General features: G+C 52.3%; 8 protein-coding genes across 12 annotated transcripts; 5 read left to right on the top strand and 3 right to left on the bottom strand.

Moving 5' to 3' along the window:
* Positions 1–630: 630 nt before the first annotated feature.
* On the bottom strand, positions 631–27034 carry Mau2 (MAU2 sister chromatid cohesion factor). Of its 3 annotated transcripts, none has more exons than XM_051169484.1 (19): positions 26741–27034; positions 15935–15952; positions 15581–15646; positions 14304–14399; positions 13476–13570; positions 11267–11294; positions 10560–10715; positions 9545–9691; positions 9388–9478; positions 8580–8683; positions 8066–8143; positions 7703–7768; positions 6202–6285; positions 5192–5241; positions 4928–5005; positions 4708–4819; positions 2169–2259; positions 1506–1633; positions 631–1418 (listed from the first exon to the last, which is right to left on the bottom strand). In XM_051169484.1, exons 1-19 carry the CDS (start codon positions 27032–27034, stop codon positions 1344–1346), a joined length of 1857 nt encoding a protein of 618 aa, XP_051025441.1. In that variant the 3' UTR covers positions 631–1343. The 3 variants fall into 3 exon arrangements, with proteins under 3 accessions (XP_051025441.1, XP_051025442.1, XP_051025440.1); XM_051169485.1 differs by having other exon boundaries at positions 631–1411; positions 6199–6285; XM_051169483.1 differs by having other exon boundaries at positions 6199–6285.
* A 149-nt stretch (positions 27035–27183) lies between these two features.
* On the top strand, positions 27184–54059 carry Sugp1 (SURP and G-patch domain containing 1). Of its 2 annotated transcripts, none has more exons than XM_051169546.1 (14): positions 27184–27438; positions 30694–30865; positions 34064–34164; positions 37708–37929; positions 40539–40662; positions 41006–41106; positions 41740–41863; positions 46548–46903; positions 51286–51392; positions 51860–52037; positions 52257–52363; positions 53077–53222; positions 53484–53613; positions 53717–54059. In XM_051169546.1, exons 1-14 carry the CDS (start codon positions 27405–27407, stop codon positions 53741–53743), a joined length of 1929 nt encoding a protein of 642 aa, XP_051025503.1. In that variant the 5' UTR covers positions 27184–27404; the 3' UTR covers positions 53744–54059. The 2 variants fall into 2 exon arrangements, with proteins under 2 accessions (XP_051025503.1, XP_051025504.1); XM_051169547.1 differs by lacking the exon at positions 27184–27438 and adding an exon at positions 29058–29123.
* Positions 54060–56271: 2212 nt separating this feature from the next.
* On the top strand, positions 56272–63123 carry Tm6sf2 (transmembrane 6 superfamily member 2). Its single transcript, XM_051169630.1, has 10 exons — positions 56272–56456; positions 57640–57743; positions 58667–58764; positions 58839–58942; positions 59319–59401; positions 60261–60385; positions 60800–60901; positions 61222–61314; positions 61663–61782; positions 62662–63123. The coding sequence occupies exons 1-10, from the start codon at positions 56362–56364 to the stop codon at positions 62869–62871; spliced, it is 1134 nt and encodes a 377-aa protein (XP_051025587.1). The 5' UTR covers positions 56272–56361; the 3' UTR covers positions 62872–63123.
* A 2460-nt stretch (positions 63124–65583) lies between these two features.
* Positions 65584–70908, top strand: Hapln4 (hyaluronan and proteoglycan link protein 4). Its single transcript, XM_051169880.1, has 5 exons — positions 65584–65696; positions 66410–66530; positions 66772–67134; positions 68858–69181; positions 70274–70908. Exons 1-5 carry the CDS (start codon positions 65595–65597, stop codon positions 70663–70665), a joined length of 1302 nt encoding a protein of 433 aa, XP_051025837.1. The 5' UTR covers positions 65584–65594; the 3' UTR covers positions 70666–70908.
* Positions 70909–79891: 8983 nt separating this feature from the next.
* Ncan (neurocan) lies at positions 79892–108678 on the bottom strand. The gene is made up of 15 exons (XM_051169838.1): positions 108532–108678; positions 104427–104506; positions 102605–103003; positions 99921–100095; positions 99688–99815; positions 99078–99371; positions 97088–97684; positions 94601–95809; positions 90785–90901; positions 89121–89234; positions 88013–88171; positions 86700–86782; positions 83615–83759; positions 82833–83015; positions 79892–80457 (listed from the first exon to the last, which is right to left on the bottom strand). The coding sequence occupies exons 2-15, from the start codon at positions 104497–104499 to the stop codon at positions 80327–80329; spliced, it is 3807 nt and encodes a 1268-aa protein (XP_051025795.1). The 5' UTR covers positions 104500–104506; positions 108532–108678; the 3' UTR covers positions 79892–80326.
* A 9161-nt stretch (positions 108679–117839) lies between these two features.
* Nr2c2ap (nuclear receptor 2C2 associated protein) lies at positions 117840–119396 on the top strand. The gene is made up of 5 exons (XM_051169772.1): positions 117840–118016; positions 118334–118424; positions 118609–118714; positions 118789–118856; positions 119277–119396. The coding sequence occupies exons 1-5, from the start codon at positions 117979–117981 to the stop codon at positions 119394–119396; spliced, it is 423 nt and encodes a 140-aa protein (XP_051025729.1). The 5' UTR covers positions 117840–117978.
* Positions 119397–119455: 59 nt separating this feature from the next.
* Positions 119456–126988, bottom strand: Rfxank (regulatory factor X associated ankyrin containing protein). Its single transcript, XM_051169771.1, has 9 exons — positions 126804–126988; positions 125864–126058; positions 122774–122854; positions 121897–121962; positions 121332–121432; positions 121075–121200; positions 120675–120741; positions 120313–120393; positions 119456–119663 (listed from the first exon to the last, which is right to left on the bottom strand). The coding sequence occupies exons 2-9, from the start codon at positions 126048–126050 to the stop codon at positions 119593–119595; spliced, it is 780 nt and encodes a 259-aa protein (XP_051025728.1). The 5' UTR covers positions 126051–126058; positions 126804–126988; the 3' UTR covers positions 119456–119592.
* A 603-nt stretch (positions 126989–127591) lies between these two features.
* Borcs8 (BLOC-1 related complex subunit 8) lies at positions 127592–133459 on the top strand. 2 transcript variants are annotated; one of them, XM_051169867.1, is made up of 5 exons: positions 127592–127647; positions 129446–129558; positions 130042–130106; positions 132532–132642; positions 133293–133459. In XM_051169867.1, the coding sequence occupies exons 1-5, from the start codon at positions 127611–127613 to the stop codon at positions 133324–133326; spliced, it is 360 nt and encodes a 119-aa protein (XP_051025824.1). In that variant the 5' UTR covers positions 127592–127610; the 3' UTR covers positions 133327–133459. The 2 variants fall into 2 exon arrangements, with proteins under 2 accessions (XP_051025824.1, XP_051025825.1); XM_051169868.1 differs by lacking the exon at positions 127592–127647 and adding an exon at positions 128325–128352.
* Positions 133460–137569: the final 4110 nt, after the last annotated feature.

Consider the following 137569-nt stretch of genomic DNA (forward strand, 5'->3'; position numbering starts at 1 on the left):
AAGTGACAACAACATATAGGGGTACACCCCAGCCTGGCTCGTGGCTGGCTCTTGGTACCTCTTGGGCTGTAATACCCTTGTGTGCATAAAACCCTTTGGAGTTTTTCTCTCAAGCTTTACCTATCAGACATTGTGGTGACTGTGTTGGGGTCATGGAGGTTCCCCTTGAGTGGACCCCTCAACACTGACCATGGCATCTGTCCTAACCCCATCCTTGGTGCTCCCACGCCTGCCTGAGATGTGGATACTGAAGCACTCTAACATCAAGAGAGATGTCAAGTCCAGAGGTTCTTGTTTGAATTGCTCTATGTACAAAATGCCCTAGAAGCAAAAAAAAAAAAAAAAAAAAAAAAAAAAAAAAAGAAGAATAGAAAAAAAGCTTAAATAAATAGGCAGGGCTGTGATGCAGATATTAAGGGTAGGTCCCTGGGACCCAAAGGGCTGAGGAAGACAGAATAGTTGGGAGCACCTGGCCGTGGGCAGTGGCTGCCACATGGCTCAGTGAGGATGTCCACGAAAGCCTTGGAGCCTTGTCCCTTCAGTCATGGATTCCAAAGCCCTGAGAAGTGGCCTTCACAGTGCCTGGTGATAGCTCCCAAGCACCACCTTCACCCCTAAAGAGAGCACCTGCCTAGATACCACAAGCTGGCAGGAACCACTGTCCCCTGCCATCTTTGTCACCCTCAGGGCAGCTCTCAAGCCAAGAGGAGCTGAGCTGGACCCATCACTGTCCTCCATGGGAAGGTCACATAGCTGCCAGGAAGGATGCCCCTTCATTCAGGTCCTAGTGCCCAGGCAGGGCCAAGAGGCCAGGCTGAATATGATCAAGGAGCTTCTTGAGGGCACGGTGGAGGGACCCAGGGCCTTAGTCACATCAACTGCAAGTGCACATCTCCTTCCAAGCTCCTCCCCTGCACAGAGGTCACCTTCCAGGAACACTCAGGCCGAGAGGCTGACTTCCAGGTCCTCAGAAGTCCCTGAGTGCAGGGACACTGGAAGAACAGCAGGTTGAGGAAGGTAAGGGCCATCGCTCTCCCCTCAGCTTGCCCTGGGCCGGAGGCTGCTTTGTGCAGTTGCACTTGGGTTTGGTTGAACAGTCAGATGATGCCCCTGTACACACTGTCACCCCATTCTTCACAGGTGACACCCAGACATAGATTAGACCATCAATCAGTTCCCTCCAGCAGATGGCACTAAGTACTGCAACAGGTAGGATTGGCTGTCACCCTCAGAGGCAGATGAGGGCTCTGGCCAATGGTGAGGGGCTGGTGGGCATCCTGGTGGTTTTGTTCCCAGAGAGCTCCAGTGTTGGGTCCAAGTTGGGGACACAGGCCATAGGGGCCTCACAGAAGGCTGGCCAGGCTGGTGTTGGGTCCATTCTGAGCTTGGAACTGCACAGGGGGTGGGCCATCTGTCCACTATGGAGAGAACACATATGTGTGAGCCCCTGCACACCTGAGGAGCCAGAGTCCCTCACCCCACGTCTGCTTCCCCACTCAGTATACCGTGATGAGGTTGTGCTCTGGGAGGCTGCAGGCCTCAATGTGGTCCTGCAGCAGCTGCTGTGAGAAGTTCTGGTGCATTTGTGCAGCCTCGTGGGCATCCATGGCGTTCCCGCATGCCTTGTTCAGGTCTGAGGATGGGAAGAGTCACTGTTTAGTTCATTTCCTAGGTGGTATGGGTTTGGCCACCCAGGGGAGACAGGAGTGCCCTAAGGGATCCAAACCCATCTTGAGGTCCAAGAAATCATGCACAAGGCCCATTAAGCAGGAGCCAGGGCCCCACCTGCCATAGTTCTGTAAAATCCCCTGGAAAGTTAGGCATGGTGGTTTGGCAAAGAAATTTAAGTCTGAGTTCAAGGCCAGCCTCATCCACTTAGAATTCCAGACCAGCCAGGGTTGCATATGGAGATCCTGTTTCCAATAAACAAAAATAAAAATCCTGTGCCAGGCGTGGTGGTGCACACCTTTAACCCCAGCACTTGGAAGGCAGAGGCAGGTGGATCTGTGACTTCGAATCAGCCTGGTCTACAAAGAGAGTTCCAGGACAGTCAGGGATATTACACAGAGAAACCCTGTTTCGAGAAATAACAAAAAACAAAAAAACCCTGGAGATGCACCCCTGCTCATATGATGTCTGGGCCCCACAGCATGCCTGTTCACTCTCACCTCTCAGGAGTGCAGATGACCACAGCTGCACAGACATGTCTGGGATCTTGCTGGCCAGCTGCATGGCAGGCACCACCATGTTGTTACTCTCCTGCCAATCAAAAACTAAGAATGAACAGTAGGCTGGGGAGAAGTGTCTTTGACTCTCTGCTTTATGAACATGAAACTGCCCACTTTCTGTACTCCTACTCTACTGACAAAGCCATCTACCTAAGATGGTCTTCTGAAGCACAAGGTCTACCGCGAGACCACGCCAAGCGAGCACCCTTGCCTTCCTCTGCACATGAGGCAGTGAGTGGGCCACAGGAGCTGCTCACCTGCCAGAGGAAAGAGAGACACCTCTAGACCCACAACTGTGCATTCCTGCAGGCGTCCACAGGCCGCTGGACTGAGGGTAAGATTTGCTCCTTTGCGCTGGCTTTTGTAGCTGTGGGGTGTGGGGGTCTCTGGACCTGTGACTGCCTCTAAATAGACTCTATGTGTGCCAAGCTGCTGACCTGGAAGCCCAGGGTCCTCACAATGAGGCTAACAGAGTTCTGGGGCACAGCTCCCTGTTCCTGAGCCCACACAGAGCCACAGCAGAGAGGTGGCTCTGAAGTCCAAATCGTGTTCCACTGCACTGTTCTCCCTCCTCAGACTGTAAGCCGGGGTTTAGGTACTTCCTATGACAGTTCCCTCCAGAGGGAAGCCGAAACCTCACACCAGGGGCCGGAGAGATGGCACAGAGGTTGAGAGCGCTGGCAGCCCTTGCAGAGGGCTCCAGCTCAGATTAGCACCCATAGGGCAGCTCACAATGGTCTAACTCCAATACAGGGCATCTTTTGACCCTTGTACACTAAGCACACAAGCAGGCAAAACACTCACACACACAAAATACGTAAATCTAAAAATGAATAAATAAAGCCAGGCGATGGTGGTGCACACCTTTGATTCCAGCATTTGGGAGGCAGAGGCAGGTGGATCTCTGTGTTTGAGGCCAGCCTGGTCTACAGAGTGAGTTCTAGGACAGCTAGGGCTACACAGAGAAGAAATCTTGTCTTAAAACAACCCCCGCCTCAAATATAAAGGAATAAATAATTAAAAACTTAAAAGCTTCAAACCAGATTCCAGTACTCAGCACAGCTTAGTGGGAAGATACCTAAACAAACGCAGCTCAGCTGGACTACAGTTAGATGTCCACTTCAAACAGCCACAGCCACACTGAGTCGAGTCCCTCTCAGATCTCAGAACACACTGGACAGGAAGAGCTGTTCCACTCCAGACCCGAGGAGGGGCTGGAAGTATCGGCTGGTTCTACAGATGCCTAGGTTGGGTCTGACCCTCCCCTGAGTCAGCCCTCTGCGGGCCATGTGGCTCTGGCCATGGGTGACTGTCTCATCCATGAGAGTCTGGCCCATTGACATCTCCTTGCCCCACACCTAGGCTCACTTTACCCTGACCTCAGAGGCCCAGTTGTCTCCTGGAGTCAGGCTCACACAGGCAGAGGAATTTTTCTGGTTTTTGTTTTGGCTTTTTTTTTCTTCTTTCTTTCTTTAAAAAATTTTTTTATTTATTATGTAAACAGTGCACAGATCACATTATAGATGGTCATGAGCCACCATGTGGTTGCTGGGAATTGAACTCAGAACCTTTGGAAGAGCAGCCAGTGCTCTTACCATTGAGCTGTCTCTCCAGCCCCCTTGGGGGTTTTTTCGAAACAGGGTCTTTCTGTGTGGTCCTGGCTGTCTTGAACTCACTTTGTAGACCAGCTGGCCTTGAACTCAGAGATCTGCCTGCATCTGCCTCCCAAGTGCTGTGATTACAGGTATGTGCCACCTCGCTCAGCCAGAGGAGGTATTTTACAGTAAGCGTTGGAGTGAGAAACACTGCTAGACAAGTATGTTTCTGGCCCACATCTCCTATTCCAAGTGCTCCACATCACTAGAGTCCCACAGGGTATCACAGCCCTGCCCGATGCCCTGGCAACTGCCACTCACCAGGCCACAGCACTGCAAACACCAAGGCTAGAACTCCTCTTATTGGCTACCCACTACATTTTACAATTAATTTTTTAATTAATTAATTATTTATTTATTTTGAGACAGAGTTTCTCTGTGTAGCCTTGACTGTCCTGGACTCACTTTGTAGACCAGGCTGGCCTCAAACTCACAGCGATCCACCTGCCTCTGCCTCCTGAGTGCTGGGATTAAAGGTGTGCGCCACTACCACCCCACTTATTTTACAATTTGAAGTAAAAAGTTAAGTCTTGTGAAGTCATGTGGTTGATGGTGCCACGGACACAGGCAGTTTTGACACTGTTGCTCCTCCTAAGGTCCTGAGGCACTCTCAGGGAGTCATGACTTCCAGAAGGATGCTATGCTGAGAAGCCCATGGGAGCATGGCAGGAAGCAGCTGTGTCTCTCAGGTCTGAGGCTTGTGAGCATGACATACACATCCTGGAAGGGAACCTGCTGTCTGGGCTACCCTGACTCCAGGGCCCCCAGGTCTTCCACACAGGAAGTGCCATGCTCAGGAGTGCACTGGCCAGGCAGGTACTCACCCTATGATTTCCCAAAACATAGAAGATGTGACCCAGCAGCACAAGGGAGCAGGCTGTGAGGCGGTTCAGGTCCTCTGCATTTGACATCTTTAGAGTTTCTCGAAGAAATCGCCTGCACAGGGGGACAGATGCTGGCACCATTCAGGCTTATCAGTCACAGAGAAGCAGAGGTGGACTGAGGGAGGGGAGGCCATCATCCATGACCCTGGCTCAAACTTACTTGGCTTCATTGTAGCGGCCCTGGAAGAAGGAGAAGAGCCCTCGCACATAGAAGGCTGCTGCTCGGAGGCAGTGTGAGCTGCGGGAAAACAGAGTCACAGTTTGGCAGGGGAGATGCTTCCCAAAGGGAGGCTCCTGCCAACTGTCTGAAGGGTGGAGTGCAAACAGTGCTGAGTATGTCTGAAAGTGTGGGGCCCACAGGAGCATATGCCACCCCAAGAGCAATGAGGGCGTGGGATGTCTGTGTTGGGCACAGGCAGCTCACCTGACCGGGAAGCTGTGGTCTGGGTTTATCCTCTCAAGCAAACTGTACAGCTGGTGGAGAAAAAGTCAGTCAGGACCTACTGAGCCCCAACTAGAGGAGGCCAGGCCCTGAACATGCTGCAGGGGACAGAGCTTCCTCCACTCACAACATGCCGCATGCGTGCTCTGAACTGCCTCAAGATGGGGTGTCCATCTGAGGAAACCATGTAGGAGACAGGGCAGAGTGGAGCACTGGGACCCAAGAGTCCCACACTGGTTTCCTGACAGCCAGGGTGGCAGAGGTTGGGCTCTCTGCTTCTTCCAGCCCAGATCTGGAAAGTTAGTGATGGTTCTTACAGACAAGAGATGACGACGGCCAGGATTGGAATGAAAGCTGTAGAGATGCAGAGAACCTGGGCTGCTCTGGGCCCCCAGGGTAGGGCAGCCTAGGGTGTGTGGCTCTGGCTGGCAAATCCAGCTAAGACCACCTGACTCAGCACAGCCCTATGAGGATGGCCACCCACCCATATAAAATTTTCTTCCTCTTGATTTGGGGCTATGGTGTGGCTCTTAGGAGAATGCTTGGAGGCAAACAAGAGGCCCCAGGTTGGATGACAGCACCACAGATTTTGTCTTGTTTTTTTTGTGATAGGGTTTCTTCTCTGTGTAGCCCTCACCATAGTGCAACTCATGATGTGAACCCAGAGATCCACTTGCCTCTGCCTCCTGAGTGCTAAGATTAAAGGCGAGCACCACCACCACTCAATGATATTTAAAAAACAAAACAAAAAACAAAACAAAGCAAAAAACAGACAATGTGGGGTCAAAAAAGCTTGAGTGGCTTAGGATGGGACAGAGGCCATATGGCTGCAGAAGCACTGTCCCAGTCCCAGTCCTGACCCATCGAATGTTGTACCCTCAGAGGAAGCTAAACATCTGTGCTCTCTAAGGTCCATGGTGACTAGGACACCCCACTGCCCCTACACAAGAGATGGAGAAAGGATACCGAACATGAAGCATGTCACCTACTACCTCTTGGTGTCTATTTCCTTCCCGTATATACACACTCGCAAGGTTGGTCACGATGAAGGCCCACAGCTCCTGGTGGTTGGTGAGCTGGAAAGGAAGACAGCGCATTTAGGAGGTTAGGCTGGCCATCACCACACCCTGCTGGGGCTTGACTACACCAGAGCTACTCAAGGGAAGCTTGGAGAAGCTGGTCATCCCAGCACTTGGGAAAGAGGCTGAGGCAAGATCAGAAAAAAAAGTTCTTGTTTTTTTCCTAAGACAGGATTTTTCTCTGAATTCTGAATGTAGATCAGGCTAGCTTCAAACTTACGAAGATCCCCAGCCTCTACATCCTGAGTGCTGGGCTTAAAGGTGTATACCACCATGCTTGGCCAGGCCAGATCAGAATTTAAGGCCCGTCTGGGCAGTTAACTGGGATATCCAATCTTTTTTTTTTTTCTTTCTGGTTTTTCGAGACAGGGTTTCTCTATGTAGCCTTGGCTACCCTGGACTCGCTTTGTAGACCAGGCTGGCCTTGAACTCACAGCGATCCACCTGCCTCTGCCTTGTGAGTGCTGGGATTAAAGGCGTGCGCCACCACGCCCGGCCTTGGCCAGCCTGGTCTACAAAGCAAGTCCAGAACACCCAAGACTACACAGAAAAAGCCTGTCTCAAAACACACACACACACAAAACAAAACAAAAAACCAAACCAAACCAAACAAACAAAAACAAAAAGCAATGGGTTCCTGGCACTGTAGCAGGGGGGCCTGGGGGTCCAGGGAGACAGGGGTGGAGCCAGAGGAATGGCAGGAGTGCTGCCACAGACATGTAGACCATCAAGGATGGGACCCTAACCTTAGTCAGAGGGATGCCCCAGGCCCCTTGCTCATAGAACTGAACACTACTCTACAAAATCTGTACTGGGGGCTCCCTGGGGGAATTGGTCAGTAGTCTCTCTTTCCTGTAAGGCTAAGGTAGGAACATCCTTCCCTGGTACTGGTCCAGGTGGGCAGAGCTGGGGATGAGCTGTCCCTAGAGGCATCTGGGCCGCTCTGGGAGAAATGGATCAGCCTCTTAGGGACTAGCAGGAGCCTGTAGGAGTCAGCAGGCTGAGGGTGTGGATGCCTTGATGGGGAACTGCCTCCCTGAGGTAAAACCTGTCCTCTGTCCCTGAGCACCTATCACAGGACTCAGTAGGATAAGGACATGTCCCAGTCACTGTTCATCCACACAATGCGACTCTACCAAACCCCAGAACCCATCATTTTTCCAGGAGTACCACAGACTGAACAAGCCTGAGAGTGTCAAAGTGGCCACCCAGTGTTCCTGTAGCCCTGATACATCTGTCTTTCCCTCATTATCTGACCAGGGAGGCCAGGAACCCTTCACCCCAGCCACCTCCCACCTTAACAGGTCACTTTCAGGGTGACTGCAGTGGATGTGGGCTCAAACCCAGAGCCTCAGCAGCAAGAGCCACACCAGTCTCTATCCTCTGTGAGGCAGCCAACCCAGCCGGGCCTTACCCGCAGGGCTGTGGTGAACTGGGCTTCAGCATTGTCCATGCAGTTCACGGAGACACAGTACAGGCCCTGCAATGACAAGGCTACATGTAGAGCAGCTCCCAAGGCTGCTGGGGCTCCAGTCAGCAGCCCCAGACAAGCACGAGGTGTGCCTGAGCCTCTGGATGAGTGTTCACACTACTGTAAAGGGCTCCACCCCACCCGACCCCCGCCCGAATAGAACAGAGCTCATGTCTGGACACTGCCTAGGTAGTGTCAGAAGGTATTGACTGGGATATCCAGATTCTTTTGGGGTGGATCACCTTCTTTGCTAGGTTTGTTCTGGATCCTGGCAAGAGTGGGGCCCAACACCCAGAGCATACTCACCAGCAGTGTGTGCAGCTGGGCGGCATGGTTGGAGAAGAGCCGAGGGGATTGCTGGCACAGCTGGCAGACCTGAGAGATCTGAGAACAGAGATAACTACCTGTTCTGGGACCTGGCACTGGAATGCAGCCCCAAGGCTGAAAGGCATGCTCCCATCCAGTTGCCAAACTAGGGTCAAAGTCCCGGCAGGAGGAGCTGCCACAGGGAGGGTGACCCTGATCTCCTTCCCTTTTGCCCGTGCTGACCTTTGTTCCAGCTCCAACTGAGTACTCTGGCTACAGGCTATAAAATGCCTCTCCAGTGTTCTCAGGAAGGTGAGCATTCTGGTGACATGGCTCCCAGTCACACCCCAATGTTCCCTGAGCATGCACGTTTTAGGAAACCAGACTATTGGCTTTACACTCAATAGTACAGCTCATGCTAGGTAACTGACAGTGAGGTCGCTGTACCCTCCCCTCTGGACACCTGTGCCGCTACCCAGACCAGTCCCAGCATCCCACTCTCTGTGCTTGCTACCTCCTGTAGCGCAGTGGCCTTGTGGCCTGTGACGAGGCGGCACATGATGATGTGCTCCAGCAGGATCACTTGGAAGGATGACAGGATGGGGCTGCAGTCCAGCACTGGGGACGGAAGGTAGGGGTGAGCATGTAGGCACAGTCCCACAGGACTGCCACCTCTCTCCATCTAGGTAAGGACAGGAGGTCAAGCCAAGGCCATTGTGAAGTGACCCAAGGCTGAGAAGTCCCCACGAGGTGGTGCTCAGCTACAACAGGGACTCAGAAAGCACTGCTCAGGTCCTGGCTTGAATTCTAAGCATCAAAGCCACACTGTGGCTGAGCACTGTGCCACACACAGGTCATCTCTACAGATGCTGGCACAGCTGCCTGTCACCCCTGCTAAGAGGTCAAGCACCTGCTGGGTGGGTTCTCCAGGAAGTCTTCAACTGTGCACGCCTGAGTGGGACAGGACCCAAGCCAGTTCCTGGCCCTGCACCAATCTCCTTGGGTGGGGGAAAAGTTCTTGTTGAACGCAGCTGAGAGGCACTGGCTCTGGTGCCCCCCAGCATATTTTTCCCTTCCGAAGTGGCTGAGGAGGGCACAGGGCCAAAGAGATTTAGTGCAATGTTAAGGCCACATGCACCCCCAGGACACATGAAATAGTCAGATGTGTGCCTAGAACCCAGAGGCTCTGGAGGGTTCACAGCAGGTAGGTGAGGGCTAGGTGTATGTAGCCCAGGTGAGACCCTGGTGTAGCCATGTCCTAATGTCAAGGACAACTTAGGGCTGCTGGAGTCACTTGGGGTCCCCACCCAGGCGTCACTTACTCTTAAGCTTCTCCAACTGCATGAGTGCCTTGTCTGTGTACTTCTGTGCCTTCTCTAGGTAGCCAGCCTGCATTGAATGCATGACTGTGACCTGCGAGGAGAGCGGTGGTGGTCACAGGGCCCTCCCCCAGCCCAGGCCCAGGGTGGCAGGACTCACCAGGTAGACGAGCACGCACATGTGCTCCTTGGGCAGCCAATGGAAGAGGTCGGCAGGGTTGCTGGGCAGGATCTCATCGTCGTGGAGTGTGGAGATGGTCTGGATACACTGCTGTAGCTGCTTCAGGCACGGCTTGACGCTCTTCACCTGTGGCATCCATGCCTCAGCACCACACCCCAGGAGGCCTGGTAACCTTGCCCAGCTCCTGCATGGGGCCTCCCTATCCTCTGCAGGAGGGAGCCCACCTCCCCAGGTCTTGGCCTCCCAGCAGCCAGGCTTCAAGGAGGCAGGGAGGCCTAGTAGTTATCCCCCACAAATAGAAACCCTGTTGGCACTGCGGCTTCTGCCAATCCTCCTGTCTGCCACCCTGAGCCTCTGAGGATACTGTGGTTCTGCAGTCAGGGACAAGTGACAGAGGCTATGTTCCTACATGCTGTACGAGGAGCTGGGCCCAATGGGGACACAAGGAAGGCCCTTACTAACAACAGTTTCACTGAGCACTTCCTGGTTCCCCACAACCCTGGCCTAGTACCTCACAGGGGCATGCACCCAGTGGGGCCATAAAAGCAGCAAAAGGCCAAGGCAGGCAAGGCAGCTCCCACTCATCACAGGCTGAGGCCATCACATAACCACAGTTGTCAAGTCTTCACACAGCCGTGCAACCACACCAGGGGCCCTACTGACCCTCACAAGGCTGTGAGGTGGGGAAGGGGAATCTGCTGAATGTCTCCCTGCTTTGTTTTCATGGCTTCCATGAGCTTCCCTTACAAGCCTCCAACCATATGCGCACTGAATGGATGTGAGGCCACACATTCTTACTCAAATGAGGACAAGGCCTAGGATAAAACCTGTGCTCTGAGCATCCTCTACCCTTGGGGGCTATGCCATACAGTGTGATGGAACCACAACTGTGCAGGAGCAGGACACCTGCACGCATGTTTGTGCATTTACCAAACATGCAACAATGAGACCGTATATCATGGGCGATCCCCTCCCCCACCCTGAGACCACATACCTGCCCAGCATCCAGGTAGTGGGTCACCTGCAGCACCAGGAAGAAGACACGCAGTGACTCCTTCTGGATGGGGTTGCCCTGCCAGTTCTCCACAATCTGCCCACACAATGTGAGCAGTGGGTGCACCTCCTGCAGTTTGCGCTCCATCAACAGCAGCTGGAAGGGATTGGGGGAAGGGGCAATCATTGTCACTGGTCTAGCAGCCGAGGACACCCCCCAAAAGGTAAAGCAAGCTGGGTGCAATGAGGTCAGGTGTGGCAGTGCTTGCCTTTTTTTTTTTTTTTTTTTTTGAGACAGGGTTTCTCTGTGGAACAGCCCTGGCTGTCCCGTAGACCAGGCTGTCCTCAAACCTGCAGAGATCTGCCTGGCTGGCAGCACTTGCATTTAATCCCAGCGCTTGGGAGGCAGAGGCAGGCAGGTCTCTGCGAGTTTGAGGCCAGCCTAGTCTACACAGAGGGTTCCAGGACAGCCAGCACGACACCGAGAGACCTCATCTCAAACAATCAATCAAAGCTGGATTCAACAAAGAAACTGGGGTACAGGTGGCTCCATAGCAGGCTTCCTCAATAGCACACCTACCACCTGAAACCTCAAAGCCCCAAATGAAGCCTGCCAGGGCAGAACCTTGCTCTTGAGAATGCACTGTGAAGAGAAGCCCCTACAGGCGACTCGTGCCTGCAACACGGCTGCACCCAGCCTTGACTTACCATCCCCTTGCTGAGCAGAAAGAGTGCCCTGGAAAAGAAACAAGACATCTGGTTTGTAAGGCACCAGGAAAATAAGGCTGCCCCTCAGGGAGATGTGCTTTATTTATAGGACACTTTAGAGTGCTGCATCTTGTTCTGATCTATATTTACATTGGTGGGGGGGTGAGGCTGGTTCTCATGTAACCTAGGTTGGCCTCAAACTTCCTATGCAGCTAAGGATGACCATGAACATTTTTCAAGGGGTCATGCTGGAATTGAACCTAAGGTCTTTTTTTTTGGTTTTTCAAGACAGGGTTTCTCTGTGTAGCCTTGGCTGTCCTGGACTTGCTTTGTAGACCTAAGGTCTTTCATATGCTAGACAGCACTCTGCCACTGCACTATACTCCCAACTTAACTTTGAACTTAAAGAATATGTATTAGCCAGGCATGGTGATGCACCTTTGATCCCAGCACTTGAGAGGCAGAGACAGGTTCAGAGTTCAAGCCCAGCTTGGTCTACAAATGGAATTTCAGGACAGCCAGAGCTACATAATGGACAGACCTTATCTCCCCCTTACCCCCATTCATCCACCCACCTACCTACCTATATAAAACTTTTCTGTCTATATGTGTGTACCTACATGCACGAGTGCACCACTTGCATCCAGGTACCACCCAAGGAGGCCACGGGGGCATCAGACGTAGAGGAAGTGGAGTTACAGGGAGCTATGACTCTACTGATGTATATGTACTGAGAGACAATTCTGAGTTCGGATGTCTGGGAGAGAGAGTGCTCTTAACCACTGATCTACCCCTCGTGCTCTCAACCTTGAACTTGGGATCCTCCATCGTCTACCAGGTATGGCCACCACACTATGGTTTCAGTAGCTACTGTATTTCATGATGCAGACACACTTGTGGGCATCACAAAGGGCAAAGGGCCAAGGCTGGGCAAGGTAGAATATGGTACCCCAAGTTACCTTGATGCTCCAGCATAGCAGATGTGGGCCTAGCACAGAGGATGCATGAAGCAAGAACTACCCTACCTGTGAACTGAGCTGTGCCCAACCTCAGGTCCCTCTCAGGACCTAGGGCATGAATTTACAAGGTTGAGGCGTGTCAACGCCCTCCCCTCTCCTCCTGCACTAGGTTTCTTTGGCCTCTCTCAGGCCCCGTTCCTTGAACTTTTCACGTAGACCTATGTACATGGTGAAACTGAGGACAGAAAGTACAGCAACATGACAGCGTGGCCTCTCATACCAATGCCAGCCCACTCTGTTCTCAACCAGCACAGCACCCAGGTGAGTGGACACAGAATCACATGTAGTTGTCCAGGAGGTACCTGTGCAATAAAGCTGTGGCTGGACAAAGTCCATCAAACACTTTCTTTTTTGGGGGGGGTTGTCGAGACAAGGCCTCTCTGTGTAGCCTTGATTGTCCTGGACTCACTCTGTAGACCAGGCTGGCCTTGAACTCACAGTAATCCACCTGCCTCTGCCTCCCAAATTCTGGGATTAAAGGCGTGTGCCATCACACTTGGCCTATCAAATGTTTTCTTTCTTTCTTTTTTTTTTTTTTTGGTTTTTTGAGATAGGGTCTCTCTGTGTAGCCTTGGCTGTCCTGGACTCACTTTGTAGACCAGGCTAGCCTCGAACTCACAGCGATCCGCCTGCCTCTGCCTCCCAAGTGCTGGGATTAAAGGCGTGCGCCACCACGCCCGGCTTCAAATGTTTTCTTTTTGTTTGTTTGTTTGTTTTGTTTTTTCGAGACAGGGTTTCTCTGTGTAGCCTTGGCTGTCCTAGACTCACTTTGTAGACCAGGCTGGCCTTGAACTTACAGAGATCCACCTGCCTCTGCCTACTGGGATCAAGTGCTTTCTATTTCAAGAGATTGTGTGTGGAAGTGCAAACCTGTCATCCCAGAACTTGGGAAGCTGAGAGAGGAGGATTAAAGCAAGGAGCAGGGGCCATCCTAGCTACAGTACTGACAACCTATCTTAAAATACCAGAGAGAGAAAATGCCAGTACCAACCCTACCAATTAGACACTGGCCCTGCCTTCCCAACCAGCCATTCACATGTCATGAACTGATGGGTCACTCTCTGGGATTGACTCTGCATGGCTCACTACCCCAGAGGCCACCGTCACACACTAAAGTGCTATGCTTAGGTTCAGCAGCAGGACAGCCAAGCTCTTTGCAAGTTAGAGAGCAAGGGGTGGGCGGAGCCTACCGTGTATATTCAGATCCCACCACTCGGGCATACTCAGCCCCCACGCCCAGGAGGTCACAGGCCGATACCAGGTCCTTCTCCAGTGTGTGCAGTTGCTGAAGAAAAGAAAAAGCAACGAATGTGGCCGAGTCTCCTATATCAGCACAATCACTGCAGGGCTGACTTGGAGCTCAAGCACCAAGGCAGCTGTCAGTGCTGAATGCTCTGGGTACAGAGGAAGCCATGCCTCCAGTTTTGTTACGTTAGCTCACTTGTGCACAGAACCAGCGATCTGGGCTCTTAGGCACACCCAGTACATACCAGGTGGGTTACTAGAAAAAGGTCCCTCAGGAGCAGAGGTGTAAGGAGGCTTTAAACTCAAGAAACCTGAAAAATTGAAAGAGAGCACAGCTGATTTTGGTCCCTGGAAGGGCACATATAGACCCTTGGACAGAGCTTAGCTCCCTTGCACACAGGAGTGTTATCAGCTCTGAAAGCTGGGCAGGTCATGTAGCTGCCCAGTCCACTTCCTCAGCTGCCAGCTGCACATGGGCGGCTGCAAGGAGACAGCGTAAGCATGGGAGCCTAAGGGAGGGACCTCCTGGGGGAAATGCCCTAGAGCCCAGTATCGACGGCTATGTGGGTGAGAGGGCCGTATCACAGGAGACAGGGGACCTGACAGATGGCCAGGTCAAGGACAGACAACATTAGCCAAGGGTCATCCAGGCACCCCCGAGAAAGAGGTGCAGACAGGAAAGAAGAGGCGACTGACAGAGTGGAACCTGTCCCTCCGTGACAGCCAGGAGGCCCCCAAGGGGAGCCTGTGTAAGGTCTTGCTCCTATACTCACAGCGAGCTGGAAGAGCAGGCGGCAGTGCCAATATGGCGTCTGCTGTGAGATCTGGATGGCTTTCCGCAGCAGCGGCTTTGCTGCGTCCACAGAGTTCTGAAAGGAAACAGTGTCACGTTCAGGGAGGAAGAAGACGAGCTGGCAATCAGGCTGGAGCCCTGGCGCAGCAGCTACAGTGCCAGAAGGCCAAGCCCCTTCTTGTTCTCCAAACAATTTCTTAGTTGTCACTTCACAGGGTGAGATGAGGGATGCTATTACAGTGTGCTTGCTGCTTGGCAAGAGTTTACATGGCTCACTGCTTGCTGGGTGTGGTGGCACACCTGTCTGATCAATGCTTGGGAGTCTGAGGCAGGGTTGCCTGTGAGTTTAAGGCTAGCCCAAGCTACACGGTGTCACTACTCCAAAAAAAAATTTTTTTTAAAGTTTTTAAAATTTAGAGCAATAAAAGCAAAGTGTGATGACGCACACATTTGATCCCAGTTCTCAGGAAGCAGAGCAGGCAGGTCTCTATGAGTTTGAGGCCAGTCTGGGTCTACATAGAGAGATGCAATCACAATCAAAACAAAAAATTTAGACTATACAATACTAAAGCTTCTTATTCAGACAGGTATAGTAGGCAACATCACTTGGCATCTAAGCAGTGAGGAAGCTGAGGCAAGAAGTATGAATTTGAAGCCAGACCACATTACACAGCAAATTCTAGGGCAGCAAAGGGTAGGTACAGGGTGAGACTACCTCATAAAACACTTTTAAAATTATGTATGGGGGCTAGAGAGATGGCTCAGAGGTTAAGGGCACTGCCTGTTCTTCTAAAGGTACTGAGTTCAATTCCCAGCAACCACATAGTGGCTCACAGCCATCTATAATGAGAGCTGGTGCCCTCTTCTGGCCTGCAGGTGCACATGCAGGCAGAGCGCTGTATACATGATACATAAATACACCTTTAAAAAAACCCTGATATATGGTCTTCACCCTCATAGTGCATTTGAAGCCAGCCTGGTCTACATAGCCAGGTCTAGGCCAACTAAGGCTACTGGGACCCTGTCTCAAAACAACAACCCCAACCCAACCCCTCCCATGGCAAAACCAACAGAACCCGCCCCCCCCCCCACACGTGCTGCTCTTACAGAGGCCTGGGCTCAGTTCCCAACACCCACATGGCAGCCCACAAGCATCTGTCAGTCCAGTTCTATGGGATCTCAAGCCTTCTTCTGACTCTGAGGACAACTGGCAAGGATATGGTACACATGAACTTCTACCCAGCAGCATGTCCTCACCTCTTGACAATACAGCTCTGACAACAGGCTTGCTGCCTCAAATTTAACATCTTCAAACTGTGGGATCTGGAGATGTCCTGTTAAGGAAGTCCAACGCAAAGGCATCTCTTTAAAAAGGGTGATGGCTCCAAGTCAGTCCTCCCCCATCCCATACTTCAGGGCAAGCACAGGAGGGCAAGTTGGAGCAGAGAGGGGCTGGATGAGGACCCTGCTGCCCCAGAGAGTGGTGGCTGGTTTCCAGGGCACAGTACAGGGCCTATGGGTATGGCAGAATATTTGCTTTGCATGCCCCAGGAGCTAGGTTTCACCCCGGTATGGGCACCTCCAACACACACGCTTACAAGAAAAGGATACTTGCTGTGATATCAACCACTGAAAGAGAAAGAAAAAGGATTAATCAATTAATTTTTTGGGGGGAGGTGTTGAGACAGGGTTTCTCTGTGTAGCCTTAGCTGTCTTGGACTCACTTTGTAGACCAGCCTGGCCTCAAACTCACAGAGATCTGCCTGCCTCTGCCTTCTGAGTGCTGGGGTTAAAGGCGTGCGACACCAAACCCAGCTAGGATTAACTGTGTAATAGATGCATGGTGCCCGGCTGCAAGGAATGCCCGTTACCACGGCAGTGGGGTGGGGGCCTGACACGAGGCAGCACTTGCTTTCCTTGTAATCTGGTCGTGGGAATGGACGCTGTAGGGCACTAGATGGACGCCTAACAAAGATGAGGCCTCTCCTCCTAATACCAGACAAGGAGCTAGCACTGTCATCTGCTCCAGGGAGGGAACTCCATGGTGATCCTGGCCATACTCTACACTTCAGCAGGGGTAATGATGGGCTGGCAGAAAGGCTTGGACATTAAGCAAAGCTTTCCCTGAGGAATGTGTTCCAACTGGGGAGAGGGCTGGTGTATGGGAAAAAGCCCCTCCTGAGGCAGTAGCATGTCAAAGAGGCCTGAAGTGGGCAGAGCTGGCCTCAGAAGGGGAGCGCTAGTGTGGACAGCAGCTGGCCAGCCTGATGATGTGTACCAAGAGATTCATGAGATGCTGCTTCAAAACAAAACCCTGGGGAGATGGTTCAGTGATCACAAGTGTTTCTTGTTCTTGCTGAGAACCCATGTTTGTTTCCCAGCACCCACCATGCTGGACAGCTCATAACCATTTATAACTCTAGCTTCTCAATACCTTTAACCCCCAAAGGCATCTGTATTCAGGTATATGCATACACATAAGCACACACATAATTTAAAAACCTGAATGGGTGTGATGGTGCACACCTTTAATCCCAGCACTGGGGAGGCAGAGGCAGGTGGATCTTTATGAGTTTGAGGCCAGCCCAGTCTACACAGCTACCCTAAGCTAGAAAGCAAAACCCTGTCTCCAAATAAATTAAACAAACAAATAAACAAAAGGGTTCAGAGAGCCAGGTTTTGACTAGGGAACCACTGGATCTCAAGCTAAATGTTCCAAGAGGCTCCTAGCTAGTGTGCCCTGTAGTATACAGTTATTTAGATCCTCAGGGACTTCCTAAGCACACAGGTAACATCGACCCGACAACCTAGGGTCCAACAGTCAGCAAAGAGCTGACTTCTGAAGGAGCCCTGACAGGTGTGAGAGCGGCCAGAACCCTCACCCACCTCACTGTGTCAAGGGGCCACACAGGATGGGGTGCTTGGTGCTGGGCTCTGAAGGCAGGAAAAGGAAACCAGGAGCTGCTCCAGACACAGAAGAGCTAGCAAGAAAGGAACCAAGACCCGGGACAGGCTGGGCTGCAAGGCTAGCGGTGTATGGCTCATTTGGCAGTGCTGTCTGGGAGTCCACCCCTGGGCATGGAGCCCTACCCAGTGGGAAAGACTCAAAGCTACTGCCCAGATTGGTAAATTTTTAAAAAACAGCTTATTTATTTATATGGTTTATTTACATATGTGTTCCTACATTCAACAGACCATGGTGTGAAGGTGGAGGTCAGAGGGCAGCTTGTGGGAGTTAGGTCTTTCCTTCTACCACATTAGTCCTGGGTACTGAACTCAGGCTGTCATGTTTGTCAGCAAGCACCTTTATCCACTTAGCCATATTGCTGGCCCTATACCACAGTTTCAGGATTGGCTTAGGTCAAGTGTGGTGGTATCTACCTGTTAAACAGCACTTGAGAGGGATGGAGGCAGAGGTTGGTTCAAGGCCAACTTCAGGTACATAAAAGACTGGGAATGTGACTCAGTTGGCATCATGTCTGCTTAGCATGTATGAGATCCTACGTCTCATCCCCAGGACTTTACAAACTGGACATGGTCCTGCATGCCTGTAATCCTAGTGCGCAGGAGATCCAAAGTTCAAGGTCATTCTCGGCTACAGTGTGACTTTAAGGAGATTAGCCTAGATTCACAAGATCCTTTCTTTAAAAAACCCATGAAACAACAGAAAGCTGTCATAGACAGCGGAGACTGGCATAGAGGCAGAGGAGAGGACTGTGACCAGAACACCTAGGTTGCCTCTTGGACCAGCATGAAAGACAGAGAGGGTTGAAGCATTTACAAACTAAGTCGGCCACATTACTAGGTGAAATAATCTCCTAGAAGTTTGTTATTGCCAAAATGTCTTTATACAACCAAAGGCAGCACACACGATGGAGGATGTTAGGAAAGGCCCGTGTGTAGCCTCTGTGAAGGCTGGGTCTCCAGAGGCTGCCTCATGGTGACACCCACAGGTACTTGGGAAACATCGCTCCCGTGAGCAACAGCTGCACCCATTCGTATACATTCTCTGGCAAGATCAGCCTCAGAACTGTGCCTAGACATCTTTAGCTGCAATGGCCCTGGAGCTACTTCTTCCCGCTGAGAGAGGGTCCCTCTATAGCGCTCAGGCTGGCCTCGAACTCTCGCTCCTCTTGCCTTCACCTACAGTGTGTTGGGGAAACAGATGATAAAACCCAGGACTTTGTGAATGGTAGGCAGGCACTCTACCCACTGAACTACATCTCCATGCTATTTTTTCTTAAATTTCTTGAGACAGGGTCTCAAGCAACCCAGGCTGACCTCAAAGTCACTATGGAGCTGAGGATGACCTTGAGCTAATTTTTCTGCCTCAACTTGGCAAGTGCCAGGATAACAGGTTGGCAATACTCTGTCCAGTCACATTCATTCATTCATCTATTTACTCATTTACCTACTCTCTTACCTGTCTGTCTGTTGTTTATACGTATGTTTGTGCACCAGGTGCTTCCCCCTGCAGAGGCTGGAAGAGGGACTCAGACTGCTAGAACTGGAGTTACGGATGGTTGTAAGCCACCATTGGGTGCTGGGAGTTGAACCTGAGTCCTCTGGAAGAGCAGCAGTGCTCTTAGCCACTGAGCCATTTTTTCAGCTTTGTCCAGATACATTTAAATGTCAGGGGCATGAGGAGTGTGAGAAGTTTCGAGCAGCTAAGCCTGAAGACCAGACTTTGGTAATTGGAATCCTTATGGTGGAGACAGCCAACCCCCGCAAGTTGTTCTCTGACCTGAACACACATGCTGTGTATTGCTCTACAAGCCCCCAAACCAAAATGTTCTGGGCTGGGGATATAGCTCAGATGGTAGCGTGCTTGCCTAGCAGTTCTGTGGGCCCTTGGCACCCACTTAAACCCCACACACATACTTGTAGCCCCAGCACTAAGCAGGGGGAGGCTGGAACCCAGTCTGAGATCCCCACGATGGAAAAAGCAGTCAGAACAAGAGCTCTAGGTGTGAGACCCACAGGGAACACAACACGGATGCTAGCTTTCTCCAGAGCCTGTGGGGTTGCTTTGGGGATTTTTTTTGGGTTTTGTTGTTGTTTTGGGGAGTAGGGGTGGTATCTAGGAACTATTAAAGACAGAAGGGCTAAGATCTACAAAATTCCAGAGCCGGGTGTCTCATCTTGCTCAGGCAGAGAATATTTTATGTTTGCTTGGGCTTTGCTCTTTTTTTTTTTTTTTTTTTTTAAGTTTTTTGAGACAGGGTCTCTCAGTGTTATCCTGGACTAGCTTTGTAGACCAGGCTAGCCTCGAACTCATAGCAGGATTGCCTGCCTCTGCCTCCCAAATGCTGGGGTTAAAGGTCTGTGCCGCCGTTCCTGGTGTTTGCTTGGGTTTTTGTTGTCTGTTTTTTTGGAGATAAGGACTTTCTATATAGCAATGGCTAGCCTAGCCTAGAACTGATTTCAGAACCAGGATATTAAAGGTGTGTGTCACCATATCTAGCATTGGCTTTTTAAACAATTATATGTATTATCTTATCCAACTGGACAACCTTTGCTTTGTATGGGCAGGTGTGTGTGCCCATGCAGAGGAATGTGGAGGTCAGAGGTAATGTCTGGTTTCTGTCTCCCTTACTCCCTTGAGGAGGCAGGCTAGCAGCCAGCCCGCCCTTGTGTTCCTCTGCAGCCGCAGCACTGGGCTCCCTGGGTCCTGTGCAGGCACACGGCCAGGCCCAATCTTTCACATGGAGACCGGGATCTGCACTCTGGCCCTCATTCTCTGACAGCAACAGTTCTCACCCAGTGAGCATTTGCCCAGCCTCAAGCTATTTAGGTTTTTGAGGCAAGGCCACAATGGCCTTGAACTAACAGCATTTTTTTTTTTAATGTCTCAGCCTCCAAAGTGCAGGGATTATAGGATGAGTTAGCATACCCAGCTTTCTAGGCTGCTGCTTCTTTTTAAAGATTTATTTATTGTGTACAGTGTTCTGTCTGCAAGTACTCCTGCAGGCCAGAAGAGGGCACCAGATCTCATTATAGATGGTTGTGAGCCACCATGTAGTTCCTGGGAATTGAACTCAGGACCTCTGGAAGAGCAGCCAGTGCTCTTAACCTCTGAGCCATCTCTCCAGCCCCTTTATAGGTATCTTATTCATGGAAAACAAAATAGTTAGGAAAAAAGACACAGGTCTTCTAATCTGTAAACGTGAGTAGAGTTAGCTACTGATCAATTCCATACAACCCTGAATGGAAACAGAGGGAGCCTCCCTGGCTTTCTGCTATGGGCAGCCAAGGCTCTGGAACAGCTTCCAGCCAACATCTGAGATTGGGCATCAGGAAGTCAGGAGAGAGTTGGGCAAAGCAGCTTATTGGGTAGAGGTGACTGCCACAAAGCCTGAGCAGGTGAGAACAGACTCCCACAAGTTGTCCTCTGCCCTGCACACAAGCTCTGTGCATACACACATGCACATAAGTAACAAATGTAAAGAAAGGAAGCCAGGAGATCTCAGGGGTTTCCTGGGAATCTAGCAAGATGGTGCTTAACACAGGGCTGGCACACAATCACCAAGGACAAAACAGTATTTTGAAGGCAGGATGAAGTGAAGGAGGTGAGCACGACCGAGTCACAAGGAAAGACTATGCTGACCTGAGTCCCTGAAGTCAGGGGTGACGGAGAGAGTGTGAGAGAAGAGAAAGCAGAAGGAAAACAGGAAGAAGCTCAGGCTGTGGCTCATGGAGCTGCTTGCATGGTGGCCACAGGCTGGACACAGGTTTCTCTCCCAGGCCCATACAGCACAGAATCTAGTAGGACAAGGTGGAAATCGGGGAGAAAGAGCTGCTGCCCCGAGCCTTAGGCATCAGGCCTAGACAGCCAGTGCCCGGACAGCGGAGCTGACACCGCTTTCTAGGCCAGGTGAGCCGTCACCACAGAGCAGCTGAGGCAGGTCAGCTCACGCCTGTAGCCCATTAAAGGCCTAGGAAGATCATTCAAACCAAGGAGCTTGAAAAACCAACATGGCCAACCCGACCTTCAACGCAGACCTGTTTGAAAACACAGAGAAAGCACTCCACCAGTATGGTGTCCTCAGCCAGGCCAAAGAATGACTGTAGATGCAGATGGTAACAGTGTGTTTCTTCTCTCTGACTTCCAATTGCGAGCTCTTAAGAATATTAGTGTATGCTGGGCGGTGGTGGCACACACCTTTAATCCCAGAACTCGATGTGAGTTCGAGGACCGCCTGGCCTACAAAGTGAGTCCAGGACAGCCAAGGCTACACAGAGAAACCCTATACTGAAAAAAAAGAAAAAAGAAAAAAAGAATGGTAGCATACCTTGCAGGCCCAGAAACAAAAGGGATTATGGGATCAAAAGAACAAGGTTTGGGGCTGGCAGGGCTGTGAGTACAGCACATGCGGTAGAATGCATGCTCAAGCACACAGCAAGAGCCTAGGTTCAATCCCCAGCACCACAGATGAAATAAAAAGAGGCCGAGAGATGCTCAGTCAGCAACATACTCCCTGTGTTCTGACAGGCAGCGCTCACACAAGCAGGGTGCCATGTTGTAGCTATAATTCTAGCTCAGAGACAGGAGACAGGATATGAAGTGGATGTTTCAAGGATATCTGGGCCTGTTGGCCAGACAGCCTACCTGGTTGGCGAGCTCCAGATTCAGTTTTCATCCCAGTCTCAAAACCCAAGGAGAAAACGACTGACACTACCCACAGTATTTCAGTCCCACAGCAGGAGAGCGGACCCCTGAAATGGGCCTGTCTGAAGGATGGGTGTGAAAATGAGGCAGCAGCTTGGAAAGCAAGACTAAACTCACACAGGAACAGTGGATCTGAGTGACAAGTGTGGCCTTAGCCTGCAGCAGCAGCAGCTGTGGGCTCTCTGGCAGGAACGAGGCTTTTGTGAAGATGAGAGCTCAGACCACCATCACTTGCTGGAGCATTTCAGAGCAGTAAGAATTCCCACATGTCTACATCCCATAATCCGCCAAGATTCTAAGGAGGAAGACTTCACATTTCTATACACACACACACACACACACACACACATACACACCCAAACTGAAAACCAAATAACTGACCAAACACCACCAACGAGATGAAATAAAAAGCAGAGCTTCTAGTAGTGTCCACCCCCACTGCAACAGCTGCAAGATCACAAAACACGCTGAGCAGGGCAAGGCCTACAGGACTCACTGCAGACCAATGGCTGAGATCTCAAAGCCCTTCCTGAGGGAGAGAGACACACCCTCCACGGCTGAATTTACACAGGAGTCTTACAACACTGAGAGACTTCATAGAGCAAAGGGAACATTCCTTCTCTATAGCTTCTAGCCACAGTCCACAGTTGAAGAGCCAGACACTGACACGTTCAGATAGAAAGCAATCAAGGGCTGAGGAGGGGGCTCAGTGGTAAGGCACTTGCACAAGCATGGGGACCTGAGTTTGAATCCCCCAAACCTACATAAAGCAGGGCACAGTAGAGCATACACCTGTAACTACCAGTCCCCTGTCTCAAAAGACAGAAAGAAAGAAAGAAAGAAAGACAGAAAGAAAGAAAGAAAGAAAAGAAAGAAAGAAAGAAAGAAAGAAATCTCGAGGACCAGCTGTCTCAGACAAGCTGGAAGGACACCTAAGGCTGTGCATCCCACGGCACACATGCTCGTGCACAGGGGCAAGGAGAAAGGGAAGGGGGCGGAACGGGAGGTGGGATTCTGGCCCTCTCCTATGTACAGGGTTTCCTGAGACGCCCCCAGTGCTGCTGAGAAGCCAGGTCAGGACCAACAGCCCCACCCCAGCTTTCCCAGATACCTGATCGAATCCTGACAAAACACTGGAACATGCTATCTCAAACACTCTGTTGCTCTGAATTCCCTATCTTGTGGTAAGAGTTGCTGTGAGTGATGCAGGGACTGTGACTTCACATCAGGCACCTATTTCAAACCTGTTGAATGCAGCACTGCAATACGGTACTGGGACCCGAGACACCTGCTAATGGGAACTCACATTAGAGGGCTAACAGGGGGCAGCACCTACAGCACCTACAGGCTAGCAAGGGAAGGAGGGAACAGGATGCATAATCTCAAGCCTAAGAACCAAGTAGGTGTGGTGGTGCACACCTCTCACCCCAACACTTTCTAGAAGAACTCAATTATGCTTTTAGGTTTTTGTTGTCATTGTTATTTTAAAAATTAGTTTATTATTTGACAATTTTATCCATGCTTTTTAAAAAGTTACTTTATTTTTATACATATACCTTTATATTATTACACGTATATACAATAGATTACCTATGCTTTTAACTTTTTAAGAGATGGGCATCTTGTGTGGCTCAGGCTAGCCTGGAATTCCTGTCTCTCTGAACCCGGATCTCAGGGCTCTGAGCAGCGGGGACTGCAGGTTTGTGTGCTGACTCATGCTGTGATTCTTTACTGAGTGGCTCCAAGCGAGCAGAGAGTAAAAGCCCATAGCTGTGCTTTGGAGAAAGTGCAACTGAGCAAACTGAACAAATGAAGGGGCTGGTGCTACAGCTTGGCAGCAGACAGTGGCTTACAAATAGGGTCCTAGGGACACTGCAAGGACAGAGATAAAAGGGATGACTATACACGTCACTTTCAATGAAACTCAGACAGATTTTGAATGGAGGAGCAGCTGTGATTAAGAGGGCTTTCCAGGTGTTGAGCTGGGGTGACTTGTGGAGGGCACAATGTGGATCTGTGGGAGGCCTCACAGGAGTCAGGTTTCCGTCACACCAAGGGAAAGCGTTCACAGGGGTAAAGGTTTCAATTGCTGGTCTCAAAGTCAAGGGCTAAAAGAGGGCAGCTACAGGCATGATCATACAGGCTGAGAGGATGAAATATGAGGACACACTGACACCCAAGGGAACAAGGGAGAGAGGGAGGAGGTGGGATTAGCTGCCCTGAACAAGGAAGAAAAGAGTTTCAGAGCCAGCCAGGCCCAGGCAGCCTGCAGCCTGCACCTACACTGAAGCCTGGCACTGGGCAGGGTCAGCTTCACTCACCACTGCCCTGGACTCTAATGCACTGCTAGCCCCAGGCACTCCTGGCTGGAGCCTTCAGCAGGCTCACTAGCGGGCACCAATCAAGTGTCACTCATACAAATAAGAGACCTCCTCATCCCTGGTGTCCCCAATAGCCCTATATCAGCTCTATCTCTTCCCCCTGGTCCAGTGTCCATAGCTCTTATACTAATAAACTTATTGATTGCTGTTTTCACTCAAGAAGAAGCTATTATGAGGAGAACTGTTCTAGTCAGCTTATAGCCAGACAATCCAAAACAGGTTTGACGCTCGGTGGGACGGAAACAAGTATCTCCTTGATGAATGAAAGAAAACAAAACAAAAACAAACTTCACCAACACAATAATGCCATCCTGTTCTGTACGGAAACTGTTGATCATTAAACTGAGGGAGCTGGAAAGATGGCCCAGTAGTTAAGAGCACATATTACTCTGCACAGGACTCAAGTTCTGTTCCCCGCACCTCCCTTGGCAGCTCATACATAACTCTTAACTCCAGCTCCAGGGGACTCAAGACCTCTGACCTCAGTGGGCATAACATTTATGTGCATATATCCACACACATAATTAAAAATAACTAAATCTTAAAAACAAAACAAAACAAAACAAAACACAAATTTGATGAGCCCAGGTTTTACTTTTTATTTTTCTGAGACAGGGTTTCTCTATGTAGCCTGGCTGTCCTGGAACTTGTTCTGTGGACCACACTGGCTTTGAACTCAGAGATCTGCCTGCCTTTGCCTCCAGAGTGCTAGGATTAAAGGCGTGCTTAGTTTTTATTAGTATTATTACTATTGGTTCTTTTTGAGACAGGATCTTCTATGTAGTCCTGGCTGCTTCACAGCACTCAGAGGTCCACCTGCCTGTTTCCTGAGTGCAGGATTAAAGACATCCACTTCTATATCCAGTGAGCACGCGCACACGCTCTCTCTCTCTCTCATTAAAAAAATTATTTTAGTGGGATGCAGCGGCACACACTTCTAATCCCCGGACTTGGGAGGCCAGCCTGGTCTACAGAGAGAGAGTCCAGGACAGCCAAGGCTATACAGAGAAACCCTGGGGGGGGGGGGGCGCAGGGGAACAACCAACCAACCAAAAAAAATTTTTTTTAAATCAACTTTAGTATTTGTGTACAGGCACACGCAGAAGTCAGAAGACAACTTGAACTCAGGCTATCAGGCTTGTGCTGCGAAACCCTTTACCCAGCGACATCTGGCCAGACCTACTTTCCTTCTTTGAGACATTCCTGCTGTGTAGCCTAGGCTAGCCTTGTTACTTATGATCCTCTTGCCTCCACCTTCAGTGCTCACATCACAGGCCTGTACAGCCACGCCTGTAACCCCAGTACTTGGGTAGCCAGGAAGGACGGCTGCTGGGAACTGAGGCCAGTTCAAAAAACCAAAACCTCAGTGTGGTCTTTGTTAAAACATTTCACCTGCTAAACCTGTACAGCCTCACTCTGGAAATAAGCTATTTGGTTCTGTGAGGACTAGAAGGTCTAACTCTGCAGAGTCTGGGAAACAAAGATTTTGATCCCCTCCTGAAGGCAATTTGCTTAGACTGACTACAGGTCAGTACAGCCAGAATCTGAGTTGACCCAAGGAGCTCCTTCAATCATCCCTGAGATAGGCAGATGGCAAAAAAAAAAAAAAAAAAAAAAAAAAAAAAAAAAAAAAAAGAAAAAGAAAAAGAAAAAAAAAGGAGGCGGAGGTGTGAAAGAGATACAGTTGCTATAAGAAACAAGTCTAGAGCCACAGAGTTTAAGGAGGGGCGGAACTACAGTTGTAAAGCACCAAGATGTCACAAATCAAGTTGGAGGTGCAGTGGGGACTCCTTCAAAGATGGACCAGTCCACGGTGGGAGCAGGAGCCGCCCACGGTGAGCTCGCCCTTCAGACTCCCCCGTGAAGCAACCGCCCCTAGGATGTACATCCTTCGCTTCACGTCCTCACTGGACATCAATGCTCAACGACAGGCTCAGGGTCTCCCCTTCCCCGGTATCCTTGTCACAACGGACGGGGGGAGGGGGGCGTCAAAGCCCTAGCCACGAGTGTCACAATTTCAAGTCCAGGGACCAGGGATGGCACCTCCCACCTTTCCCGAGACCTGGGCTCTCTTTTCGATTTCTCTCCAGTCACAGCGTCCAGGCTGACGCTCTGAGTAATGGCCCCACAAGCCACCCGAACCACGGGGATTCCCCCCCCCCCCAGCCCCCCGATGCGGGACACCCTGTTTGTTGCTAAGGGACAAAACTCTCCCGGGTCTCTGGGAAGAGGGCGTGGCGGAGCCGCGTCTGTCACCGCAGGTGAGGGCGAGGCCTTCGGGAACCCAGAGCCCCATGGAGGCGAGGAGGGTCGCGTCCCCAGACCCGCCACCCCGGAGGCCCGCCCGGCTGGCCCGCCCGCTCTCACCGCCTTCTCCAAGTGGCTGCGCGCCTGCTCGCTGTTCTTCGTGTGGTGGTAAAGCACCGAGCCCAGCTGCAGGTGCGTACGGGCCTCGATCCGCTGAGGCGGCTTGAAGGGGAACACGGCCTGCAGGCAATGAACGCACAAGCGGATCTTGGGCGGACTAGACGTGCGGAAGTGCTCGGCGAAACCCAGGAGAGCCAGGTACCAAGACTCGGCCGCCTCGGCCTGCGCCGCCTGCGCCGCGGCCGCCTGCGCCGCTGCCGCCGCCTGTGCCGCAGCCGCCGCCTGTGCCGCCATCTTGGCCTAGCACAACAACAAGCCGCCTCCACAGGGAGGCGGAAGCACCTCGAGGGGCGGGGCCTGGGAGGGGGCCCTCCTCGCGGTTCTCGCGAGAACTGCGGCGCAATGTCTTGTGGGACTTACAGTGCGTGTGTCCGCAGTGGCTGTGACTGAGGAAGAGTCTGAAGGAGAGGGCGACACCTCTGCACCATCGCGACTGAGAGTGACCCACGTTCACGAACTGGCGCCGGCGTGTCTGTGGAGAAGACGCCTCATGTCCTAGAAGAGGTTGGACGTGATTGGCGGAGGACTACATTTCCCGGTAGACCAAGCGCACTATAACAGCGCCTCCCTCCTCTCAGGTGGCGCCGGAGCATTGTGGGATTGGATGAGTCTCAAGATGGACAACCGGGATGTTGCAGGTAACATCCCCCGCCTTCCCTCCGGCACCCTCCTGGCTTCTCCGCTACTGCCCGTCCCCCGCCTCACTTCACCCGCTTTTCTGTCGCGGACCTGACACGCGGACTCCTCGCCTCAGCCCCTCGGCCACCCACAGTAACGGCGTGTGCACCCCTCTCGTCTCCCCCAGACCCCAGACTCGGATTGCACCGGCCGCCCCCGCCCGGGGCTGGGGAGCACTCCCGAGTCTTCCCCAGAGGCCTAGGCACCGGGTGGGACCCCGCGCGGGCATTCCCAATGAACTGCTGTCAGGGCCGGTGCTACTCCGGGACTCCCCTGCTGTCCCTCCGGGTCCCCTCCAGGTGGCAGCTCCCCTTTAGCTTGGATCATGCTGGGGGGGGGGGGCATCTGCGTAAGAGAACTGCCCTGGGGCAGCCAGGGCCCAATTTCCCACGCCTACCGAACCCCACTTTGACACCGGTTTAGGTGTCCCTGTGCCCCCAAAATGGTATGCATTCGCCCATTCACCATATGCTCCCACGCTGCGTGTGTGCCAAGCGCTGTGCTAAGCTTGTTTGTCAGTGCACCTGGGAGGAGCATTTGCAAAGACTAGTTCTGGTGACGTGGGGTCTGGGTTGGATGCTGCTGATATGTTGAAGGTCAGGGAAGGCTTTAGCAATTCAAAAACGATTTAGCTGTATTTCTTTCTGTCTGTATGTCGGTGAATGCACGGGTGGGTGGGTGTAAGTGTCCACGGAGGCCAGAAGACAGCTGACGTGGTACCAAACCACCTGGGTGTTTGTCAGAGTCCCAACTTGGGTCCTCTGCAAGAGTAGCAAGCACACCTTTATTATTGTTGTTATCATCATTATTATTAATATATACAGTGCTCTGCCCCATGTGCACCTGCAGGCCAGAGAGGGCATCAGATCACATTATAGATGGTCGTGAGCCACCATGTGGTTTCTGGGAATTGAACTCAGGACCTCTGGAAGAACAGTCAGTGCTCTTAACTTCTGAGCCATCTCTTCAGCTTTAGGAAACGTTTTCTTTTTGGGTTTTGGGTTTTTTGTTTGTTTGTTTGCGCAAGATGTTGGAAATGAGTCGCTGTCCTCTGTGGGAAGGCAGCGATGTCACCACAGAGGTTGCATAGGCCCTGAGTAGACTGCGATTGTTCCTTTGGAGACTGTCATGAACAGAATGGAGATAATTAAGGGCCTTGGGAATCAGCTTTGCTTTCAACATTTAAGAATTGATGAAGTGTCTCAGTAGTTAATTAAAGTGCTTCCTCCCAAAAAATGAGGGCCTGGCTCCCCATCTCCAAAAATTAGGTGGAGAGCCAGTGGTATATGCCTGTAATCCCAACTCCTAATAAGGCAGGTGGGTCTCTGAGTTCTAGGCCAGCCACAAACAGACTTTGTCTTTTTTTTTTTTCTTTTTTGGTTTTTTGAGACAGGGTTACTCTGTGTAACAGCCTTGGCTGTCCTGGACTCTCTTTGTAGACCAGGCTGGCTTTGAACTCACAGAGATCCAAATGTACAGAGATCCACCTGCCTCTACCTCCCAAGTGCTGGGATTAAAGGCGTACACTACCATGCCTTGCTTAGAAGAGGAGGAGGAGGAGGAGAAGGAAAAAGAAGAAGAGGAGGAGGAAGAAACTGGCCAGTGAAGGCATACACCTTTAGTCCCAGCACTCAGAAAGCCACAGGCAGATCTCTAGGTTCAAGGCCAGCCTGGTCTACAGAGTGAGTTCTAGAAACCCTGTCTTGAAAACCCAGTGCCGGCATCTTCTCCTCTCCATGTTTCACTCACATGGCTTTTCCTGACCCTGGCTTCTGCGAACTCCATTTCCAGCTGAACTGTGCTCTCTTCTAGTGGTTATTTTTAGACTGTCCTACCAGTATAGGCACTGTTCTGTTGTCTCTTTCTGTTTCTAGCTTAGTTCTTAACATAATTTAAGATCTTTTTCTTTAAAATTTTAAAAGTTTTCATTTATTGGGCTGGGGAACGGCTGAGTGGGTAAAGTCCCATGCCGCCAACCATGATGACCGCAGTTTTGTTCCTGGACCCACATGGCAGAAGGAAAGGACTGGATCATGGAGGTCAGGTGACTAGTGGAGTTTTGGCTGAAACCCAGCTCACAGTAGGCCCAGCTCACAGTAGGCCCAGTGGGTCCCCATATGCATCCTGTGTATATTTCCCCAGTCCAGAATATACAGTACGGGTAGATATACTGAGAAATGGGCAGAATTCCCACAGTGGTTCCTTTGTCCAGCCTTTCCACATCATCCCTACTCTGCACACTAAAAAAATAAAATGTAGTTTATTATTGTGAGTGTAGGCGAGTAAGAACAGGTGTATACCACTGTGTACATGTGAAAATCCAAGGATAGCTTTTTTTTTTTTTTTTTTTTTTTTTTTCCGAGACAGGGTTTCTCTGTGTAGCCTTGGCCATCCTGGACTCACTTTGTAGACCAGGCTGGCCTCGAACTCACAGCGATCCGCCTGCCTCTGCCTCCCGAATGCTGGGATTAAAGGCGTGCGCCACCACGCCCGGCTTTTTTTTTTTTTTTTTTTTTTTGAGACACGATGTCATGCACACCAGGCTGGCCTAGAAGGCATTATATATCACAGGATGATCTTGAACTTCTTTTTAGAATTATGTGTCTTGTGTGAGTGCCTAAGTGTAGTGTATGTATGTGCAGTATGTTGCTTGCAGTGCCACAGCGGTTAGCGGGGGGGGGGTGTTGGATCCTCTGAAACTTGAGTTGCACACGCTTGTGGGTCTCCATATGGGTACTGGAGCTAAGCCTGGGTCCTCTGGGAGAGCAGCTGGTGCTCGTGACTACTGAGCCAAGGTTCCAGCCCTGGTCTTGAACTTAACATTAGAGACATGCACCAGCACATCTGGCTTATTCACTTCTAGGACTAGAACCCAGGCTCTGCAGCAGGGTCTTAGTGTGTAGATGAGGCTGGCATTCTTCCTCAGCCTGTTGCATGCTGGGCTTCCAGATGTGTGCCACTACCCTTGCAGGCAGCTTTCCGTGTTATGGGTCTCTTCCTTTCTCAGTCAGAGGTGAGCCACCGCCGGAGTTCTCATTACTCCTGTTGAGAGCCTAGCACAATGCTGTGCACGTGGCAGATACTCTGTAAGCATTTGCTGAAGAATGAACAAATTACCATTTGAGTCCTGAGCATCTATAGCTGTCTGGCCCACAGTTGCTGTTCGGCATGCTGACGGAGCAAACATGTTCCTGCTCTCCATCTTCTCTCCCCAGGAAAGGCTAACCGGTGGTTCGGGATGGCACAGCCCAAGTCTGGAAAGATGAATATGAACATCCTCCACCAGGAAGAGCTCATCGCTCAGAAGAAGCGGGAAATCGAGGCCAGAATGGAACAGAAGGCCAGGCAGAGTCACACAGCCAGTCCACAGCCCCCTCATCCTGGGGAGTAAGTGGCTTCAGAGGTGTGGGGCTGCTGAGTCTCAGTGTGACAGGACATGGGGCAGGGTGACAGCAGAAGTGGGTGGTGTGCAGAGGCTCAGCTGTGCTGCTACAAATGCGAGCTCAGGAGGTAGAGGCAGGAGCACCCAGTTCAAGGCCAACCTGGTTTAACTGAGAACCTGGATCACAGGTCTGCATGCCTCCCGTGGCTGTCCATAGTTCAGTGGTATTGAGTCTGTCCATAGACCAGGGCATAGGCTGATCATGGCTATGGCAGGCTGCTTGCAGGGCTGCTTGAGCCCTTGAGTTACAGCTGAAGCACTGGAGGAAAATGGAGGGAACATCATGTGTATACTGAACATGTATATGCATTACATATTTTAAATGCTAGTTCATATGTACATGTGTGCACACGTGGAGACCAGGGGACAACCTTGGTTATCTTTCCTTAGGAGATGTTTACATTTCTTTGTCCGTTTGTTTTGTTCTGTTTTCGAGATAAGGTTTCTCTGTGTAGCTCTGGCTGTCCTAGAACTTGCTTTGTAGATCAGGCTGTTGTTGCCTCTGCCTCCCAGTGCTGGAATCAAAAGTCTGCACCACCCCACATCCTTTTTTTTTTTTTTTTTTAAAGATAGGGTCTCACTGTGCAATCAAGGCTGTCCTGAAACTTGCTATGTAGACCAGGCTAGCCTTAAGCTCACAGAGATCCACCTCCCTCTGCCTTCTGAGTGCTGGGGTTAAAGATGTGCACCGTCTTACCAGGCCACATTGTATTTTGAGACAAAGCTCATTGGCCTATAGCCCACCATTTGGTGGCCAACAAGCCCCAGGGGTCCTCCTGCTCTGCACACACCATTCCACCTGGCTTTTAGGGGTGGGAGGTGTTGAGGCAGGCTTCCTCTGTGTAGTCTTGGCTGTCCTAGACTTTGTAGACCAGGCTGGCCTCGAACTCACAGTGATCCACCTGCCTCTGCCTGGCATTAAAGGCATGCGCCACCACTACCAGCTCCACCTGACTTTTTAAAGCACGGTTTTTGAGGATTGGACTCCCATCCCCACTTTTGCATGGCAAGCACTCTTCTGGATTTTGAGACAAGGTTTTCTTGCCTCCCTCTCCTGAGTGTTGGGATTACACAGCCCCAGCAGCTGGGTTTATCTTCTCAGCCTTATTTGCTAAGCAACACAAACTGACAACTGATTGCACAGCATCTGTGTGCAGTAGTTACTTGAGTCATCTAGAGATGATAACAGTACATGGGAGCATCGTGTGTCCCACTCAAATGCCACATGGTTCTGCCTCAGGCGCTGAACAGTGTGAGGATGATGGGAGGGTCTGAGGCTGTTTTCTCAGCAGAGGCTTCCCTGCTGTGTCAGAAAGCTTTGACTTTGCTTTTGTTTTGTTGGCTTTTATTGCTTTGATGTGAAAACCCAGGAGTAACTAAGGACCTTATTGTTGCTAAACTTGGAAAGACCCTGTGGCCCAGCAAGGTGTCTAAGTGAGTAAAGGAGCTTGCTGCTAAGTCTGTGACCCGATAAAATCCATGGTACCTACTTGATGGCAGGAAATCCTACAAGTTGTCTTTCCTCCACATGTGCCATGGTACCTAGACCTGTACACATACAATAAGTAAGTAAATGTAATTTAATGAAATTTTAATTTCTTTTTAAAAATATTTATGTTTATGACTGTTTTACCCTCATGTATGCTTGTGCGTTGTGTGCATGTCTAGTGCTTGTGGAGGGCAGAAGACGGCATTGGCTCCCCTGGAACTAGAGTTCCAGATAGATAGGAGCCACAGTGTGGGTGCTGGGGAATGAGCCAGGTTCTCTGTAAAGCAGCAAATGTTCATAATCACTGAGCCACCTCTCTAGCCCCCTAAAAATATTTTAAAGTAACTTATGTGCATTTTTGGGAATCTAAGAAATAGAGGAAGAAACAAAGAAAAGCCAGGGTTGCTCAACCTGCCAGCCAGAGATGAGTGCCGCTTGGATTTTGGGGTGCTTTCCCAACAACCAGCTGTTACTGTGTTTATGGTGCTTGGGATAGACTCCCAGGCCTGCACATGCCGAGCACCAGCTCTCTTTGTCCTGAGGTGGTGGCTCCTTGTTTCCCTCTTGGCTCAGGCCGTCCTGTTGCCTCAGCGTCCCAAGAAGCAGGACCACAGATAGAGCTGCTGCACCTACCTAAAGAAGATGCAGAAAATGCATTTTTTTTCTTCCTTTTTTGGCCAAGCATGATGATTTCTGCCTGAAATCCCAGCACTAGGAGACGGAGACAGGAAGACTACAGAGTGAGACACTGTCTCTAAAACAGAGAAGAACAAAAAGCAAGCCACCACGGCACAATCGACAGCAGGTCCCTTCAGTTCTCACTAGGTGCTTGCTATAGGTGTTCCCTGCCAGAACTATTGAGGTGTTGGGGATACACACTAGTGCCATTCCTGGGGACACTTGTATAAATCACCACACTTGGAAGACTAGGGCAAGAAAAAGATTTTTGTAAATTTATGGTCAGCCTGGGCTATGTAGCAAGTTCCAGGCTAGCCCAGGATAGCCTGGGCTTAAAACACTGTTTTAAGGGGAAAAAAGAAGACTTCCAAGTTTAGTAGCATATACCTGCATACTTGTAGGCATAGTCAAAAAGACCAGGAATTAAAGGCCATCCTTGGCTACATGAGACCCTGTCTGAAAAGCAAAGTAAGATCACAAAGCTAAACATAGTAGCACAGGCCTTTAATCCCAGCACTCAGGAGGCAGAGGCAGGTGGATCTCTGAATTTGAGGCCATCATGGTCTACATAGTGAATTCTAGGTCAGCCAGGACTACATAGACCCTGTGTTAAAAAAGCTACCTGAAGCCACAAAAGCGTACAGATCCTGCTCTACAGAAAGCTGTGGTACATGGTGAACAGTAGCCAGGGCATTAATTAACCAGTAGGAAATAGTACTGTGCAGGAAAAGTTTATGGGGCCACTGGGACCACGGGGCTGGGACTCAAGCAGAGGTAGCCCACGTATATCCATTGTTATTTTCACCAAGGTAGACATGCTTCCAGCCTCCTGCATACATGCCTGCTCCCTGCACCAGTTACTGTCCCTGACATCTTTGGGGCTGCAGTCTGGGTCTCAGCAGGAACGTCAGTGCACTAGCTCTGTCCTTGGCTCTCCTTCCTCCACAGCTCACTCTCACCCATGCTTTGGTTCTAGAATTGCCAATGCACATAACTCCTGCATCTCCAACAAGTTTGCCAATGATGGCAGCTTCCTGCAGCAGTTTCTGAAGTTGCAGAAGGCACAGACAAATACAGGTGAGTGCAGCCAGCCCTCATACGCCAACCTTGTCCCTAGGTTCCCTGGAATACTGTAGGTGACAGGTCCCACCATGGGACCTGTTAAGTGCCCTTGCTGTTCTGTGCATGACAGACAGGCTTCCTCCAGGAGGGTCACCTCTGTCGGATTCCCAGTAGGGTGCCGGTGTGTTGTACTCCAACACCAAGCTGGCTTGAGATGCCCAAGTTCTGTCAAAAGGTGACAATTCTGGCATGCTGTGGCTGGTGCAGGACAGGGGGCCATCCTGGAGGTGACCAAGTCGCCTAATCAGCTATTCATTGAGTGCCATCTCTAGCCAGTGTATCCAGCACTCAGCACCACACAGGCGGCTACCCTGACCTTTCCTTCATGCTCCTTCATATAGCCTGTGGGCAGAGGATCGTTATCAGCCCTGTGCCACACGTCCTTTTGAAAGTTGAAAGAGCAGGTATCCTTTGTACCTGAATCCACAGACTTCATGTCCCATCATTTTTTATTTATGATCTTTTTTTACTTTTTTCTCTTGTTTTTTTTCAAGACAGGGTTTCTCTGTGTAGCCCTGGCTGTCTTGGAACTAGCTCTGTTGACTAGGCTGACCTTGAACTCAGATCCACCTGCCTTTGCCTCCCAAGCACTGGGATTAAATGCGTGAGCCACCACTGTCCAGCACATACTCAGCTTGTCATGTGGGTGCTGGAGCTGGGATTCCAAGCCCTATGATTGTGCCAGGTGTGGTGGTGCACCCCTTTAATCCCAGTCCTCAGAGAGGCACAGGCAGGAGGATCTCTGTGAGTTCGAGGCCAGCCTGGTCTATAAAGGGAGTCTAGGACAGCCATGACTACACAGAGAAACCTGCCTTGAAAAACCAAAACAAACAAACAAACAAAAAACTAAGCCTTAAGATTTCACAGCAGACAGGCAGTAGTGACGCATGCCTTTAATCCTAGCACTCGGGAGGCAGAGGCAGGTGGATCTTTGTGAATTCGAGGCCAGCCTGGTCTACAAAGAGAGACCAGGACAGTCAAGGCTACACAGAGAAACCTTCTCCCAAAAAACGAAAAACAAACAAACAAAAAGATTGCACAGCATAGCAAACTGTCCTTAGCTGACAAACCATCTTTCTTAACTCACACAGTATTTGATGGGTCAGGGTGTCACTAAGTAGCCCTGGCTGGCCTGGAGCTCACCATGGAAACCAGGTTTGTCAGAAATTCACAGAGATTCACCTGCCTCTGCCTCCCCAGTGCTGAGCTATAAAGGCCTGTGCTGCCATGCTATGCTTTCTATGTTTAATCTTTGATGCAGGGTCTCATGTAGCCTATACTAGATTCAGACTTGCTTTGTAGCCAAGGATGACCTTGAATTCCTGATTCTCCTGCCTCTGCCTCCTGGGTGCTGGGATGACAAGTCTATGCCACCATGCCTGGTTTATACGGTGCTGGGGATGCATCCAGGACCTCATGCACGCTAGGTGGGCACTGTTCCAACAGAGCCCCAGCCCGAGACTGCTTGTACTTTAATTGGACCACCGGGGTGAGTGGCTCAGCCTGGCTTGTTAGGGCTCCCAGAGCCCAGGCTCCAACTAACAGCTCCAGCAACAGTAAGGTCAGATGGCCAAGCAAAGAGGACAGTGTCCCTATCCAGAGAAGGAGAGCCTCACTGTGGTCCTGCCAAGCTTTGGGAAGGGAGGGAGGGGGGAAGAAAGAAAAAAAGCTAACTCCCAGAAGGCCTCATGGCTCCCTACTGACAGTGCCAATTGTGACATGGGCTGCTGGGCCTTCTGGGTTTTTGTTTCTTTTAAGACAGGGTCTTGGCTGAGCATAGTGGTGCACGCCTTTAATTCCAGCACTTGGGAGGCAGAGGTAGGTGGATCACTGTGAATTCGAGGCCAGCCTGGTCTACAAAGCAAGTCCAGGACAGCCAAGGCTACACAGGGAGACCCTGTCTCAAAAAACAAACAAACAAAAACAATAACAACAAAGACAGGGTCTTTTGTGGCTGCCGAGAACACTAGTCCTTGCAGAGGACAAGGGTCAGCTCCTAGCAGCACATAGTGACTCACAACGACTGTGCTTCCAGCAGTTCCATCCTGGTTTCTACACACTCGTATGTTGGGAGCACCAGGCATGCACATGGTGCATAGGTACACATGCAGGGAAAACACTCATACACAACAAAAATCTAAAAGAGAAACAACAAAAAAGTAAGGATTTTCTTATGTAATCCTGGCTGTCTTGGAACTGGCTATGTAGCCCAGGCTGGCCTCAAACTCACAGAAATCTGCCTGCCTTTGCCCCCAGTTGCTGGGATAAAAGGTGTGTGCACTACCTGACATTTCTCATTATGATTTTTAGATTTAACCCTTAGTCATATGTATGTGGGCCTGTATGAGTTCATGTGCATCTTGTGGTTGTAGGAGCCCTTGGGAGCCAGAGGGACTGGGGTTCAGGTTCTCTGTAAGAGTGGTGAGTGCTCTTACGTACTGAGCCATCTCTCCTGCCCTGGCCTTTTTATTTAGTAATGAAAAACATCTGGGAAATTGAGGTATGCCCCCCCAACCTCATAGGACCCCACTGCTGACAGAATGTGTCTAAGAATCCTGTCGTCATGCTGTCCTCAGCAGTGTGGGTGGAGCTATTAGGGACAGAAGTGTCACTGGACACTTTTCTCCCTGATGAGAAAGGATTCTCTTTATACCCAGAGGGTACCTACACATCCCTGGCTGAGTTTAGCTTCCGAAGCATTGTGTGGCCAGGAGCTCCTGTTTCACACTTAGAAACGGAGGCTTTGGGAGTTAAATCTAGAGTGTGGAGCCTTTCATGCTGTGGCCCAGCTGCCCAGTTGTGCTACAGCACTGCTCCCCAGGGAGCTTGGTCCCTGCCTTGTCAGGGACGTAACTGTGTTCATGGGGTTACTGTGTGTGGTGCTGGGCACTGAACCTGGGTTCTCACACGTGCTCAGCAAGTGCTCTACCATAGAGGAGCCCACTTTTGGCTTTTCATTTTGAGACAAGACATAGTTGCTCAGGCTGACCTTGAACTCAGTCCTTCTGCCAGTTTCCTGAGTAGCTGGGGTTACAGGTCTTCAACCCCAGGCCCTGCCCACATGTGGGGTCATAGGAGAGGGGCCCATGTGTATACCCCAGCACATCCCCTTAGCTCACTCCAGTAGGTAGAAATCCAGTCAGAGGGAAGCCACACAGCCCAGTTGGAGCTCATTGTTATTAAAGAGATTTCAGCCTTTGTCAGACTGTTTAGGTCTTTTGGCCTCAGGGCCTCCAGTCCAATTTAGGAAGGCTACGATCTGGAATATGGAGGCTGCAGTCTCACCTGGGAGCTGACCTGCTTCCACTCTGTGTGTGCTGTGCAGAGGCAAATCCAGCAAGAGCTGCACCTGCCAAGCCCTGGCTTGTCCTCTTCCAGTCTTCCTTGGCCTAGAGGTGGCACACACTGATGCTTAGAAGTCTAGGATGTGCAGCTATAGTTTGCCAACAACACTGCCTTCCGAAGATCTCCAGTGTGTGCTTTCTTTTTCTACCCCAGATCCAGCCCCCAGGCCTCCTCCTGGCATGCCCACACCCAACACCTTAAAGAGACCCCTCCTGCTGACCAAGCGGACAGGCCTGGGGCTGGGCGGCTCAGTGGGCCCCGTGAAGAACTACTCACATGCCAAGCAGCTGCCTGTCGCACACCGCCCGAGTGTCTTCCAGTCTCCTGATGATGACGACGAGGAGGAGGACTATGAGCAGTGGCTGGAGATCAAAGGTAAGTTGTGGGGCTGCCGTGCCTCCTTCCACCCACGGCATCCCAGTGTGGCCAGAGCCTGGCACGAGTGCCGAGGTGAGACTATGGGGTTTGAGCAGAGTGAGCCACCCTAGGAAGTCCTGAAACAGCCCTGCCAAGGACACCAGCCCCGTTCTGAGACCAGTGGCTGCCGTGGTAGCCCATCATAGAGGGCTGTCTTGGACAGGACTTCATGTAAGCGGAGGCAGGAGCTGCTCTGCCTGTCTCCACATTTTGGGTCAGAGGTTTGGAGCGTGAAGATTGGAAAATGTACTTCACCTCGGGGACCTGGGCTCGGGCTGACAGTGACTCTTCTAGAAACTCAACTCCACCCCGTTCAGAACAAGGCTCTGTGACAGCAGGATCCTGTGGAGATCTGACTGCACACCCTGTCTGTCACCTTGACAGAGGACAAACTGATCCTTTAGCTATGCCATGTCAGCCTGTTGTGAGCGAGGGTCACCAGAGTAGGTTGGAGGGCACACCCTCTTAGAGGTTCTCATGTGGAAGGAAAGTGGATCTTTAAGAAAATGCAGCACAAAATACCCCAGGACTTCGTGGAGCCTCCATTTAGGTCACATGTTCCTTTATTCCCCTCCCCGCACTCCTGCACTTTCTGGCAACCAAGCAACAAGGAGTATAAGATTAGCTGCAGGCTTAGCATCTACCCCAGTGGCCAGACACCAGCTGACAGTGACTTGTTTCCCTTGTGACACTTACAAAAAGACATGATCCACACACTGACAATCAGACTCAGCCTCAGGACTAGGTGGGGAGAAATACAAAAGCAAGTTCTACATGCCTCGTACAGACCGATAATCCACCTGTAAAGAGATACCTTAGGCTGGGGGTGTGTCCCAGTTGGTGCAGTTCTTGCCTAGCAGATACAAATCCCAGGGTTTCACGCCCAGGACAGCATAGGTGGTGCATGTCTGTCACCCTAGACTCAGAAGGTTGAATCAGGAAGATCAAGAATTTAAGGCTAGCCTTTAAACTAGTCTGAGGTACATGTCTCAACAAAAAACAAACCCTTAACATCGTGTCTCTGAGGTGGTGATTAAGCATGAGGAAGTGGGTGTTCTCATGCCCAGGGCAGGCTGCCAGCCCACTTTCCCAGCATAAACCCAGACCCTTGTTAAATGGCTGGCTGTTGAGTGTGTGAGGGTGCAAGAGATGACAGACCGTCCTAGAGTGCTGGATTACTGGATCACGGGGGAGTCCATCAGAAACATCTGGGCTTGTGTCAGCTTCAGGACAGCGACCTGAAGTCTACCCAGTGTTCAGATCAGAGCATGTCATACTTTTCAAAGGAGACTCAGTCAGCAAAGTGCTTGCCTCTTGGTTGCTCCTAACATGGGACCTTAATATGATTGCAAATCTCTCATTGAAGAGAAAAAGAAAATGCTGGATGTGGTGACACGTGCTGTAATCACAGTGCTGGGGTAAAGAGAAAGATAGAGCTCACTAGCCAGCCAGATCAGTGTGCTTGACAGACTCTGAGAGAGACTCTGAGTCAGAAATTAAAATTGAAAAGAAAGAAGTTGGGGAGATGGTTCAGCAGCTAAGAGCCCCTGCTGCTCTTTCAGAGGACCTGAGGTTGGTTTCTAGCACCTCACAACCATTTGTAACCACTATGTATATGGCACACACACAGACATACATGTTAATAAAACACTCAGAACATAAAGTAAATCTTTTTTGTTTGTTTTTGTTATTCGAGACAGGGTTTTTCTGTGTAGCCTTGGCTGTCCTGGACTCCTTTTATAGACGAACTCAACAGATCTACCTGCCTTTGCTGGGATCAAAGGCATGTGCCACCATGCCCTGAAAAGTAAATATTTTAAAAAGACAAAATGAAAGCCGGGCATGGTGGCACATGTCTTTGATCCCAGCACTCAGGAGGCAGAGGCAGGTGGGTCTCTGTGAGTTCGAGGCCAGCCTGGTCTACAAAGTGAGTCCAGGACAGCCAAGGCTATACAGAGAAGAACCCCTGTCTTGAAAAACCAAAAAGAAGAAAGAAAAAAGAAAAATAAAAGAAGACTACTTTAGGGCTGGAGAGATGGCTCAGTACTTAAGAACACAGTCTGCTCTTCTGAGGTCCTGAGTTCAATTCCCGCTCACAACCATCTATAATGTGATCTGATGCCCTCTTCTGGCTTGCTGGGTGTACATGCAGATAGAGCACTCATACATAAAATAAATTAATTAAAAAAATTAATGCTTCCCACCACACACACGAGAGAGACAGAGACTATAAACACTTCCCAGTGGCTCTTTTTAGCCTGATGATGTCTTCACCTGCCAGAGACCCAGACACCTGTCCACTGCCTGGTTGTCTGGTTGTGGAGACCACCCCTCCATAGAGCCGTGTGGCTGTGGAGACCACCCCTCCACGAAGCCGTGTGGCTGTGGAGACTACCTCTCCACGGAGCCGTGTGGCTGTGGAGACTACCTCTCCGTGAAGCCGTGTGTGGGCTCTTGGCAGCCTACTGTATCTCCCAATCTTTCCCCTTGTCGTTGCGGCCTATAGAGTGTACCTAGTGACTGTTGGGTGTGTAAGTCGGAGCCCCGTACTGACAGCCTCCTTAAAGTTTCACCCCCAGAGGGAGCCGAGACTCGGAGAGTGATAGAGAAGCTGGCCCGTTTTGTGGCGGAAGGAGGCCCAGAGCTAGAGAAAGTAGCTATGGAGGACTACAAGGATAACCCGGCCTTCACGTGAGTACCGCTGGGGCAGTGCTGTGCTGCTCATGTTTGTTGTGGTCACACATATAAGTGTGGGAACTGACACACAGCCTGGGCCAGGGAGCTACCCGTCTAGAGCTCAGCATGGAACCCAGGGCCTCTTGTGTGCTAAGCAAGGGCTGTTCCGCTGACCCACACCCCAGCCCCAAAGGAGGTCATTATACTTGGAAGGAAGTGCTGGTGTAGACTGCAGCGTCTCACTCTGCTGCTCATGCCTCAAGCCTACATTTTAAATGCCTTGTGAGGGCTCTGCAGTGGAGCCTCAGCTGCACCCACCCCCAAAACTCATTTTTAATATTCCAAATCTCCTTTCCAGCTTTTTACATGATAAGAATAGCAGGGAATTCCTGTACTACAGAAAGAAGGTGGCTGAGATCAGGAAGGAGGCCCAAAAGCCACAGGCAGCCACCCCGAAAGGTAAGTGGTCAGCAGAGGACAGAGAGCACGTGGGATTTGGGCAGCCAAACCTGTGCCCTCATGGGCAGTGGGAGTTGCCTGTGGGTGCACCAGCACACCAGCAGGTCTCCAGGGCCCAGCTGAATTCTGAGCACCAGACTTGGCTCTGGGGTGTGGGGCTGTGGCATGTCAGAGGCCCCCTGGGGGCTGCGGTCCTGTCCAGATGCTCATTTGAACAGGGGAGTGGGCCATGAGAGCATTCACATGTCATTCTGACAAGATACGGTTATCTCTAGCTCTGTGTGCCCAAGACAGGTGTGCTGCCTGATGCCAAGTGTGTGGGCTGGGGACAGACAGCGGGAGGTGGCTGTCATGGGTCAGGGACTCTGGTGGGCAACATGGCTGAATGTGTGGAACATGACTGAATCAGTGCACACTTCTGCTTTGTCCTCCTCAGGAGAAGGGTGGAGTGGGGTGGGATGTGTGGTTGTGGTATTTCTCTGACTTTGGTCCCTATAGTAATCTGATTCCCGTTTGCCTGTCTCTCTTTGCACCGTTCCTAAGCCAAGCCCCGCTCACTCCCGAGGGGCTCTTAGCAGGAATTAGGCTGTTGGGTGTGGTGAGTTGAGCTCAGTACTGACAGCCTGCTTAAAGTTTCACCCCCAGAGGACGAAGAGGCCAAGAACCTTGCAGAAAAGTTGGCCAGGTTCATAGCAGACGGGGGTCCTGAGGTGGAGACCATCGCCCTCCAGAACAACCGTGAGAACCAGGCCTTCAGGTAAGGCTCTGCCCGGCAGCAGACTTGCTTTACTGTCTTTCAGGGCTGTCCTCCATTGTGACCAGGAAGCAAAGGACATCTGGATCAGGGGCCAAACTATGGCCCAAAGAGCCTCTGGTGCACACCTGGTGGCTCCTTCCAGAGTGTCACCACTTACAGGGACCAGCTATTCAGAACATAAGCCTCCAGCGCAGGCGTGATGGCACACACCTTTAATCCCAGCATTCGGGAGGCAGAGACAAGCGAATCACTGTGAGTTCGAGCAGCCTGGTCTATAAGTGAGTCCAGGACAGCCAGGGCTACATAGAGAAACCCTGTCTCAAAAAACAAACAAACAAACAAAAAAGATATACTTTTATATCTTTTAGTGTTTTGTCAACATGTATGTCTGTGTGCCATATCCACATACATGGTGGTTAGTTGTGAAAAAGAAAACAAGAAAGGTTCACCCCAGCCATGGCCCGTACAGGACTCCATGTGTAAGGACAAGGACTCTATTATCCTAGGAGCTTCTCTTTTATGCCTTTTAAATTTTGAGACAGGGACTCATTTTTCTATTTTTTTATTTTGAGACAGGACCCTGGCTGTCCTGGAGCTCGCTCTGTAGACCAGGCTGCCCTGAATCTCAAAAGATCCACATGCCTCAGCCTCCCGAGTGCTGGGATTAAAGGCAAGTGCTTCCACACAGGGCTAGCCTGGGTATGTGTCCTGAATGGTATCTGAGCAGCCACTCTGGGTTGATAGGTGTGTTTCTCTCATGTGTTTTACAGACAATCTGGTGCTCACTTTGTTCCCTGTGGGAAGTGGCAGTTGCTGCCTGGGGGCAGGCTGTTATGTGGTCTTGGGACGTCTTTTACAATGAGGGAGCAGGAGGGACCAGGCGTCTTGGTGTAAGGAATGGGAACCCCTCCTGTGCTGTGATCTCAGAGAGGATCACCCATCGTACACCAATCCTGAGGTTCAGACTCGTCCTCCCATCTGGTGGTCAGTGGGGCGAAAGGGGCAGCAGAGTCTAGCTGTGCAGGGAGGCCTGCATGGAGCACTTGCTTCTGCCTCAGTCTGGAGGCTGCTGTGACAGGTGTGTGCACCACACACAGCCTGGCAGCCTTTTTATAAAGTTCTCTGCCTGAGCTCATGTAAATCAGAACTCAGTGGCTTTAGGGTTCTATTTGCTATGGAGGTCTATCTGGACAGCTGGGAAGAGTGAAGGGACTTTACTCTGCACCCCTGCCTCTCAGGAAGTAAAGGTCCAGCCCCACCCAGCCTTTCACTGATCCAGAGTTGGCTCCGGTGGCTCTGAGCCTCCTCCCAGCCTTTGTCTGCCTGAAGGGTTTGGCCGTAGGTACCTAGCCTGGGATAGCTGTCATTTACCCTCAGCCAACCTAGGATGTAGGCTGGCTGACAGAAAAGTATTCCCACACTCACCATCCCCATGGCTCATAAGATGGGCAGGGAATGGGGCATCGCTTCCTGGCCCCCTCAAGGCCTGTGAGCTCACATGAAATGAGCAGTCCAGTCTCATTGCTGAGCTGCTAGGAAAAAGCTCCCTGACAGAAGCAACTCAGGGAGAAGGTTTACTGTGCTCGCAGTTCCAGGTACAGCCTGTGATTGGGAGAAAAGGCAGCAGTCCTTACAGTAGCTGGTCAAGCCAGTCAAGAGCAGAAAGAGTGAGTGTGCTCCGGTCACTTTGCCTGCTCTGTTATACAGCCCAAGACTCTACAGCACTTGGGATGCAGAGGCAGGTGGATCTCTGTGAGTTCGAGGCCAGCCAGGTCTACAGAGTGAGTCCAGGACAGCCAGGGCTACACAAGAGAAACCCTGTCTCGAATAACAAAAAAAAAAGAAAGAAGAAAAGAAAAGAAATGCTTTGTGTGGCACACACCTTTAATCCCAGCACTTGGGAGGCAGAGGCAGATGGATTGATGTGAGTTCAAGGCCAGCCTGGTCTACAAGAGTCCAGAACAGCCACGATAACATAGAGAAACTGTTTCAAAAAACAAAAACAAAACAAAAAAGAAATGCTTTGTAGGTTGCATGTGGTGGTGCACACCTTTACTCCCCAAGCAGAGGCTAGTGGATCTGTGAGTTTAAGGCCACAAAGCAAGACCCTATTCCAAACACATAGCAAGAGGGAAAAAACCCCTGTGTAGCCAGCCATGTGTCAGGAAGCCAAAGGTACATTCCTTTGGCTAGCCTCTTGTGGGGTGGTCCAGTTCCTGGCATGCTCAGGTGTTTTTGTTGGTTTGGTTTGGTTTGGTTTTTCAAGACAGGGTTTCTCTGTAGCCTTGGCTGTGTTAGAACTCACTCTGTAGACGAGGCTGGCCTTGAACTCAGAGATTGGCCTCCTTCTAACTCCAAAGTTTGTGCCACCAAGCCCCAAAATGCTGAGTTCTTAGGGACAAGGAAACTGAGGCAAGGGGCCTAGTTTGGGAAGCCTGGCCCAAATACTGAAATAGTGTCTTTGTCCGTCTCTGAATGCTGGGAGTGTTCCTCCCAGGAGGAGGAGGAGGTTTGATTGGCTCCTTATGCTGCAGTCCATGATGTGAGCAGGAACCAAAGAGGAGGATGGGTGTGGGGACAGTCTTCTGTTTTGGTTTTGGTTTTTGAAGACAGGATTTCTTTGTGTAGCCCTTGCTGGTTGGCCTAAAACTCAGAGATCCACCTGCTTCTGCCTCACAAGCAAGTGCTGGGTTTAAAGGCATAAGCAACCATACTTGATGTGTGTGTGTGTGTGTGTGTGTGAGACTATGCAGTTTTACCTTCTCTAGAACCACTGCCTTGAACTGAGAAATCCTTTTACAGGGCTGGAGAGATAGCTCAGCAGTTAAGAGCACTGTCTGCTCTTCCAGAGGTCCTGGGTTCAATTCCCAGCAACCACGTGGTGGTTCACAACCATCTGTAATGGGATCTGATGCCCTCTTCTGGCCTGAAGGTGTAAATGTAGATAGAGCACTTCTATATACAAAATAAATAAATAAATCTTTAAAAAAAAAAAAAAAAGGGAAAGAAATCCTTCTGCATTTGTTGCCCAAGTGCAAGGATTAAAGGCCACAGCTTTGTCTCTTATGTTAAAAAAGAATTTTTTAAAATTAAATTTATCTTATAAGTTTTCTTTCTTCAGTCAAGGACTCACACAGACACCAAAGCCTATGATTATTTGTGCGCCTCCCCCCTTTTTTAAATTTTACAAGTGTTCTCCCTACATGTATGTATGTGCACCATGTGATGGAGGCTAGAAAATTATGTCAGATTCCATGGACCTAGACTGTTGTGAGCGTCCATGTGAGTGCTGAACCAAACCCTAGAGCAGCTAGTGCTCTTAATCCTCAGCCATCTTCCAATTCCCCCTTGTCTGTCTGTCTGTTTCTCTTTTGGTTTTGTTTCTGGTTTTTTGTTTGTTTGCTTGTTTGTTTGTTTTGAGACAGGGTTGCTCTGTGTAGCCCTGGCTGTCCTGGAACTCGCTGTTGTAGACCAGGCTGGCCTCTGCCTCCCAAGTGCTGGGATTAAAAGTGTGCAACCCCCTAGGCCCCCTTGTTTCTTTTACAAGTGCCTCTACTTGGTCATGCTTATACTATGACCTAGGAATACAAAGGAGACGTCACTGTCTCCTGCCCTTCCCAGATGGTGAGTGTTAGCAGGCTTCTTCCACCTGTCTCCTGGGGCTCATGTGCTCACAGACTGAGCTGATAGAGATTTGTTGGTGGTTCTTATGCAAAAGAAATCCACAGTATCTGACCCTGTGCTGTCAGCTCCTGTGTCCTCTGTTACCCCACCAAGCATTTTGCAAGCCACATGGTGAAAATATCCAAAGGCAGACCATGTCTATCTCAGTGCGTGCCGACTGCAGTCACTCTCTGAACAGCCCAGGGAGCTCCGCTGCCGATGTTTCAGGCGTTCTGAGTCCTGCAGCTCCTTTTTGCTCTCAGGAAGGTGTGCATGGGTGCTGTTCGCACTCTACTCCTTTTGTAGGAGAGACAGAGCAACTGAGCACAGAGTTAGACAGCAGCAGCCTTCAGGCAGCCCCAGAGGGCCGAGGCCATGCAGCTCTGCTGGGATACAGCTGTGCTGGGACCAGCCTCCAGGTCCCTGTGCGCAGCAGGTCCAGCTCCTCAGCACTGTGCGTGTGCACACCTGAGTCTTTCTTGGTATTTGCCACATGAAACTGGAAACACTGGGCCAGGTCACTCCACTCTGCCCTGTCAGAGAAGTAGGCAGTGGAGAAGAGCTGACAGTCTTGTTACCTCAGTCCTACTGTGTTCCAGCTGCTCAGGCCAGAGGCAATATACTTTCTGCCCACAGCTTCTAGGGTGAAAATGCTTCTGTCCCCAAGCTGCTTACTCCAAAGTGGGGCTGGAGTCCCAAACCTGTGTCTTTCACTGTCGGCCTATGGGGCTCCCTGGAGATAGGGCTGGATTTGAAGGAGTGGTGCCCAAGGTCTCCCAACAGCTCGGGGTGGGGGTGGGGGGTCCTGATGGAAGATAGCTGCAGGGTTGAGGAGGCTCTGAGCGTGCCTGTTACATTCCCGGCCCCCAACCAGGCTGGGGAGGATGGGCTTGCAGTCCCTCTGCCTGAACCTGATGGACAGTGACTGGCCACCTTAAGTGCTCACAGCCTGATCTTCTCTAAGCCCAGTAGCAGGGCCAGGTCTCAACCCAGCTGTGATGTCCCCCACTTTCTTTTGCAGTTTTCTCTATGATCCCAACAGCCAAGGGTACAAATACTACCGGCAAAAGCTGGAGGAGTTCCGGAAAGCCAAGGCGGGCTCCACAGGCTCCCTCCCTGCTCCCAACCCCAGCCTGCGGCGCAAGTCTGCCCCTGAAGCCTTGTCAGGAGCCGTACCCCCCATCACTGCCTGCCCCACTCCAGTGGCCCCAGCGCCTGCTGTCAACCCCACTCCATCCATCCCCGGGAAGCCCACCACTACAGCCACTGCGAAGAGGAAGCGGAAGAGCCGGTGGGGCCCTGAAGAGGACAAAGTGGAGCTGCCACCTGCTGAACTGGCACAGAGGGACATAGACGCCTCGCCTTCACCTCTGTCAGGTGGGCCACTCTTTCTTGTTGGTCACAGGGTCATTTCAGAGCCTGGGACACATTTTGCTCCCTCCTGTGACTGGGTATTCTGGGCTATTTGTGTACAGACATCCATGCAAATGGAACCGGCCTTCAGTTTCCAGTGGGGATTGGGTCCAGGACTCACACAGATGCCAACGCCTCTGAGTATCCATGGCCTTTTTATACAGTCACATACTCAGAGCCAGGTTTGGTGGCATAGCCCTTTATCCCAGAAAACTACATCAGGGGAATTGCAAGGTCCGGGCCAGCCCTGACTCAAAACATACATATATCTACACATGCCCACATGTCCATCCTGGTAGGTGGAAACAATCTCCTTGTGGTCTTTGGTTTGGAGACAATGTTTTGAGATAGTTCCATGTAGCTAGGATCACCATAACCCTGATGCTTTACCTCCTAGATGCGGGGATGGTAAGTGCTAGCATTCTTGCAAAGTGTAGTAAGTAGTACCTTGCTCCAGAGGAGGGGTATGGTGGGTGAGGAAATAGGATTAAGGGCTATAGGGGGCTGGGCGTGGTGGCACACAGTTGAATCCCCACCATTAAGGAGACAGAGGTAGGTGAATGTCTTGAGTTTAAGGCCAACTAAGTCTACATAGAGAGATCTAAGCCAGCCAGGGGTGCATAGTGAAGAAGATGGCTCTACAGCAGCATCACAGGATAGGTGACACGTGAGCTTTTGGTGCAAAGTGTCACACCTGGGACCCTCAGCATGCTAGGCTGCCCTGAGCTACAGCCCCAGCCTCCATGCCTAGCTTCCATTCCTGTTCACATTTGTGTGCTGTTATGTGTTTGGGTGTTTTGTCTGCATGTGTGACTGTGCACTACATGTCTGCAGTGCCCACAGAAGCCAGAAGAAGGTACCATGTGTGTCCCCTGGTTCTGGTGTTATGGGTGGTTGGGTGCTGTTAATCAAACCCAGGTCCTCTGGAAGAACGGCCAGTGCTGTAACCACCGAGCGATCTCGCCAGTTGAACCAAAGCTGGTCTCACATTTTTACTCCATGACTGAGCCTAAGTGAACTTCCGGTCCTCTTGCCTCCAGCCCCCAGCGCTGGGGTGGTGTGTGGCCGCTGTGGCTGGATTGGGTTTCCATGGAGGCTGTCTCCTGCAGTTGCGACCGTTTCTCTTCCAAAACTTCACTCTGGTCAGGGCCTGTGATGTATGTATGCACCATGTGACGTGAGAGGTGGCAGAAACAGGCTGAGTCATCTCACCTCTTGGTTTTGAGGAAAGTCTTTTGTTCTGTGTGTCTGTGTGTTATCTGGATTGAGTCCTCTCCGGCGTGCTGGGCAAGTCTACTGCCACCACTCTAGCCTCATCGCATCGCTGCTCTGTGTAGGTGCTGCACCCATGTTAGAAAGGCCATCTTCAGGGTTAGGGTGTGGCCCCGCTGTGAGAGCTTGCCTGTCAGTCATTGCAAGTCCTGGGCTCCGCCCCCAACTGCAGAGGTGAAAATGGCACATTACCCTCTCTAAAAGTTACAGTAGGATGCTCTCTTTCTCCTTCAGTGCTATCAGCCTTTGCTTAGTGTTTTTTGGAGGGTGTGTGTGTGTGTGTGTGTGTGTGTGTGTGTGTGTGTGTGTGTGTGTGTGTGTGTGTGTTTTACATGTGTGTCTGTGCACCATGTGCATGCCTGGTGCTCTCAGAGCCTAGAAGAGGGTGGTGTCAGATCCCCTGGGACTGCAGTTCCAGGCGGTTGTGAGCCACCATGTAGATGGTGGGAACTGACCCCTGGGTTCTCTGGAGAGCAGCCAGCACTCTCTAGTGCTGTACACTTGCTGTGAGTCAGTGAGTCGGGGTCTCCCTATGCAGCCTGGAAGTCACGTGTAGACCAGGCTGGCCTCAAACTCAGGCTTCAGTCTGCCTCTGCCTCCCAAGTGCTGGATTAAAGGTGTGCACCACCATGTGTGTGCCATGGTAGGAGTGTGAGGGTCAGAGGATAGCCTAGTGGAGTTGACTCTCTTCTTCCACCTCATTTCTCCTGGGGTTGGAACTTGGTGACAGATTCTGTCACCCATTGATCCATCTCCAGCATGTGTTAGGAGGCTCTGGATAGGTACATATGTAACTGTCCCTTCCTCTGGGAGGAGTGTCTCCTCAGCATGTCTCTTGGCCTCATTTTTTTTTCTTCTTCTTCTTTTCTTTTCTTTTCTTTTCTTTTTTTTTTTTCTTGGCCTCCTTTTTACTTAAGCAGGTCTTAACCCAATGTCCTAGTGCCATACCAGGGCCATGTCTGTTTCCATCCTGTCTGTCTGTGTCCATGATTTGCAGTCAGCCTCTGTCCAAGGTCACACAGATAGATGGTCCTGTTCTCTGTCCTAGGCTTTGAAACACATCAATTATGTTTTCATCATAGAAAGTTCAGGAAGTACAAGACAAGAAGCAACCACAGTCAATTTGCATAGTTACCTCTGACCTTTCCTCCTCACAGCAGTTTGAGGGACAGCCAACATTTCTCCTATTTCCTGCCATGAGCCCACGTGGGTATGGGCGTGGTATTACATCATCTGAGCTGATTGATAGTCAGTGGCTGAGGAACTTCTGCCGTCCGGCAGCTCCTCCTATCCACCAACCTCTCCCAGTTCCTCATCTTAACAGGAGGATGGCCCCTGGTTACTGTTGCTGTGATGAAACAGCATGACCAAAAGCATCTTGGGGAGAAAGGGTTCATTTGGCTTATGCTTCCACATCACTGTCCATCAGTGAAGGAAGTTATAGAACCCTGGTCAGTCCAGGAATGGCCCTCCCCACAGTGAACTGGGCCCTCCCACATCAATCACTAATTAAGAAAATACTCCACGGGCTTGCAAATAGCCCAGTCTTAACAGAGGCATTTTCTCAGTCAAGGTTCTATCTTTCCAAATAACTGTAGCTTGTGTCACGTTGACATAAAGCTGCTACAGTCTCACAGGAAAGGCTGCTCTCCTATGGGTGGGCATCCTGCCTAGTTCTGAGGGCCAGTCTCCAGCACCAGGGTCTTTGTGTTTTTTTGTTTTTGTTTGTTTGTGTGTGTGTGTGTTTTAATGTTTGTTTATTATGTATACAATTCTCTGCCTCCATGTACGCCTGCACACCAAAGAGGGTATTAGATCATATCATAGATGGCTGTGAGCCACCATGTGGTTGCTGGGAATTGAACTCAGGACCTCTGGAAGAGCAGGCAGTGCACTTAACCTCTGAGCCATCCTTCCAGCCCCCCAGGGTCTTCTGTTTCTAAGTCAAGGAGAAAAATTCCTGAGCTCTTGATAGAGCCAGGGGAGGGCTAAGAAACAGACTGTCACTTATGCTGAGTGCTTGTTGGTCACAGAAAATGAAGAGCCCTGACAGTGAAGGCACCAAAGCTGTGGTTCAGAGTGTCAGCATGGGTGTTAAACTATAGGTTGGGGTTTACATCCAGTCTTGTATTATGTTGTATTGTCTCTGCCTGGGAGAACTCATTGCCTGTTACTGGTGGAGTGGGCAGAAAAGAAGGGGGTCCCCTCTCAGCCTTATGGATCCCCACACCCCTCTGTGCTCCTATAAGCCCTGAAGCAAAGATCAGGAATGCACTGGGAACCTAGGAGCTAAGTGGAGAGAGAGAGAGAGAGAGAGGGAGAGAGAGCGAGGGAGAGAGAGCGCTCGAGCACGCTTGTGTGCTTGCACACACTTTCTCATGCGTTCACTAGCCAGACACTGCCCCCTGAGCCTCATCCATCCCTAGTGGGCAGTTCTGAAGGGCAGGTGCCCCAGCCTGATGACTTAGGTGGACTCAGCTCTTTCCACTTTGCTAGAGGAGTTTGTGTGCTAGAGCATGTGGAGACCTGGCTTTCCTTCCCAGTGGTATTTGGTGGCTTCTGTCAGCTAGAGGGACAAGCCAGCATCTCCATGGATCAGTACAGCTCCAGCCAATGTCTAAAGATAATGCTAAATTAAATGTCAGTAGCTTTGGGATAGCTGGCTGTCTTCCCCAAGGGAGCCAAAGGAACCACATGGCAGTCTAATATCAGACCCAATCTATTGCATCTACACTGGATAGCATGTGTGTGGCTCGTGGACATGCACAGAGCTCAGCTCCTTTCCTGTTGCTGTGCCAGGCCCATTAGGTGTGTGGTAGTGAGTGGGGACTCGGGCCAGGTTTCTATACTAGGATATGGGAACTTCTCTGGTCCCTGGTGTCCACATCTGTGACTAAGGGGCTGCAAAGCCTTTCTGGAAAGGACTTCTTCCTAAAGAGGTACCCAGCCGGTGCACATGACAGCTGCTGTCGACCCTGCTTGGGGCGCTGTGGACATAGTTCACACCAGGTACCTGAAACCCTGGCACAAGACTGCCACTTTCTTATTGTCCTGTCATGTGTTTCTCCTTCTAGTTCAGGATCTCAAAGGGCTCGGCTACGAGAAGGGGAAACCTGTGGGCCTGGTGGGTGTCACAGAGCTGTCTGACGCGCAGAAGAAGCAGCTGAAGGAGCAGCAGGAGGTAAGGCCACAGGCCAGCACTCTGCTCTGCCCCGAGGCTAAGGACCACATGGGTATCCACGTGGGAGTGCTGCCTGAGGAGTTCCTGACGGGCAGGTCCTCAGAACCAGGTTAGGGCAGTGCGTAGGGTGTGTGCACTGTTCCTTCAGAGACATCTCCCATTTGCCCTTCCCTAGCTCCCTCCACTGTCTAGGTGTCTGTGCTCTGGGACCCTGATAATCTGAGGCATTGTTGTCTGACCTCATCAGTGAGGGGCCAGCTAGGCGGGTCAGGTGGTATCACAGCCCCAGAGCCCCCAGCACCACCTTGCCACAGGCCTGCAGCCTATGTCAGCTGCTGCCCGTGTGCTTTGGCTGAGAGTCTCCACCCATGCTGGGATGTGGATGCGACAGGCTGCAGCTCTTGTCCTGCTTTGCTTTTCTGGGCAAGAAGACATCCTTGCTGAGTCCATGCCTGTCCCCTCCACAGATGCAGCAGATGTATGACATGATTATGCAGCACAAGCGCGCCATGCAGGACATGCAGCTGCTCTGGGAGAAGGCGCTGCAGCAACACCAGCATGGTTATGACAGTGATGAGGAGGTGGACAGCGAGCTGGGCACCTGGGAACACCAGTTGCGGCGCATGGAGATGGACAAGACACGAGGTGTGTGGGGTGTGAGGGGCGGATGGACCCCACTCACCCACATCACCTGGCCATGGCGCTTGGTCCAGAGGCTCTACCTCTGTGTGCCCTTAGTGAGGGCGTGACCCTTCATGAGCAATCACTGGTCTTTGTATGGAACTGTGGGCAAGGTTGCAAGTCCAGGAAGGACACCATGGAGCCGCCTTCCACCTCATCCCCTTACCACTCATCTCTCCACAGAGTGGGCGGAGCAGCTAACACAGATGGGTCGGGGCAAGCACTTCATCGGTGACTTCCTGCCCCCTGATGAGCTGGAGAAGTTCATGGAGACCTTCAAGGCCCTGAAGGTGAGCCCTGGGCTCAGACCTGGGGAAGCTGGCAGGAGGGCAGTCCGCCTTCTGTGCTGTGGCAGGTGCTGACAGGTGGGGAATTAAGGACTAGTGTAGTGTTTCTCAGCCACAGGGATGTCACCTCCAGAGCAGAGGGACTTTGTCTTTTTCCCTCTTTCTTCTTTTTAAGACAGGGCCTTGCCATGCAGTCCTCACTGGTCTGGAACTTGCTGTGTAACCCAGACTGGCCTTGACCTCTTGTCATCCTGCTAATGTCATCCAGTTACAGGCAGGCACCTCCTTGCATGCAGCCCCCACTGTGGTGGGCTCAAAACCAGTGGGCTGCCGTGACATGGACTGGGTTCTCTTTGTATCCCATAGCCACATCTGTTTAGCATTCCTTGTGGCAGATTGTCCCCAGGCTGGGTATTTTAACAAATTGCTTAGGACATACACTATTCTTTACCAATAACTTAACATGCCAAAGGAGCTGTGTCAGTGGCCACCTTGCCCCTTTTGACTTGATTGCCAGGAAGCTCAGCTCCTTGGAGACAGCAGAAGGATTAAGAGCTTGGTCTGTTTCTGTAGACTCTGCAACTGGAGGATGGGGCACATGGGTGGTCCCAGTCTGACCTGAGGCTAAAAGCAGGTGGGGTGGGCACTGGAGCCAGACCTGGGGCCCAGGGACAAATGCAGTCCCCATTGCTGGCAACTTCCTCCTTCTGTTGTAGGAGGGCCGAGAGCCGGACTACTCAGAGTACAAGGAGTTCAAGCTGACCGTGGAGAACATTGGCTATCAGATGCTCATGAAGATGGGCTGGAAGGAGGGCGAGGGGCTGGGCACCGAGGGCCAAGGCATCAAGAACCCAGTGAACAAGTAAGTGCTGCCAGGGCTTGCAGGGAGCGCCCAGATGGGCCAAGCTGTAAGGTTCAGAAACTAGTGAGAACTTGTCCAAGTGTGAAGCCTTGTTCCACACACTGCTGCATGACCTTGAGGCTGGCCTCTGACCTCGTTCTGGGTGAATCCAGGACCTCTGCCAGGGCTGCTGAGCCATGCCACCCATCCCCACCCCAGTACCCTGCAGCCCTTTTTTATGTGTCCCACCCTGGCCTACTCTTCACTGCTGGCTCCTCACAGGGGTGCCACCACAGTAGATGGAGCTGGCTTTGGCATTGACCGGCCAGCTGAGCTCTCCAAGGAGGATGATGAGTATGAGGCCTTCCGCAAGAGGATGATGCTGGCCTACCGTTTCCGGCCCAACCCCCTGGTGCGTGTTTCCCTGTTTCAGTTCTGCTGCCTGGAAGGTTCTACAGGGAGAACCTACAGTTTCCACTAATGTTATCACTCTCAATCTTTTTGACCTTCCACAGAACAACCCCAGACGGCCCTACTACTGAATATTCTGGAAACAAACTCTACGTTCAGATCGCCCATCCTCAGACTGTGGAGTGTTCTGGCATCCATCTCTGCCCATCCTGTTGTTACAACTGTGCTGTGTATTAAAGTCCCAGTACTCACCTGCTCAGCATTTTGTCCCTGCCATTATCAGAAACCCCTTTTGTCCCTCGTCCAGTCCCAGTGAGGCTCATCATTGACTTCACAGTGACTGGAGGCCAGCCAGCTGGTGCGGACTTTACCCCAGGCAGGCGAAAGGGGCCTCTGAACACTTCGTGATATGTGGATGGGCTGGTGTGTCCTGGGCACAGCTGGGGTGGGGGTGGGGCTGTTTGGATGCAGGCATCTGGGAGAGGGGCTGTCTCATGCCAGAAGCCAGGTCAAGGGTCTTTGACAAACAGGAACTAGTACTCAGTTGCAGAGCCACAAGGCCTCTGCATGAGCCCATCTGGAGGCGTGATGGACATAAGTCTCTGCAGTCCTCGTTTGTGTTGCCCCTGACCCTGCCTAGACCTCTCCAGCCATTCAGAGTGCTCATCCCAGCTGCCTTAACACGCCCAGTTCTCCAACCCCCTTTCCGCTACTGCTGCCTAGCACCTTTCCTGAGCCTGCAATAAATGTATCCCCGCTTCCTGTGCCCCAAAACTCCTGTGGTAATGGTACCCCAAAGCTGCACAGCCAGGCATGCATTTACATTTGCCTGTGGTCACTTTGAGAAAAAAGTCTCAAGTTGAGTGAGGTCATGCTGTATCCAATTAGACATGGCTCTCCCCTCAGCACCCATGATGCCACATACACATACTCCTTTTTTTTTTTTTCCCCTTCTTCTTGCTCAAATCAGGATGTTTCTGTGCAGCCTGGCTGTCCTGGAACTCAATCTGTACACCAGGCTGACCTTGAACTCAGAGATCCACCGGCCTGGATTAAAGGCATGTGTTACTACTTCAGCTTCCATAATGCTCTCTTGATGGTGGTGTTGTGGATGACAGTGGTCTGGGAATGTAAAGGGGCTTAAAAGGGTCCCTTTTAGTTGGGCAGATGGCTCCTGGTGTAATAGCACTTGATACTCAGGCATGAGGACCGGAGTTCTAGTCCCAGCATCCATGCAGAAAGCCAGACACAGCACTGCAGGGAATGGAACCTGGCCACCAGCCCAGCTGAAACGTCTGCTCTCAAAGGAGAGTGATATAGCAGGACTCCCAGCAGCACAGGTGCACATGCGTACAGAGGCCAGTGAGGCGGCTTGAGGTAGTGGGCCAGCTGCCGGGGCTGACATGAGTTCAATCTGAGGGTAGTCACAATGTCCTCTGATCGTAACCCTGAAGCTTGGCACATGCTTGCCCTTCCCACCTCATGCACACAACAAAGAGTTAATTGAACAATCTAGCCAAGGGCAGTAGTGTGCTCACTTAATCCCAGCACTCAAGAGCCAGAGGCAGGTGAATTTTGAGTTTAAGCCAGGCCACTCACTCTCAAAAACAAAAACATTAAACTGAATTTGAGCAATGGTTCAGTGGTTAAGAGAGCTGGCTGCTCAGGTCCAGGCCCTAGCACCCCCACAATGGGCCCTCGCCACGGTTAACTCCTGTCTCGGGGTTAGATGGCCTAGTCTGGCTTCTTTGGGCACTACATACAGAAATCTTTGAAGGGTTCCTAGGGCCAAAAAGAAGGCTCAGTAGTAAGAGCATTTGCGGCAGTCATGAGGTTCCTGTCCCAGCAAACGACAAAGTGTGCTCCAAGTACACTTTAACCTCAGCTCCTGGCTCAGTGAGACCCAGTTTTAAAAGAACGAGGAGAGTAATAAATCAAGACTCCCTACAGGGAGCTGAAGAGCTGGCTCAGCGGTTAAGAGCACTGGCTGCTCTTCCAGAGGTCCTGAGTTCTATTCCCAAAAACCACATGGTGGCTCACAGCCATCTATAATGTGATCTGATGCCTTTTTCTGGCCTGCAGGTGCACATGCAGGTAGAACACTGTATACATAATAAATCTTTAAAAAAAAAAAAAATGACTCCCTACAGTCTTGCTCCTCTGGTCTTTCCCCTCATGCAAACATGCAACCCATCTTCCCAATGTCCCCTCCCCCAAATCCAAAGAGGAAAACTTGGTGTTGGCGTCTGTGAGAGGCAGAAGTGGAGCTGAGCGTAGGGCAATACAGTAGGAATGTGGCAAGGGACTTGCTGCAGCTGTGTAGAGGTTGTGAGTACGGTCTGTGGGCCCTGTCGTGTAGGATGTGACTGCAGTCTTGAAGTGTGAACCGGATCTGCGGGAGGGGGGGCGGGGGCTGCAGTCCAGCAGCACTGGTGAACGGGATATGGGGGCGGAGCTATAAACGGGGGGTAAGGGGCGTGGCTACAGCCAAGAGACTGCTGAGAAGTGGGAAGGGGCATGCTTACGGCCATACAATTGATGAATAGGGAGCTTCTGGGCGGAGTCTCGTGTGGGCGGGGCGGGACAGGGCTAGCGTAATGACCGGGAAACTAACTTGTAAGGGTGGCGGCGGGGCCTGTGTAGGGCGACCTTTGCGCGGGGCAGGACCCTGGCAACCCAGAGCTCAGACGCGCTGCGGTAGCGGAGCCAAGTGTCTCGGAGGCCGCGCCGGGGTCGGGGTGTCGCTGCCATGGACATCCCGCCGCTGGCCGGCAAGACCGCGGCGATGTCGCTCGGCGCCCTGCCAGTGTCCTACGCGCTCAACCAAGTCTCGGCGTTCACACAGTGAGTTTCATCGTGAGGACCACGGGGCTGGAGGGAGGCTGAAGGGTGGTGGAGCCCGAGAGGGTCGGAGCTGGGGAACGCCCCATGCAAGCAGAAATCCCTCTCAGGCCACACTGAAGCAGGAGGATGCTTGTAGTAGGTTTCTGGGGGAAAGTGTGAAGCCATAGTGGGTTGGGGCGGTTACCGGTATTCCAGGGATGCACCCCACACAGGTTCCAAAGTCGCCCAGGGTCAAAGTATTGTCCCAGATAAAGCCCTACTGAGCTCCTCCTGGCATGCATGCCCTGTTTCATTGCCTCCGTCTCAGGCCTAGAGTAACTTCCCCCCTAAATGCAATGGTCACCCTGTCTTCTATCTCTAGAAAGAGCCTGGAAGTCCAGCAAGCCCCTCACTCCAACGCTCAGCAGACCCAAACGGTGGAATAGAGAGGGCTTTAGCCATAGGTCTGACTCCCTGATACCAGACCTGTCTCCTGGGGATCGAGAGAGCCAAGTGCCCTCTGGGAGCCTCGGTCCCTTCATCTATCCAGGTCCCACTATAGTCATGGTTGAGGCTCACAAGTTCTGTGCAGTGTCAAGATCAGTGTTCTTGGCATTGCCAGTTAGGTAAAACCAACAAGAACTTCATGAAAAGTGTGCCTGGGTAGTGTAGAATTGAACAAAACCTTGTTGTGTGGCACTGGGCAAGTAGATTCCCTACTCTGGGTTTTGGTTTGTCTGTCCAGCTGTGTTACGGGAAGGCCCAGAGACCTAGCTTCCGTTGTCTCTGCAACTAGCTTACCTGCCTTATCAGATCGGTGAGGTGGATCTGGGCGAGGATAGGGTAGAGCAGTTGAAGGCATTTGGACTTTAGTATCCTCTGGGAATACTGGAGACCCTCCTCATCAGGGCCTGGCCACATGAGAGGTGAGCCTCCAAAGCTGACCAGGCAAATCCAAGTGAATGAATATCAGCAAATGATGGAATTACTGGAACTAACAGAAAGGAGTAGGGAAATCAAGGAGGGCTTCCAGGGGGGAGCAATATGAATGGGCCTTGAAGGACGAATAGAAGTTTGCCGAGTAGAAACCCTAAGCAAGAAGCCACCGGAGGAGAAGGCAAGTTTCCTTCTCCTTTGCTGATGCTTTCTGAATAACTCCTCCAGGAGGGATTCCAAGCATGGCCTCCCTGCGTTTTCCCCTCAGACCCCTGTGTGTGGTGCTGGTGAGTGCACTGATACTGGGTCTGCTCTTCATGGCCATCTTCAGCCTGTCTCATGGGGAGATCACCTATGACCCTCTCTATGCTGGTGAGTCACTGGGAGGTGGTGGGGAGCAGGGCTGGCTGGGCAAAGGCCTCCATTCTAGACTTGGGACCAACTAAGGACCTCCTCTTTGAGCGGTTCCTGTTAAACTGGAACGCAGAGGGCCCGGAATACCATTAGACTGGAAAGCCTCAAAGGTCCCCTCCTCCTCTTTCAGAGTTGGAACTCCCAAACAAACAAAAACAAAAAAAGCCGGATGTGGTGGCACAGGCCTTCAATCCCAGCACTAGGGAGGCAGAGACAGGCGGATTGCTGTGAGTTCAAGGCCAGCCTGGTCTACAAAGCAAGCCAAGGCTTCACAGGGAAACCCTGTTTCGAAAAAAAAAAAAAAGAAAGAAAAGAAAAGAAAAATCAAATCAAAACAAAAAAACAAGAGTTGGAACTTGATAGAGAAGCACTTATGTCTCTGGCATCAGACTAGGCCCACCCCAGCACTCATGTCACTCATGTAGTCTGAGCTGACCTTGAACACCTCATCTTCCTGCCTCTAACCAAGGGCTGAATGCTAGGACAACAATGGCACCTGTCCAGCTCCAGACCAGGGACTTCCGGCCCGAGCTGTGCCTTCCTCCATCACATATGTAGGATGAGGTGCTATTATGTTTGGCCTGGGCCTGGGAGCCTCGCTTGGTCACCTTTGTCCTGGACCTGACGTTTCAAGCCCAGTTATAAGCTGAAAAAAAGCTAGGTGTGTGGCCTGTGATCCCAGCACTTGGGAAGCTGCAGCAGCAGGGTTGCCATTTGTTCAAGGGCAAGCCTGGGCAACTGACAACGACGCTGCCGCTGTGTTAAAAGAGCAGAACCTGAGATTGCCCAGGCCCAGACTGGGTCTAGCCACGGCCATCCTCGGCCCTCGTCCTGCCCATGTCAACCCCACTCAACTGCTCGGCCCCACCCTCTCTCTGCAGTCTTTGTGATCTTCTCCTTCACCTCGTTGGTGGACCTTATCATTGCACTCCAAGAAGACGGCTTCATGATGGGATTTATGGATTTCTACACCAAGGAGGTAGGTGTGGGGTGGCGGCTGCGTGTGGTCCTTGCCCCACCATGCGTGCTCCTGAGTCCCACTCCTGCCCACAGGGCGAGCCCTACCTACGCACGGCACACGGCATCTTCATCTGCTACTGGGACGGTACTGTGCACTACTTGCTCTATCTGGCCATGGCCGGTGCCATCCGCAAAAGGTGAGGGGGAGACAGAAAGCTTGGGAACCCAGGAAGAAGCTGATTCCTGGGGTGGGTCCCAGGTCGCTGGGGAGCCAGAAGTGTTTGAGAGTGGGGTATGATCACCCAGGGGTGGCTAGGAGACTGTCAACAGGTGTGGCTGGCTGGAGACCCACTGGTTCCATTCCCAGCACTTATTGTCCCTGTGTGAGGTGCCATCCTAGCACATACTGAGCATGCTTAGGACCCATGTTCCATCCCCAGCTACCAAAAATAAAGCAAATAAATAGCCCCAGAGGGACCACTCAGAGCTAAAGAGGCAAGGTGGTCTCTGGGCCCTAGCAGGACCTTGAGATCGAGGGTTAGTGGCCCACAGCTAACTCCCTTCACTTCCCAGGAAAAGATACCGGAACCTTGGGCTCTACTGGCTGGGGTCCTTCGCCATGAGCCTCCTGGTGTTCCTCCCGGGCAACATCCTTGGTAAGGACACAGACTCTGAGACCCCACCCTCCCACACCAATAGCCCTGTGCCTTAGCCAGCAGCCAAGATACCCCTCTTGTCCCTTCCCACGTGGAAATAGAGGGGAGATGACATTAATCTTACTTCCTCTCCAAGCTACTGGACCATGATGTCAGGAATTTCCCAGAATGCTCTTCACACAGGAAAGGAGTTTTAGGGTGGCTGTAGTGAAGTCTTGTTCAGTAGGTCTTTGGAGGTAGGGCAGAGATGACATGTCCCAGGGTTGAAACGGGTCAGAAAGTGCTGAGCAAAGGAGGCCTCCAAGATGGGGAGCAAAGATATCCGTATTCAGAGGGTAAATTTAGTCAGGCTGGGGAAGGAAGATGCTGGGGAGCCATGGGGGGTGGGTCAGGAGAGCTTGAGCAAGGATAGTGTAACTCAAGATCAGGCCCTTCCGGCCTGGAGAGATGGCTCAGAGGTTAAGAGCACTCTGCCTGCTTTTCCAATGGTCCTGAGTTCAATTCACAGCAACCACATGGTGCCTCACAACCATCTACAATGAGATCTGGTGCCCTCTTCTGGCCTGCAGGCTCTCATAAATGGGGCCTGGAGAGATGGTTAAGAGCACTGTCTGCTCTTCAAGAGGTCCTGAGTTCAACTCCCAGCAACCACATGGTGCCTCACAACCATCTCTAATCTGATGCCTTCTTTTGGCCTGCAGGTATACATGCAGGCAGAGCACAGTATACATAATAAATAAATAAATAAATATTTGAGAGAGAAAAAAAAAAAAAAAAAAAAGATCAGGTGAGGCTCTTGCATGGGCCAGGTGCCACTGGGAGACCCTTCCTGAGTCACGTGCCCTCCCCACCCTGGCAGGTAAATACAGTTCAGAGATCAGACCTGCCTTCTTCCTTGCCATCCTGTACATGCTGGTGCCATGCTGGGCTGGTGTGAGGATCTTCAGCCAGCCCTGTGCACCAACCTCCTATACCCCCGACATGGTGAGTGCCACTGCCAACACCTGTCTGAGAATGGCTTTGGATCAAATGCTTTGTGTCAAGCCAGGTATGGTGTGGCCTATTATCCCAGCACTGGGGAGACTGAGGCCAGATTGCCATGAGTTAAACTCCAATATAGGTTTCATGGTAAGATTGTCTCAAAGCTCCACGGACTCAAATGTGGCTCAGCAGTAGAACACTGGCCTAGAATCCCCCAATAGGGGCTAGGAGTATGGCTCAGGGGTGGAACACCTACTCAGCCTATACAAGACCTTGGCTGAATCCTCAGCTCATGTCTAAATGACTGTCTACTTGGAAGAGCCTCCTTGGTTCTCAGGAAGATGAGAGGATCATTCATTGAGCATCTGCTGGGTTCCAGAGCTCTCTGGCTAGCTCTGACTTTCTCACATGGGGCAGGTACAGGAGGCACAGAAGAAAGGCCTCCTCCAGCGCCCAGCTGACCTGGCACTCATCATCTACCTCATCCCTGCCGCACTGTTCACCCTCTTCCGGGGCCTGGTGAGTCTGCCTTGGCTCCCCCCGCCCCTCGCCCCCCAACCCCCAGACTTCCTCTTTAGCCTGATTCTCCATTTCCTCATTGCTAAAAGGGCAGCGCTCTTCTATCTGATCACCCAAGGAAGTTCTTCACCAAGTCTGACCCTAATGTTTCTTGACAAACGCCTATTCCCTTACTGCAGACCCCTAGCCGAAGGGAGAGAAACGGGGAGGGCTGAGTGGGGCCAGGGTGATCGCTGTGGGTTCATCTTGAGAGCTGGAGCGGGAAGCAAGGGGCCTTGTGAGATGTTTTGACATGGACGGTGATTTTCTGTGTGTCTTAGGTGGTACTTGACTGCCCCACAGATGCCTGCTTCATCTATATCTACCAATATGAGCCATACCTGCGGGACCCCGTGGCCTACCCCAAGTTGCAGGTGGGAGGGCAGGTGGGAGGAGGGGGCTGTGGTCCCTGCCACCCATTCAGGTATGGCGGGCTCCAGACGTTCAAGGACACATCCCAGATGCACTCCAGGGTTTCATCCAGCCCCTTGGTCACCCCAGGATTTAAGAGTTCGTCTCATCCAGTCTCTGATTAGCCCAGCCTGAATCACATGCTCCTGTCAATTTAATTTGTTAGGCCAGAGTCCTGTACCATCTCTGTCGCTGACTGCAGACTTAGTGTGTGTAATGGGGGTTGGGGGGGGGCTCATTTCCTAGAAGACAGGGAGGAGCCTTATGTAGACACCCCACCCTGTGTCCTCATAGGCTGTGATCTCCCATAGATGCTGATTTATTTGTTCTATGCCCTACCTTTCTACTGCCTGGGTGCCTACGCCCTCATCTTCCCTGGCTGCTCCTGGCTGCCGGACTGGGCCTTGGTGTTTGCCGGAGCCATTGGCCAGGTAAGGGGTGGGGATAGGGTAGGGATAGGGTAGGGATAGTGATGAGGGACCCCAGTGCCGGTGCCTCAGAATTCCCTTCACTGGAGGAGATGGCAGGATATCCATGCCCCTAGCCCACAGGTAGCTCTCAGCCCCTAGTCAGAGCTCGAGAGAACCACATTGCAATATAAATCAGCTAGTTGTACAGTGCTTGCCCAGCGTGTGCAAGTGCGTAGCTTCTGTTCCCCACCACTGGGAAAACAACAACAACAAACTAACAAACACACCTGGAGGGAAGGAAGGGCTGAGAGGGGTCTGGGAGTGGAATGTTGTGGCCTGTGAACATAACCACAGGGAAGGCCATCTAGAAACAGGACCAGCATAGAGAGACAGCAAAGAGGGCATTGCTGGAGAGAGAGAAGAGAGCGTGGCTGGGCGTGGTGGCGCATGCCTTTAATCCCAGCTCCTCGGGAGGCAAAGGCAGGCGGATCGCTGTGAGTTCAAGGCCATCCTGGTCTACAAAGTGAGTTCAGGACAGCCAAAGCTACACAGAGAAACCCTGTCTCGAAAAACCAAGAGAGAGAGAAATTGGAGGTAGAAGTTGACAATTTTGAACTCTGGGTTCTGGGCATGTGAGGGAAGGTAGGGAGCCATAGGAGGTGTTTGAGCAATAGAGGCCCTGGAGCTGTTTCTGGTTTCCTGGAAAGAAGAGAAAAGCCTAGACCCAGCCAAGGCAGGGAGACCAAGGAAGGACTCACTACAGGCCTCTAACAGTTGTGAGGAGGAAGCGACAGGTCAGAGGCAGGGATATTTTAAGCTGGACAGTTGCTTTGGGGAGGGAATACATGGCCCAAGGGTGCTAGCCTGACCTGCGTTCTTTGCTTCCTGCATCCGTGCCAGGCACAGTTCTCACACATGGGCGCCTCCATGCACCTGCGCACACCCTTCACCTACCGCGTGCCGGAGGACGCCTGGGCCACCTTCTTTCTGAGCAACCTGTTGTTTGCACTGGGTCCCCACCTGCTGGCTTTCCGCTGCCTGTGGCGACCAGCCTTCTTCATGCACACACCGCCCTTGGAGCCCCAGGGCCAAGGCAAGAAGCAGCAGTGAGCGTGCGCACCTCTCCGCTAGGAACTCAACCTGTGCGGCCAGCCGGCTTTGCCCTCCACGGGTGGCTTGGCCCTTTTAAAGCTGGATGGACATCTGGGGGAAATTGCAATCCAGGCCAGAAAGGAGTATAGGAGACCCAGGGCAAGGGCCGGAAGGACTCTAATGCCCTCTCCTGTGATTTACCCATCACCTCCCCCTGTCCCTTTAATAAAAGCCCTTTTTATGTCTAGGATATCACTTCCTGTTTCAGGGAGCTGTAGCAAGGGACCATCTTCTTGAACCCCCACGATGAGAGAGCAGGGTGCTCACAGCTGCTGTGGCTGTCTGGGGGAATAAGGGGTGGGGGTGGGGCAGGACATGCCAAGTCGGCCTCTCAGTGGGTACACCATTCCATGTTCCAGATGGGAAAACTGAGGCTCCATGCATAAGGTCACACTGGGAAGAAGCCACAGCACAACAGGGGCTGTGGATGTGGCCCAGTCACACACAGAGTGCTTGCCGAGCGTTCCTATGCCCTGGTCACTCCCAGCACCACATGGACGGGGTTCCATGGTGCACATCTGTCGTCCTAGCACTGGGGAGATGGAGGCAGGAGGATCGGGCCAAAGGCGTTTGGCCACATAGCAAATTGGAGACCAGCCTGGAGCAATGTGTCAGTCAGTAAAGCGCACAAAGAACTGAGTCCCCCAGCGCCCACATCAAAGCCAGCAGCTGTCACTGGAGAGAGGGTGGGACACAGAATCCTTAGAGCTCACTAGCCAGCCAACTCCAGGCTCAGTAAGATACCCTGCCCTCAAATCAGGTAGAAGCTGGCCTTGGTGGTGCATGCCGGTTAATCTCAGCACTCAGGAAGCAGAGGCAGGCGGATCTCTACATTCTAGGCCAGTCCGGTCTACATAGTAAGCTCCAGGCTAGTCAGGATTGTCTCAAACAAACAAACAGTAAAGGCTAGTAAAGAACACACCTAATGTTGACCTACACACACCTGTATGTTCACACACAGGTGCAATGCAAACATACCACACACACACACACACACACACACACACACACACACACACCCCTAACCAAATAGGAAAGTTGGGTTTTTGTTTTTGGGTTTGTTTGTTAGTTTTGTTTTGTTTTGTTTTGGGGTTTTTCGAGTCAGGGTCTCTCTGTGTAGCCTTGGCTGTCCTGGACTCGCTTTGTAGACCAGGCTGGCCTGGAACTCACAGCGATCCGCCTGCCTCTGCCTCCCAAGTGCTGAGATTAAAAGTGTGTGCCACCACGGTGTTAGGCATCTGGTGGATGCCATGAAGGCTGCTGCCCTGGGCCTCCACGTGCTAGATGAAGACCTACAGGAAGTGAAGATCTGGCCGGAGGTTGCACCTAGACACAGCTAAGTTAGGAACTGGGCTCCGGCCTAGCTTGGGCTCACTTTCCAGAGCAGCGGTTGCTCGCTGGGCAGCAGAGGGCTGGAATAGGATTCTCTGTTTCCTGTTTTATTTTAACCTGGAAACTGTGTGAAGAGTGTGGTTTAAAAATGGCGGGGTGGTCAGCGCTCCTGGCCAGGACCGACCGTTCACCACAGTCATCACAGACTCTGCCTACCCATGCAGGCTGAGCGATTGATCGCAGGCCTCCCTACGTGCTACAGACCTGTCCCTCTGGGTCCCCATGTTAGAGGCCAGGTTTCCAGTGTGATTGCCCAGTGAGCAGATGGGCAAACCAAGGCTGGCAGGCAAGCCCTGTAGCCAAGCCGCTCTGCTGGGGAAGACTTACTCCAGCCCATCATTCTAGAAAATTGGTATAGCGTCGGGCTATGGAGCCCAGTCAGGCCTCCTCTTCCCAATGTAGCCCAAGGTAACTTACCTCCCCTAGTTTGGTTTTTTGAGACAGATTCTCTCTGTTATGTAGCCCTGGCTGTCCTAGAACTTGCTCAAACTCATAGAGATCAAACTGTGTCTGCCTCCCAAGTGTTGGGATTAGAAGTGTGTGCCACCAACCAAGCACCAAATGTGTAATCCAGGCTGGCTTCAAACTCATGATCCTCCTGCCTCCACATCTTGTCTCTTTAGTGTGCCTTACCAGCATGCATATCACAACTGGCCCAAGGTGACTTTGAACTCCTAACCCTGCTCCTGCCTCCATGCTGATAAAAGGACCAGTATGCATCACTACCCTTGCTTTATGCAGCGCTGGAGAGCCTTCAGCTCCCACCTCCAGCTGATGCGTGGCCTGGGTATAGGCCAGGCTAGCCCCAAGCATAGGCCAGGCTAGCCCCAAGCATGTTGTTTACTTGCCTCAGCCTTTTAATGCCGGGGTTACAAACTATGGCTCTAATCCTGTAATCCCTCCTACCTTTATTCCTTCTCGTCCCAGGCTAGCCTAGAGCTCAGTAAGTAGCAGAGGGTGACTTTGAACTGATGACTCTCTCCTTCCCCCTCCTGAGTTCTTGGGTCACAAGGCTAGCCAGCCTCAGTTTACCCGTCTGCTTACTGGGTGGCTATATGGGACTCCTGGGCTGCAGAATGCTCATTATTAGAGGCGTGGAGCGCCAACTCAGTCTCGTGAGACACCTCCGTTGACCAAGGTAGCCTTCATGGCTGAGAGGTTGCCCTGGGCCACTACCACGGTGCTCCCTTCTTAGCAGTGCCTAGGCTGCACCTGCTACCCCAACCTTCATGCGGCGCGCACGCGCGGTCCCTTTAATGCCCCAAGCGCCCTCCTCCCCTTGCAGGCAGATGCCAGGATTGCGCTGCCCGTGGGACTTGCTGGCCAGACCGCTGTGCGCGTGCGCAGTCGGGAAGCGCACGGGTCGCTCGGCGGGGGCCACGACCAGGATGGTGAGTGTCGTGCTGCACTGGGTTCCCGAATCTCTCATTTGTCTCTGTCTCTCTCCTCTCTGTCTCTCTCTACCCTCTCTTCTCTTCCTCTTGCCTGTTCTTTTTTTCTTTGGCACTTTCCCCTTCTCTGCTCGTTCAGTGTCTCCCCCCCTTATTTTGGGGGGCAGTGGGGGGAAGAGAGTGCTCACTTATTTCTTTTCCCTGTCTCTTCACACCAGTCTCTCCTTCCTCTGCCTAAGTCTGTCTTTCTCTGCAGCTGATTCTACGTCTCTGTCTCATCTCTCCATCTCGTCTCTGTGTCTCCATCTCTGTCTCCGAGTCTCTGTATTTCGTCTCGGGGTCTCCGTCTCTGGGTCTCTCTCTCTGGGTCTTCATGTCTCGCCCCCACTATCTCTCCCGGCCTGGATCCGTAGCCCGCTGTTTCCCCCTCCTCCCCCATCCTGTCCCGCTGTCCCCAGCCCCCGCTCAGGCTGCCGGGCTTGCTGCAGTCTCCTGGCGCGCGGATAACCTTGCGGCCCGGGTGCACGCTGCTGCTCCCCCTCCCGTGCGCTCCAGCTCCCGTAGCCGGGGCCGGGACTTAGGGAAAGGCGAGAGGTGTCACCTGACCCTCAGGCAGCTTCACCGACCCTGTGCAGCTGGCCCCCTTTGGGGAGGGCAGGCGGAGCCAGGGGTGGTCCGGGCAGTGCAGCTGGACACAGCTCCTGTGCCCGCAGGCGTGTGCTCCGGCGGCCCTCGGTCCCCGCGCGCTCTGGGCTGTCGCTTGGGGACTCCTGCTCCTGGTCCCCCTGCCTGCCGGGGCACAGCGTGGCAGGAAGAAAGTCGTGCACGTGCTGGGTGAGTCTTGTCCGCTGGCCGTCACCGCCCCCCTCCTCCTCCGCCGCGCGCGCGCACACACACACACACACACACACAAGCGGTGGCCAACAGTGAACGACAGGGGTGGGGTCGGGTGGCGGATTGCGGTGGCCCTCTACACTCAGTATCCTCAGAGCTCCTTTCCCACCGTAGACCTACATCCCCTCTCTGGGTCCCCCACCCCCTTCCGCACCTTTGATCTCTGATTGGTCACCCGCAGAGGGCGAGTCCGGCTCCGTGGTGGTGCAGACGGCGCCCGGGCAGGTGGTGAGCCACCGCGGTGGCACCATCGTTTTACCCTGCCGTTACCACTATGAGGCGGCCGCCCACGGCCACGACGGCGTCCGCCTCAAGTGGACGAAGGTGGTAGACCCATTGGCTTTCGCCGACGTCTTCGTGGCTCTGGGCCCTCAGCATCGAGCCTTCGGTCCCTACCGAGGGCGAGCCCAGCTGCAGAACGACGGGCCAGGGGACGCCTCCCTGGTCCTCCGAAATGTCACCCTGCAGGACTACGGGCGCTATGAATGCGAGGTCACCAACGAACTGGAGGATGACGCCGGCATGGTCAAGCTGGATCTGGAAGGTGACCGCAGCATGGGCAGAGAGAAAGGGGGACAGTACGAGACCAACCGAATCAAGTTGTCGCCGTAGAGATTTTGTTGGGCAGAGGAATAGTTCATTTAAAACTATCTATTACACCTTGTATTTATACATATGTACGTGAGTGTATGCCACGTGTATGCATATGGTCGAGGCCAGAGAGGCCTCTGATCCCCTGGAGCTGGAGTTACAGGTGGTCGTGAGCTGCCTGGTCTCGGCGTGAGGAACAGAACTCTCTTCTGGCTGGACCAGAAGAAAGAGGTTCCCCGTTTCTTCCGTTCGTTATGCAGCCCTGCTGTCCTGGAACCCACTATTGTTTTTGTTTTTCTGCTGCTGAGCTGTCTCTCCAGCCCCAGCTTTATGATTGAGACATGGTTTAATGAGACCCAAGTTGCCTTTGAACTCATGATTTTTAAAGAAAAAAATCTTGATGGGGGGGGCACGGTGCACACGCACATGCACACCTGCTGTTTTATGGAGGTCACCAACAACATGCAGCCGCATTCTCTATTTCCACCAAGTAGGTCCTGGAATAGAACTCTGGTTGTCAGGGTTCGTGGCAAGTGCCCTTAGCTTCTGAGCCACTTCCCCAGCCTCCCCGGTCACTTTAACAATGGCGAATCATAGCAGCTGCTTTCTGTTTGCCAGGCACTTAGCTGAGGGCTCTCTAGAGCTTCTCATTTAATTTCCCCAAATCCCCAAGGTAGGCAGCTATTAACCTGGAGAGAAGCTGTCGCAAGGAAGCTATGATGTTGCCCTGGGCATCTGTAAGTGAGGGATGTGGCCGAGATTCCATGTCCGTCCATCAGACTCTAGCTTTGCATCCTGTCCTGGGATTGCTGGTCCTTAAGCACAGAACTGCTCCAGAGAGGGAGAAACAAATTCAGAGATGTCAGACTGAAGTTGGAAAGCACTTTAAATAATACTGGCATATCAAAGGGCTTAGCACCCTGCCCAATTTTCTCAATAGGGGTCCTGCGCTCGCAACAGGCATTTCCAGCTCCGCGGTCACTTTGGGAAGGGATTCAGTTCTGGCGGGTTGTCAGAACGTTGAGACTGAGGAGGATTAAGAGTTGAGTTTTGACAACCTGATGTGGTGGTGCAGGCCTATAATAGCAGCACTCAGGAGGCGGAGGCAGGTGGATCTCTGAGTTTGAGGCCAGCTTGGTCTACAGAGCAAGTCCAGGACAGCCAAGGCTACATAATGTCTCGAAAAAACAAAAATAAACAAACAAAAAAGTTGAGATTTGAAAGATGAATGAGTTAGGTTTAGGGCTGGAGAGATGGCTCAGTGGTTAAGAACACTGTCTGCTCCGCTGAAGGACCCGGGTTCCATTCCTAGCACCCACATGGCAGCTCACAACTATCTGTAATTCCAGTTCCAAAGGATCTGACACCCCCACACCAATGCACATAAAATAAAATTAAATAAAAAAAATTTTTAAGTGTTAGGCTGGTGGAGGAGGATAGAAAGAACACGAGCAAGGGTCGCTGACCATAGAAGAGGAGTGATTAAAGTATGTTATGAGGAGGAACAAGTCCCAAACTTAAATCAAAAGACCCATAATGGGTGTGAGCCAGTCAAAGTTGCGGCCGGTTCTGAGGGCCAGAGAGAAGAATGAACTGGAAGGTTCTGGTTCGTATAAGGTGCGTGAGAACACGGGGCGGAGGGGAAGACTGACAAATTCCCATTCGTTTTCATCCAGGCGTGGTTTTCCCCTATCACCCGCGCGGAGGCCGCTACAAGATGACTTTCGCGGAAGCACAGCGCGCTTGCGCCGAACAAGATGGCATTCTGGCGTCCGCCGAGCAGCTGCACGCGGCCTGGCGCGATGGCCTGGACTGGTGCAATGCCGGATGGCTACGCGATGGCTCTGTGCAGTACCCGGTGAGCCAGGCCCGGGAGGCCTGTGGCGGGGCTGGGAGCCCTGGAGCTGGTGGCGGCACCACCGGGGGCGTGCGCAACTATGGATATCGTCATAACGCCGAGGAACGCTACGATGCCTTCTGCTTCACGTCCAACCTCCCAGGTGAGTTAAACCCTTTCTCAAGAAGAGGGAGACTGGTGCCCAGGGCCTCGGCCCCACTTGTCTGAAGTGAGCTCCCACCCTTAAGTACATAGGCTCCCCCCATGAAGGAACCCTTCCCTCTTTTCTCTCTACCCTGGAAGGAGGCCCACCCCTCAAATTCAAAAGACCCCTCCCTAAAGGGACACCTGCCTCTTATGCACCGGCCCTGACCCATGGAGGGTAGCCACACCCCTGGGCGCATAGCTCCGGCCCCCTAGGAGGAGGCCCGCCCCAGGCGCATATGCCCACTACAGGGAAACCCACCCCAAATGCGCTATCTCCGACCCTTTGAGGAAGACTGGCCCTAACAGCCTAGGTCCTGCCTCAGAAACATAGACAAGAGTTAAGCCCCATCCTTCAGGGTTTAGGCTCCTTTCTCTTGAAGGGAGACCCACCCCCAATAGGCTCTGCCCCAAGGAGAGAGGCCATTTCAAGTGCATAGCCCCGCCCCCTAGAGGAAGGCCAGTCCGGAAAGCATAGGTAGGGTCTACCCCCGCCCCCCGCCCGGGTTGGAGGTCCGTTTCAAGAGCATAGACCCGGGCCGGGCATGGTGGCACATGCCTTTAATCCCAGAACTCGGGAGGCGGAGGCAGATGAATCTCTGTGAGTTCGAGGCCAGCCTGGTCTACAAAGTGAGTCCAGGACAGCCAAGGCTACACAGAGAAACCTTGCCTCGAACCCTTCCCCCACCCCGAAAAGAAAAGACTGTAGACCTGGTCCCTAAGAACACAGATCCTATGCCTAAGGCTGGGTGCACTGGCGAAAACTTTCCAAAAAGTAAGTCCCGTCCCAAATACGGGAGGCCTGCCCAATGGACGGATATCTCCCCTGAAGTGCGTGGACTTTGCTTCCAAGAGCATCGGCCCCACCCCTAAGTGAACAGGCCCCGCCCCTCCTCCTTCCTCGGCGCTGCAAGAAAGGCGGCTTTTCAGGGCTGCCACAGGGGGGCAGTGAAATGCCACATGGCACCCGCAGCGCACGGGCAGATTGTAGGGAACGGGTGCAGGAGCTCGGCCCTGCTGCCCGGTGCTGACGTGCTCCCGGGTCCCGCAGGCCGCGTGTTCTTCCTGAAGCCACTGAGGCCGGTGGCCTTGGCCGGGGCGGCGCGTGCGTGCGCGGCGCGGGGTGCGACGGTGGCCAAGGTTGGGCAGCTGTTCGCCGCATGGAAGCTGCAGCTGTTGGACCGCTGCACCGCAGGCTGGCTGGCGGATGGCAGCGCGCGCTACCCCATCGTGAATCCTCGAACTCGCTGCGGGGGCCCTCGGCCCGGCGTGCGTAGCCTCGGTTTCCCCGATGCCTCCCGACGCCTGTTCGGTGTCTACTGCTACCGTGCTCCGGGTGCCCCAGACCCGGCTCCAGGAGGCTGGGGCTGGGGCTGGGCAGGCGGAGGAGGCTGGGCTGGAGGGTCGAGGGACCCGGCTGCCTGGACCCCGCTGCGTGTCTAAGACCTGGGAGGATCTTTTGGGGATGTTGGTGGCTGATCCAGTGGCCCTACGCAACTCCTGGATACAGCCCACGCCTCAGCGATCCCTTGAACACACGACACACCCCTGCGGTGAGCTGCAAGCTGACCCAGCTACTTGTGGTCTTTGGACACTGAATACACCTCCTAAGGTTTCCTGGATACGTGACATACCCCTGTGGTGAACTGCAGGCTGACCCACCTGGTGTGGTCCTTGGTCACTGACTATGGCGCCCTTTTAGGTTCCCTGAGAGTGGCCAACCCCACTTCTTTGGATAGTGGGTGCCCCATGGTTCAGACTTTGTCTTGAAGGGCCACTTTTGCTCCCCCAACCCCACGATCCCAGTAGACTGGCAGGACCCCACGGTTTCCTAAAAATAAGCCACCCTTCTATGGCTTCCTGGAAAACAAGTGGACACTCCCCTCAGCCACCTGGAGGCTGGACCCCCAGGATTAAGTGGAGACTGGCCACACAAACCTTCTGCGTTTCCTGGGAGCTGGAAAACTGGTCTTGGATAGTCAGCTGTCCTCTGACTTCTCCCCGTCACCTGGTGAAGAAACAGAAAACTTACAGGTCACACAAGGTGGCTGCCCTGTGCTGGCAGGTGACCCAGAGGCTGGGTGTTGCCACTCTTCCAGAGAGAGAGAGAGTCTCTTTAAGTTTCCAACATGCCTTGTGCCCGGGTCACTGTGGAGGACAGCCCCAACACCTCTTGCTTCGTGGGAGAATGTCTCCAGCTGGCTCCCAGGAACAGTGGCCATGTACCCCTCAGGTATTTCTCTGGCCAGAGAGTAGACTCACCTGAATGTCCCTTCCCCAGGCTTCTTGGGGTCTGTCACCAAAGAGATCATTCCCAAAAATGTCACTTGCTATAGAGACAAGTTGCTCGGCTTTTTAAGGTCACAAAGGCCACCAATACGGCCTTACCTGTTCTCTCACCCATAACACCCACTGAAAGAGTGCATCCAACCTTCCTCTGTAACCATGGCTACCACACGTTTCCTTTCTCACTAGCCTAGAGCCCAGACACCTACCACTCCATTTCTGGCTATCTCCCCCTCCCTCACCCCCGCACCCGCCATGGATCTCTGGCTTCCCCACAGGGTGTCCTCAGGGTCACCCAGCATTCAGTTCTCCAGACCTCTCCATGGAAACAGCTGCCGCTTTCCCAAGGTGCACCTCCCACTCCTCTTGGCTGTCCAAGTCCCGCCCCCAGACCCCCTTGGACCTCACAACTGTTGCCATGGAGACCGAACTCTGGTGTCCAAGGTAACAGAAACACCTGTCCCTCCAAGGCTTTCCCTCCAGGGTCTTGTCCAGCCCAGCTGTCGCCATAGAGACCGTCAGTGTCTCCATGACAACTGACCTGCAGTTCTCAGGAACTTCTTGCTGCTGGCAGAGCACCTCCGACTGGAGCTGCTGACTGTGTTCCTCAGGCGCCTGACAAATATTCCTTCTTCACACGAGCTCAGGCGGGACTCCGCTTCCGGAGCAGCTGCCTACCGCCATTCCTTTGCATGATAAATTCTACCAGGCAGTTAGCTGAGCACGAGCCACCGCTGCAACCACCCCCCCCCCCCCACCCCCGCCTCCAGCATTTTAATTATCTCCCCGCCCCCGCAGACGAGGAAACTGAGGCTGTGGTACTGCACAAGGCTGGAGTTTTCCTTCCTTGGAGATGAAAGAGGATGGGATGTTCCAAAACCCACCAATTCAACCGGTTTCTGAGGGCCCATGTGTGCTCAAGGGTCAAGACCAGCTCAAAGGCAGCCTAAAGACTGTGCATCCACAGGACCATAGGGATGCAGGCGCTCCCAGCTCAGAGATGCTGCTAGTGCCCCTGCCCTCACCACCCCGCCTGCCCCACCCTTGAGACTAGAAGCCATGTGGCTGCGGGCTCAAACCCCACCTTTTGTTCTAAGATGTGCGACCAAATGGCTGAACTTACCCGGGCTGTTTTCTTCCCTGGAGCGGGACTGTGCTGAGGTCCCCAGCAGTGCAGCCTGCAGCCCAGGGTCCAATAAACCGTTGTCCCTTCTAATGGATGAGACACACGCCTGCCAGTTACCTCTGTGTCAGTGCCGGGCCTTCTCAGACCTGACTGGAAAGCAGCTCCCCTCCTTTTTCAGTGTCCCTTCAACATAGAAACGCAGAATGGTTTATCAGGTGTCAAGATCAGGACCCTGTGAGATACTGTCTGACCTCATGTGCACTGTGGCATGTGTGCATACACAGCCATAAAATTTTAATGTAATAATGTAATTTTTGAAAAATGTGTTAAGTCAGGATCTGGTTGTAGAATTGGGGTAACCATCTATTTTTCTTTTTCCAGCTTTTCTTTTTCTTTCTTTCTTTCTTTTTTCCCCCCTTGTTTTTTGAGACAGGGTTTCTCTGTGTATCCTTGGCTGTCTTGGACTTGCTTTGTAGAGCAGGCTGGCCTTGAACTTACACTGATCCACCTGCCTCTACTTCCCAGAGTAGTGGGATTAAAGCCATGAGCTACTATGACTGGCTTGTTTTTTATTTTTATTTTTATTATTTTTTAAATTTTTTTGTTTTTTGAGACAGGGTTTCTCTGTAGCCTTGGCTGTCCTGGACTCACTTTGTAGACCAAACTGACTTCAAACTCACAGTGATCCGCCCTTCTCTGCTTCCCAAGTGCTGGGTTTACATGAGTGCGTCACCTTGCCTGGCCCAGCTTATAATTTTTTAAACTTTATTCTGGTTTCTTTGAAATAAGATTTCTCTGTGTAGCCCTGGCTGTCCTGGAACTCCTTATGTAGATAGACCAGGCTGTTCTCAAACTCGGAGGTCTGCCTGCCTCTGCCTCCTGAGTGCTGGAATTAAAGGCATGCACCACCACCACCTGGCCGATTTTTATTTATTTTTAAGTGTATGTGTGTTTTGTCTGCACTTCATGTGTGCCTGGTGCCCTTAGAGGCCTGAAGAGGGAGTTGGGACCCCTGAAACTAGGGTCACGGATGGTTGCGGTGCTCTCTTTGAACCCCAGTCCTCTGGAGGAGCAGGCAGTGCTCTTACTCCCTGAGCCATCTCTCCAGCCCTTAAATGTATTCTAGAGTGTGGGATGTGTACACGTGGCCAGAGAAAGAACATGGGTCTCAGTGGTTGGCATCCGTGAAGTCTTGGACCAATCAAGATTACTCTGGAAGGCCAGGCGTGGTGGCGCACATCTGTAATCCCAGCACTCTGGCAGGCAGAGGCAGGTGGATCTCTGCAAGTTTGAGGCCAGCCTGGTCTACAGGCGAGTCCAGAACAGCCAAGGCAACACAGAAGAACCCTGTCTCAAACACAAAGCAAGGGCTGGAGAGATGGCTCACACTTCTAAAGGTTCTGAGTTCAATTCCCAGCAACCACATGGTGGCTCACAACCATCTATAATGTGATCTGATGCCCTCTGCTGGCCTGCAGCATTACATGCAGGCAGAACAGTGTAGAGATAATAAATAAATCTAAAAATAACCCAAACAAACAACACAAGATTACTCTGGAAAATGGGCCATACCATTCTTGGCTGAGCTTGAAGAGGTAGCTCCACCTCTTTCACTCTCACCCAATGAAAATAAGAAATTTTACATGCAAAAGAGAACTCAGAAGCTGGGCCCCACGTCAGGGCTGGGAAAAGATTCGTCTCGAAGCCCAATCCTACTCTGATACATGCTGTCCCAGGACCCCAATCCCACCCCCCAATAATCTGGGGGTGGGGTGCACACCTTTAATTCTAGAACTCTGGAAAGAGAGGCAGCAGATCCCTGAGTTCATGGCCAGCCTGCTACACAGCAGTGGTTCTCAACCTGTAGGCCTCGACCCCCACCGGGGCCACATATCGTGTAGCCTACATACATTGCAACTCATAACAGTAGCAAAACTACAGTTATGACGTAGCAATGAAATGATTCTGTGGTGGGGGTCACCGCAACATGAGGCACTATATTAACAAGGTGGCAGCTTTACGAAGGTTGAGAACCATTGACCTACATGCGTTTAAGGCCCTGTTTCAAAAGATAAAACACTCCGACCCCACATAAAAAACCAAACCAAATCCTTTGTGATGTCCCCACCACGAAGGCCCAGCGGGAGCCCGTGCCTCTCTCCCACATGCAGACGAGGGGTTCTCACATAGCTGCCAGCAGTCACTGGTGTCCTGATGACAAGATGGCTCTGTGGGTGAAGGCACTTGTCACCAAGCCTGATGTCCTGAGTTTGATCCGAGGGACGCCCTATGCGGAAGGAGAGAAACTGACTCCCACAAGCTGCCCCTGGCCTCCACATCTGTGCTGTGGTTCCTATGGGCCTTTCTTTGCTGTTGTTTTGGGGTTTTTTGTTTTGTTTTGGTTTGGTTTGGTTTTCCAAGACAGAGTTTCTCTGTGTAGCCCTGGCTGTCCTGGAACTCACTCTATAGACCAGGCTGGCCTTGAACTCAGTGATCCACCTGCCTCTGCCTCCCAAGTCCTGAGGTTAAAGGTGTGTGCGACCACCACACTTGGCTCACATTTCTCGTCCCACCACTCAGTAGGCCGAGGCAGGAAGATTTCTATGAACTGGAGGCTAGCCTGGGCTATACGGTAAGGCAATCAGTCAATAGCAAACCCTCTAGCTCTGCATCTCTGGCAGGCAGTTCTTACCTGCACTTCTCCAGAGGGGTGTAGTTGTGTTTGCTTTCCTTCCCTGCTTTTGTCTGTTTCCGATGGGTCACCCAGGCTGATGTAGCTCAGGCTGATCCCCCTGCCTCCACCCCTGCACTGCTGGCAGGATGATGTGCACTGTAGAGCTGTTTCTTACCTAGAGATGTGTGTGCCTTGGTTACCTTTCTCTCCGTGGCCAGATGTCGTACAGAGTACATTAGGGGAGGGAGGGTTTATTAGGCATCAGTTTGAGGATACAGTCTGTCCCTCTGGCAATGTCCTCATGGCAGGTCACACAGGTCACATTGTCCCCACTGGGAGGAACAGAGTGATGAGTGCTGCTGTTTGCCTCGATTCCTCCTTTGGATGTGTGTGTAATGTTTCTTATTTTGGGGGGGCAGGGAGAGGACTCACTTCATGGTCCCGTCATGATCTCTTCTTCTACCCCGTGGGCTGAATTAAAGCCACTGGGCTTAGCTGCAAGCACCTTGACTGGCAGAGCCATCTTGCCAGCCCCTGGCTGCTGTTTTCGAATAAAGCCCTCACAGTTTTTCAGGATGGCTTTAGTCTTTTCTTTGTTTAAAACTGTGGCTGTGCCTTCCCTCCTGGTCCAGCTCATGTTTGCCGCCACCGTCCCCACCACCTTGCCTGCCGTGCAGGTGTGCTCCTGGGTTCCCAGCAACTAGGAGGCTGGTGCAGGAAGAGCTGGAGTTCGAAGTCAACCTCGGACATGTAGTGAGACTCTGTTAAAAAATAAAGACGGGGGGGGTGGGGAAGGAGGCAGGGGAAGGGCAGTGGTGGTGTCTGCTTTTAATCCCAACACTCAGGAGGCAGAGGCAAGCGAATCTCTGAGTTTGAGGCCAGCCTGGTTTACAGGGTGAGTTCCAGGTCATCCATGGTTATACAGAGATACCTTGTCTTAAAAAAACAACAACAAAAAAATGACTCGGGAGGCAGAGGCAGGTGGATCTCTGAGTTCAAGGCCAGCCTGGTCTACAAAGCAAGTCCAAGACAGCCAAGGCTACACAGAGAAACCCTGTCTTGAAAAACCAACAAAACAAAAAGGGGGGGTGAAAAAGAAAAGAAAAAAGATTCCATTCCTTCTGCTATCTCCTACTTTGCCCTCCCCACCCTCACAGCATACGGCTCCTGATGATTGCTCAGGGGCTGTGCCTGTGGCTCAAGTAGTGGCATGTCTGTACCCCAGTTAGCAGAGTGCTCTCCTAGCATTCAGAGTTCCCAGAACCTCATACACCAAACACAGCAGCTCATGCCTTTAGTCCTAGCACTGAGGAGACAGAGGTATACAGATCTCTGAGTTTGAGGGCAGCCTAGTCTACATAGAGAAACCTTGTCTTCAAAAACCAAGACAAAACAAAAGCAAAAGATCAGGAGTTCAAGATCACCCTCAGATACACAGAGAATTCTGGGCCAGCCTGGGCTACATGAGTCATCTCTTCAAAGAAACACAGGCTCTCAGTGAATCCAGGCAAGCAAATGGGTCAGAGGATGGTCTCAGGGGGCAACAAGCAAGTTGAACTGTTAAAAAATTTTATTAAAATGTCCAAGAAGTACATTAACGTCCACAGTGTCAGATACCACAGATCCACGGAACATCGGAGCTCCCAGAAAAAAAATTCAGCAAGAACCTGTAGCCGTGTACACACGCGCACACACACACACGTACACACACACACACACACTCCTCCCTAGTCAGACACACACTGTGGAGGTGAAGAGCTGAAGATGAGCTGCCACTCCAGAAGAGCCAAGAGCCCTTCCCTTCAAATAGCAGGTAGGGCTGGAGAGCAGCCACTAAGCTCCCACTGGGCGGCCCACTGAGCTCCCAGCAGGCCACGCCCAGCAAGCCACGCCCAGCAAGCCACGCCCCCAGCCTTCAAGATCAGGGCATTGCTGTGGTTCCTTCTGAACCACAAAAGGTTACTAAGAAGACAGCTGTGTCCCCAACCACAGCCAGAGGCTGGATGGACGGTGCTGTCTGCAGCAGGGACCATTAGGGATCAGGGTCCAGTTTGCTCCTCTCAATCTTTTCCCATGCCTGCTTGTGTGTGTGTGTATGTGTGTGTGTGTGTGTGCATGCGCGCAGCAAGTAAGAGGTTTCAATCTTGTTCTTCATACATAAAGCAAAATTTAGAGCACAAATCAAGACCAGGGTTTGGGAATGGAACTGAGTTGATGGTATTTGTAGCTCAGTTGGTAGAGTGCTTGGAGCTCAGTTGGTAGAGTGCTTGGAGCTCAGTTGATAGAGTGCTAGGAACTCAGTTGGTAGAGTGCTTGGAGCTCAGTTGGTAGGGTGCTTGGAGCTCAGTTGATAGAGTGCTAGGAACTCAGTTGGTAGAGTGCTTGGAGCTCAGTTGGTAGAGTGCTTGGAGCTCAGTTGGTAGAGTGCTTGGAACTCAGCTGGTATGGTGCTGTGGCTCAGTTGGTAGAGTGCTTGGAGCTCAGTTGACAGAGTGCTTGGAGCTCAGGTGTAGAACAACTACCTAGTGTGCACAAAGCTCTGGGTTCTATTCAGCACTGTATACACCAGTTATAGTGGTGCACACCTGTCATTCCGGCACTCAGAGGAAACCGAGGCAGACGGATCAGGAGTTTAAGATTATCGCCAGTTACACAATGAATTCAAGGCCATCCTGGGATACAAGAGGCCTTGTCTAAAAAACAAAATGAACAACCGTACGTGATTACAAAGCACAGAACAAAGTCCTTTCTCTAGCACTGTACCTCTGTAACTTTGTCTTTCTCTGATCACCAAGTGTAAAACGGGAAACTATAGGCCACCTGGACTGCTGAGAGGACTGGGGGCGGGGGAGGGGGCCTTCTCACAAGGCTGGAGGTGGCTTCTACTCAGTAATGGCCCCGGGCTTTCATTACCTCCTGTGAGGGAAGCAGGCTCAGTAAACACTGCTGTCTATACTGATCCCTTAGGTAGGCCATACATTTGCTTAGGAAGAGCTGGACGTGGAGCCCAGGACCTGCACAGGTCTGGCTAAGCACTCACACCTGAGCTGACCTGCCGCGCCCCACCAGCTCCCACAGTTTTTGAATTTTTTAATTATTTATTTTGTGCTTATGCAAGTGTGTATGTTTTGGGGGGGGTTGTACACGGGTGGGGGTGGGTTGTGCCTGAGGGGATCGCCTGTGCTGCAGGACACATGTGGTGGTCAGATGGTAACTTTTAGGAACTGGCTCTGGCCTTCCACGTGTTTCTGTCATGTGGCATCCTCCAGGCTAGCTGGCTCACGAACGTTCCTGTCCCCACATCCCCTCTCATTGTGATTGTGGGTTCTTGCCACCCACTTGGCTTTGCTTTTTTAAAACATGGGTTTCAGGACTGTGCTCTGTGCACTGTGGGTTTAACAGAAATTCACAGATTCCACCCAGAGTGGAGAGGACGAAGAGGACAGCAGCTCGGGAGACAAATCTCTGACCTTCTGAATGCAGGATCCCATCTCTGGCTTGGGGGGTCTTTTCTGGTGCAGATGGGAAGACGGAGAAAAAGGTGGATTCTATCACATTTTTTAAAATGTAAAACTAAAAAGACATGTGTCTTCTTGTTTCTAAGACTGCTTGTCTCTTTACAATAGGACCGTGAAGAGGGGTCCCTTCAAGTTGTAAGCATCACCAGATGGCCAGGCAGGAAGTGGGGCCAGGAATGGGTTGGACAGGGTGGGACCTGAGGCAGGGGGTCTACTGAGGTCTGCTGAAAAAGTTTAGAAAAGACAGGCTCTGGGATAGGAACTGTGGCACCGTCTTGGTCCAGGCAGGAGGTTGTCTGTCTCCCTGAGAGATGGAGGGGAGGGATGAGGTGGTGGCATCCACTGTCTGCTCATTTCTACACACATGGGCATGAGAGATTGATCATCACAAATCCATGGAATTGCCACCCCTCATGGTGCATGCCTGTCATCCCAGCACTCAAGCGGATTGCTGTGGGCTGAAACACAGCCTGGGCTATAGAGTGAGAACCTCTGTCAATAAAACAAAAGAGGATTGAGCATAGTAACCCCAGCATTCGGGAGACAGAGGCCGGAGGTTGATAAGTTCCAGGCAAGCCAGGGCTGCAGTGAGGCCCTGTCTCTAGACAAAAACAACCCTAAAACAGAACCACCATGCATGTCAGCACCGCACTAGGCCTGGGGGGAGTCAGCCCCTCCCCACCCCACATCACTCCAAGTAACCTCCCTTCAGAAGCCAAGGAGGCCAGTGGTTCTAAGAAACATCACTAAAGTTCAGTACACGAGAGTTCCACACTAGATTTATGCACCAAGACCAAAGACCAGGGCTTAGTTAGTAAAGAGGGCTCTTGCCTAGTACTCACAAGGCCCTGGGTACCGTGTCCAGCACCAGATGAACCAGGCAGGCGTGGTGATGCAGAGGCAGGAGGATCATCCTTAGCTACAACAGTGAGCTCAAGGCCAGCCTAGTCTATGGGGTGGGGCGAGGAGGGTGGGGGAGGAGGAAGAAGAAAGAAAGAAAGAAAAAAGAGCCAGAGAGATGGAAGACCATCCTTGGGGGACTGTGAAGACAGAGCAGTTTGTGTTTGCATTGCTGGGCTTCCACTCGCAAATGCAGTGACCTTCAGCCAAAACTTCACCCTGGATTCAGGATGGTCCACTATTTACTAAGCCTGAATCTCTGGTGTGAAAGCCACTCCCCCAGAATGTACCGTTGCCTCTTGTGGACACTTAGTAAGCAGGTTTTTGGACTCTCTTTCCCATGACTGGGAGTTGATCCTAGAGGCTCACCAGACCAGAGTGGCCTCTGAGGCCTGGCCACCCGTGCCAGGAGGACATCAGTAGGGAAGGAGGGGGCGATCTGAGCTTTATACAGAGGACCGCAAGAGTGTGGGGCTCAGGGGTGTCCCCCACCCTCTCTCTCTCTCTCTCTCTCTCTCTCTCTCTCGTGGCTGTCTGGGTTCTGGCTCCCCAGGAGGAGGTGAGGAGGTGCGGGAGCCTGTGCTTGCTTAGCCTGGCTCTTCAGCAGAGATCCTCTTCGTCCTTCCCCCAGTCCTCAGCTGGGTGTCTCTTGTGTTTCCTGTGCTCCTTGTGCGGTTTGTGATGTCGGTGCTGATGGTGGTGGTGTCTACGCATCCGATGTGACCGCCTGGCTGCAGGGGTGGGAGAGACAGGAAAGGGGTGAAGATGGGTGGTGGTGGGGTAGCGGGCTGTCGCTGTCCTCCTCAGGGCAATGGGAAGTGGAAAAAACGCTGGGCAGGCCAGGGATGGTGACCTTGGGAGGCTAGCAGGAGCTGCACAATGAGACCTTGTCTCAAAACAGAAACAAAAACAAAACCCCCTGCGGCTGGAGAGCACTGCCTGCTCTCCCAAAGGTCCTGAGTTCAATTGCCAGCAACTCCATGGTGGCTCACGACTGTCTACAATGAGATCTGGCGCCCTCTTCTGGCCTATATGCATACATGCAGGCAGAGCTCTGTATACATAATAAATAAATAAATAAATCTTAAAAAACAAAACAAAACAAAACCCCTAAAGAACCAAACCAAACCAAACCAAACCAAAGCCTAGCTTGGCATGTAAGGGTCCAAAAACCAAAACAATCCAAGCAGGCACAAGAATCCAGCAAAGCAAGATCTTTATTTGAAGTAGGCAGCAAAAACTGACCAGTCAGCGATGACAGCACAGATTCTGGGGGCTGACTGAGTCTTCAAACGTTCATCTTTTTTTTTTTTTTTTTTAAGATTTATTTATTTATTTATTATTACAGATACAGTGTTCTGCCTACATGTACACCTGCAGTCCAGAAGACGTCATCAGGTCACATTATAGATGGTTGTGAGCCACCATATGGCTGCTGGGAGTTGAACTCAGGACCTCTGGAAGAGCAAACAGTGCTCTTAACCTCTGAGCCATCTCTCCAGCCTCAAATGTTCATCTTAATAAGTATTTAAGATGATAGGGGCTGGAGAGATGGCTCAGTGGTTAAGAGCACTGGCTGCTCTTCCACAGGTCCTGAGTTCAACTCCCAGCAACCACATGGTGGCTCACAACCATCTATAATGTGACCTGATGCCCACTTCGGGTGTGCGTGAAGACAGTGTACTCATAGACATAAAAGAAATAAATCTTTTTTTTTAAAAGATGATAAAAATGTATTGTACCCAGGCCTCTAGTGATGAATAAAGGCAGCAGAACAGACTCGGGAGCTGAACTGCACCCATCCCTCCCCCACTCCCAGCCAGAGCGTTACAGAGTTTTTAAGCCTGAAATCCACAAACTTGTGTGCCAAGTCACAGTTACATTTTCCCCACCAATCAGGGTTTAGGGATAGGGGCCTTCCTTATGAACACCTCTTTGTGGTACATTTACCTTATCCCATTGGTTGGGTTATTCCACTGTGGTGGGGCGATTTGCCTAGCATTCATGTCTTAACTTGCCAACCATGATGTCAGTTGCCCACGTACATGTCTCTCTCTGCCAAGCAGGATGTCAGTTACCCAGGGAGGTCTTGGGAACTTAAACTTTATTTTACCCCCTACTCAAAATGGAAGTTTTATTCAAAATGGCTTCAGTTTGGTTCCTTACAAGCAGGGGCTGGAAATGTGTCTCAGTTTACCCAAAAGCCACATCTGTGGGTGGTGTGAGTCTTCCTCAGTAGCCCAGGCTAGCCTGGGATCTGCAGCACCTTTGCACCAGGCTCAGGGCATCTGGGAATGGGGCCAAGCCCTACCAGCTGGGTGTGTGCCGCTGTCACCCCAGCACTGCGAGGTTGGGAAGCAAGCCTTAGTGACATATCAGTCCCAACTTTGAGGCCAGCCTGGGCTACATGAGATCCTGTCTCATAAACATAGAAACAAAAGCAGTAGGTGGGCTGGTAATGTTTTGCTTATTGGTCTGTTACCAGGAAGACTCTTTTGAGACAGGGCCTCATGGAGTCCAGGCTGGCCTCAAACTCACCATGTAGCAGAGGATGATCTTGAACCATTGATCCTCCTGCCTCCACCGCCTGAGTGCTAGGATGATAGGTGTCACCACACATGCTAGAAATAGATGCCCTGGGGGCTGGAGAGATGACTCAGAGGGTTAGGAGCACTGGCTGCTCTTCCAGAGGTTCTGAGTTCAATTCCCAGCAACCACATGTTGGCTCATGACCATCTATAATGAGATCTGGTGCCCTCTACTGGCCTGCAGCTGTACATACAGACACAACATTGCATACATAAGAAATAAATAAATCTTAAAAAAAAAAGAGAAAGAAATAGACGCCCTGGCTGCAGCAACCGAACTACAAGCACCCCACCAACTGAGCTACAAGCACTCAACTAACCAAGTCACATCCTCAGCTTAGCTTTTTCTCCTGTGGGTCTCACGCCCAGACTATCCTCGAACTTTTAACTTTCCTGCCTCGGCCTCCAGGTTACTGGGGTTACAGAGGCCACACACTGAGTGGAGATGGGGCATTACAGTCAGGACCTACAAGAAGCTGGAAGCCCGTTGGGGCTGGATTATTGGGCACGGCACTTACGTTTGGTGCAGACGATCTGGGGCCGGTCCCACTTCCCATTGGTCCGGCAGCGGATAGTGGCCACGTGGTGCTGGGAGAAGCCTTCGTCACACTGGTATCGCACAGTGGCATGGACATTGTACTTGGCTTTGCGCACACCGACAAGGGAGGCATTCTCCACTGCTGGAGGGGGACCACACAGCACTGGAGACAGAGGGGTCTCTGGTTAAGGAAGTGGCTAAGGGGGATGGGACACCAGTGAGTGACATGTCTTGTTGGATGATCCCTCCCTCCGCACAGCTCTGGGCTCACTACACATGACGGTGCCCATCTCTTGCCTTTTTTTTTTTTTTTTTTTTTTTTTTTTTAAAGATTTACTTATTTATTATGTATACAATGCTCTGCCTGCATTAGGCCTGCAGGCCAGAAGAGGGCATCAGATCTCATCGTAGATGGTTGTGAGCCACCATATGGTTCCTGGGAATTGAACTCAGAACCTCTGGAAGAGCAGACAGTGCTCTTAACCACTGAGCCATCTCTCCAGCCCGCATCTCTTGCCTTTTACCTAAATAAGGAGCTCCTTGGGGGTGGGGGTGGGACCTTCTGGTGGCCCCACTCCCTAGGGCACAAGGCACAAGAACAAACTGAAGCGCCAAAGAAAAATAGGGCAGAATGCATTCAGACGATCCCTTCCTACAGCAAGGCTTCTTAGAAGTAAACCACTAAGCCCAAGATGCTAATTGAGAAATGGCCAGGTGACAGAAAACCGACTACAAGCGTCTGGATGGACAGGAGGGCAGTACCTGTGCCCTTCTTGCAGACGTAAGGGAGGTTGTAGTTGCAGGGGACATCATTCCAACGCCCGCTCTCGTGTGCCACCATCACCACACAGTCCTCCCCGCCAGCGAAGAAGTTATCCGGCTGCTTCTCCCTCCAGTTCTCGTATTGCTTTGGGAAGAGAGAGAAAGCTGGGGTCACCCTGGGGCCGGGCTGTGAGTCCAGTCTGGGGCACTTCCTGTGTGATTCCTGTGGCCAGACCCCCTCCAAACGGAGAACTGGTGCCTCCTTCTCTACAATAGGCACCGACCATCACCAGAGCACCCTGTCGCCAGTTGGGGGGCCACGCCATCTCCTCTGTTCTCCTTCCTGCCCCCTCTTTTACTATCCCCCCCCCCCCGCCAGCTTCCCACGCACATCAGCATGAGGTGAACAGTTGGGCAAATGCTGACATCAGCTTGGAAGTGCAGGAGGGCTTCCCTGAGGAGACACAGGAAGCAGGAAAGCAGAGCGGTCCCCAGGCAGAGAACAGAGTTCCAAGCTCAGGGAACAATGTGGGGAAAGGCTCAGTGGCATGGAAGGAGTCAGCACGGGATGGTGGGCAGCAAGAGGGATGGGTACCTTACAAATTGTGGTAGTCTTGCCTTTAAAGATATTATTACACTTGTTGTTTTGTTTTGTTTTTCGAGACAGGGTTTCTCTGTGTAGCCTTGGCTGTCCTGGACTCACTTTGTAGACCAGGCTGGCCTCGAACTCACAGCAATCTGCCTGTCTCTGTCTCCTGAGTGCTGGGATTAAAGGCGTGCACCACCACGCCTGCCTCAATATTATTACATTTTAAAGACGGGTGTGGTGGTGCACGCCTTCAATCCCAGCACTCAGGGAGGCAGAGACAGGCAGATCACTGTGAGTTCGAGGCCAACCTGGTCTACAAAGTGAGTCCAGAACAGCTAAGGCTACACAGAGAGACCCTGTCTTGAAAAACAAAACAAACAGACGATATTACACGTTGAAGATTTGGGCAGGTGAGATGGCTCAGCAGTTGAACACGGGTTGTTCTTTCAGAGGATCTGAGTTTGACTCTTTTTTTTTTTTTTTTTTTAAAGATTTATTTATTATGAATCAGTATGATCAGATCACTTTATAGATGGTTGTGAGCTACTATGTGGTTGCTGGGAATTGAACTCAGGACCTCTGGAAGAGCAAGCAGTGCTCTTAACCTCTGAGACATCTCTCCAGCCCCCTGAGTGTGACTCTTAGCACCCACACAGTGGTTCACAACCTTCTTCAACCCCAGTTGCATGCAATCTGACACTCTTTCCTGGCCTCCGAAGGCACTGCACATCCATAGTGTACAGACATACATGCTGGCAAAATGCCCCTACACATTTAAATAAACAAGTAAATAAAATTTTACAAAAAAAAAAAAAAGTATTCATTTGAGCCACACACTTTAAATTCCAGCACTCAGGAAGCAGAGACAGGCCAGCCTGGTCTGCAGAGTGGATTCCAGGCTAGCCAGGGCTACACACTGAGACTCTTGTCTCAAAAACTATTTCCGAGGGGGACACACACATGCACGCGCCTTTGTAAATTCGTTCTTTTCTCGCACCATATGGGTCCCCAGGGATCAAACACTTAAGCTTGCCAGTCTCCATGGACAGAACTGAAAAGCCCTGGTGCTGGCGCGACTCCCATTCTTAGCATTGTATAACCAGCACCACTGTATCTATTTCCAGAAATTTTTCATCACGACAAACCAAAATTCTACACCAACCCAGGAAAAAATAATTCCTCATTCTGCCTGCCCAACCCCCAGTACAAACTGCCTATTCTCCAACACCCACTCGTGGCTGGCCCCACCCCCACGCCGTGGCTCCACCCCTTCTCCCCGCTCCATGACCCTACCCACCCCCATGGCCCCACCCCCACCCCATGGCTCTCCTGTAGGCTTCCTGTGCTGCCTTGTTTGTTGTTGTTTGTTTGTTTGTTTTTTGTTTTCGAGACAGGGTTTCTCTGTGTAATAGCCAAGGCAAGTCTAGACTCGCTTTGTAGACCAGGCTAGCCTTGACTCACAGCGGTCCATCTGCCTCTGCCTCCCAAGCTCTGGAATTAAAGCATGTGCCACCATGCCCGGCTCCTGTGCAGACTTTAGCCTGTTGTTTAGCTTACCGATTTTTTTTTTTTTTTTTTTTTTTTTTTGGTTTTTCAAGCCAGGGTTCTCTGTGTAGCCGTGACTGTCCTGGACTCACTTTGTAGACCAGGCTGGCCTTGAACTCACAGTGATCCGCCTGCCTCTGCCTCCCAAGTGCTGGGATCAAAGAAATGCGCCATCAGCGCCCGGCAGCTTACTGATTAAAAATAAGATTTTGTTTTTATTATGCACACAGTGTTCTGCCTGCATGTACACCTGCAGGCCAAAAGAGGGCATCAGATCACATCATAGATGGTTGTGAGCCACCATGTGGTTGCTGTGAATTGAACTCAGGACCTCTGGAAGAGCAGTCATTGCTCTTAACCTCTGAGCCATCTCTCCAGCCCCCAGCTTGCTGATTTTTTCAGACAAGGTCTCACTGCATAACAATGACTGGTCTACAAAGCACTTTGTAGCACAGAATACATCTCAGACTTGAAGTGATCTTCCTGCCTTGGCCCCTCAAGTACTAGGATGTCAAGCAAGCACCACAATAACATTACTTCAGTGGTCTGTGTTTCTTTATATTTTACAGTGTTGGGATGGAACTCAAAACCTCAAGTAAGCCAGGCTGAGCCATGCCCCCAGCCCCTCACTGGGGGATCCTAGGCAGAGGCTCCGCCCCCGAGCCACGCCCCCAGCCCCTCACTGGGGGGTCCTAGGCAGAGGCTCCGCCCTTGAGCCACGCCCCAGCCCCTCATTGGAGGGATTTGAAGCAGGGCTCCACTCCTGAGCCACAACTCAGCCCCCTCGCTAGATGGGATGGCGGGAGGGGGGGGTTTGCGGAGGGGGGGAGGACGGGGATCCTTGGTGGGTCTCTTCTGCCAAGGTACACCCAAGAACTTCTGAGGACGACTGGTGTACACCAGCGACTGCCATGGGCTCAGCAGCCCCGAGGAGAGGGACCTGCCACTCACCAGTCCCGTGTTGTCTGTCCACTGGAAGTCCCTCTCCACTGTCCTGTCATTCAGGCCGATCCAGGAATTCTCGTGTCCAAAACCTGTGGCAAGAAGGGGCTGTGAGAGTGTGTTCAAGGGGAAGAGATGATGCCCAGGGGCCTCTTTCCCAGCCTAGAGAGGCTGGAGGAGGGGCACTTCTGAGGCTGGTGAGACTAACACAGGGTGGAGCTCGGAGGGAGGGTGAACACGGCAAGCAAGGCAGGGCGGGGCAGTAAGCATGGACCTGGGAGTCAGGAGACTGAGCATGAGGGGATGGCAGAGAAAGGACCAGAAGTTGGGGGCTGAGTGGGAAGGATGGGGGGCAGGGAGCCAAACCCTCAGTCACGCACAGTTTGCACTGGTCCAGGGCGCTCTAGAAAGGAAGGCTGCACTCCACTCTCCCTAGCCTGGAGGCAGGCTATGGAGTGTTGCAGGGAACAAGGGCTTACGGAGGTGAGGGACGCCCTGCCTGGCTGTGGGTACAGATGTGAGGAAAAGGGAATCGGGCAGCCAGAGAAGACAAATGTGGCAAAGGAGAGAACAGCCCTGTCAGGTGTTTCTGGGAAGGTGTGGTGGGGGATGGGGGCTCCCAGGAGGACCCAGCAGTGAGGAGCCAGATGCCAGGTCAGACCATGGACGGTGAGACAGGGTTGACACAGTGACCCACACAACAAATAAGGGCAGGACCACAGGGGCAGTGCCACATGAAGAAACGTGTGATGGCGCACGCCTGTAACCCTAGTACTCAGGGAGGCAGAGGCAGGCGGATCTCTGTGAGTTCGAGGCCAGCCTGGTCTATAAAGCGAGTCTAGGAGAGCCAGGGCCACAGAGAAACCCTGTCTCAGAAAGCAAGCAAGCATGACTAAAGTAATGAATGCCACCTCCAACTATGTCACTCTGTAGAGGCCCAGAGGCCTCCCAAGTCCCATCCTGGGCTCTCTTTTATCCGTCAGTTCTTCTAGGGATGAAAAGTATTGTGGAACAATACAATAAATATGGAAATAATCCAAGCAGCAGGTCACATACGATTTAGACCTGTCTGATGGTCAAACTCCTTGGCCTTTTATGAGTGTCACTTCCTGATGACACATTTGCCTCTCATCGTCGCTCACAGGGTCTGACAAGGAGCTGGGAAGACAGCATGTCTGCAGCATGTATCTGGGGAGCAGCAGTGAGCTGACACAGAGTTCCGCAGACATGTGAGCCATCTGGGAGGGGCTATCTCCAGGGACTCCTGTGTTCCACGTCTGTCAGAGGACATGTTCCACCCCAGCCCTCTGTTCTGCCCCTACCGTTAATGAACTTGTGCTCCTCTGGTGAGTGAATACTTGTCAGGTGTCCAGCCCGGCGTCGGCAGTCTCTCTCTGCATCCTCCCAGGCCCGCCGATGGGCAAAGTACCGGTAGCAGTGACCCTGGAATTTGTGCCAGCCACGGTCGCAACCTTCCGTGTCTGGGAGGTGGGAGAAGAGCGTGAGGGGGGCTGCTTAGCTCCCAGGCGGCAGTACACATGGTGCCCAGACACACATTCAGCCACAACACCCATACACATAAAATAAATTAATTAGTTAAAATGTTTTCAATTTTTTAAAAAAATAATAAAATAGGGCCAGCAAGATAGCTCAGTAGGCAAGGGTGATAGCCACCAAGCCTGAGCAGCTGACTAGACAGGAAAGGAGAAAATTGAGTCCTGAAAGTTTTCCCCTGATCTCCACACGCGTGCCGTGACACGCTCAATACCGCCCCCCCGCCCCGTGCACATACACAACACACATGTTTTTAAAATGTAATCAAGCCGGGCACGGTGGCACACACCTTTAATCCCAGCACTCGGGAGGCAGAGGTAGGAGGATCGCTGTGAGGTCGGGGCCAGCCTGGTCTACAAAGTGAGTCCAGGACAGCCAAGGCTTACACAGAGAAACCCTGTCTCAAAAATAAATAAATAAATAAATAAATAAAATAAGGGCTGCAGCCAGGTGTGGTGGCGCACGCCTTTAATCCCAGCACTTGGGAGGCAGAAGCAGGCGTATCACTGTAAGTTCGAGGCCACCCTGGTCTATAAAAGCGAATCCAGGACAGCCAAAGCTACACAGAGAGACCCTGTTTTGAGAAACGAAAAAAAGAAAAATAATAATAGATAAATAAGGGCCGCAGAGATGGCTCAGGGATTAAGAGCACTGTCTGCTCTTCCAAAGGACCCAGGTTCAAATCCCAGCACCCACATGGCAGCTCACAACTGTCTGTAACTCCAGTCCATCTAACACCCTCACACCAATGCACATAAAACTAAATAAATTATACAAAAATTAAGTATACAAATTAAATAATAAAACTGACTTACACCCCGTGGGACTCAGCCAGACCCAGGGGAGATTGCACATGTGACTGGAGCAGGGACTCACCCTTCTCACACAGGCTGCCCCCATAGCTGGGCAGACAGAGGCAGATGAACCCGTTCACCTCGTCAATGCAGGTGCCTCCGTTCTCACAAGGGCCGCACAAGCAGTCATCGATGTCTGGGAGACATATGGTGGTCAGAGGTCAGAGGTCAGCCTCCACTAAGATCCCAACCCACAGGCAGAAAAATGGATCAAAATCCTTTTAATCATGCCCCTGGATACCCATGGGGACGGCAGGATTGCTCTGCAGCCCTCAGGAGGGGCCTCAAGTAATGAGCTCTAATGAGCAGGAATGACAGCACACATCACCAGACAAAGGTGTGGGACTCTGGCATTCAGGGCTGCCACAGCCCAAAAGATGTTTCCTTTGCATACTCGCAAGGGCCCCAGAACCCTACAGGCAGTGTTTGTAAACAGAACCAGGCAACTCAGTCAACTCCTTTGCCCTTCCCCCCATCTCTGTGTATGTGTATGTGCACATAGGTTCATCTATGGGAGGCCAAAGGTCAATCTTGGGTGTTGTTACTCAGTTTTTACTCACTTGGGTTTTTATTTTTATTTTAAATATTTTATTTAACTTTAATCTATGTACATTGGTGTGAGGGTGTCAGATCTTGGACTTACAGACAGTTGTGAGCTGCCATGTGGGTGCTGGGAATTGAACCCGGGTCCTTCGGAAGAGCAGGCAGTGCTCTTAGCCACTGAGCCACCTCTCCATCCCTTCACTTGGGTTTTTAAAACACAATATTTTTTAAGATATTTATTTATTTTGTGTATATGTTTGTTTATTTATTTATTATTATTTTGTGGTTTTTCGAGACAGGGTTTCTTTATGCTATCTTGGCTGTCCCAGACTTGCTTTGTAGACCAGGCTGGCCTCGAACTCACAGCGATCCACCTGCCTGTGCCTCCCGAGTGCTGGGATTAAAGGCGTGCGCCACCATGCCTGGCTGTATATGTTTGTTTTGGTTTGGTTTTGAGGAAGGATTTTTCTATGTGTAGCCCTGGCTGTTCTGGAACTCTCTACGAAGAGAAGTACACGCCTCTGCCTCCTGAGTGCTGGGACTTAAGGCCTGAGCCACCTCGCCTGGCCGCATTTCTAATTTTAGTCAGGGCTCCGTAATTCCTAGTGTGGTTGTGAAGTTAAGGAAGAATGCATAATGATGAAGAAATTACACCACAGGGGCCTGAGAGATGGCCCAGAGGTCAACAATACTGATTACTCTTCCAGAGAACCCAGCTTTAATTCCCAGCACCTATGTAGTGGCTACGCTTGGTTTGCTTGTGTGTCTGTTGCACTACTTGTGTGCATTGCCTGCAGAGGCCAGAAGAAGGCATTGGATCCCCTGCAACTGGAATTTAATGAGCCCCAACTAGATTTATTTATTTTTATTTACACCAATTATATTTAGTGTTGTAATCTCACATCTAGCAACGTGAGTGGTACCCACACTGCTATCCACCTAGATGAGGGTAGTGTCCCAGAGCCCTTTGCTTGCTAGGAAGCATCTGATCCTTTTGTTGTCCCCTTCTAACTCCTAATGCTCTCCCGAGCTACAGCCTCCAGGACACAGCAGCTCATCTATTTCATCTGGGCTCAGCTAATTTCAGTTCTCTGACCCCAGACTCACAGGGGACAGCACAGTAGTCTGGGCTGGGACACTCACCAATTTCACAATTCTCCCCGGCATAGCCCTGATCACAGCTGCAGCCATACATGGTGCCATTGGTGCGACAGGTGCCCCCGTGCAGGCAAGGGTTGTTCTCACAGGGATCTGTGGGATCTGTGGGACGGACAGGCAGTATGAGGGTGAATTGGCCACCATTTCATTTTCCATGGAATTCAGAACTCGGTCTTTGTCTGTGCAGTCCCCTCTGTCACCTCCCCCCAGTGAACATTAGCTCGTGTGCTTTGTGATGAAGGCCTTACGGCTTCCGAGAACTGCACTACAGCAGCTTTACCCTGCTCATGGTAAAGTCCTCTCCCAGGCCATTACTACTAGACTGGCTTACACAGGGACCAGAAGACAAGTTGTAGGAGTTAATTCTCTCTGCCACCATGTGGGCCTTGGGGCTTGAACTCGGTCCTCAGGCTTAGCAGCAAGCACCTTTACCCACTGAGGCTTCTCAGCAGCCATGCCAGGCTCCTGTTTGTACTTAGTGGCTTTTTTTTTTTTTTGGTCTCTATCTCTCCCGAGAACAGTGACATTCCATATGGCAGGTGCAAACCTCATTCACTCTTAAATTAATTAAAATGAGACAAAGCACGCAGCCCTATGAGCCACGTGTCAGTTTGACCACGCAGAGAGTGTAGTTGTGGAACGTCAGCTTTCCAGGTGCAGAACACAGCAGGCACATGGTCATCACTGGCTAACTGAACAGTGGGGGCAGCTGGCTGTCCTGCAGTGGCTGAGACATCTGTCCCTGGAACTGTGACACTGGGAGGCAGCGGGGTCTGGTCTGTGTGATATGCCTGTGCAAGCATGTCTGGGGCAGAGGGTGACACGCAACGCCTGACAGCCACCGGGTGGCCCCGCCACGACACCTGCCCACGGCTGGCACTGACTCAGCCAAGCTAGGGTATTTTTGGTTTTATTAGCATTTGTGCTGTGGGTGTCTCGCCACTCCTCCCAACCACAGTCACCTTCTGCCACCCAGGGTCCCCCACCCAGGCTGCAGATCCTCCTGTCTCTCCTCCAGATGTCGGCACTTTGGGGGACCCAGCTCCTCAGGGCCTCCTCTGACAGTCTGGGCCACCGTCATGTGCACCATACGTCCTGCACTCAGCGTCTTACAGGCTGGTGCCCAAGATGGAGGCTCCTCTTCCTCCCCCCCCTCCTCCTTTCTTTCTGTTTATTCCCTCCTTTCTGCCTCCCTCTTCCACTCTTCCCTTCATTCCTTTCCTCTTTTCCTCCCCTCTACAGTCTCATGTAGCAGTCCGCGCTGTCCTTGAACTCACTGCTTAGCTGAGGCTGACTTTGAACTCTGACTCCCAGCCTTTACCTCTCCAGAGCTGGGATGACAGGCATGCACCAAGCCTGACTCACAAGCTCTGTTTTTTGTTTGTTTGTTTGTTTGTTTGTTGTTCTGTCCTATGTCCATCCAGCCACGCTGCAGGAAGTGCTCAGATGTCCCTTTGCCTCAGTCTCCCCATGAGTAATCGAGAACCATACCAAGAAGTTGTCCCACGAGACCTTACAAAGTTGAGTCAACCTGGCTGGGCAGGGGAACACTCAGGAGACTGAGGCAGAGGGGTTGGTGAGATCTCTGGGCTAGCCTGGGCTACAGAAGGAGGGTGCTCTGCAGAAATGGCTCACCCACTTCAAAACAGCTGGGTGTAGCTTGGCATGGTGGCACACGCCTTTAATCCAGGCACTGGGAAGGCAGTGATGGATAGATTTCTGTATAAATTAGAGGCCAGCCCGATTAATCAACATAGCAAGTGCCAGACCAGCCAGAGCTACATGGTGAGACCTTGGCTAAAAGGTAGGGGCTGGAGAGAGTTCAACAGCTAAGAACACTGTTTTAGAAGTTTGCTTCCCAGCAGGCTCAGCACACATGCAGACACTAGGCACACACGCCATGCACATACACGCAGGCAAACCCCTCATAAGTTGTACCTGTAGTCCTAGCTCTGGCGAGGTGGGGACAGAGGGATCCCCGCAGCTCACTGACTAGCCAATCTAGTTTGATCGGCAAGTTCCGGCTAGTAAGATACCCCGCCTCCAAAGTTAGAGATGGAGAGCTGGCAGGATGCTCAGCAGGTGAAGACGCCAAACGCCAGCCCTGGTGACCCGAGGTTGATTCCTGGGACCCACGGGTAGAAAGAGGAAACCCCGTGCCACACACACACACACACACACACACACACACACACACACTGAAGGTGATTAAGAAATAAACAAAGGGAGGCCAGGCATGGTGGCACACGCCTTTAATCCCAGCACTTGGGAGACAGAGGCAGGAGGATCGCTGTGAGTTTGAGGCCAGCCTGATCTACAGAGTGAGCTCCAGGACAGTCAAGGCTACACAGAGAAATGCTGTCTCAAAAAAATAAAAAAAAAACAACCAAACCCCAAACCAAACAAACAAAGAAAACCCAAGGTGGACAGTACCTGAGGATAGGCCCCTATGGACTGTACATGCATGTGTTCATATGTGCACCTGCACACATATGCACATGCACCTGCACGCACGTAAATAAATACAAATGAATCAATGCATTAAAAAAAAAAAAGTCAGGTGTGGTGGTTTGAATAAGAATGGCCCCCACAGGCTCATATATTTAACTGTTTAGTGACTGGGGCTGTGGAGCCCTTTGAAAGAATTAGAAAGATTAGTAGGTGTGGCCTTATGGGAGGAAGTGTGTTCCTGGAGGTGCACCCGGTGAGGTTTTACAGAGCCCCTTCCAGGCCCAGCTCTCTCTCCTCTGTGTGTATATCAGGCTGTGGCGCTCAGCTACTGCTCCAGAACGCATGCTGCATGCTTCCCGCTGTGATGACAGTGGATTAAACCATGGACACTGTAAGCCAGCCCCAATTAAATGTTTATTTTATATGAGTTTTTTGGTCATGGTGTCTCTTCACGGCAATACAACAGTGACTAAGACACCAGGCATGGGGGGCTGTAGAGATGGCTCAGAGGTTAAGAGCACTGACTGCTCTTCCAAAGGTCCTGAGTTCAATTCCCAGCAACCACATGGTGGCTCACAACCATCTATGATGAGATCTAGTGTCCTCTTCTGGCTTGCAGGCAGGATATTGTATACATAATAAATAAAGAAATCTTGATTAAGACCGTCCTGGGTTACACAGCGACCACTGAGCCTGCTCCCATCCACTGCTCTCTCCACAGCTCCAGCCCCTGCTGAGTCCATGACCAAGCCAGTCCAGGGCTGGTTCCTGTTCATCTTAGATACTCCTTCAACTATGTCCTGTCCATCCATCTGTCTGTCCATCCTTCTCTCCCTGGGATGCAACCAGATCCAGCTGTCTCCTTAGACAACAAAATCATTTAAGGCCAGCCCCCTGCATCACACTGTCCCTCTCAAAGTGATTTGCACATTTGAAACAGAACTTCCCCAAATCCAATCCCTGGACGCCTCACGTGGCCCATGGTTTGGTCCATGACCACATGCACAGAGTGTAGGAAGTGCCCAATGTTAGCCAGGCAAGGTGCTGTATGCTTTTAAACCCAGCAATCAGGAGGTACAGGCAGGTGGTTCTCTGTGAGTTCAAGGTCAGCCTGGTCCACAGAGCAAGCTCCAGGACAGCCAAGGCAACACAAAGAAACCCTTTCCAAACAGCAGCACAACACAGGAAGGCCAATGGAATGTGCCTCCTGACCTCTGACCTCTGACCTCCAGCATCATCCTTTTTAGAAAACCCTAGCCCTCCTAGGGCATTTCCTCTGCTCAGGGAACCCTCAGCCACCAGGACCCATATCCCAGCCACACTAGGACAGACGGAGAACCCAGAACTTACCCTGCTGCCCGCTGGCCACCTCTTCCCAGAAGCCCTCCAAGCCTGGACTCCCAGCCACAACATTCAGGTCTGACTCATCCGAGCCCAGGGACACAGGTATCAGGGTGCTGGGGGCTTCCCACAGCCCTGTGGGCTCCCCTGAGGAAACCGAGGCCACTTCGTCCATGCTGGAGGCCGGGGATGACCAGGGATGCAAAGGCAGACTGCTGAGAGGTCCCGGTGACCCTTGGGCCACCATCTGACCCTCTGGCTCTGGGTGGCCTTGGGAGCTTGCAGAGGTCAGTGTGGGCGTGGTCTGAGCAGCAGGCCTGGTCACAGCCACATGGGTGCTAGAAATGGAACTTTTGGGTTCAGACCCCCAAGTGGCAGCAGCAACGCTGGGGACCAGCTCCATGATGGCCTCCATAGGGCCCTCAGTGGTGTCTCCCTCCAAAGCCACTGTAGGTTCCACACTCACGGTGACTCCATAGCCTCCCAAGGGTGTGGACTGGGAGCCAGTGTTCAGTCCTTGGCTGGGCAGCGGTAGCCAGGTGGCCAGCACCTTGTCCACAGTGGTCTCACCGCCAGATGTGGGAGTCCCTGGTAAGTCTAAATCCCCAGACTCAGTCCCTAGGATGCCAGCACCAGAGGGGGCATGATTCATTGTCACATTACTGGAGTCCAAGGACACCCATGGGCCAGAGCTGGAGTGCTTTGTAGCCTGGATGGGGCTGATCTCCCCAATCTCTCTAGAATCTGCAGCAGCAGATCCGTGGCTGGCTTTGACTGGGGTAGCCATAGTGGTCTGAGATGGGGGCTCAAGGCTGACAGGCCTGGCAGTGGTGACATCCCCATCTTCTTCTTCCGGGCCCCAGGAGGGGAGTGGAGAAGCTGGGGAGGGCGGAACGGGGGTGACACTGGGGATGAGTGTGGAGTGTGGCACAAGCCACAGTTTGGGGGCACGAAGCATGGCCACAATGGGGAAGTCTGGGGAGCTGTCGTCACGGGGTGCCTCGTGGGAGACAGCACTTAGGGCCTCGAAGGGACTGGAGGGAGGAGCAGCGGGCTCCGAGGGTGACCAGGGCACGTAGTGGATGGTTGATTTGGTGCTGAAGGCCTCAACTGCCCCTTGTTCCATGCCAGGGGTACTGTCGGTGCTTGGAATGCTGGGTGAGAGCAAAGACTGGGACCACTTCCGGGACTCTGGGGGACTCCTGTTGCCAGGAGAACCTGTGACATCAAAAGGAACTGTAGTTAGCAGGACCTGGTGGCACACGCCTATGATCCTACACTTGGGATTCTTTAGTCACGTGCGGCCGGACAAGCCTGGTATCCATGCAGTCAGGAGGTATCTGGAGTTCAAAGTCATCCTTGGATACATGGAAGTTAGAGGCCAGCCTGGGATACACAAGAAGCTCTCTTAACACCCCCTCCAACAAACAAGCAGTAAAAGCCAGTGTGTTGGAGCTGGAAAGATGGCTCAGTGGTAAAGAGCACTTGCTGCTCTTCCAGGAGACCCAGGTTCGATCCTCACTACCTCGCAGAGCCTGTAACTCCAGTTCCAGGGGACCCAACACCCTCCTATGTCCTCCATGGGCACCAGGAACGTAGACATGTGTGTCAGCACACATTTGTCACCTTATGTCACCTTAGTGCTTGGGAGACTGAAGCAGGAGGATTGCTATGAATTCCAAGCCAGCTTCAGGTGTAGAGTGAGACTCTGTCTCAAAACACAAAGTGCAGGGCCTGGCATGGAGTGTTTGCTGCGAAAGCATAAAGATCTGCTTTCAGATCCTCACACTCACACAAAAGCTGGGCGCAGCAGCCCAGGGTTTACCGGGGATCGGGGAAGAGTAGCCAGAGTGAGCACCAGGTTTAGTGAGCAACTATGTCTCAAAAACTAAGATGAGCAGTCATCGTCGTGGTGCCCGCCTTTAATCCCAGCACTCAGGAGGCAGAGGCAGGCAGATCGATGTGAGTTCAAGGCCAGCCTGGTCTACAAAGTGAATGCAGGACAGCCAAGGCTACATAGAGAAACCCTGTCTCAGAAACAAACAAACAAACAAACAAACAAACAAACAAACAACCTAAGATGGAGGGACATAAAAGGAGGACACTTGAAGTCAAAGTCTGGTCTCTTACAGCTTGTGTGTATGCAAGCACACACACACACTCAGTCACATGCAAGCACACACACACATACACACTCAGTCACATGCAAGCACACAGACACACACACACACTCAGTCACATGCAAGCACACACACACTCAGTCACACGCAAGCACACACACGTGCATACTGAGTCACATACAAGCACACACACATACTCAGTCACATGCATTCACACACAGACACACACACACACACACACATACACACACACACATCAGGGCATACAAAAATCAAAATGGGGATTTGGAGGCAAGACTATAGGCAAGGTCAGGGAGCTGCTGGAATAGCGTGTGGCTTTGCCACGCCCCTCTTCCTTTCTCCCCAGGTCACTGACCTGCTCCTGGCACATCCACTTCGTTGGTCAGAATGGCCCAGGGACTGCTGCTGTGGTCATTGCCTGAGGCCCCTGTGGCTGCAGGAGGCCCCGTGGGGTCAACAGTAACTTCCAGGGCGGGAGGCTGGGCACTGGCCTCTGTTGCCTCAAGCTGCCCATCTGGGCCCTGTTGTTGGAAATGTCGACCGTTCAGCCCTTTGAAACGGCCCCTCCTTGTCGTGGGAGTGGGAGCTGCCTTTGTGCCCGAGGGTGTCATCTCCTCCTTATTCACTGCCATGCTACTGGGGCTGGAGACACCTGTGGAACCCGTGGCGTCCGTGAGCAGCCACTCTGCAGAAGAGGACTGTGAAGCCAGCGTGGGCACCACTGGAGTGGAGCCAAGGGTCGCCTGAGACACTAGTGTCCACATCAGGTCGAGAGGTTCATCTTCTCCACTGGACGACATAAGAGGTTCCTGGAAGTCGGGTGCCGCCACCTCCCGCTCCCCCAAGCTGGTCTCTAGCTCTCGGGCTGGGGGCCCCTCTGCCGACACAATCTCCCCCTCATCTCCAGAAGAGGGAGTCTCAGAGTCTCCATGTTGTGGTGTAAGGTGATGAGCTATAGAAAAAGCAGAAGAGGTGTTGGCACAGGCATGCCGGGAAAGTCCTGCATGACGTACGTCTATGCACATGCTGGCCTGCTTCATCTGGGCATCTCTCTGTCTCCCTGGGTGGGTTCCTCAGCCTGAGAAGAGAACATGAACCATTCCTGCTGCAACAGAAAGTGCCCATAGTCAGCCGGGCAGTGGTGGCGCACACCGTGGCGCACACCTTTAATCCCAGCACTCGGAGGGAGAGGCAGGAGGATCGCTGTGAGTTCGAGGCCAGCCTGGTCTACAAAGTGAGTAAGTGAGTCCAGGATAGTCAAGGCTACACAGAGAAACTCTGTCTCAAAAAAGCAAAAAAAGAAAAAAGAAAGAAAGAAAAAGAAAATGCCCATAGTCAAGGTCAGGGGCTGTGGGCCACCTATGCACCTGAGACAGCTTGGCTCATTGTTGGAACTCTGAGATCACACAGCAGGGCCTCCTGCTCCGTCTCTACCAGGCTGGGCCTAACAGCTAGAGTGGGTTTCCAGGCTTAGGACATCTCGGGAAAGAGAGCTCCGCCCACTAGTGCTGTCTCTGTCTGTAGCCCAAGCTAACCTCGGACTCAATATGTAGCCGAGGCTTGCTTCAGACTTACAGAGAGTCTCCTACCTCAGCCTTCCAAATGCTGCATGATACAAGAGTGGCCCAATAGTGGCCATATTGAAGGAAAGGTCCCTCTCAGGGTGGACACTCCCCCAGAGGGAGTGGCTTGTCACAAGGTTTCTGCCCATCTCTCCGTGGGCTTTTTAAAAACAGAGGTGACACACTCAGGGAGGCAGAGGCAGTGAGTCCAGGACAGGCACAGCTACACAGAAAAACCCTGTCTCGCAAAACAAAAAACAAAAACAAAAACAAAATGCGTGGCCACAGAAGAAACACCCACGAAGCACGTTCACCATTAGTGATCCTGGAATGTGGCCTCCACCAATGATCCTGGCTGAGGACGTGATCTGGAGGGGACATCCATCCCCCCCATCCCCCCCACCTCCCCCCACCCCGCTTACAGGGCATGTGGCCTTCACACACTCCTGACTGCCATGGAGGCGTGGTTTTCGCTACGCACTTTCAGGGGGTGTGTGACATGGGGTGTGGCCATAACCAAGCTTTCCTGGTGGGCCTGCGGTCTCAAGGGAACACATCCAAACGCACAAAGAGCCGCTGCAGAGACTGGTCCGGGTGTGTGTGGTCAGGTAGGGACCCCTTCTGGAGGCAATAGCTTAGTTAGACACCCTGGACTGCGAACTTGTCCGGATGACACCCACTCACGAAGGGTGGCCCAGGACAATGGCTCTGGGGCGTGGCCTGCAGGGCCCGCTGGGGCGGGGGGGGGGGCGGGGTCGGGGTCGGGAGCAAGTCCTAACGCACCTCGGAAGCAGTAGGCGTCAAAGCGTGCTCCGGGCGCCGGGAAGCCGGTGCGGTTGGCGAAGCGGTAGACTGTGCGCACACCCGGGGCGGGGCCTCCGCAACGCCGCCGCGGAGTCTGGATCGGGTAGCGCACGCTGCCATCTGCCAGCCAGCCGGGGTCGCACTGGTCCAGGCCCTCGTGCCAGGCCAGGTGCAACTGCCCCACTGAGGCCAGCTCTGCACCCTGCCGCTGACATTGCGCCCGCGCGCCCGCCAGGGTCAGTCGGCGTGCAGGGCCCACGTAGAAGACTTCACCTGGGAGAGGGCCAGGGTGGAGGTCAGAAAGGGGAAGAGAAGGAGGGATGCTCGGAACTGCGGATAGGGAAGCCCAGGAAACGGATGGCCCAGGTCATAGCTCTAGCTGTATAGAGCTTTGAGGGGACTTAGGAGGACTTGGGGGCCGGAAAAATACCTGACACTCAGGGAGAGGTGGCCCAGGTCCCAGGTGCATTTCTTAAGGCACTAAGACTTCCGGAGAGATTCGTGTGGGCTTAGGGAAGTACGGTGGCTGGGACAGCACCTTACACTCAAGGACAGGTGACGACGGGGTCTTATCCGCGTCTTGCCTTACCCGCTAGCTCGCGAGCAAAACAGTAGACGTCGTAGAGTTCCTGTGGGTCCCGTCTCCCATAGCTCCGAACCCCGGGCAGGCTGCTGCGGTCACCATAGCAACCAGGACGCGACTGGGTGATGGGATACCTGGCCGGGCGCGTGCGCGAGGGGAGTGCGGATTAGAGGTGTGCTCCGGAAGCCCCCTTCTCCGGGAGTGAGCCCCAGTCCCATGCCCCCTGCGCACCCCCTCACCGAACCGTGCGGTCTGAGAGCCAGCCTGCGTCGCAGTTATCAAAGCCGTCTTCGAAGGCAGCCTGCAGGTGTCGTGGGGCGGCAATGGTGGCAGAGCTCAGGCGACAGGCCTCCTGAGCCTCAGCGAAGGTCAACGCATAGCGGTCCCTGGCCGCCCGGTAGTGGAACACGACACCTGTGGGGTAACAGACAGGAGGCCTGAGAGAGGCTGGTGCAGAATCTTGGAGAAAGGACCTCCCTGGAGCACATTCCTTTTTTCTTTTTTCTTTTCTTTTTGTTTTGTTTTGTTTTCGAGACAGTGTTTCCCTGTGTGGCCTTGGCTGTCATGAACTCTTTCTGTAGACCAGGCTGGCCTCGAACTCACAGACATCCGCCTGCCTCTGCCTCCCGAGTGCTGGGATTAAAGGAGTGCACCACCACGCCCAGCTTTGGAGCAGATTATTTTAAAGACAGGGTCTCATTGGGTGTGCTTGGCACATGCTTTTAATCCCAGCACTGGGAAGGCAGAGGCAGGCGGATCTCTGTGAGCTTAAGGCCAACCTGGTCTACTGAGTGAGTTCCAGGTGAGCCAGAGCTACACAGAGAGACTTTGTCTCAAAAGAAACAACAATGAAGCACACATACACACAAAGAGAGAACTCGCGTGGCCTAGGCGGCCTCCAGCTCCATCTGTGGTGAGGAATGACTTTCTTTCCACTTGTGCTCCTCCCGTCTTCTCAGCCAGAACTCTTGTCTGCTATTGTTTGTTAGTTTGTTTGGCTTTTTGAGACAGAGTTTCTCTGAGTAGCTCTGGCTGTTGTAGACCTTGTTCGGTGGGCTAGGCTGGCCTCCAACTCAGAGATCAGCTTGCCTCTGGGATTAAAGGCGTGCACCACTGTTTGGCTTTATTTCTGTTGTTGAGACAGGATCTCGATATGTAGCCCAGGCTAGCCCAGACTCACAAAGCTCCCATCTATCTGCCTCTGCTTCCCCAGTTCCCCACCATAGCGCCCACCCCAAAGCTCATTTCTTTTTAATCAGTTAGAAAAACAGAAACTAGGGGCTGGAGATATGGCTCAGAGGTTAAGAGCACTGGCCGCTCTTCCAGAGGTCCTGAGTTCAATTCCCAGTAACCACATGGTGGTTCATAACCATCTATAATGCAATCTGGGCCCTCTTCTGCCATGAGTACTGTATAAATAATAAATAAATCTTTTTTAAAAAGAAAGAAAGAAAACAGAAACTACAGTGGAATTTAGCAGAGGATCCAGCAGATAGACTTAGATAGTGTCTCCTGAAGGTGTGTTAACTGACATTAAAGATAGGCTCACTTTAATATTTTTTAAATATTTTTTTTTTTTTCTGAGACAAGGGTTTTCCAGTGTAGCTGTGGCTGTCCTGGACTCACTCTGTAGACCAGGCTGTCCTTGAACTCAGAGAGATCTGCCTGCCTTTACTTCCCAGAATGCTGGGATTACAGGTGTGCGCCACTGTTCCCAGCTAAAGATTTGTTATTTTTAAAGATTTATTTCTTCTTTAAAATATTTTTATTTTGTGTACATTGGCTTTGTTTTTTGTTTTTTGTTTTGGTTTTTTGAGACAGGGGTTCTCTGTGTGTAGCCCTGGCTGTCTTGAAAATTACTTTGTAGACCAGGCTGGCCTCGAACGCACAGAGATAGGCCTGCCTCTGTCTACTGAGTGCTGGGATTATAGGTATGCGCTACCACACCTGGCTATTTGCTTAGTTTATGTATATATGTGAATGTCTGCACATGTACACCTAACATAAGTAAATAGAAGGTGCTGGATCCCCTAGAACTGGAATTACATGTGTTTGTGAGCTGCCATATTGGTGCTGGGAATGGTCCTCTGGAAGAGCAGCCAGTCCCCTTAACTTCTGAGGCATCTCTCTCCAGTTCTAAATCACTGCATTTTAAACTCTGTGTACTGATGTGTAAGTGTGTGTGTGTGTGTGTGTGTGTGTGTGAGTATATGTGTGTGGTTGTGTATATGTGTGTGTGTGTTTCAATTGCAGTGCCTGCAGGCAGAATTGACACAGCCCCTGGAGCCACCTGACCTAGTCTGAGAGCCAAACTCACTTCCTCTGGAAGAGCAGCAAGCCTCTGAACCACTGAGCCCTTGGCGGCCTGGCCTTATTTTTTTGTTATTTCCATCTTGGCCCCACCCTTTTTATTCTAACTCCTCCTTTTTCAATTCCAGCCCCTTTCATTCCATTCTTCCCTTCAGTCCGACAATGCTCATTTCACTATCCGGCCCTTTCATGGTTGGCCCCTCCCTTTTTGCCCTAGTCCCTCCTCTACCGTTTAGCCCCTCCCCTTCTGTCTTAGTCTCTCCAGCCAATCATTTTACTAACTCCTCCCCATCTTTCTTGGCCGGTCATCTTCTTTCCTTGACTCTTTTCCTGCTATCTCCTTACTCCTTCCTGCACACTAGCCCTTCCGGTCCATCCGTGGTTCCTCTTCCTTTAACTTTTGGTCTCTCCCCGTTCACCCTTTATCATTCCCTTTCTGTCCCAGAGCCTTGCTCTCCATCTTCAGACCCTATCTTTACAGCTTCCTCTTTCTTTCTTTGCCTCTCCCCATGTGCTCCTTGAGCTCCTTCTCCCAGCCTCAACTCTCCCCCGCACTCACCCTAGATCTTTCCCCTTTCATATCTGGCCACGCCCACTACCTGCCCCAACTCACCCGTTACCTCCAGGGTCACCAGGTCCTGTTCATCCTCAATACCCTTTACCACTTGGCAGCGGTACAGCCCCGAGTCGCTGGCCCGCAGCGGCCCCAGCAGAAGCGTAGCGTTGGCTCTGTGCCGGGGGTACGCAGGCAATGACACCCGTCCCTGCCAGCCCTTGGCCACACGAACCACGTTGTCCTTGGCCACCAAGATGGGCAAATCCTGTCGCTGGCCTGACGCAGTCCGAACCTTGGTCCACTTGATGCGAGGGATGTCTCGCGGGGTGCCTAGCCGTGGTTGCAGGGTGAAGAGGCAGGGCAGAGCCACCAGCTCTGCCAGGGCAGCAAGGACGGGCCCGGGACCCGACTTGAGCATGCGAAGTCCCTTTTCCGTGGTGGTGGTGTCCTGTGTGTCTGGGGTGAAGAGGCAGGACCTGAGTCAGAGGCAGCGCCCAGCAGGACACCAACATTTCTTGCTTTAGTGGGTTTTTCTATCTTTTTTTTTTTCCTTTTTCTTTTTTTCACTAACACTTTTTTTTTTTTTTTTTTTCACTTTTTTGTGAGACCAAGTCTCACTATGTAGCCCTGGTTGGCCTGGAACTCACTACTTAGGCCAGGCTGGCCTCAAACTCACAGAGATCCTCTGGCCTCTGCCTCTCCCGGGTGCTGGGATGAAAGGCATGCACCACCATACCTAGCTTCGCTAGCACATTTTTACAGAGTGACCAAGGCCTGAACCCTTCACGCTCCTGCCTCACTCAGCAGTGAATTGCAAAGGCTTCTTTCTTTAAAAAAAAAAAAAAAAGAAAAGAAAAGCTTTATTTAATTTTAATTTATGTGCATTGGTGTAGGGGTATCAGATCTTGGAGTTACAGACAGTTGCGAGCTGCCATGTGGGTGCTGGGAATTGAACTCGGGTCCTTTGGAAGAACAGGCGATGCTCTTAACCACTGAACCATCTCTCCAGCCCCAGAAAAGGCTTCTTTTATGGCTGAACGATGCCTGTCATCATCACTGGCTCGCTGTGTGGCCCTGGAAAAGTCACTTTCCTTCTCTGATCCTCAAAAGCTCAGCCAGAGGTGGACACTGGGAACAGTGTGGGCCATTCGTTTTTTTGTTTGTTTGTTTGTTTGTTTGTTTTCTTTCTTTCTTTCTTTCTTTTTTTAGACAGGATCTCCTGTAGCACAGGCTGGCAGCAAACTACATAGCCAAGGGTGACCTTGCACTTCTGGGCCCCTGATCTTCTGCCCAAGTGCTAGGGTTACAGGGGTGCACCACTATGCCTCCTGAGTACAATCAAATCATTGAACTCCCATAACCATTTGCAGTGGCAATGTCTCGCCGTCTTTTAGGGACATCGGGCAAACTGAAGATCAGAGAAATAAATATTCTTGCCTACAGCCACAGGAAACTCAGTAGGGAATTCATAAAATCTCGACTCCACTGGGGAGATTCCGGGGAAGGCAAAAAGATCTTCCTCCCCTTGTTCCACCGCGTCACACATCACTAATCAACCCCTGTGCTAGTGTCTCTCTCTCTCGCCCACCTTTCTTTTTCAGATCATTTCAGTGAGAGGCAGGAACCTCCAGCCTCTGCTGGTTATGGCTAAAAATAACCTCTCAGGTATCATGTTCCCTTTTGACTGTTCAAAGACTGGCTTCAGCTATTCTCGTTTTTATTTTGTAGACCCAGCTGGAGGACCAGCAGGAAAAGGTTCTGGAATGGGGGAAAAAACAAAACAAAACAAAACAAAAAACTTCTTCTCATCCCACTGACCTGTGGCTATGACTAGAGAGTGGAAAGACTCCCCCTCCCGCCCCCTGTAAGCCCCACTCACCCTGATCCCCAGCCACTAGCAGCAGCAGCCACAGCACCAGGAGGCCTGAGGCCCACACAGATTTGGCCCCCATACTGGAGCTAGGAGCAAAGGAGAGGAAGAGAAGGTGAGTCATGGCAGAAGCCCCCCCCTCCAGACATTCAACATGGAGGAGCCAGACAACCCCAGGAAGAATTAGGAACCAGAATTCAGAAAGACCATATGTCACTGAAGGTCACAGAGTAGAGGAAGCAGGGGCCAAGCAGGATTTGTTCCCAGAGCATCTCGCTTCAGGGACCCCAAGCATCGAATCGAGGCTAAGTATGGCTTAGTGGTGGGACATCTGCTGAGCTCACAAGGGGCCCTGGGTTCTGGCTCCAGCACCTTCCAGGCTTACGTAGACCTTGGGTTCTGTCCCCAGATCTTGCCACAATCCTCTGGGGGGGGCCCTAGTTCTAGCCTTTGACCCCTAAACCCAAGGAGCACAGATGAGGCCCAGGCTGCGGTCCTGCATGGTCCTCCATGCTGGGTCTGAAGGCTCACACCTGTGATCTCACTTCTCAGCCCTGGAAGGGTGGAGACAGAATCTATACAGGTTGAGCCCAAAGCAAGCTCTCTGCCCCTGCCTTGCTGTGTGACTTTAAGCAAGTAGCTTGGCTTCTCTCTGCCTCCCTTTCCTTGTGGGTCAGATGAGGACAACAGCTGACTAGGATGGATGAGTCAACTTATACACAATGCTTTGAGCAACTTGGCTTGAAGAACATTTCAGCTGTGGCTAATATTATCATTAAACTTCACACTGCCCAGTCTGAAATCCTATTTTTCAAGTCAGCTTCCACTATCAGCTTTGGAGGTCCTAAGGGAAGCAGTGGGTCCTCGCCCTTTTGGGGGTGCCCAGACCTTCCCCCCAAACCCAGTTCTCCCATCTGACTGCATTCAGCCTACAGAAGCTTCCTCAGCCCTGGAGCCATCCCATCCATCCCATACAGTAGGCAATTATTGAGTGCCTGAAATACACTCATTCCCCAAGGACAACAAAACTTTGCCCCTCTCTCAACTCAGGCGACTTACAGGGGCTCAAAAGGGACAGGAGAGGGAGGTCCGAGGCTGCCTGCAAACCTGCCCTTGTGGGTGGGGTCTCTAGAGGCCTTGGAGAGCTCAGCTCCTTTCAGCATTTCTCCCTGTTCCTACAAGCACCAAGCACACGACGGCCGGGACCTGTCCTTGGTGCTGAACTCCGACGGGTAACTCGTGGCTCAGATCCTGGCCAACCTCAGCACCCAGAGAGGGCTTACCCTTTGCTTTGGGTTGCACAGCAGAGCACAGGCTGCCAACTTGTAAATACATGTCTACAGCCTTAAACTGCAATCCAGGCCATCCTCATTTCTTCTGGGAACTCTAAACCCATCTAGGGTATCCTAGTGGCTGAGATTACTCCATCTTAGGAGAGATCAAGGCTGGGAAACACGTTCTTCTCATCCTCTCATTCTCCCCACCCCTCTCCACGTAATTGAGTTCAGCTGGATGTGGTGGCCAAATACTGTCATCTTAGCACCTGGGAGATGGAGGCAGGAGGGTCAGGGTTTGAGGCCACCCTGAACTTCATTCTGAGTTTAAAGTCAACCTGGGATCCAGTCTCAAAAAATACATACATACATACATACATACATATATACATACATGCATACATAATCCAGTTGGGTGTGATGGCACATGCCATTAATCCCAGTGCCCAGGAGGTAGAGGTAGCTGGATCTCTGAGTTTGAGGCCAGCTTGGCCTACGGAGTGAGTTCCAGGACAGCCAGGGCTACACAGGGAAAGCCTGTCTGGAAAGCACCCCCTCCCAATAAAAAGAATCCATGTCACATTCTATTTACCACCATGCAACTCTGCACCCTATGCCTCAGTTTCCCTACCTGTAAAATGAGCCTCATTCAGCACAAACTCTCTGAAGTTATCAGGAAGGGATGGAGCTAGACTTGTAATGCGTCACCTTTAAAAACAGTTCTGTGTACACAAAGCCGCAGGAACACCCTAAAAATACCCTAAGGTAGCCCACAGTGACAGACACAATACCAGCTTCACCATCCTCCCTCCCCAAACACCTTCTCCTTCCCTTCCCCTCACATCCTCGCACGCCCACATCCTTCTCTTAAAATACTTCCTCCCCTGGGCCACCAGAGGTGAGTGACAGCATTTGGGCTGAGGTCTGGGCCCGCCCCCTCATGAATGATGCATTAGCCTCATGTGTATGCGAGGAGGGGCCTGCAGAGGAGAGGGAAGGCGCATTCTCAAGCTTATGTGTGTTTGTGTCCCTGTCCCACTCCCAGCCCCCACCCCCACCCCCAGCTCTCATCTCTTCACTGAGTTGGAGTTGAGCACTTGTCATCTTAGTGTCACTGGATGTGTGACTGGGTATGCATCTGTTGTCTGTGTCTGGGTAAGGATATGCCTATGTCTGCATCCTCTGGTGTGGGAACATCAGCCCAAGAAGGATTTCTGGCCCCAGGCAAAAGCCACACACATTCATGTACACTCACTTGCACTTGCACACCCTGAGAGGCACACTGGATTTGTGCACACAGGCACAAATGTGGAACACTGTGAAGGAAAGGGAAGCCAAACAGAGGCTCTCCACCCCAGCCACACCGCTCCCACGGTGACTGCTTAGCCTTGCCACCTCCGTGCTCTGGGTCCCCTTTTCCTATTCACAAGACACACCCCAAGAGAGATACACACAGAGACTTCCAGGGACATTAACAAAGAGAACCCATGCCGGCATTCACTGGGTAGGCTGTGCGACCTCTACACAAAGACGCCCACAGTCTGCCGAAACCCCTAACGAATCAACCACCAGGTCTGGCTCCTCCCACGGGCTGCCACACCAGCCCTGGGATGTACAGACTGGGATGCATGTGGCCTTGGTGACCGATGCATGGCCACTGGTAATGTGGCCCCAGCACAGTTTTGTAACAAAAGACAGCAGTTCTATCTATCAGTCACAGGAGACCCCAGACCCCGGACATGCCTCTCCTCATAGTCTGTTGACACACAAAGACCCCCATTTCCTGGGGGGGGGGGAGCACCTTCCCTGTTACCCTGTAGGGATGTCCAGGGGCCACCGAGACTGCCGGAGTCTGGGGTGGCTCGGTGCATGCAGTCATCCTGTCCTAACGTCTCCTCAAGCCCAGCTTGGGCCATCACCCACCCGGGCTTGCCTCAGCCTGACTCCTTCCCAGCCACACTTAGAATGAACAAAGCCACACTGTGCTGTGCGCATGGGGTCACTCCTGTACCCCAGTGCAGAGTCCTCTCCTTTTTAGCACCTAGTCACCCAAACAGAGTTTTAAAAAACGCACCATATAGGCAGCCTAGGGGTGAAGCCCGGGTGTGGAAGGCTAAGCTGATGTGAAGATGTGCGGCATCTGGGGGGCCCCTGTCTCTCCGCAGGGTCCATGTAGGTCCAGGATATCCATCTTGGGGCACACCAGAACCCACACCCACCATTAGCCAGGACATCAAGCATGCTAACTGGGGAAAGAGACTGCACCTCAACTTCACATCTGTTAGGAAATCAGGGGGCCCCTTAGGATAGGCGCCTGAGCCGCCTTCCTCACTCAGGATACAGCAAGAGAACAGAGACCTGTCTGGCTTCCCTTCCCAGAGATGAGACTCCGCGGCACACACTCTTGAATTGGGGGCTCCCTCCCCACCCAGCCCTTTATTCATGTGTAAATTGGAGGTTCCCATGTCAAATTCCCTGGGTGTCTCAGCTAAAACACCGGAGTGCTCAGTCCTAAGATTCCATGGATGCCCTTGTCTTTTCTCCAAACTCGGGGTGCCCCTGCCCTTAGTCGCAAGAGCCTCCTGTTTGATCCAGAGAACTACCTGAAGCCAGGGACCCTCCCCGATGGAGAGGGAGACGTTTTTTTCATTCGAGACTCCCTCCCATTCCCAACACCTCTAAGGCTGCCCCTCATGCGTTCAGCCCCCCCCCCCAAAATTTGGCTCCCCTCCCCCACAGCTCCCTGCCCATCCCCATCGGGGAGGGGGGCTTCTTCATCCTGGTCAGTCCTCCCCAAGTCCGGTTTCCTGTTGCCCCCCTTCTCTGCCGGGCCCCCACACCTGCTCCTTTAGCGCGGATGCATCCCCACGACTCCTGGCACAAAGGACACGCCACCCGGCTGTTGGTGCTTTCTCAGCCCCAGCGCCTGGCGCTCAGCACACCAGGAGCAGCCTCCTCACTTATAAAGGACCACGGGGATGCCGTGCGCATGCGCAGCTCCAGGCCTCCAGCAGCGCTAGGAGGGCGGCTGCCTTGTCTGAAATTCTCTTCACGTCTGTCCTAACACGGCCAGAGGGGTGGCTACACCTGACTCCGCCCTCATTCTCTTTGCCCCCTTAGGAACCCCATTAAATGGGCCCCAGGATGCCTTAGATGCTGCCTGCTCTGATTTACAGATGGGGAAACTGAGCCTCAGGGGGGTAAGAGTGTTTGCCAAGGTCACTCAGTGGGAAAGCACAGAGTAGGGATTCAAACCTGCCTCTCTAAGGCTCCAAGGACAATTAACCCTTCCTAGAACAGAAATGGGCACGGAGGAGGCACTGGGTCACAGGGCTGCCAAGAGCCACCAGGAGTCGGTGAGATAAAGGTAATACTCTTTGTTCAGGAAAAAAGGTATGCAGGCAAGCCGCAGGACTCCAGTTCAGTTCCCGGGGCCTGCCTATAGGGTGGAAGGAGAAACGTGAGCACACGTTCTTTGACCTCTACAACTCCACACAAAATACATGTGATAGAAAATATTAAATCGTCAGGGACAGAGGCCGGATGTGCTAACCAGAGAACTGCCCCAGTAGCTCAGCTGAGGCCTCTTTTTTTTTTTTTTTTTAATTAACTAATTTGTTTATTTCTTTAACTTTAACCTATGTGCATTGGTGTGGGGGTGTCAAATCTTGGAATTACAGACAGTTGTGAGTTGCCATGTGGGTGCTGGGAATCGAACCCTGGTCCTTTGGAAGAGCAGGCAGGTGCTCTTAACCACTGAGCCATCTCTCCAGCCCCCAGCTGTACTCATACCATCCATTCATCCACTCACCGTGTCCTATCGTCATTTCATGGTGCACACCAGGGCCATGTGTCCAGGACACTCCTACTTGGGGCAGGAGAGCATGTGGTGTCTTGACTCTCTCTCATTCTTTAAAAGCCTGGATGTTAGGGGCTGGGGATGTGGCTCGGTAGGTGGGTAGGGTACCTGCTGAGCATGCAGGAGACCCCGAGTTTGATCCCCAGCACGTCATAAACCAGGCATGGTGTGGTAGTGCTAGCTTGTAACCCCAGCAGTTGGGAAGAGAGGCAGGAGGATCAGGAGTTCAAGGCTCATCTCAGCTACATACCAAATTGGAGACCAGCCTGGGCTACATGAGACCCCAGCCTCGAAAGCAGCAGTGTGTGTATGTGGCGGGGGGTGGGGGGGGGGGAAGGAATGTCTCATGGGTGATGTGATGTGGTTGCCTCACCTCTGCACCCGTGTAGAAGTCCTGTGCAGTGGCATTTCTATAAACCCCATGGGGACAGAGACAGGAGAAGGCCTACGTTTTTTGGTTTTTGTTTGTTTGTTTGTTTGTTTGTTTTGGTTTTTTGTGAATTTTACATCATGCACCCCAATCCCACTTATCTTCCCCTCGCCTCGTATCTACCTTCCACTCTTGCCACCTCCCCCGACAACAGAGGGAAAAAATCTCATTGTGGAAGCTTTAGTGTCCACAGTGTCCCCTTTTGTCCACACTTCTTTCCTTGCCAATGACTTGTTGGTCTGCTGCGAGGCCTCTGGCTTCTGCTGCGCTATCGATACTGGAACCTCACTGGGACTCCTCTCAGATATCCTGTTGTTGGCCTGTGTCATGGAGATCCTGTAGTTTTGGATTTATAGGACCAGGTCCCTTCATGTACTCCAGCAGTTCGTTGATGGATAGATGTTGGAGTGGGCCAATTCAAAGCCCTGGATCTGGGCCTGAGAGGTCTTCAAACTGGTCCCTCTCTCACACTCTTGGGATTGGCTCACCTGCAACCCCATATTTAGGGCCTGATCTCGGTACTGCAGTAGGTGAGGGACAGGGCCAGCTCTCCTGCTCTGATGACCTCAAGGCCAGCTCTCCTGCCTGCAGTAGATGGCTAGGGACAAGAGGAGGGGTATCTCTCCCTCACTCATGTCACTGCACAGCAGACAAGTGGTGAGGCCACCTCCTCCATGCCCATGCCCTCGTGGCCAGCTCGCCTGCACCCCTACCACCAGGGTTAGCTCTACTGTGCTGACCAGGTGAGGTGCAGGGCTCACTCTCCCAAGTGCTGCTCTCCCGCTCTCCTGACCCCAGGTCCTGGCCTCCTGCCTGCCACAGGTGGTGAGAAGCTAGGCAGGGGAGGAGGGAACCTCTCCCCCATTCACGCCACTGCAGGCGAGATGAGCAGTGAAGTCAGCTTTTCCACACACATATCCTCAGGGCCAGCTCACCTGCCTTGCCAGGATGCCCAGGTGAGGGGTGGGGCCAGTTCTGCACAGCCCTCATACACCAACATGTGCTCCGGTGGCAGCCCAGACCAGAGACATCCGCCTGGCCTTTGATGGTAACAGAACCCGGCTACTGCAGGGCCACGGACCAAGACATGGCCCTGGTGGCAGCACAGGCCAAGACCCCACCGTGGCCCTGGGTGGTATCAGCAGCTGCTCACATTGGGCTGCTCCTCACTCCCTTCCAGCTCTGTCTCTCTTCATTGTACCCACATCTTTCTGTTTCCCATTCTCATCCATTTATCCACCTCTTACCTGCTGCTCTTAGTGGCTCCTGGAGTCTCTGAGTGCCTGGGGGTCATCTCAGGAGTGCTGTGCCCTGCTCCTGCCTTATGGCACTGGGCAGGGGTTATCTCTGGCATGGTCTGCCCCCACCCCAGGCCTGATGAGTGCTGGCCTAGTGATTTCTCAGGTTTACTTTTTTTCAAGGAATGTTAGGCTATAGTCTCTCTGCCACCTACTGACAGACTTGTGACACAGCAGCCACACCTGTAACACCTTATTCATTCATTTATTTATTCATTTATTTATTTATTTATTTGAGATGGAGTTTCTCTGTGTAGCCCTGGATGTCCTGGAACTCGCTCTATAGACCAGGCTGGCTCCAAACTCAGAAACCTGCATGCCTCTGCCTCTGCTCAGAACCCTGTGTCCTGCTGGCCAGCTTGTCTAGCCAAAATGATGAGCATGTCTCAAAACAAAATTAATGGGTAAGCAAATACATTGGAAGCCAGGCAAGGTGGATCATGCCTGTAATCCCAGTACTTGGGAGGCAGAGGCAGGTGGAGCACTGTGAGTTCGAGGCCAGCTTGGTCTACAAAGTGAGTCCAGGACAGCCAAGGCTACACAGAGAAACTCTATCTCAAAAACAACAACAACAACAACAACAAAAATGGAGATAGAGGGCCACACTCCTTGTCGACCTCTGACCTCCACTCCCACATGTACAACACGAATATGTGCTGTCACCCAGACAATGTGGCACACACCAGTGGAACCAGCATTTGGTAGGCTGAGGCAGGGGACCCTGAATTAACAGCCTAGACTACACACTGTCTCTCAAAAGGAAGCAGAACAAATCTAGAGCTCTGTAGTGGAATATTATTTAGCCATGAAAAATTCTACACACAGCACGACAGGGATAAACCTGGAAACAATGGTGCTGGATTGTCAGGGACACACAGGAGCAAAAGGCACCATAATGTATGGTTATAACATAGAAAATGTCCACAACAGTCCAACCCATAGAGACAGGAAATAGATCAGGGCTATGAGTGACTGCTGTGGACAAGCGGACTTTCTCCCAAGGAATGAGATTGCATTAAAAGTAGAAGAGGTTGCGATTAAAATAATATAAAAAGTACTTAAGCTCGCTTCCCCGCAGGATCACTAACGTACTGACTGCAGGGCTCTGTTGTTTCCTTGCTTTGAGAACAAGGGCTCAATATATAACCCTGGCTGCTATGGACTGGCTATGACGTAGTCCAGGCTAGACTTGAACTTCAAACGATCCTCCTGTCTCTGCTTCCAGAGCAATGGGGTTCCGATGTGTGACACCACACCCAGCCTTGCTATTGTTTTGTCTGTTTTGTGGTTGTTCATAAGATTTTCTCCTATTTAGGTGTAGGAGTGTGTGTATCTCTGCCTGTGCCAGCCCAGAGCGGTCAGAAGGAGCCAGATTCCCTGGCGCTGGTGTACAAGGACACCGGGAACCAGGCTTGAGCCTTCCACAGGAGCAGCCAATGCTCTTAACTGTCTAGCTGTGTGTCTCAGAAGCTGCATCCTCCTTTAAAAAACAAAGCGGGTCACATATATCCCAGCCTGGTCTGTAACTTGCTATGTAGCCCAGGCTAGCCTCTAACTCTCTATGAAGCCAAGGATGACTTTGAGCTCCTGATCCTCCTGCTTCCCTCTCCCAAATGCTGGGGTAGATGCATGCATGCATTACCACGCCTGGTATATATGTGGTGCTGGGACGGAACCCGGGGCTCAGAGCATGTGAGGCAAGCGCGGTATCCACAGAGTCCCGATCCCAGCCCTCCAGCCTTGGTTTGGTTTGTTCTTGAGACAGGTTGAGCATGGAGAGCACACACGCACACACGCACACATGCAGCCCTTCTGTAACACCTGTACACACACACCCACACTCATGTGCACACACACAGGCAGAGTATGTTTAAAATAATGAAATAAAATAAAGCACAGCGGTAAATTTTGACTGGGAGGACACTCTGGAAGGTAAAGGCAGCGAGGCTGAGTTGAGTTGGGGCCCTAATGGTGGAAGGAGAGGCTGACCCTGTACGGTGACCTCTGACCTCCAAGTTCACACACCATGGCATGTGTGCACTCCCTCCAACAAACACCCATGTTGCCCACCAACGAACATGGCCCTGGGGTACAGCACGTGCTCTGCATGCACCGAGATGCTGTCAGTCCTCACTGCACACTCCCACATTGCACTGGGTACTTGTCTGGTAGCTGGGACAGAACACCTGACAAAGCCACCTGAGGAAAGAAGGGGTTTGCTGTGGTTCATAGTTCTATGCTGCAGTCCGCCATACAACGAGCATCTACAGTGCAAAGGCAGAGAGAGAGAGAGAGAGAGAAAGGGGGAGAGAGAAAGGGGGAGAGAGAGAGAGAGAGAGAGAGAGAGAGAGAGAGACAGAGAGAGAGAAAGAGACAGAGAGAGACACAGAGAGACACAGAGAGACACAGAGAGACAGAGACAGAGGAGGGAGGAAGAGAGAGGGAAAGAGAGGAGGAGAAAGAGGGAGAGAGAGAGAGAGAGAGAGAGAGAGAGAGAGAGGCAGACTCGTTGCTGCTCAGCAGTCTTTATTCAGCCCAGGTTCTGAGCGGATGGAAGGTGTGGCACACATACGTTCAGGGTGGGTCTCCCACCTAATTAACTAGACATTCCCACACATGCAAGGGTGTGTTTCCTTAGGGAAACTTTTTCTTGGCCAGTCTAGAGCCTGCCAAGGCGAGCCGGCACCTCTCTGCTCCGCACTCTTCACTCAATGCCTTCCCCGCCCCCAGAGAAAATTACACATCCTCTGAATTTTATCACCATAACGGACTGAACATGATGGCTCACAACTATCACCCCAGTGTGGGAGGGGAGCTGTCACAATTTTAAGACAGCCTGGATTACACAATAAATTCCAGGCTATATTCAACTAAAGTAAGACTCAATCCAAACAAACAAACAACAGCAAGGAATAAAAAAAAACAGATGACAGTGCATGCTTTTATTTTTTATTTTTGGGGTTTTTGAGACAGGGTCTCTCTGTGTAGCCTTGGCTGTCCTGGACTAACTTTGTAGACCAAGCTGGCCTCGAGCTCACAGCAATCCACCTGCCTCTGCCTCCCAAGTGCTGGGTGCAGTGCATGCTTTTCATCCCAGCGCTTGGAAGGCAGAGGCAGGTGGATGGATCTCTGTGTGCGAGACCAGCCTGGTCTACAGAGTGAATTCCAGGACAGCCCCGGGCTGCACAGAGAAACCCTGTCTCGAAAAACAAACACAAGATATGCACTGAATGAATAAATGGGGGAGGGGGTGCGGGTAGAGCTGCTGTCTTTACCATTCACAAGAATGCAACTCTGGGCCAGCTATCTCATCCTCCTGTGCCTCAGTTTACTCATCTCAAGTGAGGGGTACAAGTAGTCTCCATGGATTGCTCGGAACGAAACAAGAAGTGTGTGTGTGTGTTTACTGTTCTGTATTTTTTTTTGAGACCAAGTACCAGCCCAGGCTAGCCCAGCCCACCTCTGAGGGCTAGGATGCGTCACCACACCCAGCAGGGCCACCTATCTTGGTGTTCCTCATTTTGGAGTTTGCCAGGTAAACTGAGGCTCGGGGAGATGGGATGCCCTGTGTGAAGTTTCACAGACCTGGCCTGCAGCCCCAGAGCCAAGCTGACCCTCTGGCTCCTCACCAACCCTGCTCCTGGGCAGCTGCCAGGGCTGAAGAGAGAGGGACTGGCCCAGGGCCCAGCCCTGCTGTTGCTGGGACCTGGAGTGAGGGAACCTCGCCTGGGAATCTGCAAGACTCAAAGAGCTGTTTATAGTCTCACGCAGGGATCTAAGAAGTCTCCACCTCCAGCCTGGAAGGCCTCCCCCCCTCTCTCTGTCGCCAGCACCCTGAGGTTCTGTTGTTGCATAAGGTGAGGGAGAGATGAGTGGTCCTGAGGCCACGTGGATGGTGGGAAGCTCCGGGACAGCCAGGTCTCAGGGGACAGGGGCAGTGTCTCCCTAATTGTCCAGGAAGATAGCCAAGGTCACATGCAGACAGCCGTTCACAATGCCGCCAACCACCTGTGCATAGTGAATTTGAGGTCGGACTGGGCTACGTGAAACCCCATCTCATAAAATCAGTAAATAAATAAAAAGGAAAGCCAGGCACTGGTGCACTCGAGAGGCAGAGGCAGGCAGATCTCTGTGAGTTTGAAGTCGGCCTGGTGTACATAGTGAGACCCTGTCTCGAGGGGGGGGAAAAAGGCAGACAGATGGGGGCCGCCGGGTGTAGGTGGATCCGGTCCCTATGGCACCCTCGCGCCTGAAGAGGGGAAGAGGGGTGGGAAGGAGGCAGCTCTCAGGCTCCCTGACTCCGGGGCAATGAATGGACCAAGTTGGCTGCTTCACTGGCGACCCAGAGCTACTAATTCCCTGGTGAAACAGGAGGCTCTTTCACGCTGCAGCGGCGCCAGTGGGGTGAGGAGGCAGGAAGAGGGTAGGGAACTGGCTGCGTCCCAGGGGACCTGGCAGCCTCACGCCAGGGCCAGGAGCGATACAGGAAGGATGGCGGCTGGGATTGTGTCCAGCTTCTTCAAGGCACTACGGCCACGGGTTTTTTGTGTGTGTGTGTGTTCATTGAGGTGGTGCAGGCAGCCATGGGCAGGGTATTGGTGAGCCCGCGCCTGGAATACAAACTCGCCTCTGAGTCACAGTGTCTCAAGTGTCTCAAGTGACTGGGCACCGACCCAAACAGCCTACTTTTCACAGACAGGAAGCTGAGCTCAGAGGTCAGAGGTGTGTCTGAGATCACACAGCCAGGCTTTTAACTACACACACTTTCCATAGCCCTTGGAGAACAGCTAGGCTGGGTCTGCATGGCTGGGGCCTCTGTAACTGAAGTCCTGGCAAGGAGATGCTGGCATTTACGGGCTAGCAGGACAGCCCTCCTGATGGTGACCCAATTACCCTGCCAGCTCCGCCTCTGGCTGCATACAAAGAAGAATCCTCAGAGACCATCTCAACCGTCTTGAGAACCTTCATTCAGAGAGGTGGCTGGACCCTCTCCCCAAAGCTGCTCCAGAGCAGCGACAAGTGACTCTGTAGGCCTCATTCAAATCTGTAGTCTGTCACCTGATTCTATGCCTTTGCTTTTCTCCTGCCCTCCCAGAAAGCCCTTCCTTCAGAAAGGCTCCCCACTGCCTCAGCTTGTTTGACCCTATAGTTCATCCCTTGAACCCATGAGGTTTGGGGTGTCTGTGTCTCGTTTGGTTTTGTTCTCATTGGGACAAACTCCTCCTCATCCCACAAAACCCACCTCATGCCGACTCTTCGAACAAGCCTTCCATAACATTGCTAGGGCAGCAGTTGCTGAGAGACTGATTTATCCTTCACTTGGTGCTGGTGGTGGAACTCAGCGCCTTGCATTTCCTGGGTAACCTGCTGATGCTGCCGAACAGCATCCTTAGCTGAGGACATGGCTCAGTGGGTGAAACAGCCTGACTAGGAAATCCCCAAGAGCCCCATGGTGGAAGGAGAAGGCCAATTCCTATACGCTGTGCTGTGACTTACACACACACACACACACACACACACACACACACACACACACGGGTCTGGAGTGTGCTTGCCAGCGTTTCCTGCTCTTCCAGACCTCCTGCCCTACATTCATTCAGTTTCTAGCAGCCACACTGAAAGTGGTACAGATACCAGACATGCACGGTATACAAACATTTAAGCAAAAGACTCATTATACATTAAATAAAGTGTTTTCTCTTTTAATTCAAAAATGTATTTTAAGCCGGGCGTGGTGGCACACGCCTTTAATCCCAGCACTTGGGAGGCAGAGGCAGGCGGATCGCTGTGAGTTAAAGGCCAGCCTGGTCTACAAAACGAGTCCAGGACAGCCAAGGCTACACAGAGAAACCCTGTCTCGAAAACTAAAAAAAAAAAAAAAAAAAAAAAGTATTTTAATCCCAGCACTGGGATGTGGAGGTGCACCCCTTTAATCCCAGGGCTCAGGTGAATCTCTGAAAATTCCAGGCGACCATTATCTGTGCGCAGCAAGTTCCAGGCAGCCAAGTCTACACAGCGAGACACTGTCATATATATATATATATGGCTGGAGAGATGGCTCAGAGGTTAAGAGCACTGCCTGCTCTTCCAGAGGTCCTGAGTTCAATTCCCAGCACACACATGGTGGCTCACAACCATCTATAATGAGATCTGGTGCTCTCTTCTGGCATGCAGGCAGAACAGTGTATAGACAATAAATAAATCTTTAAAAATATATACACAACATGGGCTGAGGGTGACTGACGCTCCCAGTAGCACGACCTCTTCAAAGCTTCTGGCCTCTTCGGAGGGCAGTGGGGTGCAGAGCTCCCGGGCTGCATCCAGGGCGAGCGTAGCCCTCAGCAGGCAAACACGGGAAGGCCGTGATAACATTTTTGCACCGCGTAGAACGGTCTACGTCTTCCTTTCAGTTCCACGGAACCTGAAGTCACAGGGCCCTTTAAGGGCGAAGCGGAGACGTCATAAGGCCCGCCCCAGCGCCGCGATGGGAGGGGCTGCGCTGCACTGCGCGTGCGCTCCTCGCACGCGGTTCCGGGTCCGGTGGCCTCCGGACAGGCTGTTTCTGTCTCCCTTGGGTCCCCGAATAGCCTGCCTTGTCACATAGGGGTGACCAGGGGGCTGGCGGCGGGCTCAAGTGGAAAGTAGCAGCGCCAGGCATCGAACTCGCGCTCCGTGCTGGACGGGGCGTTGCAGAGCCGAGATGACCCAGTCTTTGGTTTGCCCGGAGACCGTGAGCAGGTGAGACTCCTCCGGGAGTGTGAGCCCGGCGGGGACGGATGAACTGGGAGCTGAGCAGTGGAGGGGAGACCAGATGGCAGCTAGCTGGGGTTTGTACCTGGTGCCTGGAGCAGCCTAGGGGCGGAGCCAGGTGGTGGCGCTCCCCTGGCGGAGGGCGCGGTCTGACGGTGGCGTTCCCCTGCCTCGGGTCCCCTGCCTGGAGGTTGCAGAGGTTTTGGGGATGGGACTGGCGGGCCTGGAGGATGACTCTAGGCCAGAAGATGCTCCTGCTAGAGGTCCCTCGCGCCGAGGCCTCTAACTCTGGTCCGGTCCTGCAGGGTCAGTTCCGTGCTCAATCGCAACAGCCGGCAATTTGGGAAGAAACACCTTTTTGACCAGAATGAAGAGACGTGCTGGAACTCTGACCAGGTGAGGCGCTTCCACGCCCCTCAGCCCCAACTGCGAATCAGACTCAGGCAGGGGTGCTTCGAGAACTTTGGGGAGACGTGGAGAAAGCGCAGCGTGCTCACACTCTCCTGAGACTTGAAAGATGAGCAGACCGCTTTAGGGCCCTAACCTTGCCGGGTGCTTTAGTTTACCCATCTGCTTCCAGGGCTCCTCCCAGTGGGTGTCGCTCGAGTTTCCTCAGCGTGTTCACATCGCACAGCTGCAGGTGCAGTTCCAGGGTGGTTTTTCCAGTCGCCACAGTCGCCTGGAAGGTACTGGAAGCCTGGGAAAGGTGGGTGTCTCTAAAGGGCTCCCTGGATTCTGAGCCTGCCTTTCTCCGCTGCAGGTTCACAGGGTGAGGAGGCCCTCAGGAAGATTGCAGATTTCTACCCTGACGACACCAATGCCCTTCAGATATCCTGCTTGGCCCGTAGTGGGAGGGACCTGGTTTTCTAAAAGCCGTTGGATCTGTGGGTGTGATTGTAACAGGCACTGAGGAGGCTGAGGGAAAAGGCTCTAGAGTGCCAGGCCAGTCCTGCCCCAGGACCAGACTCAGTCTCTGGCCTCTGACACCTGAGTGGCAGCCATTGCACGGGGCTTTCGTGCTCTGAAGGTGGAAACAGGACAGTCGGGAGGGAGTTCAAGGTCACCCTCAACTACACAGTTTGGGGTCAGCCTGGGCTACATGACATCCTGTGACAAAATTAAGATGGTGCTGTTGATTTCTTGCTGTTTGTGAGCTGCACCAGGAGTCTGTAGTGGCGTCTGAACTAGGAAGGTGGGGCCGGATGGGTCAGTGACAAACCACTCATTTCCTTGACTGTAAAAAGTCACACCTTCTCAATCCCTCCTGTGAAGGTGGACAGGCTTAAGTTGACTTTTGAGGACACCACCGACTTTTTTGGCCGTGTGGTCATCTACCACCTGCGGGTGCTGGGTGAGAAGGCCGAGTGAGACCGATTGGCAGCAGCCACTTCCTCCAGGGTGCCCCCCTGGGAGGCGCCCAGAAGCCCTTCGAGTTCTGCACAGATTTATTGGTTCTTGTTGGGGAGGGCCCTGCCCCTCCCCCCACTGTCCAGCAACTGCCTTTCAAGTCAGTTGTGGGCTGACTGGTTTGTCCCTGAGTGCCGGAGTTCCCAGCAGGCCATCTTCACTCGGGGTCGGCAGGCGCCAGGGTACTCTGGAACAGTTTGAGGATATGGCTCTCCATCACGTGTTGCACTGTGGGAGGAGGGTTGGGGGTGTAGGGGGTAGTGGTAGCGGAGAGGCTGTTCAGCCTCCAGTGTATAAAGGGAGGCTCAGGAGGCCGCTCAGCCCTAGCCTGGAGGCCAGGACCCTTTGCTCTTGCTGGTTCACCTGGGCTGGTTACTCTAAGATTGGTTGCGTTAAGGCAAGGCCTGCCTGTCTCCCCTCCACTTGCCACTTCCTACTCACCCACCCTCCTCCTCATAGCTCCCCAGCCTTAAAACCATGAGTCCAAATAAACTTTTTTTTTTTTTTTTTAAATAAATCACCCTATGTCTGGTATTCTGTTATAGCAACAAGAAACAGATAGAAGGCTGGGGTGGCCTCGGTGAAGTATTCCGCCCCTAGCACCTTAAGACAAGTCATCCCCTGGAGCGGATGACTGAGATCCACACCTACCCTGGGGCTGGGGGTATATACATCTCTGTGTGTCCCCCAGAGTGGCTTCCATCCTTGTCATGCGGAGTGTCTTTACCTCAGCCTAAGAGCCAGGATGAGGAGGTGCCTGGGTCTACCTGGGTGCCAAGGGCCATGTCACTACTAGCATCTGGCACCCCCTGGAAACATCCTGTGTGCCCCTCTGTGGCCACCCCACCCTCAGCCCACTCCAGTATCTCAAGCCCACCTCTGCGGTATCCCAGGGCCACGGCGAGGTCCATCGGGGTGTAGCCGGAGTCAGCCTCTGTGGTGAGGTCAGCGCCCCGGGCTGTGGAGAGGAATGGACGCTGGGCATGGTGCTCTATCTGCCCACAGCATGGCTTGAGAACTGAGAGCTGGAGGGACAGCTCCAGGTCTGTCCTTCGTCCACGTGACCCTGGGCAGTGGCCACACCTCAACACCCCACCACCCAAAGAACATGGTTTAGAATCTGGGACGTGGGGGGCTCAACATGACTGACTAGATCCAACACAAAGGTCCTCACAGTGCTCTGCCTCCACCTGTCTCCGGAGTCCGTGAGTCCCACAGGGCCCCTGGGCTCCCACTCACCCAGTAAGGCCTCCACACACTTCACATGGTTCCCACGCACAGCATAGAGCAGCGGCGTGCCCCCATTCTGTGGGATAAGATCATGTGAAAAACCAATGAACGGTTAAGTCTCAGTGCCCCGTCCCTGCCCTCTGCCTGCCAACTCAAACCTACTTCCTACTGCACAGGCTGCCTTTCTGTCCCGTGTCTCTGTAGATGCCCCTTCTTCCAGGAAGCCCTCCCTGACGTCTCAGCTGCCTGGAAGTCTGTCACTGCAGCTCTTCCCATTCTCTTTGTGTATCTGTCTCCTAGACACTGGGGACAGTTGTCTTGTGATCCCAGAACCCAGGGCAGGCCTGGCACCTTGCAGGGACTGCATCCATCAGGAGGCTACGACAGATCCAGAGTGGCGGTGCCTCACCCAGTCGTAGATGTTAATGTCCACGTCACGTTCAAGCAGCAGCCTCACGATGTCCGTGTAACCACCCATGCTGGCAAGTGACAGGGCGCTCTCCCGTTCCTTGGCCAGGATGTGGGGGTCAGCACCCTGGGAGAGCAGAGAAGGTAGTAGTGATGGGACCCCTGATATCCCAGGGTCCCCAAGTAGGGCAGCCCACCTCCAGGGCAGCAGCTTCAGAAGCTGAGACCCCGGCCTGTCCTTGCTCCCCCAGGACGCACCCAGTCTAGCAGGAAGCGAACTGTCTCGATTTCTCCAAAGGCTGAGGCCCAGATGAGGGGGGTGAAGCCACGCTCATCCGGCTTGTTGATCAGGTTGTCGCCTGACAAACGGGAGGGATATGGAATGGGGGTGCTCTCACGAGTGAGGTGGGCAGGGTTTGGGGGTCACATGAAGGGGAACAGTACACAAAGCAGACAGCACACATGAGCCACTCTCATGCACAAGTTCCCCTACCAGACAGGCACCTGCATACCAGCACACACAGGACACCAGCACACACAGGACATGACACTGGCACACACAGGGCACCAGCACACACAGGACATGACACCGGCACACACAGGGCACCAGCACACACAGGACACAATACCAGCACACACAGGACGCCAGCACACACAGGACATGACACCGGCACACACAGGGCACCAGCACACACAGGACACAATACCAGCACACACAGGACAGGACAGCAGCACACACGGGACACAACACCAGCACACACAGGACGCCAGCATACACGGGACGCCAGCACACACAGGACGCCAGCACACACAGGACACGCACCCTTCCGCAGATGGTCCTTCAGTTGGCTCAGCTCCCCTTGGGCTGCAAGCTGGTGGATAGACAAGGCTGGGGACCAAAGATAGGCACAGTGTTCACCCACTCCATCCCCTCTCCCGGCCTCAGTTTACCCAGTTCAAAATTGACCCTTTCTTGGCTTTTTTGTTTTGTTTTTGAGATGGGATCTCATGTAGCTGCAACCTGCTCCATTAGCAAACACGGCCTCAACTGCTGATCCTACTGAGTGCTAGGACAAGTATGTGCTACTATTCTCAGTTTATCGGAGCTTGAGGTACAACTCAGGACTTTGTACATGCTAGGTGAGCACTCTACCTACTGAGCCTCAAGTACTCTACCAACTGAACTACAAGTACTTGATCAACTGAGCTACAAGTACTCTACCAACTGAGCCACAAGCACTCTATCAACTGAGCTACAAGTACTCTACCAACTGAACTACAAGCACTTTATCAACTGAGCCACAGGCACTCTATCAACTGAGCTACATTCCTCAATCCCTTATGGTTTCTCTCTCTCTCTTTTTTTTTTTTTTTTTTTTTTTTTTCCGAGACAGGGTCTCTCTGTGTAGCCTTGGCTGTCCTAGACTCACTTTGTAGACCAGGCTGGCCTCAAACTCACAGTGATCCGCCTGCCTCTGCCTCCCAAGTGCTGGGATTAAAGGCGTGCGCCACCACCGCCCGGCTCTCTCTCTCTTTGTAATAGGGTCTCCTGTATCGAGGTTGGCCTCCAATTCAGTAAATAGCTAGGGATGACCTTGAACTTCTGACCCCTCGCCTCCACCTCCCAAGAGCAGGGCCATGGGGTGCCATGCCAGGCTTATAAGAAACCCTCTAGCCCCACCCACTTGAGTTCTACTCACAGTCCAGGGTGGCTGGCAGAGCTGAGACCTCATTGCCACGCTGCCGGTTTGTGAGGGTGGTGGAGTGCTTCAGGAAGCTTTCTGCAGGGAGAGGAAGGCCATTTCCCTGGTGTCCGTGCTTGTCCCCAGGGTGTCCGGACAGACGCTGCAGGCTCTGAGCCTAAGACCGCCCCTCTGATCCCTACCTGCACACCCACATTCACACACAGATATTGTTTTTAAATTACCAGTATTATTAGCAGGCCTGGCTAGCAATCAAGACACTGACACTTGTTATATTTTAAAATAGCCTTAGTTAATCTGGGGCAGGGCAGATATTAATCTTCTAAACTACCTCCCATAGTGGGGCAGGTATGTGACAACTGCCCCAATCCCATGCCAACTGTTTCTAATAATTTCTCTCAAGCTACCTCCCATCCATAATCCCAAATACTTGCTAATGTTCTTTATCTGGGCCGGATTCTCCATCCACGCCTGCCATGTGCTTCTCCTCCATCTAACCCATGGTGGCCTTCCTCTCTTCTCCTCAGGGTCTCTCTTCCTCTTCCGTGGTAGTCTCTCTCTCACCTAAGCCAGGGAATCTTAGCCACACCTCTAGCTCCTTTGCCCTGCCCAGGTGGGATGGCTTTTTATTAATTAAAAAGTGAGTCACAGAGACAGCAAGCAGTAATTAGCATCAAAATACATTAGACCATCCCCCAAAACAGACATTAACAGTAAATTATATAATATATATGTGTGTGTGTGTGTGTGTGCGTGCGCGCTTGCTGGAGCTGGGTGGTGGTGGCGGTGCATGCCTGTAATCCCAGCACTTGAGAGGCAGAGGCAGGCAGATCTCTGTGAGTTTGAGGTCAGCCTAGTCTACAAAGGGAGTTCCAGGACAGCTAGAGCTGTTATACAGAGAAACCCTTGTCTCAAAAACAACAACAGCGCCGGGCGTGGTGGCGCACGCCTTTAATCCCAGCACTCGGGAGGCAGAGGCAGGCGGATCGCTGTGAGTTCAAAGCCAGCCTGGTCTACAAAGTGAGTCCAGGATGGCCAAGGCTACACAGAGAAACCCTGTCTCGAAAAACCAAAAAAAAAAAAAACAAACAAACAAAAAAAAAACACAGCAACAACAAAAGAGTGCTTGCTGGGGCAGGCAGCGATGGCACATGCCTGTAATCCCAGCACATGGGGAGGCAGAAGCAGCAGATCTCTGAGTTCAAGGCTGGCCTGGTCTACAGAGCAAGTTCCAGGGCTACACAGAGAAACCCTGTCTCAAAAATACAATTAATTAATTAAAGCAAATAAAAACAAGAAGTAAAAAGGCTATAGAACAAACAGAGGCAGGAGGGGAAATCACAAATTTAAGGCTAGCCTGGGCTATACAGTGAGGCCTTGGCACAGAACAAAAGAGAAAAAAGCAGGCAGAGGGTGCAGACCAGCTGGACAGCGTATCCCTGGGGACTGGGAATTTTCCACTACAGAGATGGCTATATTCTGGGATTACACAGAAGCCATGTTGGCACAGGCTGGAGAGTGTGCCAGAGTTCACTAAATTGTACTGCAATCGTTCAAATAGTAAACGCTGTGGGTATTTTGCCACAGTAAAGAAATGTGCAAAATGGCCAGGCCACCCTTTGATCCCAGCAGTCGGGAAGCAGAGGCAGGCGGATCTCTATGAATTTGAGGCCAGCCTGGTCTACATAGCAACTTCCAGGAGAGCCTTGTCTCAAAAGAAAAAGATATATGCACACACATATGCAAATATGTATGCACACACACACACATACATGTGTGTGGTTAGATAAATAGCTGAGCTGTTTAGTGAACTTCTTCTTTTCAGAGGACATGAGTTCGATTCCAAGCACCCACAGAGTTTGCTTATAATCATCCTAACTCCAGCATATGTATATATATTTGTATTTATATGTACACACACACACACACACACACACACACACACACACACACACATATACATATCTGCCTGCCTGCTTCTGTCGCCATCACATGGCCCCTGGCTGCCTGCCTATGCAACCCCAGCATTGGAGGGAGAAGACAGGCAGAGCCCTAAAGCTAGCATGCCTAGCTGGATCAGTATCAGGTTCTGTCAAAGCTCCTGCCTTGGACAGAAGGTGGAGACACACTGTCCGCTGGTAAAGGTGCCTGCTGTTGGCCTGATGACCTGAGTCCTGCCAAGGACCCACGAGGTGGAAATCCTACACCTGCGCCATGGCACGTCCATACACACACACACACACACACACACACACGTGAGGTAGATAAATAAATGTAACATAAAAAATGAGGGGCTGCCAAGATGGCTGTCAGAGCCTGAGGCCCCTGGCTTGACCTGCAGCATCAGTGTGGGAGTCCCCAATCCATCTCCAGAGACTTCGACGCCCTCCTCCGGCTCCCTCAGGCACATGGTGCACCTGCAGGCAGGCGAGAATACTCAAACACAGAAAACAAGTTTAAATCCTTTCAAACTTTTTTTTGTTTAGGCTTAGTTTATTTCATGTGTATGTTTGCTTGCATATATGTATTGTGCTCCAAAGTATGTGCCTGGTGTCCTCGGAAGCCGGAAAAGTCACTGGATCTCTGGGGAAAGCTGGATTGAACCGGAGTTAGGGTGATTATAAGCAAACTCTGTGGGTGCTTGGAATTGAACCCATGTCCTCTGAAAAGAATAACTGCTCTCAACAGCTCAGCTATTTACCTACCCACCACCACCACCGTTTTTAAAGACAGGGTTTCTTTGTGGCCTTGGCAGTCCTGGAACTCCCTATATAAAACAGGCTGGCCTTGTACTCTCAAAGAACTGGGATTAAAGGTGCATGCCAACCGTGCCTGGAAAACATACATACATACATATGCATACATATATGTGTGTGTGTATATGAGAAACCCACATGTACCAGTGTGAGCACACACATACACCCTCAGGAACATGCATAACACACACACACACACACACACACACACACACAGACACACACTACAGTAAAAATAGCCCCAGGTATGTAAAGGGGGAAGAGCCATGAGGACAGAGACTTGACATGGAACTTGCCAGGCTCCCTCACCAAAGCCCAGAGCGGCCCTCACCCAGCAGTGAGGATGCGCTGACATCTGCTTCAGGACTCACAGCCTCGGGGGCGCAGGGGAACAGACTGAGGACGACAGTGTCTGAGCTATCTGGGGAGTCATCTCTGGGGTCCTCAGGATCCTCAGGGCCGGGAGCAGGGGACTGCTGGCTCGGGATAAGGTTCTCTGGAAGCTGAGTGGGCTCCATGGAGGAAGCTGGGGTGAAGAGATGACAGTAATTATCAAAGGCTCTTGGTCTCTCAAGATGGCTCAGCTGGTAAAGGCGCTTGTCAGCAAGCCAGGTAGCCTGGGTTTGATCCCAGGAGGCCACTCGGTGGAGTCGTCCTCTGACCTCCACACCGGCTACACAGCACGTTCCATCCCCCAAAACAAATGAGTAAATGCGTTCTGATCAGGGGCCAGGGCTTGACTGGGTTGGGTACGGTGGTGCACACCTTTAGTCCCAGCGCTTGGATGCAGAGGCAGGCAGATCCCTTTGAGTTCAAGGCCAGGCTAGTCTACATAGAGAATTCCAGGACAGCCAAGGCTATGTTAGAGGGACCCTACACACACACACACACACACACACACACACACACACACACACACACGGCATAGTCTGCATACTCAGGATTCTATGATGAAAATGGGAAAACTGGGGCGTCACATAATTACCATTGCTAAGAAATTAACACCAGAACCCAAGGGACTTGCACCAGGCAATAAAATCGGGGTTTGGGCAGCGGTCTGTGTTCCGAACCCCTCATTTACAAGCTTTGAAAACCCGGTCTATGACTAAGCTGAGCCTCTGTTTCCTCCCTCATCAGGTGAAGATGTGAGGCCTCAGAGAGGTCATGTCAGGAAACAGCAAAGCGAGATACTAACACCGAACTTATCAAAGTCGAGGTCCCCCAAAATGACTTAGGGCTCAACAAAAGATGAGACTGGTTGGTCCACTCACCTCCCTCCAGCTTCCTCCGTCCCCCTACACTGCAAGCCTGGGCGTGCCAAAACTCGGGAAGCTCTCTATTCACAAACTTTTCTGGTCCAGTGGATCCGGTAAGGAGCAAAGCTAGTGACCGGACGCTCAGCGCCCTAGCTTCCTCCCCTAGGACACAGAGCAGCAACTTAATACGCGACGAATACTCCGACCGAAGAACTCCTCTACTGCGCTTGCGCACCCCTGCAAAAGTGGCCCCCGAAAATCCGAAGCTGCTTCTAGCCCTTTAAGACCGGAGAGCGGATCACGACTTCCGCGGAGGCCAATAAAGCGGGAGCGCATGCGCACACTACCTTAAGCATAGAGCTGACAGCCGCAGACTCCTGGAGGGTTTCACTGCGCATGCGCCGTCCCATCCCGCGCGCTGCCCCCACTGTGTCCCCCAATTGGATCCACTTACGGGCGGGAGGGCGGAGCATTCTCGGGACTGAGACACATGGGCGGGGCTTATCGAATTTAAAGGGACAGAGCACTATTGACGCCTCCTTATTTTAACAATTTTCCCGCCCTGGCTCCAGAAGGTTATCAGCAGGGAGTCCTCGAGCACCAGGAACTCTCTATCCTCCCCACACGCGTGGCTGGGATTGCCGCCTTCCCCGCCATCTCCTGTCTGAATGTAACCCGGCGCGATGGAGGAGCCAGCGCTCAGGACACCAGAACTGGATGCTTGCGACGGCCTGTTTCAACCCGGAAAGTTTAGGTAGATGCCCCAGCCTCTAGACTTCCTGTTCCGGTTTTTGGGCTTTTTGTTTTCTGGCCGCCTTCGCTATGGAAGAACCTGAGATGCAGCTGAAAGGAAAGAAAGGTGTTGTGGGACCGTGGGAAGCGTGCAGAGCGGGACGACATGCGACAGGACGAGCTGCCTTAGCCCTCCTGGCCTGCGGGGCTCAGCGGAAAAGGGGGGCCGGTGTCTCCCCAGGCGGGAGATGACGTGACAGCCCTGTGGTACTGATGCGGGCCAGGGAAAGCCTCTCTTTCGGTGCCTCTTAGATAAGGTCTTAGTATGTAGCCCTGATTCCAGAGAGCTGGAATTAGAAGCGCGCCCCACTCTGCTCATTGTTACTGGGGTTTTTGCTTTGTTTTGTTTTGCGTGTGAACACGTAAACGAATGTGCTGGCTTGGTGGCGCGGTGCTCTGATTCTCTCTACTCAACAAGCAAGAAGCAGGATCACAGATCGAAGGCCGGTTTGAGCTACATAGTGAGAATCAGTCTTAAGAGAAAGGCTGGGGCTGTAGCTCAGTCGTGATCACTTTGCCCAGCATGTTCACGGCTTTGGGTTTGATCCTCGACACTGCGAAATAAAAACGCGCGATAAGTAGGATTATTTCCTTTGGCCGGTGGGAGCCCTGGGTAGTAAAGAAAGGCGGGGCCTGCGTCATCTGTGCCTTGGGAGTTGGCGCCATCTGCCGCCCGTAGCTGCGACTGTAAGTCAGAGAGCTGGTGTGGTACAGGCACGAGGGTTAGACAAAGGGCATTTGGAAGCAACAGGATCTTTTATGGATGCGCCAGGTAGGATGGAGACTTGATTGACTGGCAAAGCCTTTGGTCTGAGGCTAGCCTGGGATGATAGTTTGTATGCAATTGACTTGTGGGAGAGACACGAGTTCTGGGGAAAAGGAAACTGGTGGGCTTAACAGGAACGTGGATGGATTCTGTAGAGGGCTGTCTCTGCAGGCCTCCTGCTGGGACAGGGCTTGTGATGAGGTATACCTCAGAGTTGCTCCAACCACAGCAATGGATGTGGTCTTCCACCTCATTCCCAGATCAGAGGAGAGGGCACACAGGCCATGGACTTTAGGCATCTTTCGGCTCTGTGGTCATCTTCTGGTCAGCTAGGCATGGTGGTGTGGGCTTCCGTTCCCGGCCCTTGGGAGGCTGTGAGTTAAGGACAGCTTGGCCTACATAGTGTCTTACCGCGAGAATCCAGAGCTACTGGTCTCTAGTATGAGGTTATAAAGGAAATTGGGGGGGGGGGTCTCAGTGGCCATAGTACTGCCCACCAGTGCCCCCTGAAGGTGGGTTTGGGGAGAAAAGGCTATGAGTTCAGCCCTTGAACTGGCCCTGCTGTTGCTGTCTCTAGCTGTGCCTGGACTTACAGGTAACACTTACAGGGGTGCACCCTGGCAGCTCTTCTCTCTTCTGCTTGGACTCAAAGATGTAACAGTCAAGAGTCTAGTGTGGGCTGGGGCTGAGTGACAGAGTGCTTGCCTAGCATGCATGAAACTCTGGGCCACATGCCCAGCCCCACATAAACTAGGTATGGTGTCACACATCTGTAATCACGGCACCCAGGAGGTGAAGGCAGGAGTTCAAAATTATCCTTGGTTAGAGAAAGCTAAAATCTGGCCTGGGTTACATGAGTCCCTATCTTTGAAAGAAAGCTAGAGAGGTGTCTCAGGGTTAAGAGCCATTAGTGATCTTACAAATGAATGGCGCTTGGTTCCCAGTGTCAGCATTGTATAGGTCGTAGCCCCCTGCAACTCCGGCTCCTCTGACCTCCGCTGGCACTGCACATACACTGTGATGCACGTAATTCGAAATAAAATAAATATAAGGGTCTAATACTTGTCCCCTATCCCCACCCCCACCGTGTCAAACCCAGTCACAGACAAGTTCACCGAAAGCGTCTATGTCCTGGCCAACGAGCCATCAGTGGCCCTGTACCGGCTACAGGAACATGTGCGCCGCTCGCTGCCAGAGCTGGCCCAGCACAAGGTGAGTTCTGCCAGCCCTGCCGAGGATCTCCCCCCAGGTCTTCTCACAGCCCCAGGGCAGGAGTGGGGTGCCGCATGTGAAGGGGCTGACATCAAAGCAGAGCTCCTGGTGAGGTGGCCTGTGGTAGCTGAGTCAGGCTAAACAATGTAGGGACAGCCCTCGGGTGGTTTCTGAAGGAGACAGATGGTTTATGTTGGTGACCAGCAAGGTGAGTGAAGAGCCCAGGGGAGGGTGGGCCAGGCAGAAGGAGTAGCCAGTGTAGAGGTCGTGAGGCCTTCCAGTCACACAGAGCCCTGGGGAGGGAGAGGGCTGCAGGAAGGCTCTGTGGTCTAAGCACGGAGTAAGGAGGCCCCAACCAAGACATCTAGGGGAGGGTGGGGAACCTGGTGGGGGGCGGCTCGGGGGGGGGGGACTGGGGAGCTCTGTCATATATTGCTGGCTTCCATAGACCTTCCCTCCTAACACCCGCCCCCAACCCTGCAGGCTGATATGCAGAGGTGGGAGGAGCAGAGCCAGGGTGCCATATACACCGTGGAGTACGCCTGCAGGTGAGATGCCCACCACAGCCGTCACACAGGGCAGAGTGGCACAGACTCCCAGTCCCCGTCCCCTCACAGTTGTCCTTGGGGGTCTGGGGACTTGACTGCTTGCCTCTGCCTTGGGTGGTGGTGGATAAGGTGCCTGAGGTACAGATTCCACCTGTAGCACCCATGTTGGCAGTTGATGTGCACCTGTAGTTCCAGCTCTGAGGAGGTGGAGGCAGGAGCATGCCTGGAGCTCTCCTGGATAGCTAGTCCCATAGGTCAGGACCTAGTTCAGTGACATTCTTGTCTCAAATTAGGGGCTAGGGCTCAGCTGATACAATGCTTTCCTGAACAATCTGGTGACAATTGGTGGACATGCCCAGCCCTGGCCTCTGGTTTCTACACACATGCCTCATAGGTACACACACACATGCCAACACCCACGAACACATACTCACACATACGCCACATAGATACAAAGCCTCAGCTGAGCAGTGGCACAGAGCCTTAGGCCAGACCACAGTCAAGGAGAGTGAGAGCTGCCTGCTGCCCGGGGCTGTGCCCTGCAGTGCAGAGCCCAGGCTGTGGGTGCTGCACCTGCCTACCACTTCTGCCTGTTCTGCTGTTTCTGAGTTGGATCTTGGTGTGTGCCCCAGGCTGACCTTGAATACCCAGGCTTACACAGTGCTCCTGCCTCAGCCTGCCAAGGAGCTGAGACCAGTGTGCACATGATCTCGCTTACACAAGACGTGTGTGTGTGTCTGTGACTCTGTATGGGTGTGTGTGTGTGTGTGTGTGTGTGAGAGTGAGTGTGTGGAAGGGTGTTTGTGTGTTAGAGTGGGGGTGTGTGAATGTGTATATGAGCGTGTGTTCATGTGTCTGTGTGTGAGAGAGTGTGTGTGTGTGTGTCTCTGTGAGAGTTTATGAGTGTGAATTTGTGTGTGTGTGTGTGTGTGTGTATAAGCACACATGTGTCGTGGCCCATGTGTGCAGGTCAGATGACAACTCACAAGAATCAGTTCTCTCCTTCCACTGTGTGAATCCCAGGCATTGAGCTCGGGTCACTGGCCTTGGTGGCCTTTGCCCCTTGACCTTACCTTTGTCCCTTGACCTTACCTTTGCCCCTTCCTGTTCTCTTCATTGAGGTTCTTCTCCGTCCAGGTCCTCGGAGCCTGTATTTGACTCTGAATGTGACCCTGTGTCCCTGTGTTGTGCCCATCGGGCTTTGTCCCAAAGCCTAAACCCATAGCACTCCATTTTTCTCTCCCCAGAGTTTTTTGTTTGTTTTGTTTTTGTTTTGTCTTTGAATCAGGTCTCACTATGTGGCCCTGCCTGTCATGGAACTTACTCTGTACACCAGGCTGGCCTCAAACTCAGAGATCCTCCTGCCTCTGCCTCCCAAGTGCTGGGGTTGAAGGAGTACGCCCCCACACCTGCCTCTTCTCTGTACTCTTAGGCTGAGGCAGAAGGTCAGCTCTCCTTCTGAGCCCCCAGCCCCGTGTCCAGCCCTACTGTCTGGTCTGGGCACACTCACTCACTCCGGCATCTCCTGCCTTTTCAAGCACTTAAGTCTTGCTTAAAGTGCAGATTCAAACAGCTGGTTGCTTTTAATCCACACACCCTTGATTGTCTGAGCCTCTTACAGGCTTCTCATAAGGATTTAATCCCCTCGTTTGCACAATTCTGGGGGGTTTTCTGGACATACGAGTAATAAACCCCTTAACACAGCTCACCTCTGCTGCTTACAAGATGGAGTGTTGGGGTGAGGTAAAGGGACCTGATAACCTGTGTTCATTTCCCAGAACTGATCCCTGCAGGCTGTCCTCCGACCTCCACAGGACAGCGCTGCAGATGCGTCCCCTCCATAAATGTCATGGTTGTTGTAGTTGTTGAAGGGCTGTGTGTAATTTTAAGTCAGAGTCTTACTGTACAACCCGTGTTAGCCCCAGATTCGGGCATCCTCCGGCCTCCTCCTGCTTCCCAGTCCTGGGAAAGCAGGCAAGGACAGCCGTGCTACACAGGCAGCCACCTCGTAAGCACCACACAGCCGCTGGGCCAGGAGGCGTCTTCCCCTGAGCTGGGTGGAAGGGTCTCTCAGGCGACAGACTGTTTTCTTTACAGACATGAAACCTCTTTTTTTGTTTGTTTGTTTTTGTTTTTTGAAACAGGGTTTCTCTATGTTTTCTTAGCCGTCCTGGACTCGCTTTGTAGACCAGGCTGGTCTCAAACTCACAGCGATCTACCTGCCTCTGCCTCCCGAGTGCTGGGATTAAAGGCGTGCACCACCACGCCCGGCTTGAACCCTCTTTTTAATTGTTAGTAGTTACAGTGTTGAAAGTCTGAGCGCAACTCCCCAGCCCCAAACTGAGGGATCCTAGGCTGCTGCTGTGGCCATGACAGGAACATAGCTGGCCGCCCTGAGGCTGATCCTTGCTCCCTTCTGTTTCAGTGCTGTGAAGAGCCTGGTGGACAGCAGCGTGTACTTCCGCAGCGTGGAAGGCCTGCTCAAGCAGGCCATCAGTATCCGGGACCACATGAACACCAGCGCCCAGGGCCACAGGTAGCCCTGGCCACCTGCCCTCACCCCAGCCCTTGTCACCTCCAGTTGTGTGAGGAACACAGTGGTGCCAAGCTCACAGGGACAGTGACTGAGAGACACAGATCAGAGGAAGTGTGGGTGACAAGGAGCAGCCTTCTGGCATCCCCATCAATGTGACCAGAGCAAGGGCCCTGAGGCTGGCACTCTGGCCCATAGGAGGAGCAAGAGGAGTGATTTAGTGGGAAGTTGAGGTTGGGTGGGGAGCTGGGCTCTCCCCTGCACCGCTGTGATTTCCCCAGCTGAGGCCCAGGGCACTGAAAAGCACCTGCGGTCCCCGCCTCTTTTGTGTTGGCTTTCACTCAATAAACAGAGTTGACATATGCTAGAGCCTCAGCCAGCCTTTGATCCGGGCTTCCCCAACTCCAGCCTGGCTGGAAGGGGAGGAACTGCAGTACAGAGTGCTACAGACCCCTCTCTCCTCAGCCCACAGCCCACCCAGACAGCCTGGCCTGGCCTCTGAAGTGAGTGCTGACCCCACCCTGACAGTAGACCCAGGAGCTCAGGCCATGGGTCCTGGTGACCAGGCTGTGACTCCAACATCTAGGCAGCTCAGCTGAGCAGCCTCCTAGCCTGTGGCATCAGTCTCATGCAGTCCGCATGTTTCGTTCCAGCCAGGAAAACCCGTCCCCTCCTTCCTTGGCCTGACTCTGACCCCTGAAGGCCCAGGGCTACCGGCTTTCCCACCCAGGTCAGTGCAGAAGCCACCACTCTGATGAACTAACCTACATCTTTGTGTCCCTGCAGGGACCTGCTGTCTAACGGTTGGGTTTCCTGGCTGCTCTTCTGGGATGGTTCCCTGAGGGATTGGCTTGGAGGGTCTCATTCAGTTGCTGTTGTTCAGACCTCTGTTGCCTCATCTTCTTCCCCTAGGCTGAAGCCTGCCCACTGTGCCCAACCACTCACCTGCTGTGTGACCTCGAGGCTGCACCCTCACTGCTCTGGTCTTCAGCTTTTTCCTCACATAAACATGGCTCATCCAGCTGAGGCCATGTGCTCAGTGATGGGTGTACATGGTGACGGCTGTATTCGTGTGAGACAAAAGCCTACGGCCTTTCAGTACCGTAGAGCGAGCAGCTCCCTGTGCTGCTTCCTCTGCCCTTTGCCCCTTGCTGTAGCCTGCAGGTGCGCGTGGGAGGTGGGGGCAGAGGGTTCCACTGCTGCAGAGCATCCTTTGCTGCTGAGGCTCAGGGGTTGGGTGGAGACGGGCTCACAGCCCCCAGAGGCGGCAGGGTGCACTCCCTGGACTGTATAGGGAGCGATTATTGGGTGGCAGGATCAGTGGGCATTAATTAAGCGCCTCACTTGTACAGTGCGCATTCCTCAAGCTCCTTGGGTGGCAGGCACTTACTGGGCACCAGCCAGCGGACCTTTATTGAGGGCCTCAGCTCGGCAGGTTTCTGAGCACTCATTGCTTGTTACCCCGCCATAGGAGTGAGTCCTTCCCTTGGGGGACCCTAAGCTAGAAGGGCTCCCAGGTGTATGTACTGCTGCTCCCAGCCCAGCCCCTACCCGACATCCTCAAGGGTCTCCTGCCTCAGTGGCTGTCTCCTGCACTGCCCTCCCTGTGGGATCCCGGCCTCCTCCCGATTCCTGTTTCCTCTCTACAGACTTCTTGACCTCTCTGGGATTGCCACCCCTCTGTCCCTGAAAACTCCTCTCCTCAGAGTTAGCACTGACCTTTATGGGGTCAGATCCTCTTTGACTGTCTAGTCCCAAGACTCTCAACACCGTCCCATTTTACATCAGAGGGCACTGGCTTAGTGCAAGACAGCCACCCCAGGCACTGCCGCCGCCTGCAAGCACCTAGGTCACATTCTGGCCTTCTCACCCTAGCTCCCCTCTCTTCCAGTCCTGGCAGAAGCAGTTGCCTGGACACCACATTGAGAACTCAGCAAGAACTGGAGACCTAGCAGGGTGGCGGGTGGCTGGTGGCTGGTGACTCCTGGCCCAACCTTAAGTGCTCCTCGTGGCTGGGAACTAGGGTTCCAGTAGCACCCCATGACTGCCGGTGCATATACGCCAAATGTCCACACCTTGTCTCCTTCAATGCTGGGGTCACATGACCTATATCATGCCACATAGCTGAAGACCTGACCCTGGCTTTGACGTGTGTGGTGCAAGGCTAGGTGCTGGCCTTTTCTGAGTTTCAGGTGAACACATTGGAGCCACTGGACAGTCGTCTCTCACTTTATCCAGGGCACTGACTTCCATCTCCTGGGTCATGGTGGGGCAGGCTGCTTGCCTGGCAGCTTATACTGTGCCCTAGGTTCCATCTCCAGTGCGCGCGCGCACGCACACGCACACGCACACGCACACGCACACGCACACGCACACGCACACACACACACACACACACACACACACACACACACCCCAAACTCCAAGAATCAAAAATGTTGCCACTGTTAGAGCAGTTGTCTACTGGAGAGCCGAACCACAGCTGGGCTAACAACCCAGCTGAGCCTGGGTACAGGAGGTGTCCACCAGAGCCAGTGTTTGCCACACAGAAGCCTTTGTGCCAGTCAGACATGCTAGCAGCAGGCGAGACGGCCGCTCAGCAATGTGCTTGCCTCACTAGTGTGACGACCTGAGTCCGAACCCACATTAAAAGAAGCAAGCAAGGTGGCCAAAGCGTGTAGCCCCAGCACCCACATAAATATGTCTACAGTGCTACATACAAATACATAAATAGTACATGTGAAAAGCAGCCACTGAAACAACTGGGTGCTCTAAGCATTAGGGGGCAGTCCTGGGGCGCCTAAGGTCCTACCAGGGCTCCCTAACACCCACAGCCCCTGGGTGCTCTCCTCAGCTGGCAGCTGTCACTTTTCAGAGGTTTCAGAACAGTCTGTCTCCAACCTCAGCACCTGTTGTCCAAGCCTCCTAGGCCCATGGTTAATTTACATTTTATTTGTATTCCCCCACAAGAGCAGAGCTTTGGTCCCGGTTCAGTCCTGCCTCCCTGCACCAACCCTGCAGAGGCTCCTGGTCCTTTGAGATGACCTGAGCCTCCAAGGGGCTGTGTCATTTGTCCCCACACTGCCCCCAGCCAAAGCTCACAGCCTCCCCTTCCGATACAACTCAGTAACCTGGAGCCAGGCAGTGACCCTCCTGTACCATGGGGCATCCACGGAGGAGCCTGGCACCCACCTAAATGACACATAAGCCCCTCCAGATCTGCATCAGTGCCCTGTGCTTAGAGCTTTTTAGAATCTTATTGGGGGGAGGCACATTAGTATTGTGATGCCTCTACACAGAGGACGTCAGAGGACAACTCGGGGAGTCCACCATGGAGATCAAAGTCAGGGTCAGGTCATCTGGCTTGGCAGCCAGCACCCTACCCACTGAAATATCTCATAGACCTTGAATTTCTTTTCTTTTAGACAAATTCTGGCTACATAGCTCAGGTTGGCCATGAACTTATCCTCTCAGCTGCCTTACTGCTGTGGTCACAGCCAGCAGCACCAGGCCAAGTGCTGATAGCTTTTTAAAAATACTTAAGTTTGGGCTGGAGAGATGGCTCAGAGGTTAAGAGCACTGCCTGCTCTTTCAGAGGTCCTGAGTTCAATTCCCAGCAACCACATGGTGGCTTGCAACCATCTATAATGTGATCTAATGATCTGTGTCAGGTGGCATACATGCAGGCAGATCACTGTATACATAATAAAAAATAAATCTTTTTTTAAAATATACTTAAGTTCAGGAGGCAGAAGCAGGTGGATTGATGTGAATTCAAGGCCAGCCTGGTCTACAAATCGAGTCCAGGACAGCCGAAGCTATGTAGATAAACCATGTCTTTGTGGGGGTGAGGGCAGGATGTCAACTCTAAAGTACAAATAAAGCTTTGTTTTCCCTTCAAGTTAGGAAGGCTCTGTGTAGCCTTGGCTGTCCTGGGCTCACAGAGATCTGCCTGCCTCTGCCTCCCGTAGTGTTGGGATTACAGGAGAGTGCCACTGTACCCGGCCCAAATAAGGCTTTTTTTACTTTTTAAAAAGATTTACTTTATTTTTAATTAGGCATCTGTGTGTGGGTATGTGTGAATGCAGGCAGCCACAGAGGCCAGAAGAGGGCACTGGATCCTCTGGAGCTAGAATTAGAGTTGCTTGTGAGCCGCCCATTGTTGGAGCTGAGTATCGAACTCACATCCCCTACAGGAATGGGACGTTCGGGGAGCCAGCTCTCCAGCCCCTCTGGCTTTCTTTCTGCTCTCCTCCCTAGCCCAAGCCCATTGTTGCTTTCCCACTTTCTCTGCCCTCCTTATCCGAGAACAGAGCCCTGTGTGCCCCAGATACGGCTCTGCCTCCCTTCTGCAGACTGTCTTTGGGCTCCGAAGACCTATGGCAGCAATCTGGTTCCTCAAGGCACAGTGGAAGATCTGATGTATGCACCCCAACACTGGGGAGGGTGAAGTATAGGATGGAGGTTCTCAAAAAGAGTGTAGAGGGCAACAGAAGTGGTTTCCCGGGTCCTGTGGCTTTGGTCCCTACTTTTTCCACCAGCAGAGAGGTGAAATGACCAAAGGTCACCCAGCATGCCCAGCAAAGCAGGCTTTTCTAACGCTAGGCTAGGTGGGCCGAGGAAAGCCTTCAGCTCTTCCCTGCTGCGGGTGGGGGCTCGTGCCCTTCCTCCTCACAGCACTGCTGCTAGTTTGAAGTCAACCAGACCTGCAGAGTGGGCCCCTGTCTCAAAACAGCCAGGCAAACAGCCCAGCGCATGGGAGGAGGAGGCAGGAGGATCAGGAGTTCAGTATCTCTTTGTTGTGTTTGTTTTGTTTGAGACTGCGCGGGATGGAGGACCCTGGCCTGGAACTCAGAGCTCCTCCTGCCTCTGCCTCCTGAGTGCTGGGATTAAAGGTGTTGGTCGTCACGGCAGGCTTGGGGTTGTTATT

The sequence above is a fragment of the Acomys russatus genome, chromosome 27 (assembly GCF_903995435.1).
Source record: "Acomys russatus chromosome 27, mAcoRus1.1, whole genome shotgun sequence".
Taxonomy (NCBI): domain Eukaryota; kingdom Metazoa; phylum Chordata; class Mammalia; order Rodentia; family Muridae; genus Acomys; species Acomys russatus.

Excerpts from the sequence above, each read along its gene's own strand:
- Mau2 (XM_051169485.1), bottom strand. The coding sequence starts at position 27,034 with ATGGCGGCACAGGCGGCGGCTGCGGCACAGGCGGCGGCAGCGGCGCAG. Across the intron at positions 5,242-6,198 it reads GAAATAGACACCAAGAGGTA|CTGTACAGTTTGCTTGAGAG; the intron begins GTAGGTGACATG and ends TTTCTCCACCAG. Across the intron at positions 1,634-2,168 it reads GTCATCTGCACTCCTGAGAG|ACCTGAACAAGGCATGCGGG; the intron begins GTGAGAGTGAAC and ends TCCCATCCTCAG.
- Sugp1 (XM_051169546.1), top strand. The coding sequence starts at position 27,405 with ATGAGTCTCAAGATGGACAACCGGGATGTTGCAG. Across the intron at positions 46,904-51,285 it reads CTCGCCTTCACCTCTGTCAG|TTCAGGATCTCAAAGGGCTC; the intron begins GTGGGCCACTCT and ends TTCTCCTTCTAG. Across the intron at positions 53,223-53,483 it reads ATCAAGAACCCAGTGAACAA|GGGTGCCACCACAGTAGATG; the intron begins GTAAGTGCTGCC and ends GGCTCCTCACAG.
- Tm6sf2 (XM_051169630.1), top strand. The coding sequence starts at position 56,362 with ATGGACATCCCGCCGCTGGCCGGCAAGACCGCGGCGATGTCGCTCGGC. Across the intron at positions 57,744-58,666 it reads CTATGACCCTCTCTATGCTG|TCTTTGTGATCTTCTCCTTC; the intron begins GTGAGTCACTGG and ends CTCTCTCTGCAG. Across the intron at positions 58,943-59,318 it reads GCCGGTGCCATCCGCAAAAG|GAAAAGATACCGGAACCTTG; the intron begins GTGAGGGGGAGA and ends TTCACTTCCCAG.
- Hapln4 (XM_051169880.1), top strand. The coding sequence starts at position 65,595 with ATGCCAGGATTGCGCTGCCCGTGGGACTTGCTGGCCAGACCGCTGTGC. Across the intron at positions 67,135-68,857 it reads GGTCAAGCTGGATCTGGAAG|GCGTGGTTTTCCCCTATCAC; the intron begins GTGACCGCAGCA and ends GTTTTCATCCAG. Across the intron at positions 69,182-70,273 it reads CTTCACGTCCAACCTCCCAG|GCCGCGTGTTCTTCCTGAAG; the intron begins GTGAGTTAAACC and ends CGGGTCCCGCAG.
- Ncan (XM_051169838.1), bottom strand. The coding sequence starts at position 104,499 with ATGGGGGCCAAATCTGTGTGGGCCTCAGGCCTCCTGGTGCTGTGGCTG. Across the intron at positions 99,816-99,920 it reads CTCTCAGACCGCACGGTTCG|GTATCCCATCACCCAGTCGC; the intron begins GTGAGGGGGTGC and ends GCGCCCGGCCAG. Across the intron at positions 88,172-89,120 it reads GGGCAGCCTGTGTGAGAAGG|ACACGGAAGGTTGCGACCGT; the intron begins GTGAGTCCCTGC and ends CCCACCTCCCAG.
- Nr2c2ap (XM_051169772.1), top strand. The coding sequence starts at position 117,979 with ATGACCCAGTCTTTGGTTTGCCCGGAGACCGTGAGCAG. Across the intron at positions 118,425-118,608 it reads CGTGCTGGAACTCTGACCAG|GGCTCCTCCCAGTGGGTGTC; the intron begins GTGAGGCGCTTC and ends ATCTGCTTCCAG. Across the intron at positions 118,715-118,788 it reads TCGCCACAGTCGCCTGGAAG|GTTCACAGGGTGAGGAGGCC; the intron begins GTACTGGAAGCC and ends TCTCCGCTGCAG.
- Rfxank (XM_051169771.1), bottom strand. The coding sequence starts at position 126,050 with ATGGAGCCCACTCAGCTTCCAGAGAACCTTATCCCGAGCCAGCAGTCC. Across the intron at positions 121,963-122,773 it reads TCTGCCAGCCACCCTGGACT|CCTTGTCTATCCACCAGCTT; the intron begins GTGAGTAGAACT and ends TTTGGTCCCCAG. Across the intron at positions 120,394-120,674 it reads GTGTGTGGAGGCCTTACTGG|CCCGGGGCGCTGACCTCACC; the intron begins GTGAGTGGGAGC and ends TCCTCTCCACAG.
- Borcs8 (XM_051169867.1), top strand. The coding sequence starts at position 127,611 with ATGGAAGAACCTGAGATGCAGCTGAAAGGAAAGAAAG. Across the intron at positions 130,107-132,531 it reads ACCGTGGAGTACGCCTGCAG|TGCTGTGAAGAGCCTGGTGG; the intron begins GTGAGATGCCCA and ends CTTCTGTTTCAG. Across the intron at positions 132,643-133,292 it reads ACCAGCGCCCAGGGCCACAG|CCAGGAAAACCCGTCCCCTC; the intron begins GTAGCCCTGGCC and ends GTTTCGTTCCAG.